Source organism: Chlorocebus sabaeus, chromosome 23 (genome assembly GCF_047675955.1).
Source record: "Chlorocebus sabaeus isolate Y175 chromosome 23, mChlSab1.0.hap1, whole genome shotgun sequence".
Classification (NCBI taxonomy): domain Eukaryota; kingdom Metazoa; phylum Chordata; class Mammalia; order Primates; family Cercopithecidae; genus Chlorocebus; species Chlorocebus sabaeus.
This window is the reverse complement of record NC_132926.1, coordinates 30,531,935-30,653,063: the sequence shown is the minus strand read 5'-3', so window position 1 is coordinate 30,653,063 and position 121,129 is coordinate 30,531,935. Positions and strand designations below refer to the sequence as shown.

General features: G+C 46.1%; 1 protein-coding gene across 1 annotated transcript; it reads right to left on the bottom strand.

Moving 5' to 3' along the window:
• Positions 1-10,472: 10,472 nt before the first annotated feature.
• On the bottom strand, positions 10,473-75,588 carry FAT2 (FAT atypical cadherin 2). The gene is made up of 23 exons (XM_008015051.3): positions 72,330-75,588; positions 70,056-70,370; positions 62,913-62,971; positions 60,891-61,202; positions 59,708-59,918; positions 57,989-58,128; positions 57,113-57,394; positions 55,809-56,019; positions 48,504-52,556; positions 46,787-46,983; positions 44,089-44,242; positions 40,341-40,574; positions 37,564-37,947; positions 35,200-35,414; positions 34,008-34,145; positions 33,247-33,390; positions 31,784-31,981; positions 27,347-28,157; positions 23,708-23,853; positions 18,191-18,632; positions 16,124-16,277; positions 13,221-13,678; positions 10,473-12,181 (listed from the first exon to the last, which is right to left on the bottom strand). The coding sequence occupies exons 1-23, from the start codon at positions 75,586-75,588 to the stop codon at positions 11,649-11,651; spliced, it is 13,050 nt and encodes a 4,349-aa protein (XP_008013242.3). The 3' UTR covers positions 10,473-11,648.
• Between the last annotated feature and the right edge of the window lie 45,541 nt (positions 75,589-121,129).

The window sequence follows — 121,129 nt, the reverse complement described above, 5'->3', positions numbered from 1 at the left end:
ATCAGAGTATGTTATGAGGGCAACTTGAATCTGTGCACCCCAGTGGCCATTCTCAAGTTTTGGGCTCAAATATACTCTATACTTAATTATGAAAAAATTACTATTATGAATAAAGCTGCTATAAATACTCATGTACAGGTCTTTGTGTAGACCTATGTTTTTATTTCTCTTGGGTAAATACCTAGAGGTGAAATGATGGGGTTGTATGGGAAATGTGTGTTAACTTTCGGCAAATTGTTTTCCAAAGTGGCCGTTCCCTTTTGGATTCCTAATGTATAACAGTTACAGTTGCTCCATATCCTCACCAATACTTAATATTGTGGTCTTTTAAATTTTAGCCCTCTAATAGGTGTGAAGTGGCATCTCATTGCAGTTGTAATTTGCATTTCCCCAATGACTAGTGATGTTTTGCACCTCTTTACATGCTTATTGGCCTATCTTTTTAATGAAGTGTTTGTTCAAATATTTTGCCTCTTAAAATTCAGTCATCTACTTCTTTTGATATGTTTTTTATTGGAAAATAATTGTAGATTTACAGGAAGAGTCAAAGGCACAGGAGGGAGGTCCAGGTCCAGAGCACCCTTCAGCTGGGCTTCCCAGTGTTAATATCTTGCATAACGGTAGTACATTATCGAAACCAGTAAATTGACATTGGCGCAATCCATAGAGCTGATGCAGATTTCGTTAGTTATACAGATACTCATTTGTTTGTGTGTGTGTTTGTGTATAGCTGTATGCAGTTTTATCATGAATAGCTTTGTATACACCACTACCACAAACTAGATACCTAATTGTATCATCACCTCAAGACTCCTTTATGCTACCCCTTTATAAATACCCACTTCCTTCAGTCCCCCACATCCCTAACCTTCCCCAGAAGCCACGAATCTGTTCTTCATCTCTATAATTTTGTTATTCATGAAATAATAATAATTCAATAAATTGAATTATGCCATATGTATCTTTTTGGGGTTGGCTTCTTTCACTCAGTATAATTTCCTTGATGTTCATCTAAGTTGTTGCATTTATCAATAGTTTGTTTCTTTTTATTGTTGAATAGGATTCCATGGTACTGATATTTAACCATCCACTCACTGAAAGAAATGTGCATAGTTTCCAGATTTGGTTATTACAAATAAAGTGCTATAAATATTTGTGCAAGTGTTCCTGCATGAAAATAGTTTTAATTTCTCTGGGATATATGCCCAGGAGCACAACTGTTGAATTGTATGGTGATATGGTTTGGCTGTGTCCCCACGCAAATCTTATCTTGAGTTTCCACATGTTGTGGGAGGGACCCGGTGGGAGGTGATTGAATTGTGGGGGCATGTCTTTCCTGCATTGTTCTCGTGATAGTGAATAAGCCTCACGAGGTCTGATGGTTTTAAAAAGGGGAGTCTCCCTGCACACGCTCATTCTGTCTTTGCCTGCCGCCATCCACTTAAGATGTGACCTGCTCCTCCTTGCCTTCCGCCATGATTGTGAGGCCTCCTCAGCTACGTGGAACTGTAAATCCAATTAAACCTCTTTCTTTTGTAAATTGCCCAGTCTCTGGTATGTCTTTATCAGCAGCGTGAAAATGGACTAATACATATGGTGAGCCCCATTATTACTTTTAAAAGGAACTTCTAAACCATTTTCCAGAATGACTGTACCATTTTACTACTCTAGCAACAATGTATGAGTGGTCTATTTCCTCTGCAACTTTGCCAGCCTTTGCTGTTATCACTACTTGTGGGGTTTTGTTTGTTTGTTTTTTGAGATAGAGTCTCTGTCACCCAGGCTGGCGTGCAGTGGCACCATCTTGGCTCACTGTAACCTCCGCCTCCTGGGTTCAAGTGATTCTCCTGTCTTAGCCTCTTCAGTAGCTGGGACTACAGGTGTGTGCCACCATGCCCAGCTGATTTTTGTACTTTTAGTAGAGAGGGGGCTTTGCCATGTTGGCCAGGCTGGTCTTGAACTCCTGATCTCAGGTGATCCACTCGCCTTGGCTTCCCAACACTATTTGTTATTGTAACCATTTATCAGATCCTGTGTTTTGTTAGATTTATACTTAAGTATTTAATTTTTTTTGGAGCAATTATAAATGGTATTTTTTAATTCCAGTCTCTGTGTGTCCATTGGTAGTATATAGAAATACAACTGATTTATGTATTTTAATCTTGTATCCTGTGACCTTTCTGTACTCAATAATTCTGTGAGTTTTTGGTTAGATTTCATGTTTTTTTTTTTTTTTTTTTTTTTGAGACGGAGTCTCACTCTGTGGCCCAGGCTGGAGTGCAGTGGCATGATCTCGGCTCACTGCAAGCTCCACCTCCTGGGTTCATGCAGTTCTCCTGCCTCAGCCTCCCGAGTAGCTGGGACTACAGGCACCTGCCACCACGCCCGGCTAATTTTTTGTATTTTTAGTAGAGAGAGGGTTTCACCATGTTAGCCAGCATGGTCTCGATCTCCTGACCTCATGATCCACCCACCTCAGCCGCCCAAAGTGCTGGGATTACAGGTGTGAGCCACCGTGCCTGGCCGGGATTTTCTTTTTAGACAACCACGTTATCTGCAAATAGAGATGGGTGTATTTCTTTTTTTCCAATGTGTATCTCTTTTCTTTTTTCTTTTTTTTTTTTTTTTGGCCATATTGCAATGGCTCAAATTTCTAGTTTAAAACAAGTGGTGAGAGTGAACATCCTAGTCCTGTCTCTGATCTTGTAGGGAAAGCATTCAGTCTTTCACTTTAAGTATGATGTAAGTAGTATACTTTTTATAGAAGTTCCCCTCTATTACTGTGCTGAGATACTTTAAAAATCATGAATGAGGACTGAATTTTGTCAAATGATTTTTCTGTATCTGACATGATCGTACAGTTCTTCTTTTTTCACCTTTTGATATGGTAGATTCCGTTAATTGATTTTTGAATATTGAACTGGCCCTGCTTACTTACTTGGAATAAATCCTGCTTTATCATGGTATACTATTCTTTACATTGTTAGATTGCCTTTCATTTTTCACCCACCCTGATATTTACTCTCCCAGATGTAGAATCCAGAATGGTGCCTTTTTAGAAATGAGCAGAACCATATGCATAACTTCTATTTTTGGCATAAGTGTACTTTTGCCCCAGGCTGGATTTCCAGCTGCTCTGTGCTACATAAAGGCTGCATGGGTTTCTTTAGGATAGAGTTTCTTAACCGCACTATTATTGCCATTTGGGGCTGCCTAATTCTTTGTTGAGGGGCTTTTCTGTGCATTGTAGGATGTTTAGCAGCATCCTGGGCCTCTGTCCACTAGATGTCAGTTGCACCCTGCAACTTGTGACAACTAAAAATGTCTCCAGAATTGCCAATTATCCCCTTGGCTGGGGTGGGGGATGGGGTGGAAATCACCTACCTCAGCTGCCAGGAACCAATGCCTGAGAACATTTAGCTCCCACCCACCTACCTTTAGCTGGAAGGATGTCGTTTTTTTTTTTTTTTTTTGAGAAGAAGTCTCGCTGTAGTCCCCCAGGCTGGAGTGCTAGTCGCACGATCTCGGCTCACTGCAACCTCCGCCTCCCAGGTTCAAGTGATTCTCTGCCTCAGCCTCCCGAGTAGCTGGGATTACAGGCGCCTGCCACCACGCCCGGCTAATGTTTGTATTTTTAGTAGAGACGGGGTTTCACCACGTTGGCCAGGCTGGTCTCGAACTCCTGACCTCAGGTGATCTGCCCGCCTCAGCCTCCCAAAGTGCTGGGATTACAGGCATGAGCCACTGCGCCCGGCGGGGTGGGTGGGAATGTCCTTTTATTGTGGCCATGGAGCAAAGGAAAGTGTGTCAATATGGATAGTGCACAAAGAGCTGCTTTTCCAGTAGTAATGGTAAAATATCTCTAACATCTCCTGAACGTTCACTATACCAGCTACGCTAAGCACTTTATGTATGTTGTCTCCTTTAATACTCAAATCCAGTGAAGGAAAGTGCTGGTAATATCCCCACTTTGCAAACTGGGCATAAAAGTTAACATGACTCTCCCAAAATCACATTTCTAAAGTGGCGAAGCCAGGTCTGTCTGACATCAAACCTCATGTCCTTGCCGCTGGAATTTTCTCCCCTGCCAGCTGATTCCTTCATTCCTTACCTCACCTCCTTCAGTGAGCACAGCACATTTCCAAACCTGTCTTTTGACTCCAGCCTGTTTTGCACCCTGCCCTCCATAAGTCACTCCCAGCCATCAGAACTACCCACCATTGCCCAAATACTTAAAACCTCTAGGCCTTTCCTTTGGGATTTTCCCTTAGCCTAGCTGACCCTCCTTTCTGTGCTAAATCGGAAGCTCTGCTTTAAGACCAGCTCAGATGGCTGGGCCCCTGTAGACCTTCCCTGGCCAGTTCAGTCAGAACTTACAACTCGTCCTCAGCAATGCTGTCACCGCCCTCCTCTGGTTATCCTCATACCTGCCTGCGCTGGAGACATGTGACTACTTGGCCACTTTCCCCAGATTGTGAGCTGCCTGAGGGCACTGATCAAGTCAGATGACATCTACCCCCACTCTTCCCCTGGGGGCTAATTATATATCTGAAATCTTTGGTTACTAAATTCAGTGTAGTCTCCTTCCATAGTGAATAGTGCCCTGGCCTGCTAAAGAGGTGACATCACTATATTGTCATCTTTGTATCAATCTAACCAAGCAGCTTTCTTGGTTGGACCCTTTGGATTCATTGAGGAATTTTGAGAAAAGTTTTGAAATTGTCTTTTTGCAGCTGGATGCCTGAGAAAGTTCCTGCTTTTCATTCAGTGAAACAGCTGGTGCCCCTGTTCCAGAAGAAGTCAGAGGCTGCCCGAGGGTTTCCAAAGCCTGTCCTTAGACACCGCACCACAGGTGATGGATCAGCACCTGGGTCTGGCGCCCTAGCAGGCTGGCAGTGCGCTAATGTTTCAAGTGGTGCAAAGAGGTTGGGTTGACTCTTCTATACTAGACCGGCTGCGGGCCCTGGGCACAGCATTCCGTGCCTTAAAACTTTACCTGGTGGGTCTTCTTTGCCCTCTAGCTCTTTTAGAATCTTCATATATAATCTTCAGTCCAACAGAGGCCGTTTTCCCCCCAAGGCCTTTGGCTCTGTCCTTCCTCATCCCCAGATGCTCACTTTTTGAGGGTTCTAGCCCAGGCCTCATGCGTGCCTCAGAGATCCCATGCGCCTCTCTCCAGAGCACTGCCCTGATGCCTGATAAAACATATGTGCCCTTCCTGTAAAGGCTTGAAAACCACAGTGACAACAACTGTGCAAGCCCTCCCTCACCCGCCAGCCCCCGAAGGAAGCCGTTTCCCAATTCTCCTGTTTCCCAATTCTTACACCGTTTGTCCTGGCAAATCCCAGCTGCGTTTCCTTCTCCAAGAGCAAGGCATCGTCTGGCTCCTGAAACCACTCCTCACGGCATGGCAGCAGGTCCCCACCCTGCCTCTCCCTTCCAGCCTGCTCCTCTAGCAGTGCTCAAGGTCGCTGTGCCACTCTTAAGGCCCAGCCCCAAAAATGGATGTAGGGTTTCAGGAGAGGCCTGGGGTTGAGCCCTAAGGGGAGCAGACCCCCACCTCCCTAAATCTGGATACCCTGGCTCTGTGCCATCTAGAAATGAGCATGGCCTTCTCTTGGCTTGTTCTGAACTCAGCCTGCTCCGTTGCACTTGCCACTGCTCATCAGTCCCCTGTATTTGTAATTTATTTAATGAACCCAAATATAAGGCACACCTCCTGAGTCAGGCCAACCTGGATTGGAATCCTGGCCTTGTCACTCGTGAACTCTGTGACTTACCTTATTTAAGTTACTAACACAAATTACGGGCCCCTCAGTTTATCTGTGCCTCAGTTTCTCCATTCGTAAATGATGATAGTACCTACCTCGTTAGGGTTTTTGTTGTTGTTGTTGTTGTTTTGAGACGGAGTCTTGCTCTGTCACCCAGGCTGGAGTGCAGTGGCATGATCTCGGCTCACTGCAAACTCCATCTCCCGGGTTCAAGTGATTCTCTTGCCTCAGCCTCCCTAGTAGCTGGGATTACAGGCACATGCCACCATGTCCAGCTTGTTTTGTATTTTTGGTAGAGACGGGGTTTCACCATGTTGGCCAGGCTGGTCTCGAACTCCTGACCTCAGGTGATCCCACCACCTCGGCCTCCCAGAGTGCTGGGATTACAGGTGGGAGCCACTGCGCCTGGTGCCTCATTAGGTTTTTGTGAGAATTAAATGAGATAAGACGCTAAGTGCTTGCACAGTACCTGGCATAGCAAATGCTCAGTAAGAGGAGGCAGTAGAGGTGGTGGCTGATAGTAGTGAGGGTAATGACAGTGAACTGAAAATCTACCTGAGCGCCAGTGGTTTAGGATGCGGGGATTTACCTGAAAACCTTTAACCCTCCCCGCAGGCTCAGTAAACTAGTCCTTGATCCCAGAGAGCCCTCTGGTGGCTAATCTGTGAAGACTCAGGCTGTGGATGAAAAGGAGAAGGCGGGGCCTGGTGAGGAGAGGATGGAGGTGGGCTGGATAAGAAGGCATTCCCCATCCGGGAGAATGGGAGGCAGGGAGGTGCTGTGTGGACATTCCCAGGCTGGGTGTTGGACCTGAGTTGGGGTCTTGCCCCTGGAATTCTGACTGAGAGATCTCAGACAAACCCCTTCTCTGTGGGCCTTAGTGTGCGGAACATTAGGAATGAGGAGGACCAGGTCATTGTTTCCCAAAGACAAACAGGGGGCCCCTGACAGTCATTTTTTAATTTGAATGGTTACTTATTTTCATGGTATCAGGAAGAAATACTCTCAAATCCTTTAGTGTAGCAATATTATTGTTTAAAGATGAATAGAGAGTATTTTGTAAACATCGAAATACATTTTTTAAGTATTATAGTACGAGTTGTATTCTATCAGGGCAAAAATTATGAAAGTGATAAGCAAAACAACAGAAATTTGGACAACACTGGACAATTTGTGATCTGCACAGTCCTGATAAATCAGTCCTATCTGTATGCTACCTGTCCTTTTTTGTTTTTTGTTTTTTGAGACAGAGTCTTGCTCTGTTGCCCAGGCTGGAGTGCAGTGGCACAATCCTGGCTCACTGCAGCCTCCACCTGCCGGGTTCAAGCGATTCTCCTGCTTCAGCCTCCTGAGTAGCTGGGACTACAGCCGCCCACCACCACACTCGTCTGGTTTGTGTATTTTTAGTAGAGACGGGGATTCACCATGTTAGCCAGGCTGGTTTTGAACTCCTGACCTCAGGTGATCCGCCCACGTTAGCCTCTCAAAGTGCTGGGATTACAGGTGTGAGCCACACACCTGGCCTGGTATTATTTTCTATTATACTGGCCACCATTTATTGTTTATGCTTTAATAAGCTTTCCATTTACATGTATTTCTCACGACAATATGAGATAGCTATTATTCCTGTATTATTTACTATCTTCATTTTACTGAGGAATGAGAGGCCCAACTGAACTTTGATAAAGGAGCAAAGGCACCACAATGGAGCAGACAGCCTTTTCAGCAAATGGTGCTGGACAGCTGGACAGCCACATGCAAACAAAACGAACCTAGACACAGATCTTACATCCTTCACAAAAAAAAACTTAAAGTGGACCATAGACCTAAATGTAAAATGCAAAACTATAAAACTCGTAGATGATAGCATAGGAGAAAACCTAGAGACCTTGGCTTTAGCAATGACTTTTAAAATAAAACACTGAAGGCATTATGTATAAAAGAAATAATTGATAAGCCGGACTTCCTTAAAATTGAAAACCAGTAGGGCAGGTGCAATGGCTCATGCCTGTAGTCCCAGCACTTTGGGAGGCCAAGGCGAGGGGAATCACCTGAAGTCAGGAGTTCAAGACCAGCCTGACCAACATGGCAAAACCCTGTCTCTACTAAAAATACAAAAATTAGCTGGGTGTGGTGGTGGGCACCTGTAATCCCAGCTACTTGGGAGGCTGAGGTGGGAGAATTGCTTGAACCCAGGAGGCAGAGGTTGCAGTGAGCTGAGATTGCATCACTGCACTTCAGCCTGGGCAACAGAGTGAGACTCTATCTCAAAAAAAAAAAAAAAAAATTAAAAACCTATGCTTTGTAAAAGAGTGTCAAGAAGACAAGGCACAGACTGAGAAAATATTTTCAAAGGCGTATCTGATAAAATACTGTTTTCTAAAATATACAAAGTACTCTTAATACTGAACATTGAGAAAACAACCCAGTTTAAAAATGAGCCAAACATCTTAACAGCCCCCTCACTAAAGCAGATCTATAGATGTCAAAAAAAAAAAAAAAATATGAAAAGATGCTCCACATCATATGTCATCAGGGAAATGCAAAATTAAGACAACAGTGAGATAGCACACCACACACCCATTAGAAAGGTCGAAATCCAGAACATGGACACCACCAAATGCTGGCGAGAATGTGGAGCAAAAGGAGCTCTCAGTCACCGCTGGTGGGAATGTGGAATGGTTCCACCACTTTGGAAGACTGTTTGGCAGTATTTACCCAAAGGTGTCGAAAACCTATATCCACATAAAACCTGCACACAGATGTTTACAGTGGTTGTATTCATAGTTGCCAAAACTTGGAAGCAACCAAGATGTCCTTGAGAAGGTGAATGAGTAAATAAACTATAGTACATCCAGACAGCGGAGTATTATTTGACACCAAAAAGAAATGAATGATCAAGCCCTGAAAAGATATGGAGGAATCGTAAATGCGTATTACTAAGTAAAAGAAGCAGGTCTGAGAAAGCTATGTATCATATGATTTCAACTATATGACATGCTGGAAAACTGAGACAGCAATAAGTTTTGTGGTTGCCAGGGGTTGGGATAGGAGGGATGAGTAGGCAGAGGGGTTAGGGGGCAGGAGGGATGAGTAGGCAGAACACAGAGGATTTTTAGGGCAGTGAAACTATCTGCAAGAGCCCGTAATGCTGGATCCATATTATACATTTGTCCAAACCCACAGAATGTGCAACAGCAAGAGTGAACCCTAATGTAAACTATGGACTGTAGGTGATAATGGCCCACCAATGGACAGTTGTCAGTTGCAACAACTATACCATTCTGGTGGGGAATGTTAATAATGAGGGAGGCTATGCATGGGAGGGAGGGCATATCCCTGTACCTTCCATTCAATTTTGCTGTGAGCCGTAAAACTGCTCTAAAAAAATTCTCATTGAAAAATGAGAGGCCAGCCGGGTGCGGTGGCTCACATCTGTAATCCCAGCACTTTGGGAGGCCGAGGCGGGTGGATCACGAGGTCAGGAGTTCAAGATCAGCCTGGCCAAAATGGTGAAACCCCGTCTCTACTAAAAACTACAAAAATTAGCCGGGCGTGGTGGCAGGCGCCTGTGGTTCCGGCTACTCGGGAGGCTGAGGCAGAAGAATCGCTTGAACCCAGGAGGTGGAGGCTACAGTGAGCTGCGACCATGTCACTGCACTCCAGCCTGGGTGACAGGGCGAGACTCCATCTCAAAAAAAGAAAAAAGAAAAAAAGAAAAATGAGAGGCCAAGTCATATCTGCTCAAGTCCACATAATTAGTGTGTGACAGAGCTGGGCTTGGAATCAAGCCTGTCCAACCTCAGAGCCACCGCCTGTGTGGTATCTCCCATGGGTGTGCCTTCTTTGCCCAGCTGGATTGGGAACTTGAAGGCAGGGACTGGGCTTTCCTGTCTCGGTGTCGTCATGGTTGCCTGGTGAAGTCACATTTAGCTGGTGACTAAGGGTGTGCTGTGGAGTAGCAGCCACAGCCTGACCCTGGGTCCCAGGAGGGCGGGCTTCCCAAGACTTGTGGTAGTTAAGTCCCTTCTCCGTAACTAATGCCATGCAGTGCAAAGGGTGCTGGCAAGGGCAGGAAGCCCCAGGTCTTGTCCTGGGCTTTAGCTAGCCTGCTGGTTAGTGGACTCCTCACTCAGAGCTTCAGAGCCCCATCTAAATGGAGGGGTTTGAACCACTACAGACAGTTGTACCAGAGGCAGAGGGTTTTTTCCAAATAGCTTCCTGGACCCCACCCCCAGAGGTTCTGGTTTTGTGTCTGGATTGGTTATGTTGCCAGGTCAGGAATCTCTGTGCTTGACAATCTCTAGGATCCCTTCCAGCTCCCAAAATCTATGAATCTTGGAAGGGCCTGTGGACCCTTGCATCATTCCCCAGACCCCAAATAGGCTAAATGACACAGAAAATAACAGTAAAAAAGATACTTTATTGTTAAAAAAAAAATGACCAATGAAACCATGTATCTGTCACTCACACTCACAGTCACACACGCAGCCACAAACCACTCACACAAATTGGCTCTCGCCCACACAGCTCCCTCTCGCGTGAAGCAGCAGCCCTGTGGGCAAGTCTCCATTGCTCTTCCTTTTGACTTCTGTCTCCAGAAACAACACACATGAAAAGGAATGGACCAGAGGGAGGGACTGGATGGGAAGGAGTGGTGAGGTCACCAAAGGCCACAGAGGCTTCTGGTCCCCACCACTCCTGGCTACATACATTCTACACATGTGTACACACATATTATCCATGGGCACCCACATGTGTAGACATGTGCCCACATTGACCCTCCATGCATAGGGTTGAGTCGCTGCAGGTAACACTTGATGGGCAGGCGTTTGCAATGGAGAGGAGGCAACGGCAGGTGTCCAGCCTGGACACTGCGGTCCAGCTCCCTGCTTCCAACCTGCCCTAAATAGGAGTTCAGAGTTCCTTGTGTCTAGGGAAGAAAAATCCCATTGAGGAAACTCATCCAGACAGCAAGGTCAAAAAGTGCCTAAGAATTTTTAAAATGAAGAATTAGTTCCTTCTTTCCTTTGGCCAAAAGTGCCTGGGAAACTTGGGATGAAGAACCCAGAGTTCCATGAGGTCTGAATTCTTTAACAAAGAAGGTTCAGAGCTGCATAGACTCCTGGCAGGCCCTGACTGGCAGACAGTGGTGTGACTCTGAGGCAGGCCATTCCTCTGCATGTAGGCTGAGGAGCGGGACCGCTGGAGCCCGAGGTCCGGTGATGCTCCTTGGAGTCCTTGTTGCCCTCCATCACTGTTTTCTCTCCGGTGCAAAGCACAGTGCCTGATACGGAGCAGACACTTGACAAAGACACAGTGAGTGCTTGACTGAGGCAGGGGCACAGGGGACTGTGCCTGCTCCCCTGCTGCTCACCTCTCAGTCCCTAGGAGGACGCCACGCAGCCCTCTAGAACTCCTCGGTATGGCCCGCGTAGTGGGTGCCTGTCAGGCACCAACCTGCCTGCCTCCAAAATGGAGCTGTGGGCAGGTATGAGAATGCATCTTGGCGAAGCTGAGCCAGCATAGTCAATCAGGCTCTGCCCTGGGGACTGAGAGATGGCAGATCGGGGAGACCGCCTGTCTCTTGCCCACCCCGGGAGTCAATTGTTCCTGGTCTTCCAGGGTCACTGCTCTAGGCATGTCCCTCTCCTGGGACCCTAGTGCTGTTTCTGGAGCTCTATCCTCAGCTTCCCTCCACCCTCAGGGACTAGCTGGGGGATTGGAAGACCACATTTCAAGGGACAGCAGCCTGGGCTGAGGGTGGGGCCTTCCCTCCCACTCTCCCAGCCACACTCAACTCACCCGCTGAGACAGGAAGAAATAAGCCAAGTCCAGTCCTTGGCCTCCCGCCTGCCTTGCTCTGGGAATGGGAAGCTAGAACATGACCTCCTCACAGCTGCCGTAATCACTCTCCACCATGTCAGAGCCCTCATAGTTGGGGGGCGCCCGGTTGTGGCCCTGGCCTGCAAGAGGTGCCCCCTCTGCCTCACAGACAGCATAAGAGGGCCCAGCTCGGCTGAGGCGCATACTCATCCCCTTGTAGCCCCCCTCTGCCAGGCAGGGCCCTCCCCCTCCCTGCCGGAACTGCGAGTGGTAGTAGCTGATGGCCGTGTACTCATTGAGACAGGGGGCAACCAGGCGCTCCCGGGGACTAGGGGGCCGAGAGGGCATCAGATCTTCCAGGTTCTGGTTGCTGTAACGGGGTGGGAGAGGTGCCCGCTTATTTTCCATCTCCAGGGGGAAGGGGAAGCCCCCATAGAGGCCAGTGGGCTCCGGCATCACGACGGGGGTTGAGTGGCGGTGAGCCGAGGGCGGCAGAGGGCCCTGAGTCACTTCGGAGTGGGGGTATTCCCAGCGTTCATTCCTGGAGTAAGTAGGTGGCCAGACCATAGCTCCGCCAGGGTACACTGAAAGGGAAAAGCAAGATAGGGTGAGCTCATTTTCCCCGGGGAAGGTTTCAGCTGGCTCTATAGCAACTATATATAACCTGGCGTGTTGTGGAGACAGGAGTGGGTGCATTTGGGCCCATCTGTGCAGGTTGTCTCTGGTGGCTCAGGTTGATATATAGAATCCAATGGGGCAAGCTCAAGGCTAGGGGTTTCACCCAAGGCCAGCCGGTCTTGCAAATCTCTGCCACTAATCTGAAGGTCAGTGAACAAGGGAAGGATCTGGATGGCTCCATGCACCCCACCCCCACAGCTGGGTACAGTAACTCCATCCCAAGTCCTACTGGTGAGTTTCATCCCCTTAACCAAAGGAAACACACACAGTTTGGTCTCACAGGTGTGATGGAGTCTATCATGGAGAGTGATGAAATGAGATGTGGCTCAGAAATCAGGAAACCAGGAGCCCTTGGTCCTAGCCCTGCCTCTGCTACTGAATAGTTCGGTGAGTTAGAACAAGCCACTACATCTTGACGGGCCTCGGTTTCCCTATTTGACACAGTGAAAATACCTGTCATAACTGCTGATGATTATGCCAAAACATGAAGTGCTTTACTAATGTATCTCCTTTTGAACCAAAGATGAGAGGAAGGTGATATCCCCCTCTAGATGAGCCAGGTCTGGCCCAAGGCTGCTGCACTTCCAGATTGGGCAACCAGAAGCTTAGACCACTGCTTCTCCTTTCCCTTCCCAGAAAAGCACCAATGTGCAGAAGCCCCCTTCTCACTGCAGGGATTCTACCCAACCCTATCCAGGGTCTACAAATTTCTGTCATGAACATCAATCCCATGGAGTGACTTGGAATTTAGGGGAGTGCAATAGAATGAGACCCAGAAACCTGACATCTGCTCCAGCATCAGTGCCCTGTAACCTTGAACACATGTCATCATGTCCCATCCCAAAGGGTTGGATGCGTGGTGGCTAAAAATGCCTGTGCCTCAGATAACGGACCACCACCCACTGCCATCAATCGCAGAGGCTAAGTGTCTCTGGCTATACTGACCCATCTCCTCGCCGGACCAGGTTCTCTTAATGACAGGCTCATTGTCAGAGTGGGAAGGGACTGCAGCTGGCGGGAGTCTGGGGGGCACACTGCAGACCACTGGCCGTTGCTTAGAATTGGGTCCAAATGTGACGAGTTCATTTGGAAGTGAGGTCTTGCTGGGTTCCGGTTGGTTCAGGTTGTTGCAGGAGCTGGCAGTCAATGGGTTGAGCTCGATGGCAGGTATGGCTTGGGTGTCAACACCAACACTCCTGGCCAGGAGGTCTGGGTCCTCCATGGCCACAGGCTTGTGAGACTTGCAACGGCGGCAGTAGAGGAGAAGCCCGACAGTGCTTATGATAATTAACACTACGGCCACTATGATGATCAGTAACTCCTGCTGCCCCCAGTCCCCCCTTGTGATCTCAGGAGTAACTAGGCAGTGTCCTTCTGAGCAACCCCTCGCCTCCATTTCACACCTGCAGAGACAGAGAAGTAGTCAGGGGGCCGAGTCATGAAATTGCCCTTTCCATGTCCTGTCTTACAGAGATCTATGGGATAGAGACCGCTCCCCCAAAAACCTACTGTATCCCATTTTTCACCCCCCAAAAAAGCAATTATCAAGCATATCAACATCAGAACTTTCCACCTTCCACCAGTAAAGTACGGGTCTCAGCTACATCCTCATTTGTGACCATTAGGATCTGGGAATGTCTATTATTTTTCCAGCAATGAGATCTAGGCACTTGATACACTCTCTGTCATGAAGTCAGATTTCCTCCCATGTCACTGCAGTAGAGACATGGACATACCAGCTGCCCTCTAGCAATGATGTCAGGGTTCCAGGTACAAGTCAGCATTTCCCAGGAATAGCAGCTAGGCACCCGTGTTCCCTGCTATGCTTCACCAGGAGGTCACAGGAGCCAACGTGGTCCTGCACAGATCAGCCACCTTACAATGGGCAACTTGCTCAGAGAAAGCATGTGACCTCTCAGGGTACCTCTTGCTTGTCCCCTCCATGGTGTGAAGCTCCAGGGAAACTTCTGTGGCCAGCTTTATCCACTTTTGAGGGATATTGGGAAAGTTTGCCCCATCCCATTTAAGTCCAAAACATTTCTCAGTGCCTGAAATTTCACTACCAGTTGTTTGTTATTTTGGGTTACATGTTGTCTTCCCCAAGGTCCTCTTTTAAAATGCAGACACCACCTTCAGCTGTGAAATGTCCTCCCAACACATATCGTGAATGAATAGCATTCCCTGCTGCAAAACAGGACAGGAAGCAGAGCAGGACATGCCAGTTGCTGAGAAAACGGACTGAGGTTGACCAGGTGCAGTGGCTCACGCCTGTGATCCCAACACTTTGGGAGGCTGAGTCAGCTGGATCGCTTGAGGTCAGGAATTCAAGACCAGCCTGATCAGTATGGTGAAACCCTGTATCTACTAAAAATACAAAAATTAGCCAGGTGTGGTGGCGCATGCCTGTAATCTCAGCTACTTGGCAGGCTGAGGCAGGGGAATGGCTTGAACCTGGGAGGCAGAGGTTGCAGTGAACTGAGATCATGCCATTGCACTCCAGCCTGGGCGACAGAGTGAAACTCCTTCTCAAAAAAAAAAAAAAAAAAAAGGACTGGGGTCATCAACATACCCAGAGTAATCATGGGAAAGCCCTTTCCCTACCTAGGCCTCAGTTTCTCCAGCTGTAAAATGATTGGGTGAACTACATCACTGGCTGTTATACACAGGCTAATAGCAAAGGGATCCATTGGGAGCTTGTTAAAAATAGAAGCTAGGCCCATTCTTGGAGATTCTGATTCAGTTTGTCTAGGCTGGGTCTGGGAATCTATATTTTTCATGTCTCTTTCGTGATTCTTTAAAGTCTCCTAAGTTTGGGAGCCATAAAACCAGATAATTGTCAAAGTCTCTTTCCCTCTAGGAGTCTAGGAATGACAGTTTCACTTGCAACTGCCGCAGCCCCACACAGTGTGAGGCACAGACAGATGGCAGTGGGGTTCCAGGCACAGCAGCACCTGCCCAAGTGGAACCATTTTCCCCAGGCCACTGGGAAGTTCGGGTCCAGAGTGAGAGAATAAGCGCTTCAGCCATTTTCAGACTGCAGCAAGGACCAGAACTACCTGAGGAGCTGGTTAAATGTATAGATTCCTAAGCCCCAGCTTGTGAATCTGAGGCAGCAGGTTCAGAATGGGGCTGGGGAAATCTCCAACAAGCAGCTTCCTCCTCCAGAAGTGTTGTAATGCAGGGGTTGGAGAGAGATGCCCTAACCCAAGGGTCCTCAACCCCTAGGTCATGGACCCATACTGGTCCGTGGCTTGTTAGGAACCGAACTGCACAGCAGGAAATGAGCAATGGGTGAGCAAGCATTACCACCTGAGCTCCGCCTTCTGTCAGATCAGTGGGGGCATTAGATTCCCACTGGAGCACGAACCCTGTTGTGAACTGTGCATGTAAGGGATCAAGGTTGCATGCTCCTTATGAGAATCTAATGCCTGATGATCTGTCGCTGTCTCCCATCATCTCCAGATGGGACCATCTAGTTGCAGGAAAACAAGTTCAGGCTTCCACTGATTCTACATTATGGTGAGTTGTATAATTACCTCATTATATATTACAAAGTAATAATAATAGAAATAAAGTACACAATAAATGTCATGTGCTTGAATCATCCTGAAACCATCCCCCCTTTCTCCTGCCTCGTCTGTGGAAAAAGTGTCTTCCATGAAACCTGGTGCCAAAAAGGTTGGGGACCACTGCCCTAACACATGGGAAAGGCCTAGAAGCCAGGTCCCTGCAGCACTCTCCCCTGGCCTCCCATTGGACTTTCTACGGGTCAGAGTGCAGAGCGCATTCCCTAATGGTGCCAAATCCAAGGTGAGGAGCCCATGGCAGGTGGCCTCTCTTGGGATTACCTGTCTCCTGTGAAAGGATGAGGGCAGTTACAGGAAGCTCCTTTGGGGGAGAGGATGCAAGTTTCACCTTCCAGGCAGGGTGCAAAAGTACAGTTCTCCCTTCCTTGTTCGCAGTGCTTCCCAGAGAACTGTGGGGGACATTTGCAGACATAACCTGGGAGAAAAAGAAGGGAGGTGAGAGAGCACTCTGGCCTAGCAGTTAAGGGAGACCTGGCATTGGCAGACTCATGTGTTCGTGCAGCCATTCAGTTACCATTTATTTATTTGGTTTTTCCTCTCTGTGCCCAGCACTGTGCTGGGCATTGGTGCCCTGCTGAACAAGAGCACTTTGGTCCCTGCCCTCAGACAACTGACAGCCCACCAGAGAAAACAGTCATCTAAAGAACAGTAATAAACAGGATAATAATCATAGACACTAACTTAGTCACTATTCCAAGGATCTTCCTGTGTTGGCTCATTTGATCCTCACGATGACCCTGAGATTGGTGACTGTCACCATCTTCATCAGGGGACAGGTACAAAGGGATGGCAGAAGAGGAAAGGAGGCACAGAGAATGGACAGAATTTGCTCAAGGTCACATAGCCAGTGAACGGTAAAGCTAGGGTTCAAACCTAGACAGCTAGCTACAATATCAGTATCTCACTAATTATAATAAAATTAGTTTTATTAAAGGGAAATGCTGGGAGGGGTGGGGGATGAGGCTAGCTTACTCTAGGGACCTGGAAGCTATTTCATTTGAGATCCGAAGGATGAGTGGAAATTAGCTAGCAAGAAGATAGAGGGCAAAGAGAAAGGTGTTTCAGATGGAAGAGAAGAGTGTGTGCGAAGGCTAGGGAAGGGTGTGGCGTGGTCAAGGAACTCAAACCACACCAGGGTGGGCCCGCCCAGTGAAGGACAGGGAGAGTTTGAACTATGGCCTGGGAGGTGCAGGAGCCACATGCAGGGATTGGACACTATCCTAATAGCACGGCGGCCACTGAGCAGTTCTCAGCAGGAGAGTGCCATGCATAGGTCTGTGCTGGGTAAAGATCACCCCGGCTCCTGCTGGAAGGTGGAAGGCAGGGGGAAAAGCTGGAGAACAGGGAGGAGGCTGGTGCCAGGGTGAGAGGTGATGGGGGCTTGGGTGAGAGGGACGGCAGTGGGGAGGGAGAGAAGTGGTGGACTCCTTGGATATTTTGCAGGTAGAAATGACACGATTAACCAGACAAAAATCAGAAAATGGGGTAATGCGAAGTGTTGACAGGCACGTGGGTACATAGGAACCTCTCACGTTGCATGTGATGTATAGATGGCTGCGGCCATGCTGAGAGCACTGTAGCCCTATTTAGTCAAAATGATTACTTACATGCTGTGAGCATGAGACTTCCACCCCTGGCTGTTGGGGGTGTGTGTGAAGGAAATTCTCACACAGGTTCACAAGGAGACATATAGGAGAATGCTCACTGCAGCATTGATGATGGAGATGGGTGTCTGGAGTGCGAGGGTGGAGAGGGAAAATGTGAGTGCATGTACATCATGGAGTACTGAGCCACAGTTAGAAGCAATTAATGAGAATTGCTCATGGCAGCATTGACGGATCTTAAAAATATGGTGCTGAGCAAAAGTGTAAATAACATATACCACTTATATAAATTGGAAATTTAAGCATACAAAAAACAACATGTATTTTGCAAGAACTCATTCAAAAACTTAAAATGTTTGCCTCTAGTGTTAGGGAAGGGGAAGGGAGTGGAATATAATTTAAAGGGGAATGAGAAGGAGATTGTGCATAGACCAGTGATGATACTAAGGTATGTGATTAATTCAACCCTCTGCCCCTGAGGTCCCCATTCATATCCTCCCTCATCCCCTCAAAAGTAGAAAGACAGTTTTTGTTGATGGGGAAGGAAGACTCCTGGCTTCCCTTAGTCTAGATATTGCAGATTCCAACCTGTTACTCACAAGATAGGGGAAGAGAGAGAAATTTGGAACCAGGAGGCTCTGAGATCTCCACCCTGACATGCCTTTCCCACCTGAAGAGCCTTCTGGGATAAACCCTGGGTTCAGCTTGGCACCCCAGCCCTCACCTGCCCCATGGGTCCATGAGCACTTCCCACCATTGAGGCATGGATTCTGGCTGCAGTAGTCACTGTGGAGGCAGCACTGGGTGAGAGCTTGTGTCTCCAGCAAGCCTGCCACCGTCTTGCCAGGGACCAGCAGATCTAGAGCCTCTTCATTGACCATGACAGCATCCAGGCAGCCTTCAAAGCCCTGGGAGACATTCGAGGAAGAATGCGACAAGACGAGGCCGCCCAGCAAAAGGTGTCTTTCAGGCCTCAGACCACGGCAGTTCTCTGGGACCACAAGGGAGGTGTTGCCCATGCTGTCAATCATCAGGCGAATGGAAGCGTCCATCTCCTCCACCAGGATGGAATGCCACTCATAGTCATTGACATGGCGCTGGGAGGAAAGGTTTCCATAGAAACCACCCCGACAGTGATATTCCAGCTGGGGCACTCCACTGACCAGCTGCAAAGGAAACCCAAACAGCCATCAGCAAAGCCAAGGAGTCCTCGTAAACCTGCTAACAGGCTGCCAGTTCAAAGAATGTTGTTTGTATTTTTATGGGTTGGGGGGGTGTTTGGTGATTTTCAAGGCTGGTTTAGACATGGAATTTGCAAAGCATAAAAGCCCTCAAAGTGCTTTTGTGTTGATGGTCTCCTTTGCTCTCACCACACCCCATGGGATGGTCTGGGTAGGGGGTGACATCTCCATTCACAGATGAGGAAACTGAAGCCCAGAGATGCTTTACTGATCAAGACCCTGTATTTTGGATGCTTCTTCACAGGCCTGTCCAGAGTTCCACACTTGTGAATACTGGCCTTCAGGGATTTGAAAAACCTCTCTCCTACTCCCACTTCCTTATTCAATAGCTTAGCAGTTCTCAAAGTAAGTCCCCAAGACCTTTTCAGGGGAGCCACAAGGGCAAAGTATTTTTATAGTAATCCTAAGAGTTGATTTGCTTTTGTATTCTCACAAGTATACAACAGAGTTTTGCAGACACATGTTGTCACAACTGATGAATGCAGAAGTACATATGAGAAGCCAGCTATCTTCTATTAAGCCAGACAAAAGAAAGGCTTGCAAAAATGTAAAATAATTCCACTCTTCCCTTTTCTTTTGGAAAGTAATTATTTTTCATAAAAGTGTATAATTAAAGACATACACTCATATGTTGATTGCAGCACTTTTCACAATAGCAAAGACATGGAATCAACCTAAATGCTCAACAACAGTGGGCTGGATAAATAAAATACACCATGGACTACTATACAGACATAAAAAAGAATGAAATTATGTCCTTTGCAGCAACATGGATGGAGCTGACAGCCATTATCCTAAGCAAACTAACACAGGAACAGAAAATCAAATACCACATGTTCTCACTTATAAGTGGGAGCTAAATGCTGAGTACACATGGACAGAAAGAAGGGAACAATAGACACCAGGGCCTACTTGAGGGCAAAGGGTGGGAGGAGGGTAAGGACCAAAGAACTACCTATCAGGTACTCTGCTTATTCCCCGGGTAATGAAGTAATATGTACACCAATCCCCTATGACACATCGGTTACCCATAAAATAAACCTGCATATGTACCCCCGAACCTAAACTAAAAATTGGAAGAAAAAATTAATTAATTAACTAATTATGGTATTTATGTTAACATGTGAGTTTCTTATTATTTCTAAATAAATTAATACATATTTTTAAATGTCTCAGTTTTAATTTCTAATACTGAAAATGTTGATAGTTATAACCCACATAAACAAAACTTCCCTGACATCCTCAATAATTTTTAAGAATATAAAAAGTCCTGAAGTCAAAAAATGTGAGAACCACTGGGTTAAAACATTTTCTTTCACTTCTTTCCCAAGAGGTAGGACTGCCTGTGGCCAAATACTTTTCTGGTCACTTTGGGCTACGTAGTTTTCTCTGTTGAAATTTGAAGATCTAACCCAGTGTTTCTTATACATTGATCATCTGTACACCACCTCTCAGATTTTTGCCCTGGTTGAATACTACCTATACCTTTATTTACTTAAAAAGGAGACACTATTATTAGGGTAAGTAGAAAACCAACACACTTGCCATTAAGAAATGAGAATAACAAAAATGAATGCAACTCAAGTAAAATATTGCAATGAAATCATTTCTTTTTATCTGTCTGGGACCACAAATCTGTTGATCCCACTGTCTTTTCATTGTCTCCCACCTCTGTAATGTCTTCGTTCCTCTCCTTATCTAGGTTAAGTTCCATAGTCAATCATCCTAACTACTCCCTTCACATACTCTTGACCTGTCTCTTTCTTACTTCATAGAACTCACTTGGTAAATCCACAACTATGGAAAAATAGTCTCCACCTGCTCTATACAGACATGGAGCAGAACATGGCTGGAGAAAAACATGCAGCTTTGCTCACCAGCCTCTCTTTAATTTCATGACCATGGCTCTCAAATGAGCTTTAAATGATGCCCGGCAATCACACTCCCTTCCTGAGTCCATCCATTCTTCCAGATGATGGTTTTCACTACGTCTCTCTCCTGAGATCCCTAATGCCTCTCTCCTCATCCCCACTCTCAGCTGATCATCTCACATCCTACTGAAGTCATCAGATGGCGGAACCTGCAGACACTTTCACCATCACATCTATCCACCTTAGCTAAAGCCAGTCTCTCCATTTATGCACTAGATTCCACCTCCTCACCTCCTCAAGGCTCTACTGATTCTCCTTCCTCTTTCCCACATCTTTATTCATTCACCACTGAATCATTCCACAGCATACAAAAACATGCTGTTATTGCTCTAATCTTTACTTTCAAAAATATACCTTCTTTACAGATGATAATCTTTATTTTTTAAAAAAAGATTGTCTTCACCTGAGTTTTCCAGCCAGATATTTTCCTTCTTTGCTCTCCCTTTTCAGCAAAATTTCACCCCAACCCACCATACACAGAAACCACTGGTGTCAGGGGATTCAATGATCTCTGTGTTGCCAAATCACTTCCCATCTTACTGGCCTCTCAGCAGCAGATCACCCAGCAGATCACTCCTTCCTTCTTGATACATATTCTTCACTTGGCATCCTGCGTACAATATTCCCTGGGTTTTCCTCCAGCATCACCAGTTACTCATGTTCAGTCTCTTTTGTTGAATCCCCTCTTCCCCCAGACCTGCTAATGTTGGAGGGTCTCAAGGAGTAATCCTTGGCCTACTCTCTCTTCAATCTACACTGCGTGGTGATCTCCTCCCATCTCATGGCTTTCAGTACCATGTATGTGCTGAAGACTCCCAGATCTCCATCTCCAGCATAGGCCCCTCACAACATTAGGCTTGTCTTTCCAGATCCACATGGAGGTCTAATGGGCGTCTGAAACTTACACATCCAAAATTGTACCCTGATCTCCCCTCCGGAAACCTTGTATCCACCCATGCCCTTCGCCAGACCTGCTGGCACAAACTCCATTCTTCCAGTTGCCCAGGCCAAAATCTCACCACTTGCCTTTTCTCCCACCCTTCATTCAATTCACTGGGAAATCCTGTTGACTTTGCCTTCAAAATCTTTGCAGAATCTATCTTCTTTCCAGTTCCTTTGTCATCACCCTGGTCTAAACCACCATCCTGTCTTATCCAAATTATTTCAGTGGCCTCCGGACTGGGTCTCTCTGCTCCTATCTTTGTTTCTCTAAAGCTGATTCTCAACAAAGAAGCCTTGATGACGCTTTTAAAATAGATCATTGCAATTATCTACTCAAAACCTTCTAATGCCTCCATTGTGCTCAGAATAAAAGCCAAAGTACTTACAATGTCCTACAAGACCTTTATAGATGTGCCCTATCCCATTATGTCTCTGACCAACTCCTCTTCCTACTGTTCCCTTTACTCACTTCACTGGAGCCAGGTAGAACTCCAAGCCATTGCTTAAACATGCTAAGCATTCTCTTGCCAAAAGGCTTTTGCATTGCTATTCCCTCTACCTAGAATGTTGTTCCTTCCAGATGTCCATAGAGCTAACTTTCTCACCCTCTCCAAATTATTGCTCAATTATTATCTCAATGAAAGCTTCCCTGGCCACCTTATTTAAAATTGTAAAATTGTAACTCTGGCTGGGCGTGGTGTTTCATTCCTGTAATCCCAGCACTTTGGGAGGCCAAGGTGGGTGGATCCCTTGAGGCCAGGAGTTCAAGACCAGCCTGGCCAATGTGGTGAAACCTCGTCTCTGCTAAAGATACAAAAGAAAAAAACTAGTGAACGTGGTTGCGCACACCTGTAATCCCAGCTACTCCGGAGACTGAGACACCAGAAGCACCTGAACCCAGGAGGCAGAGGTTGCAGTGAGCCGAGATCATGCCACTGCCCTCCAGCCTGGGCGACAGAGTGAAACTCTGTCTCAATAAATAAATAAATAAATAAATAAATAAATAAAAATTGCAACTCTCCTCACCCCTGATGCCCCTCCAGTTTTTCCTTTTTGCTTATAATACCTATCAAATTTGAATGAATTCTATAATTTTCTGAGCTATTATTATGTTTATATTTATTGTCAGTCTCTCCCCCATAGAACGAAAGCTTTAAAAGGGATTTCTGTCTTTTTCACTGATGAGACCCAAGCACCTAGAACAGTTCCTGTCACATAGTAGATGCTCAATAAATCTGTATTGAATGAATTAAAATCTGGTGGCCAAAGTTGGCTTTCTCTTTGTTGAAATGGTAGGTTGGGGCCGAGCACAGTGGTTCATTGGTTCATGCCTGTAATCCTAGCACTTTGGGATGCCGAGGAGGTGGATCACCTGAGGTCAGGAGTTCGAGATCAGCCTGGCCAACATGGCAAAACCCCATCTCTACTTAAAAAATACAAAAAATAGCCAGGCATAGTGGCGTGTGCCTGTAATCCCCTACTCGGGAAGCTGAGGCAGGAGAATCGCTTGAACCTTGGAGGTGGAAGTTGCAGTGATCTGAAATCACACCACTGCACTCCAGTCTGGGCGACAGAGAGAGACTCTGTCTCAAAAAAAAAAAAAGAAAAAGAAAAAGAAACGGTAGATTGGCACATGTGATAGAGGTGTTAAAATCAGACAGGCAGACTGTGACCTTCTACGTGACATAATCCAAATAACTGAATGATTATTACAAAGGAAATTTATTTTTCTTCCATGTGATTCCATGTGACTTCATGCTGGGTTTGCCATCTTGAACACCCCCAGTGGTAGGCAATCCCCCCCTCCCTAGGAAACACTGGCCTATTACTCAGCAAAAATGATAACGTCACCAGGGCTAGGTGACCTCATCCATCTCCATTTCTATCTTACCTACCAGAGTAAGTAGCCCCATTGTGGTTGTCCTTGGATGTATATCTCCCGGTTGGGTGGCTGTGACCATCCAGGACAGGACAGTCACGTGGCCCAACAGTCACACCCAGAATCCCTGAAAACTGTGCAAGGATTTCTTTGGCAGAAATGGGCTTCCTGACATTCCTCATGCTGCACCCCCTACCTCCCCAGCCTGGCACACCCACGTGAAATCTCTCAGGCTGGCAGTGTCTTACCTTCAGGGAGATGGATGCTGTTTCATTGGTGAATAGGAGAATGGCCTGTGGCTGGAGAGTTTTCAGATAGAAACGGATGTGCCAGTTCCGAGCCGCTGGGGCCCTGTATCGCACGTAGCTCTGACCACTGAACCTTGCAGCAGTACCTGAGAAAGCAACCAAAGCTGTCACCTCTACTTGAAGTGGTCCCCACTGAGCCCTTGGACTGACTTTGTCTTATTTAATCGTTGGGTGGCAGACAGAATCATTGCTCATATTTTATACGAAGAAACTAGGCTGAGTGTGGGGCGTGCTGTACCTTTCCAGTCTCACACATAGAGCCAGACAGGAGCCTTCATCCTACCTTTTGTTGACTGCAGGGACCCCTGCCTTAGGTCCTAGCCTGGGTCAAGAAGTATGAACTTAAACCATTGAGAAAGCAAAAGTCATCCACGTGCGGTGGCTCATGCCTATAATCCCAGCACTTTGGGAGGCTGCGGCGGAAGGATCACCAGAACCCAGAAGTTCGAGACCAGCCTGGGCAACAGAGCAAGACCTCATCTCTAAAAAATAAAATAAAAATAAAAATAGCCAGGCATGGTGTCACATGCCTGTAACTCCAGTTACTTGGAATTACATCCTCTCAGCTGAGGCAGGAGTATCACTTGAGGCCAGGAAGTCAAGGCTGTAGTGAGCCATGATCTTGCCACTGTATTCCAGCCTGGGTGACAGAGAGAGACTGTGTCTCTAATAATAATAATAATAATAATAATAATAATAATAATAGTAATTTTAAAAAGAAAGTAAAAATCAGGCCAGAAATGTAATGAATCAAGTGTGTGAAAATCAAAATTTTTATTCTACATCGTTTCCATGTTATTTCTGGCATTGGGAATCTACATTGGGAATATAGATTTTGCATGTGGGTGTGATTTTAGACCCACAAAGGTTTTTGCCTCAGGATATTTCCTTGTATCCGCAGGAGTTAATCATTTAGGAAGTCAAGAGCCACTCTCTGATAAAGAGAGGATGGCAGTGATAGACTGTATGGCCAAACGTTTTGTAAAGTCTGGCATCCTCCATCCCGCCTTAGCAATGGCTAATGCACAGTTGCATAGTATGGAGTAAACTTGAGTTTCTTAAGCTTCTTTGACTGTGGGACACTCTTATGTGGACCGCTCTTGGGAATAGCATTCTATTGAACCCCCTTTGGGAAGCACTGCCCTCCCCAGATTTTTAAAAATCCACCTTCCCCAGAAGTGAGTCCAGCTATTAAATCCCCAAAACCTCAGTGTAAATAAGCTTGTCAGTTGTCAGGGGAGAGGATGAGCGGTCCACCCTCTAGATACCTAGCAAAGAGGAATTGTTGAAGAGAGAGAACAAAAGTCAAAAGGAGGAGAAGGAAGAACCAGAAAAGATGAGGCACAAGGGATTATAACACAGAGATTCCGGCTGGACGCAGTGGCTCACACCTGTAATCCCAGAACTTTGGAAGGCCAAGATGGGGGATCACCTGAGGTCAGGAGTTCAAGACCAGCCTGGTCAACATGGTGAAACCCTGTCTCTACTAAAAATACAAAAATTACCCAGGCATGGTGGCACTCGCCTGTAATTCTAGCTACTCAGGAGGCTGAGGCAGGACCCAGGAGGCGGAAGTTGCAGTGAGCTGAGATCGTACCACTGCACTCCAGCCTGAATGATAGAGCGAGACTTCATCTCAAAAACAAAAACAAAAATCCAAAGAAGTCCAAAACTCCCTGACACTTGCAATTCCATTGTAGTAGGTACTTACTGGATGGGATATTGAAGACGATCTAGATCAGAAATTCCCACCCCTTGCTGGATATCAGGATCAGCTGGAGAATCTTTATGACACAGAATCCTAAGTTCTCCTCTCAGAGAGTCTGATTCAGTAGTTCTGGGTGGCACGTGGAAATATGTATTTTAAAAATCTTACCATCATGGGTGTAACTGGAAGGGGGCCCAAGGGAGGCTTCTGAGATGGTGGTCATATTCTTTTCTTGATCTGGGTGCTGGCTACACAGATATATTTGCTTTATAAAAATTATTTGAGGTGTGTACTTACGATACATGAATTGGTTTCCTGTATGTTTTATATTTCACTAAAATGTTAAAAAATTTTAAAAAAAACCTCTTTTCAACTGATTCTGGTGATCCTTGAGTTTATCTAGTATTTCTTCAACTTAAGCCCTTGCACCTGCTGCTTCAGAATTAAATGCCAATTCTAGGACTCACTCAGAACCTTCTAAATAAAAACCTCTGGAGGTGACACCCAGGAGCATGTCTCTTTAAAATCACGCTCTCCAGAAGACTTTGCAAAATCTTGAATTTTAGAACCCCTGCTGTCTGATGCCAGGTGGCTGAGACAGACCCTTCAGCCTTCTTGGCTTTCCCTGCAGCAGACCCTGGGGCAAGAAACACAGAGAAGGAAATCCTCTCCCTGACAGAGAAGCCCACCCAGCCTAAATCGAGTGGTCCCTGGACAAAGTCCACAAATCTTCTGAGAAATTATATCCCTAATGTCAGGCGGCTGGACCCATAAGGGGCAGGCAAGGCCAGGCCAGGCAGAAGCGCTGGTGAGCTGCAAGTCATGTCACTTTCCTTTAGCCAAGACTCCTGAGCTGTTCCCTTGGTCTTAATGCCAGGGGTGCTGGGTGAGTCTTGGAGTGCCTGAAGAGCTTAGTGAAGAGTTCAGGCTTTAGAGTGGGACACACAGATATTTGAATAACCAGGCCTTCACTGGAAGCTGTACAGTTTCAGGCAAACGAAATCTCATATCTCAGTTTCAACTGCAGATGGGGCTAACGACCCTGCCTGGTAGGGCTGTGGTGCCAATTAGTTTAGGTGACATCTACACAGAGCGTGATGTACAGCAGGCTCCTTAGAGCAACAACTGCTACCACGGGAATGACAGTCACCATTGATCTGGGGCTTATTATGGACCAGCCACGAGTTAAGTGCTTTTATAACTATTATATAACTTCCACCTCCTACCCCAACCCAACTCCAGGAGGCAGATGTATTTATTTTCACTACTTTATAGATGGGAAACTAAAAAGCTCAGAGGATTTTAACAACACACCCAAGGTTACACAGCTAGTGACTGATGGAGCTAGGGTTTGAACCTGAGCTGTCTGAGCTGCCTTGAGCTTACAACCACCAGACTATGGTAATAATAGTAGCAGTATTAGTAACTCACATGTATTGAGCACTTTCTATATGTCAGGCACTGTTCTAAGTAAGCACTTGATACATAGAACTGATATAATTCCTACAGCAGCCCAGCTCAAAGTCACAGAGAGGTTAATTTTCCTAAAGTCCCCTGGTTAGTAAGTGGTAGAGCTGGGATTTTAACCCATGAGGACTGAAGCCACAGCCTATGCTCTTAGCCATGATGTTAAACTGCATATTGTAGTCTTACTGTTATTTTCTAAATCTTGAAAGGGAGCTGAGAATTGGGTATTATTCCATAACTAGATTTTGTGAGGCCACTAACTGTCTTATGGTGATCAGTGGCCTTTGGGCTTATTAAAACTTCCCTGAACTCTCCCACAGAGCCTCAGTGGAATCTCCATGCTTGGAGTCAGGCGGGCTGAGCCCAGCAGTGCTGCTTGTCCCTAGAGAAGACGCGGTACTTACCATTGCAGGAGCAGCTCCTGTGCAGGTGGTGCCGTGGGGTCAGGATGCTAAGCCTGGCGGTGCTATATGTTGGCCCAACCTTGGGGTCCAGATGCACTGTGTTATGGCAGATTTGACTCTGGCAGGTTGGCCCCTGGCAGGGCACCACGGGCATAGCTGACCGCATCTGAACCCCCACTGAATGCTCCATCTCCTTGGCTGAGTGAGTGATGATGGATGCCAGCTCCTGGAACTCGTAGAAGGTTCCAGAATGCCCCTCAAAGACCAGGAGCATGTCCACCCCATCCACGGCCTCTGCAGGCTGAAGGCTGGCCAAGTGAATGTTAGCCCGTTTGATGTCCAGCTTATGGCTGAGGAACCTCTGCAGGTTCCGCCAGTGGTCACTCACCAGCTCCTCAGGGGTGAGCTGGTAGAAGCCCATCCACATGGCCTGCTGCAGAGCCTCCCGCCCCACATGCCACACGTACACGTGGACCCCAGCAGTCGTGGTGAAGGTCCCATCGCTGACTGTGACGTTGAACAAGTAGCGGCCACGAGGCAGGCCCTGGGCGGCGATAATCTTGCCATCGGGCGCACCCACTGAGAAGTGCCTGCCCAGGGTCTCCTCTTCTGCCAGGCTATAGGTCAGCATGTCTTGGGGGTCTCGGTCTGTGGCATGGATCTTACCCACCATGCCACCCTGGAACTCCTCCTCCCCGACAGTGATGAAGATCTCCAGTGGGAGAGCAGAGGGTGCGTAGTGGCTCTGCTCTGTGACATGGACACGGACAGACGTCGAAGACGAGAGGGGAGGGATGCCACTGTCTGATGCCTGTGGGCAAAACAAACACTGCTGTCACCCAACAGAACGGCAGTGCTCTCGGGCCTGACTGAGGCTGGGCCTCCCTGTGGAGCTACGTTTCTCTGCCCCAAACCCAACTTGAGGGCTGGCTCAGTGCGTTGTCACATTTAGAAAAAAAAAAATCTAACTCCAAAAACACTGACATGTAATAAAGATTTTCTGAAGGTTTTGTAGAGATTGAAGGAGGGAGTTACATCCTATACCATGCAGTAAGACAATGCAGTTTCCTCATCTGACATCTCTCTGAGCCTCTTCCTAAATCTTTCCAGCCATAGACTTGGGCTAACTTCCTCATGAACTTTCTCATTCTGTCCCTGTCCTCAATTGTGCTGTCAGATGTCTCAGCGATTCTGATGCACCATGCACCCTGCTCAGCCTAAGAAAATTCTCCCTGGGATACCCTTTTGCTACGCGATTGGAGTAGGAGTCGGGATTTGTTCTTCTAGTCAGTCAACAAAGTCTCCTGCTGTGGCCAGGAGAAAAGAGATAATAAATAAGTTACCAAATAACTTGGATAAAGTGCTGTGAAGGAAATAAACAGAGACTTAACTTGGATCAGGTAGAAGGGAAGGAGTCTCTGTGGAGTGACATTTGAGTCCTGAGGAATGAGAAGAGGTGACAGACAGAGGGAACAGCAAGTGTAAGGTCCTGGGGTAGGAATGAAGGCAGTGTGTTCAACAGCACAGACGGGGCCACTGGTGCTGGAGCAAGTGGGCAGGGAAGCAGGCCTGGCCTCACCGCTGGGCTGGCGCATGCAGGGTTGCAGTTTATGTCAGAACTGTGAAAAGCTGTGAGGGTGACAGGACCTCACTTAAGTAGGGAAAAGAATGTAAATCATAAATGCATTTTCCTTTCATGTTTCACCACACATCCCTGCAACTTCCTGCCTGACTTAGAAAGGACAAACTTGCCTTCCTCTCCTCAGTGATGTTATCACTTCCTCAGCTGTCAACAAGGATCTCCACAATTTTCCCTGTAGTGATATCTTGTTCACCTGTACTCCAACACTTTCAATGTACAAGAAAGTTGTAAGATTACACCTACTGCTGGAAGTCATGCAAACACTGAAGAGATATCAATAGCAACAACAATAATTAACTACTACTAATTACAATGTATAGCTAACATTAGTTACAACACTACTACTACTACTGATTATGTATAATACATAGCTAACATTAACTGAGTACAAACCATGTGCTAGTCATTATCATAGTTTATCTTGCTTATGAGATAGGTACTATCAAGTCACCCATCCTACAGAAAATATAACTGAGGCTCAAAGAGGTGAAGTAACTTGCCCAAGCTCATACAGCAGGTAAGGCCTGAGCAGAATCTAAATGCCTATCTGTCCATAGCCTGTGTTTTTCTTGGCTGGCCTCTGGTGCCTCCCAGTGCATGGAAGTGGAAATACGGGACAAATGCAATTGATGGTGATGATGCCAGTCGTTATCAAGCTCCTGTCTAGGCAGGGCGTGTGCCTGGGTCTTAGAAAACAGAGGTCAGGAAGCCATTCTCTGTCGTCTCTCCCTAGGCAATCACATCCATGCTCTTGACTTTAAGGGCCATCTACCTATCCTCTGAGCTGCCAACTCCAATTCCCAGCTACTCATTGGACACCTCTGCTTGGACGTCTCACAAACAACTGGGAAATAATGTGCAAAACAGAGCTTCGGTTTAGCCCATAAACCTGTCCTGCCTTCCTGTCTGGGCCTTTCCAGTCTCATAAATGCACTACCACCCAAGTCTTCACAGGAGCCAGCAATTTAGAAATCATCCCTGAATCTTCTCTTTTCTTTCTATCCCCACATCCACTCCACCAACTCCTATCAATTTACATACAAAATCTGTCCCAGATCTGTCCACTTCCTGCATCTTCTCTATCACCCCTTGGTCTCAGCCCCACTATCTCCAGCTTGGATGACTTCTCATTTGTCTCCCTCACGCACTCTATAGAGCTTGAAAAATGAGCTTCCTGAGACACAAAAAGGATCCCTTTTCCATCTGAAACCCTTCAACCACCTCTCATTGTACTTAGATTAGAATCTAAAAGTGTTACCAAAGCTTATACTTAGAAGATTGGCTGCCCTGGTTTGTCAAGGACGGTCTTGATTTTTACCTGTTGTAAATCAGCTATTACCAAGTATTATTTTTAGTGCCTGTTTTGGACTATATGTTTGTGTCCCCTCAAAATTCATATGTTAAAATCTAATTCCCAGTGTAACAGTATTTGGAGGTGGAGCCCTTGTATATGGGATTAGGACCCTTATAAGAAGGGCCACGTGAGCATACAATGAGAAGCCAGCAGTCTGCCATCCAGAAGAGGGCGCTCACCAGAACCTGGCCATGCTGGCACCCCGATCTTGGACTTCTAGCCTCCAGAATTGTGGAAAATACATTTCTGTCCTTTAAGCCACCCAACCTGTGGTATTCTGTTGTAGCAGCCCAAATGGACTAAGTCAGTACTTCTGTCACTCTCAAAAGGTCACAGTTTGGACCTCAGATAATACAGTCATCCAAGCCACAAGGCCCACACGATCTACCCAGCCTATCAGCCTCATTCCCACCCCTGCTCATGATGTTCTGAGCACCTCAGGCCACTTCAGGCTCTTTCCCAACTCATGTTGCTCTTCCTGTCTGGAAGACTCTCCTGCCCACTTTTCACATGGTTGGCAGCTCAGCTCTCTGCTCAAATGTTACCTCCTGGGGGCAGCCTCCCTCTGAATGTGTGTCCCCCTGTCTTATGAGTCTCTCATCACTTTACTTCCTTATCATCATTTGTAAGGATGTTACTTCTTTCTTTATCTGTCTATTGTTTATCTCCATGATTACAATTGAAAGCCCCTGGAGACAGGAACCATTCCCTCCTTTCCCTCTGCTATGTTCCTAGCAGCTTGCAAAGGGCCTCGCATGTCATAGATGCTCAGTAATTACTTGTTGAGAGATGGACTGACTGACTGAAAGAATGAATACATCATTCCCAGCCCATAAGTTCACAGAATAGTAGGGTCCACTGGACTTGAGATTTAGGAAAGGGATTTGGGGAAACAAAGTGAGGGAGAGATGTCGGACCACCATCTTGGCCACTGTTCTTTAGCAATTCTTATGCAACCCATAACACCGCCACGAGAATCCCCTGCACATGTGCATATAATATCTGACTTGCACCCCAAGCCGGTTCTCTGAGGTAGGTTGTTTTAGCTCCTGAGGTTCAGAGAGCTGTTCTGGCTCAGCTCTAGGAGCTACAGTCAGAGGGTGTTTTGCTCAGGCACAGAGCAAGGATTAAGAATTTGGACTCTGGGGTCAGAGTGCTTGGGTTTGAAGCAACCCACCTTTGCCACTTATTACCAGTATTACTTTAAGCCGGTCACTTAAATCCTCTGTGTTCCTCAGTTTTCTCATCTGTAAAGTAGGGTGGTAATCATACCTGCCCTGAGTGTTGTGAGGCTTTAGTCCTGAGAAGCACCTAGCCCAGTGCCTGATGCATCCTAAGTGCTTTGTGCATTTTTCCCCTAATGATAGAAGCACTGGAGGGGCTTTTGCCAGCATCTTTACTGTCCCCATGGTCACCACGAGAAGCCTAGCACAGCTCTCACCTGGATCTGAAGCTGATACCATTCCTGGGCCCTCCTGCTTAGGCCCTCAGCAGTCACCAGCCATCCATCCGGGGTCACTCGGAAGGCAGAGCCATCGTTCCCCTTGGTTATTCGAAATGAGTAGGGGGGGCCATTCTCTGGAGAGTCTGGGTCACTCAGGATCAGCTGCAGGACTTTGCTGCCAGTGGGGGAGTTCTCCTGAGACCAAGAGTGACAGGAAAGCAAAGAGCAGAATGAGTCCCAGTCCTTCCTTTTGCACCTGTCTGGGTCCATCATCTGGAATGAGTCCTCAGTACTCTGACTGCTTGTAGATGATGCCTGGACATCAAGCTGCTGCTCATTCATTCTGCCTGCCTTTGAGGTAGTTGTTGACTGTCCTGTCTCGACCAGAAGCTCCCCAAGGGCAGTGTTGGGTCTTAGAAACACAGCCCATTGGGGCAGGAAGGATCCTTAGAGACCAAAGGTTAAACCCTTTATTCTGTAGAGAGATGACTTGCCCAACATCACACACTGCTGAATCGTGTATTTAAATTAGTTATTACCTGGGTTACATAAGGGAATGTTGTGATTTGCAAAGCCAATTGAACACTTACAAATGATTTCTTCCTTAGAGGACCTGCATGCAATATGTATCTGATAAGCACGCTTAAAGATGACTAGGAATTTAATTAAGAAAAACCAGATTCCCTGAGTATCATTTTAGACTTTGTTGTATAACATGGGAATTTAGTATACTATAACACAATGGTTGCTAACTTTCTAGCTTCACAATATTATCTACAAACAGAATCTGATCATTGCCTATCCAACAGACATTCTCTGTTCCTTTCTTATAAAATCCTGCTTTTGTTCAGATGTGGACTGGCAATATTCTCAGAAAAGATATTTTTAGTCAGGTAACTTGTTATTTGCAGCCAAAGCATCCTAACCCATACCCATAATATATAAAACAGGTAAAAGTGGAACAGCCCTAGGTAATGCACAGTGGGACCTAGAACTCTGCCTTTTTATTCACTCCCTCACCTCCCTCACCACTTATGACCCTGAAAATTACTCATAGAATCCCAAGGCCTTCTCCAAATCCTATCTGCAAACCATTAGCAGGGAATAGCTTGGATTCTGGAAACAAACAACAACAACAAAAATGGGGTTAAATCCCAAGTTTGCCACATTCTAGGTATGGCATGTTTTTATATCTCAATCTTCTAAATCCGTACAATGGGTACTACCTACTTCAGGCTGTTATGAGTCTCAAATGAGGTAATGGATATGAAAGTGCCTAACACAGTGCCTGATTCCTTTTATTTCCATAATGCCCTCCAGCAGTCTGTGTTGCCTTTGGGGACATCAGTGGCAAGGTCACAGCCATTGTTCATGTGGACTAATACCACTGAGGAGCATCTTCTGCTAGGAGGGAAATGAAGGGAGGAAGGGCTCAGGGTGCCTTGGAAGCTCAAGCTTACCTGGACAGTGGTGCTGTAGTTGAGCTGGAAGAATCTCGGTGGGTTATCATTGATATCAGCCACTTGGATAGCGATGTCTGTGTCCTCATGCAGTGGAGGCTGCCCACTGTCTGTGGCTCGGAGCTTCAGGGAATAACTAGAGGCCTGTTGCAAAATGCCCAGTGCAGGTTAGCAATGAGGTAGTTGTCCCTCACTTCTGCCCCCTGAGTCATCACTAATATTTTCAGAAAAATAAGATGGAGACACTTTCCTATGCCCACCCCCACTGCCCACCCATAGCATTTTAGGGCTTAGGTTCTGGAGTCAGACAGAAATAGGTGTGATTCCCTACTCAATCATTTGCTAGCAATGAGACCTTGGGAAAGTGAATGAATTTATGTGAGGATAATGTCAGGATGTACTTCCTTAAATTATTTTGAGGATCAAATGACACAAATCCTTATAAAACATTTAGGAAAGTGTCTGGCATACAGTAGATGCTCAAATAATGTGGCTATTTTATAATGATCTAACGATCCCTGCTCAATTGTGAGAAGCCACCTGAGCTCCTCTAGGGAAGGTTATGGGGTCACTCAGGCCCTCTCCTGCCTCTGGCCTCACAGTCCACAGAGGCCCCACAGAGAAAACAAGTGAGAGACATTCAGGGCAGGTCTGAGGAAGTTTCAGGATGGGGTCTTGACTGTGATTCATCTTCTGGACCTGCAGTGGGACTGTGTCTCTGCTCTAATGAGCTCAGGGTACGCCCCTCCCACATGACTCACCTGTTCCCAGTCCAGGGCCTTGGCCACCTGTAGCTCCCCCTTCTTGGGGTGAATGGTGAAGTGCCCAAGCTGGTTCCCTCCTACCAGGCTATAGGTAATGTCACTATTTAGGGGTCCATCTTCATCAGTCGCTGATACCTGCAGTGGGGGAGGGGGATTGTGAAGGGAGGGACAGGAATCTTGACTCCTGGGAGTGTAGGGGGAAATGGATATGTCCCTGCCCCAATGACTGCCTTTGGGCTAGCAGTGCCTGGATCACAGTCATCCCTGCCAAAGTAATCTCTTCATCTACATCCTCGTGTGGACTTCAGCATGCCATGGTTTATTCATTCACTCACCATTCACTTTTGCTAATAGCATGCTAGGCCCTGTCCTAGAATGTGAGGAATGCGCTAAAATGAATATGCCTGCAGGAAGTTTAATGCTTAATTTTATGGGTAATTCTAATTTGGGGTAAAGTATGATTAGCCTTATGAGAGCACAGAGCACACAGTGATACATTACACTGGGGGTATTAGGAAAGGATTCATGAAGCCCTGAAGGATCAGGAGGGCTTTTGGGGCTGGAGCAGGCATTCCAGGCAGAGGAAATACTGCGAGCCCAGAGTGTGGAAGTGCAGATGATGTTTGGGGGAAAGGTAGATATCCCTGTGTGGTTGGAACATAGGGTGTACCATAGTAGGGAGTGGAGGGAGAGACTGGAAGGTGGGATGAAGAGTGTGGGAGTGTGGGTGGACAGAATTGGGTTTCACTCCATTGAATGAGGGAGCTATTGCATATTTAAATGCAAAGAGGTATTATTTGATGTCCCCTCAGTCCCTGCTGTCATTGACAGCTGTCATTCCATGTCATCCGCTATGGCCAGGCCCTTCCCAGGCTTGGGAGCCTCTGGCAGTCCTCTGGGGTCTGTCTCTTTTCACTCTTCTCCTAACAAACCTCACCTATCCCATGCCCCATTGCATCATCTCTGATCTTATCATATGGCTCTGAGACATTCTCTCAGGAGAGATAGTTTGGCCAAGCATAGTTTGGCCATACTCAAATCTCACATAAACCTCTAACAAGTCAGAGTCAAATCTACAGTGTGTTAACTTAATAAACTAATCCATGCTCATAGATGGCTGGGTGTGGGGGTGAGATAAGAACCCACTCCAGAGTTCGTCCCCACAAAGAGCAAGGTGGCAGATCCTTACCGTAAGGATGACGTCACCCACAAGGGCATTCTCTAAGACCCTTGTGCTATATGGATCTTGGGGGAACTGGGGCCGGTGTTCATTGACATCAGTGATGTTGACCACGACTGTGGTCACGTCACTGAGGGAAGAGGAGCTCTTCCGGCTGCACTCAATGGACAGGAAGTACTTGGGGCTTGTCTCAAAGTCCAGGCTCGCGTTGACATACAGGATCCCTGAGGAAGCAAGAGGTGACAGGAGGAATGAGGCAGTTGGGCCCTCAAAGGCACAGGACTGAGGGTCTGAGCCCAGCCCTAGGAGAGGCAGCTCAACAGGGTTAGGCAAAGTGAGTGTCTTCTGTCATCTCCCTGTCCATCTCCCTTTGCTATCCCCTTGTCTCCCTTCCCCATCATCTCCCTCATTTTCCTTATTATTATTCCAACAGCTGTATTTCCCTCACTTACTTCTGTAATATTTGATTTAAATCTCATTTAAATGTGTGATGCTAAATTTATCTCACTGAGACCTATAAGAACCCTGCGGGGCAGAAACAATTATGATTCCCATTTTCTAGGTCAGTCCATTGACCTAGATGCTCTAATAGGCAAGTGACTTGTCCAACCTCACCCAACTAGTAAATGACAGACCTTAGGTCATAAAATGAGATTCATAATACTCAAAGTTGCCAATAAATTGTTAGGGCATAGGTTATTATTCTGAAAACTGGAAAAAAGAAATAAAAGAACAAGGATTTATCCTGCCTTTCCTGGCTAACCAAATAGTTAATGGTGGACACTCTGCTTTTTGTTTTATTTTTCTTTCAACAGCATCACTTGCCAATGAACATCTTTTTATAATTCAGTCAGAAAATAATGAGCAGTAATAGGATTAGAAAATCACCATTTTACAGCCCTTAATGAAAAGGTATATCTATCTAGGAAATGATCAGCAAAGGCTACTAAAACCATTAGAAGAAAGGCTGATGAAGAAGTCTATAATGGACTTACATACCCAAATTATAACTATATATTTATATATAATGGATCAGGTTGACAACACCTGAACTTACCATCTATCTTAACACCAGAAAAAAAAAAGCCAGTTAGCCCTTATGTCCCTCCAGACATGATGCAAACAGCATAGCATCATCTGTGAAGCACTGAGTTGACCAAGCACTGTCAATGAAATCTGATCAAGGCCTTTGATCCAAATGTCATTCCTGGGAAATACAAGGACCCAAGGGATATGCTATATGACACTATAAGGAGCCAACCAATCCAAACGATGGAAAATTCTATCAGACACATGACTCAAATGTTTCATTAAATAAATGGCAGGGGGAAATAAAGAGGAAGAAGAAAATGTTAGAAATTTAAGGACGCTTAAAATCTTGCATATCAACCAAATACAATATATAGACGTTTTGGGGATATTAACAAACCAACTTCAAAAAGACATTGATGAGAATCTGAAAAATGGCCTGGTGATATTAGGAAATTGTTATCTTTTAGGTGTGATAAGGTATGGTGGTTTCGTTTAGAAAAAGACTTATTATTATACAGAGATACACACTGAAGTCCTTACAGATGAAATGACACTGTGCCTGGGATTGTGGAAACCAGGCTGGCCTCTGCTGATGGTTACTGAAGCTGGGTGGTAGGAACATGGGGCCCATTGTACTATTCTATTTTTTAAATATGTTCAAAATCTCCATAGTACATTTTTAAAAATATTGCTTAATGATAAGGCAGCTGTTTGGGGAGGTAGAGAGCACCATTCCAGGGGAGCCATGGGGAGGAATCTGCGTGAGACACAGGCTGACCTGGCTAGTCTCTGAGGCCCTTCGCTGAGTTTCTGTGAGCCTTAGATTCTTCTATGGCTGGTAGGAAAGAAGAGAGAAGGTTTCCTAGTTCTTTCTCTCTTCATGAGAATAAGAGAAAATTAAGGGGTGCCAGGATGTTTGGAGCAGATGTGGGGATCCAGGAGGGAAGCAGGCAGCCTTGTCCAGGGTTGCTTAAGCTCCAGATTCCAGCAAGGGCTTCCCGCCTCTGCAGCCAAGCCTTTTCTGCCTCCTGCGCTGGGCCTGAGCTGAGACCATGAAGCCGCTAACTGTGGGAGGAGACTGTTCATTGAGGGTCCTGGACACAGAGACCTGGCTGGGGACGTGGGAGGGTCCCCTTTAAGGGAGGCTCCCACATAAGCTGGCCCCCCGGGTGGAAGGAGGGACCTGGTACTCGGAGAGAAGCAGAAGAGAGTGGAGAAACGACCAGAGGAGGCCTGCTCTGGGAGGCGCAGCACAGGGCAGATACGCACACAGGGGAGGAACACAGCGCTCCCAGAAACCCTGTAGGCGATGCTTCGGGGCTTGGTAGATCAGGCTCTTACCTGTGCGAGCATCCAGGCGGAACCGGCCTTGCTCGTTCCCGCTGACCATACGGTAGCCGGTCTTCTCTGCGCCCGGGCGAGTGAGGGTGGCCAGCTGCAGCACCTCCGTGCCAGGTGGGGTGTCCTCGGGCACCTGCACGCTGTGCTCGGTGTTCAGGAACACGGGCAGGTAGTCTTCTAGGCCCACCACCGAGACCGTGACGGTGCCCAGCGTGGACAGCGATATTGGGGTGCCCAGGTCGGAGGCACGGACCGTGAGCTCCAGTGGTGCCTGGGGCCTGACCTGCAGCGGCTTTTCCAGGCGGATCACCCCCGTGGTGGCGTCGATGGAGAAGTGGCCTTCGGCTGAATCCGGCAGAGAGTAAACCACCTGGGCATTGGCGCCTGGCAGAGAGACCAAGGGTGTGAGCCACACTGAGGGCGCCCCCTCTGGCTCTGCCCGCAGCAAACCCTGCAGCCACAGGAGGGGCTGAGAAGGGGGCTCCCATGAAGGCTGACAAGCTGGCTCGGGTATGTGAGGAGTTAGGATCTCTCCAGCAGGGGTCTTGAGTGGGGCAGGGAGACCCAAGGCCTCACTAAAAGGTTTTGGGGGGAACCTAATCTGCAAATCTATCAAACTATCGGAAAATATTATGTGGGGATTAGGGTCTAATATCAGTTTATTAATGAAAAACGTGCAGATAAAACCACCCATAGAGAGTTCCTTGACTGAGATAGAACAGCTCTGTAGCTTGATTGTGGTGTTGGTTACAAGAATCTAAACGAGATAATATTGCATAGAACTAAGTGTGTGTGTACACACACACACACACACACACAAATGAGTTCATATAGAAACTAATGAAATCTGAGTAACAAGGCTGTAGTCTAGTTACCAACAATGGACCAATGTCAATTTTCCAGTTTTGATATTATCTTGCTGCTATATAAGATGTTCCCATTAGGGAAGCTGCATGTAGCATGCACACAGTCCCCACCAGTCCTATTTTTGCAACTTCTTATGGAGTCTATAATTACGTCAACATAAAAAGTTAAGAAAACACCCATGGAAGTTCTTAGTAAATCAAAACACACAGTGTTTCTCCAGCTTTGTCTCCAATTCTGTTATTTTCTTTGGTTAAGTACCAGATGAAGCAGTTGGCCATAGTGTATGAAAAACACCAACATTTAAGGCTCAGCTGTGAGGTCCTGCCCCAGTGAGATGAACACAGGCCCTGAGCCTAAGGGTCTCACATCTCCCACACGTGGAACACACACTTCTCTGGTGGAATGGTGACAGAAGTTGCCTCTGAGAAGAGTTGAATTTATATCCATTAAATGCACATGCCATGCAACTTCCCCATATAGGCACTTATATGAAGAAACCATAATTTTTCTAGAGACAGAGAGATGCTGGTCAAGCCACACCTGGATTATTTAGTTGAAATATTTGGGTTGGAATAACCATTTTGGAAAGATTAATGGTAAATTGATATAAGGCCACTCTAGGAGCCATCTAGGAGATCTGTGTGATTGTAGAGGGCAGGACCAGGACTGACAGATGTCCCACTTGATAATGGCCTGAAGAACCATAGAAGGAAGGGGCTGCTTAGGAAGTAGGGAACATCCTGTCCCTGGAGGTGTGTAAGCAGTGGCTAAGGGAGCACTCACAGAGCCCTGCAGCCATTACATGGAGAGGTAGATAAGATGGCTTATGGGTCATTCCAGCTCTGATGTATTCCGGATCTCTCCTATCAAACCCATTTCTGCATCTCAAGCAAGTCTATTCCACTTGCACTTGTTACCTACAACACACACACACACACACACACACACACACACACACACATTTCCCAGGTCCAGCTACCCTGCCTTTCTGTTGACTGTTTGCCCTCTCTAGAACCCCTTCATCCCTCGAATATCTCACCTCCTTCAATGCCAAGCTAAAACTCACTTTCTCTAGGAAATCTTAATTTTACCCTGCTGGTCTCAAACAGAGCAGGTGTTTTGATCCTACTTTTATCATCATCATTTTCCTGTGTTGACCTGGCTACTCTGATGCTGACAGCATTTTTTTTTTAACCCTACCTGCATTATAAAATTTGACTCAGGAAAATTGGACAGCTTTTATATATACGTATATCTCTCTCTCTCTCTCTCTCTCATATTAATGAGTTATATATATGTATGTATACACACATGTACGTATATACAATCAGAATAGAACACTTTGTGGTAGCAGAAGCTATAATTGGTACAATATGGAACAAATATGTTTGAATGAATGCAATTTACCTTGTAAATTTTAAAAGAAAAAGAATTAACTCCAATGAAAATAGTGGCATCAGAGTTAAAATGTAAAATATTGAAAATGATTCAACTTCACTGTTTAGAAAATTGATCAAGGAATGTAATGGGTTTACTGGGGTTGGTGCCCAAAATTCCTTTCCTGAGGCAAATTAATCAGAATTGAAGAAGTCTAATTGGTATATTTCTGATTAAATGTTTGTACTTAAAAATGCCTTTGCGGTTAAATGGCAGTATTGAAAAGTCCCCAGCTCTAAGTGGAAGGGGAGAAACAATAAGGCTGAAATACCTTTTTCCTGCTTCAAAACATTGCTAAAATCATTTGTCATATAGCACTCAGGTGTGCAGTTTGAGGATAAATACTTTTTACTTTTAAGTGTCCACAGACTCAACAAGGAGGCACAGCCCTTACCAGTCCTAGAGAGACTGGTATCATTGGAAAGGGGACCCAGGAGATCATTGGAAATGGCCTCAATGCTTCTCAGACTCACCTTGGTCGGGATCCCGGGCAAATACTACAGCCACAGGGGTCTTCACTGTGGTGTTGTCAAAGACAGCCACAGTACAGTGGCTGGGGAAGAACCGTGGGGCATTGTCATTCACATCCTCCACATGGAGGGTGACGTCTGCCTGGCACGATCGGCCACCTCCATCCGTCGCCTTGGCAACAAGGTTGAACACATCCTTCCTTTCTCGGTCCAGGGCTGTGAGTGTGGTCAGCTCCCCTGGCCAGAGAAATGACAAAAGTTGAGCTTTCTCTGGGGAAATATTACCCAAGCATGTGCCCTCTAGATATCTACAGGAGACAAACACGGCCACACAGAGTTTTGTTCGCAGCAAGGAGGGGTCAATACAGTCAGGAAAGCAGCTAAGCCTATATTCCCCCACATCCATTCACCTCCCTGATTCTCCCAAACACTTCATCACATCGCCAGTTTAAGATCATCACCAACAGGCTAAAAATAGGTATATTCTTAAAGGCCAATTAGACAATTTCTAACAATATATAAAATGCATTTTCCTTTGGTTCATAATTCCACTTCTAGGAATATATATATTCTAGAGAATAATCAACCCAATGATAAAAATCTATGTATAAAGATATTCTCTGCAGCACTGTTTATAATAGCAACATACTGAAATCATCCTAAATGTCTTTCAAAAAGGGACTGGTTAAGTATATTATGATTTAGCCACACAGTAAAATACCATGTATGGTGTTATATGTATCTTGGTTTTCATGCGTGGCTTCTGCCTATAACTCCCACAGCCCTTGTTACACAGTCTTTTGTTATAATGTTGGGTGTGTTAGACCTCAGGAAGCACGATGTCTCTGACCTTCTCCTGCTCTCCTTTCACCTGCCCCAAGGCAAGACTCCCGTCTTTCCCCCCTTTTCCGATTGTGGGTTTTCAGACTCTCCCCAGAGAGGGTCCTGGGGGAAGTAATACTGACATCATGAGGCTCCCATAGCAACCCAAGAGGACTGGGTTCCGAGAGCTTCCACATAGCTGAACACATGGCGGTTCCTGGAGGGTGGTGCGCCCAGGGAGGACATGGGAACCCCTTTCCTCATGTCTCACCCTACACCTCTCTTCACCTGTATCCTTTGCAATATCCTTTATAATAAACCAGTAACCACAAGTGTTTTTCTGAGTTCTGTGAGCTGTCCCAACAAATTAATCAAACCCAAAGAAGGAGTCTTGGGAGCCCCAATTTGAAGCCAGTTGGTCAGACATTCTGGAGGCCTGGACTTGCAACCGGTGTCTGGGTAAGGGGGTACAGTCTTGTGGACAGAGCCCTCAACCCGTGGGATCTGACACTGTCTCCAGGCAGAGAGTGTCAGAATTGACTTAGAGGACACGTGAGTGGTCTCCACTGCTTGTTGTATGGGGAAAACCCACACACATTTGGCCACAGAATTCTTCTATGTTGATGATTGTTTTGGTATGGGAGCAGAGGAAAAACCTGGTTTGAGAGAGGTTTTTCCAAAACACCGCAAAACCAAAAATGGCCAGGCGCGGTGGCTCACGCCTGTAATCCCAGCACTTTGGGAGGCTGAGGTGGGCGGATCACGAGGTCAGGAGATCAAGACCATCCTGGCTAACAAGGTGAAACCCCGTCTCTACTAAAAACACAAAAATTAGCCGGGCGTGGTGGTGGGTGCCTGTAGTCCCAGCTACTCAGGAGGGTGAGGCAGGAGAATGGCATGAACCCGGGAGGTGGAGCTTGCAGTGAGCCTAGAGTGCGCCACTGCACTCCAACCTGGGTGATAGAGCGAGACTCCTTCTCAAAAAAACAAAACAAAACAAAAAACAAAAAACAACCAAAAATGAATTATGATAGAGCCTTGAGATACAGCTGAGTGAAGAAAAGCAACTTACAAATAGTATTCTACTTTCATGAAGTAATTATATAGAGATTTTGGAGATGCATGGAAAACCAGTTGGATAGAATATACACCAAGAGTCCTTATCTGTGGAGGAAGGGGTTATCATGCAGACGTTCCAGTTTCTGCATAATGCATAGCTACATTACTTGAATTTTATACCATGAACATGTATTATTTCCATATTCAGAAAAAATGCCAGTTTTTTTTTCTTTAAGTCCTTACTGATCATCCTGCAAAGAGCAGCAGAGAGAGGTTAGGTAACCTGCCTGGGTCACTCTGCATGCCCCTGCTGGGTTTAGGAAGGACAACATTGTCCCCTATCTACCCAGACAGCTTCCTGTGACACCCCTCTCCCCTGCCACCTCCTGCTCAGGTATCTCCAAGACATCCTTTGAGCTACTGGACCCAAGCCAAGTGTCAGCAGCTGGCCCTTGTGACCTAGGCCTTCTGTGCTGCCATCCCCACACCCTCCCCTGCAGCAGCAGGGCAAGAATCCCTCCTAGGTGGGCTGGTCTTCCAAAGGAAGTCCACTCCACCAGACTCTCACAGCCCAGCCTCTCCTGGCTACTCCTGGCCTACCCTGCAGGAATCTCTGCTTCTTATTCTGCTCTATCCCCTGGCTAGTAACAATGATAATGGCAACCCCATCTACTGAGCCAGACCTGGGCTAGGCTTCCATATGGTTTCTCACATGTGATCTTCACAACAATTCTATAAGACGTTATCCCCGGTTTGCAGGATACCTTGAGATCATGTTCTTGGCCATGACACTCACCTGCCTAAATCCTCCAGTGGCTCTAAAGGTGGGATTTGGCCCTGCCCACCCTGAGGCCTCATTCTTTGTCCTCTCTCTTCCCTCTCTGGGTACCAGTTTCTGGCCTTCTCTCAGGTCCTCAGTGTGCGTACTATTTCCCCAAAGAAGGTCTTCATATGAATTCTCCTGCCTTGAGTGCCCTTTCCCCTACTCTCTCACCGCTGGCTAACTCTTCTGTGTCTGCAAGGCTCACATAAAGTGGCATTTCCTCAGTGATGTTTTACTTAACCCCACTCCATAGCCCAAGTCAAATTCTGTTGCCAAATATTCCCATAGCTAGCAAAAAGACAGAAAGACAAAAGAAAGAGAGAAGAAATAAATAAATAAAGGAAGGAAGGAAGAAAGAAAGAAAGACAGGAAGAAAGAGAACAAGAAGGAAGGAAGGAAGGAAGCAGGGAGGGAGGAAGGGGAGAGAGAGAGAGAAAGAAAGAGGGAGAGAGAAAGAAAGAGAGAGAGAGAAAGAAAGAAAGAAAGAAAGAAAGAAAGAAAGAAAGAAAGAAAGAAAGAAAGAAAGAAAGAAAGAAAGAAAGAAAGAAAGAAAGAAAGAAAGAAAGAAAGAAAGAAAGAAAGAAAGAAAGAAAGAAAGAAAGAAAGAAAGAAAGAAAGAAAGAAAGAAAGAGAGAGGGGAAGGAAGGAAGGAAGGAAAAGGGAAAGGGAGAAAGGAAAAGGAAAAAAGGAAAGAAAAGGAGGGGAGGGGGAGAGAAGGAAAGGAGAAACCAAGGAGTCAGCTGTGCTAAAATAAATTTTAAAAGAATGAAATTAATCCCCTTAGCATTCTGCATTTTTTCTTAATTTAGCTCATTTAAAACTACTAATTCAACTACTCCATTTCCCACTAGATTGTAAAGACCCAAATCTTGTCTTATCAGCCTATTTATTATGTCACCAGTACAATGCTTGGCACATAGGGCCAATATATGTTTGCAGATGGATGAGTGAACTCCTGTTTCTTCTCCAAGGAGAATACCATGGCACTGCGCACTTGCTATTCAGTAAAGATGTTCTTGTCTTGATCCTGCAACTTAGGAAACCCACCTGTATGAGGATCCAGCTTGAATTCATGCGCCCCAGGGCCATGCAGAGAATATGTGATCTGAGCATTGGTATCAGTGTCCAAGTCTGTGGCAGAAACCTTCAAGATGAAGTGTCCTGGAAATACATCTTCATGAACCTTGCCAGTATAGACAAGCTACAGATGGAAAGACAAAGAAGAGAGAGATTGTGGGAACTGCATTCAGATCCAGAGAGAAGCAGAGTGACTGACTGAGGGAGGCAGAAACAGAAAAAGAGACACTAAGAGGGCAGAGATGAACAGAGACAGAGAGAGAGAAAGAGAAGCAGAGAGAGGGAGGGAGGGGAACAGAAGAAGGTAGAATAAGATGAAACATGCAAGGAAAATTGACGTTTAAAACAGGAAGAGGATGACAAGAGAACAAGTCAGAAAAGAGAGAATGGAAAAGTTCTGTCATCCAAAAGCCCACAGGCAGGGCTAGAAGGGACGGCTACAACTTCTTCCACCCAGTCCTTTGAGGTTTTTGGAGGAGGAAGGAGAGATGAGCCTGACGCAAGCATTCTGGAAGGTGTCAGGTCAACCTCCCCTGCCTCTGTGGCGAGGCCATGCTATTAAGCTTATCTCCCTGACTATATTCCCAGGACAGACCCTTGACCTCTGAGTCAGGTCTGGACTCCAGTGGCTCCATCGCTTGGCCCACCCTCCCTTTGCTGCAGGTACTATCACGGCATCTGAGGGAGTGGCAGAGGGGAAAGGCTGGAGTTCCCTGAGAATTCAATTTTTCTTCAATGGCTGGCTCTGAGCCAGCCTCCAAGCATCATGCTTTCAACCACTGTGGAGTGTGGGCAAGCATGGACCCCTACATGCCCTGGATGGAAACTTTATTCATTTTCTTGTTTTCTTTTTTTTTTGAGACAGTCTCACTCTGTTGTCCAGGCTTGAGTGCGGTGGCACAATTTTGGCTCACTGCAACCTCCTCCTCCTATGTTCAAGCAATTCTGCCTCAGTCTCCTAGGTAGCTGGGAGTACAGGTGCGTGCCACCACACCTGGCTAATTTTTTTTGTATTTTTAGTAGAGATGGGGTTTCACCATGTTGGCCGGGTTGGTCTCAAACCCCTGACGTCAGGTGATCCACCTGCCTCGGCCTCCCAAAGTGCTTGGATTACAGGCGTGGATGGAAGTTTTATGCCTAGGCAGGCTGTGTGGAGGTGGTTCCCCAGGCCTCTTTTTTCTGGCTGTAATGATGCTGTGAATCATCTCTGGGAGGGCCAGGGTGAGCCTGATCCCAGCCTCTCCCAGCATGGGGAGGACGGAGGTTGGTTGTAATGATGGCTGAGGGAAAAGAGAAGGAAAGTGACCACCATTCTCCCCAAAAAAGCCTCCTTCTGAGACCACCCCAAATATGGTCATCTCGGATCCTGAAAATACATTTTGCATGCATACCAATAACTAGACTCTTTTTTTCTACTATGCTTTATGTGACTGGCATGTAGAAGAGTGGAGGAAGAAAAGGTGAGGAGATATATGTATTTATGTGTGTTGCTAGGCATGTGTCTATACATGTATATGTGTGTGCAAGCAAGTTGAAGTTTGTATGTATGCAAATGCATATGTAAGTATGTTCATCTGAATTTATTATGTATGGGTAATTATGTAATTTATTATGTATTATTATGTGTGGGTGAGTATATGGATGATTGTGCTAGGTATTTAGGTATATGCTTATATGTTTATGTGTATACATGTATAGGTATTTGCCTGTGTGTGTAGGGTTGTAGATGATCCTTTGTTTATATGTGTGGGTATGTATAACTGTGCATTTGTGTATATATACTGAATGGCTGGATTATGATAATTTGAGATGTTATAAAATTAAAATGTTAGCAGTTTAACTTTATCTGTAAACTTTGAAAGAATGTAAATCCTCTCAAAATTAAAAATTACTTACTGTGTTTTAAAAAATATGTTTAAAATCAAAGTTCCATGACAGCAATTGTTGGTTTATGCCTCTAGGAAAACAGTTTCTCTCCTGACAAATGCACAGGCACACACACACCACTCAACATTTGTTCCCACTGGAAGTCTGGAGTTGAATTACATGAGATCCTTAAGAAAGTATCCCTCACCAAATGAAATTGCCCTATCTCATGTTTGTGTCTGTATAAGTGAAAGAGGACATCTCAATGGGCTAAATTACCCCAGCCGATGTGGAGAGGTGCATATATGGGCATGGAGCAAGGGGTTTGTCTGGGGCCAGGTCTCTATGAGTGTATTTCATAACAGTGAGTCATGTCAACAAGATGAGCAGTGCCAGGGATTTGCCCATTGGGCATGGCTGGCTGTGTTTGGAGAATGCGTATGTTACTTTCTTTCTGGATATGTTCTGCGGAGAAATAGACCTTTGTTGGGAATGTAGGGGGAGAGATGTGGACCATGAGTCTTGAACAGCTTGGTATATCCCTATGGGGGCCAAGGAATTACCTAGAATGGTCCCTGCCCCTGGGAACTCGTCTGAGGCTTGCTGGGGAGAAGCAAGGGAGGTGAGGTCAGTGATGGCCAGCCTCAGAGATGGGTCCCTTGGTCCTCCTTTCTGCTGCCCCTCACTCTCTGTTCTCCTGCCCCTCAATCTCCCTTCTCCTGCCCCTCACCCTCTGTTCTCCCGCCCCTCACTCTACCTTCCTTGCCTCCACTACCCACTCCGCCCCTCACCAGGCTCTCACCTGTGAGCACTGTGGGCTGTTATCGTTGACGTCCAGGACAAAGATCTCCACGGTGACCGAAGCCTGGAACTTGCCATCAGATGCTGTGACTCTGAGTAAGTACTTGGCTGTGTGCTCACGGTCCAGGGTCTTCCTTGAGGAAATCCTCCACTCATCTCCAATTTGGCTGATGCCAAACTGGCCCAGGGGGTCTCCCTCTAAACAGATGAGGCAGAGCTTTCAGAAGCCAAGCAATAGAAATGAACTCGGCTTTGTGTCACAGGTGGCTGCCCATCGGACACATTTTTTAGAATTGCTGGGAAAGCAAACATTTCCTTCCTTAACTAGGAACCCACAGTTCTACACTGAGTCCACTTTTTGCTGTTATGAAGCTACTTTGGACTTCAAATGCCTCCTGTTAAATGAAATTATCAATGCAAGAAGCATCACTCCAAAATATGTGGCTGAAGGGAGGGTTATTTTTGTGGCCCAGAAGACATGGGAGGAAGTTAAAGGGAAATAAATTTCAATTCTATGTAAATATCTAAGAGGCATAGCTATATAACAGTGGAGAGGTAGGAAGCAATGAAAAACACCAAACACTCCAAGGTTTTATTTTATAACTAAGGACCCACCCTAAGTGGAGGTTCTGTAGGAGCACTAGGTTTGCTTGCTAAATCATCTTTCTTTCCTTGACACTAATCACTGACAAGAATGTAGGAATATGGATTTCTCACTCTGACATCCTAAGATTCCGGAGTTCTAAGATCCAACTGCTCCAAGAATTGATAATATGTTGACATTTATTACTCTATTATCCTGAGATTTTAAGACTTCTGTGTTTTTAGGAGTCTGATATTTTAAGATGATAAGATTCTATTTTTCTACAACTCTGTATTTCAAACAGCTTTGATCCTATGTCTTCAGGAGTCTGTGGTTCTCGGTCAGAATTACAGGCTCATGGGCTTTTCACTGGACAGCTGTGAGAGCAGAAGGAGCCATGTTCATGGGAATGGGGGGGACATGGCACCTGGGGTGAGAAAAAAAAGGACACAGGAGTGAAGAAACTCTCTCATGGCCACTGGTTAGCTGGCTTAGTCACTGGATTGGGAATAGGGTAATTTAGTTTCACAGTAGGTATCCACTAAGAAAAGCAGCTTGTAGGTGTGGGTTTTAATCCCAGCCCTGAAGCAAGCACAAGAGTGTGACCTTGGTTGAAATTCTCCATCTGGGTCTTGGTTTTCACATATGCGAAATGAGGGAATTATACCTAAGGAAGTGCTGTCATTCCTACACTTAGGACCTGTGATTGACTAAGAAGCGTTTTTTATCATTCACGACTTTCCCTGGGCAGGACACTCTCCATAAAGATAGTCACTTGACAGAATTTTCATGGATCACGCAACTTTCTTTGTGCCTCCTCCATCTTTCAAAACACAACTCACAGCAGTTAGAGTATGACTCACATGAAATAACGAGACATCCTTTTTGGAAAGCAGTTTCTAACGTATAGGTGCTTTCTATAAATTACAGATCTTACCAGCATGCCTGTGAGGTGAATCATAACATGCATGCCAAGTCTATAGGTGGAGAAACTGAGGTCCTAGGGAGTTAAATGTGCCCAAGGTCACACTGCTAACAAGTGGCAAACCCAGGACATGAACCCATTTTAGGGCACCTCTTCCTGGATGTTTTTCAATATATTCCAGAGCCTACAGTCCATGACAGGTGTTCTTACCTGTGATGTAGCAGGTGACCTGCCTGTTCTGCTCAGAAATGTCAGCATCCAGGGTCTTTAGAGTCACCACTAGTTTGCCAGGCTCACTGTTCTCAACCACAGATCCTCTGTACTCTTCAGAAGCAAATCGGGGAGCATTGTCATTCTCGTCTGTAATGGAGACCTGAACCAAGGCCTGAGAGGATAGCTGGATGGTCTGTCCATGGTCATAGGCCACCACATGAAAATGATAAGTCTGGCAGGTCTCACAGTCAAGTTCCTGAAGTGTGGTGATCCAACCACTCTCACTATCAATGGCAAAGAGCTCATGGACATTGCTACCAGGGTCTGCAGACAGCCTGTAGCTCACCTGGCCATCTCTCCCAGTATCCTTGTCAATGGCAGTCACCTGAATGACTGAGGTCCCCACTGGCATATTCTCAGTGAGGACAGCCTTATATGGATCAGCCTCAAATACAGGCCTATTGTCATTGACGTCTCCCACTTGGATGTTGACAGAGACCAAGGATACCACGTCACTGTTCTGAAGGCAATGTGCCATCACATCAATCTGGTACAATTTGGTGGATTCATGGTCCATGGGCTTCCTCACCTTTATGACCCCTGTGTCTGGGTCCAGGGAGAAGACACCATCCTTGTTGCTCTCAGGTGTGGTGCCCCGCACTAGACTGTAGATGACTGGATCTTGAGCTGCCACTGCTTTAACAACCCCAATTTCAGACCCCTCTGGAAGGTCTTCAAGTGCAGAGAAAGTATACAGAGGTTCAGAAAATTTCGGCAAGGATACTTTTTTAGGAACCACCTGAAGTCGTACTGGTACCAGAGAGTTCCAGTGAGGAGGGCCTCCATCTTGGGCTTTGATGAAGAAGTCAAGGGTCTGATTTTCCAATCCCACCAAGCTGTCTTTCACCTTGACCACACCAGTGACTGGGTTAATTTCAATGACATCTTTAACTAGGTCCTCTGGATTCATTGAGTAGGTGACATCTGCATTCTGACCTTCATCTGCATCATAGGCCAACACCTGGATAACCGGAGAGTCTTTACTGACATTGGATTGAATGGATACTGTGTACTCAGATGCTTTGAACTGTGGAGGGTTGTCATTTTCATCTGTGAGGATGATCTTCACTGTGCAGAAGGCTACTCTTCCTCCCCCATCCCGAGCCATGACCTTAATAGCAATGACCCTCTCTGTTGAATTTTCCCGATCCAGTTTCTGTAGAGTGGCAATCTGGCCATTGGGGTTTATGGAGAACTTCTCACTTGCTAGTTTATTGATGATAGTATAATCTACAGTGCCATAAGGACCACTATCTTTGTCTATGGCTAGCAAATCAATCACCTTGGTTCCAACCATTGCATTCTCTGCTAATTCTGCCTCATAAAGGTGCTGCTGGAACTCTGGGCTGTACTTGTTGACATTTGTAGTGTTGATGTACACAGGCACAGTTGCTCGGAAGACTCCATCAGAAGCGCCTATCCTCAAATTGTAAGAGGAGTCCAAGTGCTTTTTGCAAAGGTTGAACATAGAAATTATTCCTGATGAGCTGTTAATGGAGAAGTGCCTGTCCTGATTGCCAGAAAGAATTAGGTACTCCAGGCGGGAGGTATCCCTGCTATCAGGGTCAATAGCCTGGACTTTAAGAACCAGGTGTCCACAGGTTGCCAATTCACTGACATTGGCTTCATATTGAGGTTGTCTGAACTCTGGGGGGTTGTCATTGATATCAGACACATTGACAACCACAAGGGTTTCACCAGTGAGTGGGGGATCTCCTTTATCCATGGCCCTGACTTTCACATGAAAGTGTTGTTGGGCTTCATAATCCAGTTCTTGAACTGTGGACATCTCCCCTGTGCTCCCATTGATCTGGAAGAACTTGGAAACATCTGAGCCATCCTCCACAATCTGATAAGAGACGTCACGGTTCTGCCCTGAGTCCCGGTCAGAAGCCAACAGTTGGATCACAGGGGTCTGAGCAGGCAAGCCTTCTGAGATGGAAGTGGTATAGACCAATTGGGAAAAAGTAGGAGGGTTATCATTGACATCCTCCACTAGGACTTCCACTGTGGCTTCAGAAAATGACCCCAGAGCTGTATCCGTGGCTCTGACTGTGAACACATGTTTGGTCTTGGACTCATAGTCCAAAGGCCCTGTTACTGTTAGGACACCAGTCTTAAAGTCAGTGGTGAACAGCATCAAGGGTTCTTCCTCCACAATGTTGTAGATGAGCCGGAGTCCCTCTGGACTCCGGGCCTGGGTATGGAGAATTGGGGTATAGAGGGTGATATTTTCAGGTACTCTGACTTTGTAGTAAGGACTCTGAAACAGTGGGTTGGATTTATTTCTCACAGTGACAAGCACCTCTTCCTCACTCTGGAGGGATGGTGTTCCTCCATCCCGAGCAATGACTTTGAGGCGATACTTATTTAAAGCTTGATAATCAAAGGGTTTCTTGAGTGTTATGTCCCCAAGATAGGGGTCAATTCGGAAATATGTGTAATCTTCTGCAAATTCATATGTAACGGCCCCATTTGTCCCCAAGTCCTCATCAGTGGCAGATACCTGAAAGAGAACATCCCCTGGCTCTGTGCCATCTTGAATGATTGTGTAATAGGGCAGATGCTTAAATTTGGGGGGATTGTCATTGACATCCTCAATAGAGACTCTGACCAAAGCCTGAGCCACCCGCTGAGGCGTCCGATTGTCTCTCACTTCCACGGCCAGCTCGTGAGTGTCCTGCTGCTCCCGGTCAAATGCCACACCTCTTGTCTGCAACACACCTGCTGACTGGACCATATGAAACATATCTGTGCCATTCAAGAGGAAGTAGGAAAGGGTGTCATTCAAATGATTGCCCTGGGCACCAAGAATCACCAGTGCCTTTCTGTCCTGTAAGTTCTCCTTCACAGCTGCTGTATAGACATCCTGATCAAACTGCAAGCTTTTGTCAAGCACTTGGGTCAAAGAAATTTTTACCAGTGCAGTGTCTTGATACAAGCCATCAGAAGCCCTGATGGTGAGCTTCCGAGAGAGTCCCAGGAAAGCAGGATTCAGCACAGATATGCTACCAGTGATAGGATGGATGGTAACAGCTTCATCAGCATTGCCAGTTTTGATGCTATAATTGACTTCTGAGTCATCATCACTGGCCCGCACCATGAGAAGCTCCATGCCTGGATGGATAGGTCCCACTATTGCTACCTCATATATCTGTTCTGAGAACCTGGGAGGAGAGTCATTCACATCTCTGACATGAATGATGACTTGGGCAGGTCTGGGGGCAAATAATATGGGGCTTCCTTGGTCATGGACATAGACACAGAATTGGAAAGAGGGCATGCTCTCATAATCCATCTCTGATACAATGGTTAGTGTTCCCATGCTGGGATCAATTTTGAAAAACTTCAAGGCCTCCGGCTCCAAAATTTTATAGACCAACAAGGAATTAGTTTCTTTGTCACTGTCAGAGGCATGAATCACAAAGGGGTTGTTGTTTTTATCCATGATCATGCTGTACAATGGAGCTGCTTCACTAATTTGGCCCACAAAAGTTGACTTTAAGAACATAGGAGCATTGTCATTTTCATCAATTATGTCAACCACCACCATGACATCAGTAAATGCACCTGCCATATTGCTGCCTCGGATTTTCAGCTGGTAAGACGAGATTTTCTCATGGTCTAAGTTCTTCTGGGTGGAAATGAGGCCAGAATATGAGTTCATAGAGAAGACTCCATCCTTGTTTCCCTCTCTTAACTCATAGGTAACTTCAGAGGAGCTCATAGCAGAGACAAGGAGGATTGGGGAACCAACAGGGATTGATTCAGGGATTTCTACGAAGTACTCAGATTTTGAAAAGATGGGGGCGCTCCTATCTGAGGGGTAGACATGAATGATCACTGTAGCCAGGTCATGCCTTTGTGGGGAGCCTTGATCTTCTGCCTTCACTGTCAGAGTATGTGGGGCATGATTTGCCCGATCAAGCTTTTGAGCTAAAGTAATGATGCCTAGCAGGGCATTGATGTTGAAGAAACCTTCACCGTTCCCTGAAACAGAAGACAAGACAAACAAGTTTGCCACACCCTCGAGAGGTTATCAACTAGGCTTTCTAGATCAGTAAAGGGACCATCAGACAAAACCTGGATAGAGCAAAATCTGCATATAGTGTACATCCACCATGGATATAGTGTATAGAGTAGATACTTTATAAAATCTCTAACATGGTGCACGTAGTAGGTGCTTCATATCATACTGTCAATTATCACTAAGTTTCTGGGACACAACTTAAGCTACAAACCAAAGCTATAGTAGGTCTTTGAAACCAAACAAGGAGGCTCCACCCTGAATTTCAGTGAAGCCTTTCGTAGGAAAAGCTTCATTTTGCATTATACAGAATTTGTAACCATCTTTTGTATAACCTTTTTTTTTTTAGAGTCAGGGTCTTGCCTGTCACCCAGGCTGGAGTGTAGTGATGTGAGCATGGCTCACTGCAGCCTTAAACTCCTAGGCTCAAGTGGTCCTCCAGCCTCTGCTGGGATTACAGGTATGAGCCACCACCGTGCCTGGCTACATTTTTAATAGCTTTGGTTATATAGAACACCCATATCTCGAGGCTCCTGAACAAATGTCTTTGCCCTATGCCTGTATTTCCTAAACTCTAGGCATTCTCACATCATCTTTATAATTTTTTCAATAGCCATCTATTGCCTGTGTTATGTTACACTATTATTTAATTGATGTTTTCCTTTAAATTAATTCACTCAAAATTTGATAAATATTTTAAAGGTAACATTATGTTGCTTCTTTAAATAAAAACACCGTATTGCTTACCATAAATCAGAAGTTACCATAAAAAGAAGTCAACAAAAAAATACCTTATTAAAATCGAGATAAAATTTACTGCTTGCCAAAAGGTTTGAGCCTGTGAGCTATCCCCTTTCTTTGGTAGACAAAGAGTGGCCGGTGTTAGAGAAGACGACAAGACATTCTAGAACCCAACAGAGGCTTTGTTCTTCATTCTATCAGGGAGCCTGAGTAATTTAAAGAGGAGTGCTTTCTCCATGCCCAATAACCTTTTAATGCCATTAAATGAGTAATAGTTGAATTGTTTTGCTCACCACCACAGGTACAGGCCTTAACACTTGAGAAAATACTGCTGTTTACATGTCTTACTCCCTCTATCACATGGGTGCATATTTTATTATTTCAACAGCAAAGCAAATGGCTAAGTTTTGTCATAAACTTTCAATCTGATTCTTCCACCTCTGAAGCCCTTCTCCCGCTGACTGGTTAGGTGATTTGTCATATAACCGCTAAATTCAGTCAAAGAACATGGTTTTAAAGAGTAAGTAGTCGTTTTAAAGTGATTCCATTAAAAGCAGCTAAGTTAACAACCTAGATGTAATTCTGATTATAATTTATGATATAATATCACACTGCTGAAAGAAATAAATCAGGGCACAAAATTGTATATTCATTATGATCTCAATATTACAAAAATATGCATAGGGCAAGATGAGAGGGAAAGACAGAAAATCATTCTTTTGGGGTGATGAAAATGATGGCTGTGTGTTGTGTTCTTTATACATTCCTGTATTTTTCATGTTTTCAAAAATGAGCATGTGTGGCCGGGCGCAGTAGCTCAAGCCTGTAATTGAGAGCACTTTGGGAGGCCGAGACGGGCGGATCATGAGGTCAGGACATCGAGACCATCCTGGCTAACATGGTGAAACCACGTCTCTACTAAAAAAATACAAAAAACTAGCCGGGCGCGGTGGCGGGTGCCTGTAGTCCCGGCTACTCGGGAGGCTGAGGCAGGAGAATGGCGTAAACCCGGGAGGCGGAGCTTGCAGTGAGCTGAGATCCGGCCACTGCACTCCAGCTTGGGTGACAGAGCGAGACTCCGTCTCAAAAAAAAAAAAAAAAAAAAAAAAGAGCATGTGTTACTTCTATAATCAGAAGAATATTTTAAAACTAATCTAATCTGGAAAATAAAGTCGTTATCTCCATCAGTGAGGTTGGCAATGAGATAAAAGATGTGATTTCATTTCATAAATCACAAAAAGCAAGCAATGCATTATAAACCATATTTTTCTTCTTTGGGGGTGAATAGACTTCTGTTATATGGCAACTGTTTCTTCCAAAAAGAAAAGTTAAAGCTACTGGCTTTATACAGTACCAGTAGCTACTATATAAGCTACTGGCATGCAATAAATGAACATTAGGTCTTGCGAGGGCAGACAGCAAATTATGTTCATCTTTGTTTCTCATAGCAACTAGCTCTATGAAGTATTATTATTAAATATAATTATTACTATTAAATATCATTAATTATGTATTACAATTATTACAAATTATCATAATAACTAGTTGGATACTGGATATTATCATTTTTGTTATAGTAATTGCTTATAATTAACACTTATCAATGATAGTAGTAGCCCCTGGCATTTGTACAATATTTCAATTTACAACATATATTAACATACATTTTCTTTTTTGAGATAGAGTCTTGCTCTGTCACCCAGGCTGGAGTGCAGTGGTGCAATCTCAGCTCACTGCAACCTCTGCCTCCCAGGTTCAAGCGATTCTCCTGCCTCAGCCTCTCAAGTAACTGGGATTACAGGTGTGTGCCACCATGCCCGACTAATTTTGGTATTTTTAGTAGAGATGGAGTTTCACCATCTTGGTCAGGCTGGTCTCGAACTCCTGACCTCAGGTGATCCACCCGCCTCAGCATCCCAAAGTGCTGGGATTACAGGCGTGAGCCACCGTGCCCGGCCAACATACATTTTCTCTTTTACTCTTTGCAATGACTTTCTGGCACAGGTAAAATTATTCCCATTTTTCAGATGAAGAAACCCATATAATAGATACTAAATCACTGTGCAGCCTTATCAGAAAATAAAAATTACTTCTAAAACTATGCCATACAACTCATAAAATATTCTAACATACATACATGAAGTTATTACATTTTTAAATGTTGCATGGACTTCATAAATATCTTCTACATGTTTGGTCACTGGTGGGTTTATATAATATATATGCAAATCCTCCCACAGCATGAGTGGTCCTTACTCATACTGTAGTAGTTATGTTATTACTATCTTTGGATAGTAATAGTATGTTTGGAAGTGCATTAATTTAGGTAGTCCCAGGGAATGCTCTAGAATTATTGTTTGCCACGGCTTAATGAGCTTGGTACTCGATTAATTTGCAAATTCATGCCTCTAGTGCTTTCCTTTCTTTCTAAAGCATCTTGACCCATCCTCTGAGCTCATGGCCAGGCCTCTCACCTTTCAGGAGGGAGTAGTAGACCTCAGCATTGACTCCCCGGTCAGCATCCATGGCTCGGACCTGCAGCAGCTCTGTGCCAGGGACTATGGTGTCAGGAACACTTGCTTCATAGTGGAGCTGGGTGAAGCGGGGTGGGTGGAGGTTTCCATCCTCCACACGAACGGTCACCCACACAAAGTTCCTCTTGATGGGTATTTCCTGGTCTCGGACCTATGGGCCCAAAGGGGTAATTGGGTGAGCAGCAAACGGAATTAGGACGAGGCAGGGTTAGGGTAAGGTCAATGAACTAGAATGCCAATTTAAAATATGCCCAGTTGTAACTAACTCTCCGTATTCTTTTAAATCTTGTTCTAATCTATGCTCTTTTTCTTCTTTTGTGTAAATTTGTCAGTCAATGATTCCTAGGCTCAGCTATTTTAATGGATAATTCTATTTTAGGAGAAAGGCAGAAATAGGCAGAGAAGCAGTGTTTTCCAAATTACATCTCAGAGAATAATACTCATTCTTCAAGATGTTAACATGTTATGCAGGGAAAAAAAATTATATGGTCACGTAAATTTGGGGAGCACTGAATTAAATGCAAACAGTTTTCTTTGCTGCAGGACTTCTCAGAGCCTTGAATACATATTATATGCCCAGAGGATGATAAATTAGCACAAGAACCCTGATCTTTAAGACAGGAGGCCAGACTCTGATTCTGGTTCCATCATAAATAACTATATGGCAGTGAGCAAGTCTGTCTTTCTCTGTGGGTTTCAGGTGTAAGATGAGACAAATGGGCAGGATCAGGGATAGAACTAGGGGTAGGCAAGTAGGGTGCAAAATTTAAAGAGGACCTGACTCTTGGGGTCATAAAAATGCAGATGCATGGCCCAGAGAGAGTGAGCCCTCCTTCCATTTTGTGTCCTGCATGGCTTCCTGGCCTAACCCTAGTCCTTGCTCTCAGTGGGAAAGCCTCCGTGCCCCTTCCAGCTCTGACACTATATGAATCCACATTGTGTCATGAAGTCACTGAGCAGGGAGATAGCTCTTGGAGAATATTTGGGGTGAATCCAGAGAAAGCTGAGGTTGACAGGAGTTTCCTTGGCAGCCGTCCCATCTCTACCTTCACTTCCAGGCATCCCTTATGGAAGGTGCCCCTGGCCAGCTGTGAAATGTCACAACTCTGTCTCATGTATGGTCTTTATGAGCACTGGTGTGCCTGGCTCACCAGGGAAGGGGACCTTCGGCATGTCTCCAAGCACGTCCACCCCCACACATCTACACGCAAGCATATTCTCACCAGATTTTTCCATTTACTCACCATGACTGTCAGTGTGTGCTGGGAGGGCCCCGAGCCCAGGTCCAATTTTCCCACCGTTACCAGGACACCAGTGCTTGGGTCCAATTGGAAGAGGCTGGCACTTTCTGGGTCTTGGCTGCCATGTATGGTATAGATGAGGCTTTTGCCCTTGTCTTGATCTATGGCCTGGACTCGCAGGAGCTCCACCCCTGGCACGGTGTCCTGGGGCACTCTGACCTCATAACGAGTTTCCAGAAACTGGGGCCGATGGTGGTTAATGTTGGCAATCATGAAGATGTGAACCTAGGGAGGGAGGTGAGGGAGAAGGTCCACTGCGAGCCCCAGGGGAACAGGGACTGGGCCTCACTGGACCTCCCTGTACCACCCAGGCCTGGCACAGGGCCTGGCACTCAGCAATCACTCGATAAATATTTGTTGAATGAATGATAGTATTTCAAAATCAAAAGACCTTCAGATGCTGCACAGTCTAGTGTTTTTCAAAAACAAAAATTTTCTTGAAGGGCCTTTCCATCAAGTGAAATGTTGTGTGAAATCCAAATGTGAGAAATAGATAAAACTCTGACTGAAGCCAGAATAGAAATTCAGAGCCCCACTTACCCAGTCATCATCCCCGTATATCCATGGTAGCCCCATGGTACTCTATCTTTAATTAAAACTGCTCATTTAAACAAGCTTCCAATTATAGACAGATTCAGAGTGGGAGCAAGAATTCTCCCAGGGTCACAGAATTACAGAGTGTATTAGACAAGAACCTTGATTCTAAATTCAGTGTTCATTGAGGAACACCACATCCACAAAAACCTCTGTAGCCTCATCCCAACCAAGGAGGCCTTCCATCTCCTCTTAACACAGTGGTCCCCAGCTGAGGCCTCTAACCTGGGTGGCAATGGTGCGGGACCCATCTGTCACCTCGACAGTCAAGTTATAGCTCGACCTCCTCCTGGTATCAAGAGGCCTGGCAATGACGATGCTGCCTGTGGTCTTCTCAATGTCAAAGTCCATGTCCTTATCCCCACCTAGAGTGGGAGTGGGGAGAAAGCACACACAACCTCAGTGATTTAGGCATCACAGCATAAGACAGGCTTTGGTTGTCAGGCTCAGAGGACGTGGTGGTAAAGTCCACAGTGGTAAAGATGGTAAAGGTGGTAAAGGTGGTAAAGATCTGGGTGACAGGTGGTAGTTTATTCCCCAGTCCCACAAGTGTAATTTATTCTGTCAAGTTGTTATCAAGTTATTTTCATTTAAATTTTATTAATAAATCAAATTGATTAATAAACTGTAAGAATCCAAATGTAAAATAACGTGAAGTTTTTAAAATGTCTAGTATATAGAAATATGTTTAGTGACATGCAAATATGTTCATGATATATTACACTTAAAAATATTATCAAACGATATTTTAATATAACCCTAAGGGTGTGTGCATGTAAAGGAAAAATGACAAGAAGGAAACACATCAAAATTATAACAGTGGATTATCTTCTGATTGGTGGAACTTTAGGTGATTTTTATTCTCTTCTCTGCGTTCATTTGTATGTGCGTATTTACCTATTTATAGACAGGCTCTCACTCTGTCACCCAGGCTGGGGTGTATGGTGCAATCATAGCTCACTATAACCTCGGCCTTGGCCTCAAGTGATCCTCCTACTTCAGCCTCTCAAATAGCTGGGATTACAGGTGCGAGCCACTGTGTCCAGACCATTTGTGCTTTTGAAATGTTTTAGAGAGTACATGCATTAATTTGGTATTAAAGAAAAAAAGTCAAATAATTAAAAGAGCAGTAAACCAGAACTGGAAGTAAGTCCAGGAGTTTCAAAGAGCTTGGGTCAGGGGCATACGTCCTATCCTACTCTTAGCCAGGACAGAAAACTGTACCAGGACTCCATGTTCATGTGGATGCTGAAACTCTTAGAGATTTCTAACCTGGAATCCCTGGATGGGTTTCAAAGAGCCTATAAATCCTCTAAATTGTAGGCAGGTTTACATTTGTATGTGTTTGTGCACACAACTTTTTGGAATGAGGACCTAAGCATTCATCAGATTCCTGAAGGGTTCTGTGACCCCCAGATGTTGAAACAAAACCTTGATTTAGAGACAGAGAGGAATTTCAGAGAAGGCCATCAGAGCCTGGATCCAAGTGCCTCCTAGAATGAGAATGGGCACTTTCCCCTGATCTCAAGGGCAAAACCTGAAGCCAGAACATTGAGCATGACCCCACGGTATAGCTGATGGCAGGCTCACGGTCAACTATGATTTTCACATTGAGGCGGAAAAGGAAACACAAAGCGTTTCTGCTCTGAGTCTTCCTGGACCATCTTAGGTCTCCCAGGTTCTTGGGGCAACTGGAGGCACTGCCAACTCTGGCTGGGGTTAGAGATCGTGGCTGGAGTGAAAGGAAAGCTTGGCATTCGTGGCATTCTTACTGCCTGTGCTCCCGGAGAACCAGGGAAGAGGCAGTCCGCCCTCAGGGCTGAAAGAGGGGGTGCCAAGGAGCCCGACCTTGAGAGGGCTCAGAAGGACTGTAGCAGGAAAACTAGAGCTGGGGTATAAGGACAGGAGGGCCTGGCCCTCGTTGAGCCCTCAGCCTCGCCTCACCTGAGATGTTGAACCAGAAGAGGCCGGGTCTGCCCTCTACGCTGATGACCCCCACCATGTGGTTCACAGGGTCTGTCTCCATGACCGTAAAGCTGTAGTGGGTCTCATCAAAGGCCAGGGGGATGGAGGACGGCCGAGGCTGAGGGATCCACTCAATGTGTAGCCGGACACTAGCTGAGAGTGGTGGCTGCCCACTGTCTGTTGCCTTGATCTGAAAGGAGGCCAACACCAAAACTGAGGGCAAGAGACAAGAAGACCCAAGCAGCCAGGATGAGAACCAGAGCGTTCTGTGATTCTGACCAAACTGGCCTCTCATGCAGTTGTTCATTCATTTGATGCACACTTGAGGGCTTGCTGTAAACAGGTACCCTGCCAGTTGCTGCAGGCACAGTGGTGAACAAAACATATAACCTGTGCTCAAGAACCTCATGGTTAGTATAAAAATAATAAATGCCACTGTTAACTGAAGACTTACTGTGTGCTACTTCCTAAATTGAACTTTACATACATATGCCCTTTGCTTTTCCCAACTACCATAAACCCAACAAGCTAGAATTTATTGAATTCTCACTATTATCAGGTCTTGTTCTAAGAGCTTTGTGCACAATATCTGATTTAATCCTCACAATAACCTTGGAAGAGGTCCTGTTATCATCTCTCTTTTACAAGAAGAAACTAGGGCTCAGCGTGGTCAATTCACCTACCAGATGAAATGCTTGGCTAGCAATGAGACTGGGGTTGAATTCAGGCTGACTGATGGAAGCACCCATGCACTAGCTACTTGATATATTGGCTTCTCACAAGAGAAACGTTCTTATCTCCATTTCACAAATGATAAAACAAAGGTTAAATGACTTGTCCAAGATCACACAGGTGTAAAATGGCAGTACTAGGGTTGGAACCCAGGCTTATTGATTCCAAATCCTTCCTTACTCCCACTAAATCCTTCTTTCTATGAATCGAGGGGATTTCCCAGGCAAAGACCTTATTGCCCTCAAAGAGAAGGACCCAGAATTTGATCCTCTGGCTGAAGCTGGGACTCCCAGTTTCTCTGGGAGAAGGCCAGGAAGGAGAGTACCACTTCCCTCATGACGGCGGGCGGTCTCCCTCCTCCTGAATTCCCAAAGAAGGTCACTAACCAGCATGCCACTCCTCCCTCTGTGGCTTCCTTCTGTCTGCTCACCGTTAGGATGTTGTACTCTCCAGCTGTAAAAGTGCTGCTGGATGACACCACACCTGTGACCGGGTCGATACCGAAGCCTTCCTCATCGCTCTCCTTGATACTGTAGGTGACTCTGCCATTAAGACCCTCATCCAGGTCTGAAGCCACCAGCCTGTACACAGGCCCAGAGGACACCGGGCTCAGCCTCTCTGGAAGGCGGACATTGAAGAGTTTATGGGAGAATACAGGTGGATTGTCATTGACGTCCAAGATGCCTATCACCACCCTGGAGGTGGACTTCAGTGAGGGCTCCCCATTGTCCAGCACAGTCACCTGGGGGCAGAATTGACCATGAGCACCTGAGCTGACAATTGCAAATTAGTGACTATGCTTTGCCACCCACCACAGCCCTACCACCACTTTTAACAACCTGGAAGTATCAGTCAGTTTGTTCTTTGGTATAAGCTTGTGCTTTTTATTATCATAACTTCACCTACTTGGAACTCAGCTCTCTGGCAACTTTGCCCATGGGAAAGCCAGTGAGAACAGAGAAAGGAAGCAGAAAGAACTGGAAGAAGACAGAGTCAGAGTCTCTAGACAAAAGCTGGTGCTGTGTATGTGGGACAACCCCTGGGCCATTTCTCAGAGACTACCTACTTTTTACTAGCTTGTGTTTCTCATAATCTTAGTTCTCTGGTTTCCTTAAGCTGCTCAATATTAGAGAAAACAGATGAGAAAATGTTTATGAGGGAATGAGTGGTACTTTTTGAGTCAGACATGTGGCCCAATGCAATGAAATCGAGTGAGAAAAGGCCCCCAAACCATTTCAGAACCAGTAGTTATTTAATGCAAGGGCAAATAAGCACATGCATCAATAGCTCCAAGGGCATCATATCAGGCAGGATGTTTCCACCTGAAATGGTTCCGAATTTTTAAAAACACTTCGGTGTTTAAAGGTAAATACCTATTACTGAACTGTGGAGAATGCATTCAGTCCTTAGGAATTCTAGAAAGCCATTTAGCTACTTCTTACTAATAATACCTGTTTCTTTTTTTCTTTTTTTGAGACTGAGTCTCGCTCTATCGCCCAGGCTGGAGTGCAGTGGCACGATCTTGGCTCACTGCAACCTCCACTCCTGGATTCAAGTGCTTCTCCTGCCTCAGCCTCCCAAGTAGCTGGGATTACAAGCGCCTGCCACCACGCCTGGCTAATTTTTGTATTTTTATTAGAGATGGGGTTTCATCATGTTGGCCAGGCTGGTCTTGAACTCCTAACGTCAAGTGATCTGCCCGCCTCAGCCTCTCAAAGTGCTGGGATCACAGGCATGAGCCATTGCACCTGGCCAATAATACCTGTTTCTTACCAAAGGAAAAAGAATGTGCAGAGCATGGAAGTATCAAAGGCAAAATTTATTTCCTACTGAGGAATATGTATTCCCCCCTCCTGATGCCTTTAAAACTAGAAGAGATAATCAGTGAAGGACAGCTCAGGAGGGGAAATAGTTAGATTTCCACCTGATCTCCTTCTCTTCTGATTTCATTCCCTCTAAGCCACTAACCAAAGCCTTTCATTGGAATAGGCACCAGGAATGCCTATGTGATTTTAGAGGCATCCTAGAAAGAACACAGATCTAGAAGACAAAGGTCTGGTCTTCATCCTGGCTCTGCTACTGACCTAGTGTTTGACCAAGAATGATTCTGTCTCCCTGGGCCAGGAGGGATGGACTGGACTCAATAAGTACATAGCACACATGTACTGCTCCCCTCTCCTTCACTCCCTGCAGGCATTACTAATCAATCAATGGTGCCTTCCCAGCCTGGACACAGTTTCAGACTCCTTCCCTTCTCAGTGCTGAGGAGCTAGCAAAGATCCAAGGATCATCCAGCAAGGCTCAGCTCACGTGTATCCTCCTCCCTGAGGCCAAACCCTCCTCAGCCACAGTGCTAGACATGCACGTGGCTCCAAGGCCTAACATGGCTCCACAAATCACCTTCTGTGGGAGGCATTCAAACCCAGTCGATGGATTCACCACCATTACTTACCTCCAGGATGTGTTCATCCTTGTTCTCTCTGTCCAGCTGCCGGGCTGTAGATAGGAGACCTGGGAGAGAGATGGTAGGGGAGAGACATGAGCAAAAGGCTTTCAGGGCCACTTTACTGAGGCAAGTTCAAGAATTACATTCAAATCTCAGATAAGAATTCTTCTGATCTGTGAAGAACACTTAGAGATCATCCTCGACTTAGGATAGTTAACACTTAAATTTCCTACTTTATCATGGTGTGAAAGTGATACACATTCAGTACAAACCATACTTCAAGTACCCATACATTCTGTTTTTTACTTTCACTTCAGTATTCAAATACTGAAGTATTGAGTACAAATACTGAAGTATTGAGTACAAATACTGAAGTGTTGAAATATTCAATACTTTATTATAAAATAAGGCTTTGTGTGAGACGATTTTGCCCCCTGTAAGCTAATGCAAGCGTTCTGAGCATGTACAAGTTAGGCAAGGCTAAGCTATGATGTTCTATAGGTTCAGTGTTTAAACACAGTTTGGACTGACAGTATTTTTAACTTATGATGGATCTATTGGAATATGACCTCACTGTAGGCTGAGGAGCATCAGAACACTAAGGGGAAATGAAACTCGGGGGAAAGGGAGGGTGAAGTGAGGAGCTGGGAGAGAACAGCAGAGATAATATGTCAGGTGAAGTTCCCAGCTACTTCCTGCTTTCACTATTAGGCAGGGGTGATACATCAAAACTTCAGCAATCGGCCCACCACGAGCAGCCTCCCCAGTCAGGATGGTTGCCAGCTGGAAGCACCCAGTAGGGTTACTGGCGCACAGGGGTTAATGTCAGCACTGCTGTGATGCAGTTTTGGTTTCTTGTCACTAAAATCTATGGAACATGTTTGCATCGGGATGTCTTCTGCTCATCATTCATTTCCTCTTCTTTTAATTAACAAATGCCAGTTCTCCTGAGGGGAAACCAATTTTAGTCCTTCACTATCTGGGGTGAGGCTGAACCTCCTGGGGAGAAGTTTATAGCCCAAGGATAGCCAGTCAGCACAGACTATCCCCCTGGCCCTCGCAACTGGCTCTGCAATAGACAAGGGACCCGTCTGTCTGATAAGAATCAATTCTGGGACTTTTGCAAGAGCTCTAGAAAGAGACTTTTTCTGCTGGTGTGCTGAGAGGACAGGAGGAAGCCTGATAGCAACAAGAAGAGGGACTCCTGAGGATAGATCCACTCAGAGAAAATAAGGCCAAGAGATGAGCAGAGGCAGAGCCTTCATTACATTATTCGAACGCTGGCTACACCTGTGCCTGCAGCCATCATATGTCTGGAATTTTCCATAAAGTAAGAAAAACAATGTCTTTTATTGCCTCAGCCAACCTGCATTGGGTTTCTATCTTTACATCTGAAAAAGTCCTGGCAACCAATTCAATTCTGAGAATTCACATGTTGGGACAGGAATGGGTTAGGGGTCATGGTGAGGCTGGGAAAGCATTCAGGGTCTTTGGGATTGGGAGGCCTCCAGAAAGGACTCTACCTCCTGCCTCAGCCTCTCCCTTCCCCTCCTATGGCCCTGCCAACCCCCAACTCCAGCCTCAGGTTCCTTACAGGGGACCCACTAATCCCCTCTGTGCCTTGCTTGACTCCAGGAAGCTCCTGTTAATTCTCCCGACCTTATTTCAACCCCAGCCTCCTCTGCAAAAGGAGGAATGGAATTGGGCGACCTTTAACATCTTTCTGGCTTAAGTTCCGAACTTCTCATCCCACTTTAAGGAATTTATTCTAAGGAAATCAGTGCATACATCTGGGAAGATGAGTACACACGGTGTTCACCTTAGTCATGTTTTAAAAGCAGATAATTGGACACAATCCATATAAGGGACCAGTTGTATACAGTTTACATAAAAAGGAATCTTAAGCAACTATTCAAAATACATTTTGTAGATGGGAAAATGCTGTACACAATATATTGTTGAGTAAAAAAGGCAGCTTGTCGCCCGGGCATGGTGGCTCACACCTGTAATCCTAGCACTTTGGGAGGCCGAGGTGGGCGGATCACCTGAGGTCAAGAGTTTGAGACCAGCTTGACCAATATGGTAAAACCTCATCTCTACTAAAAATGCAAAAAAATTAGCCGGGTGTTGTGGCATGCGCCTGTAGTCCCAGCTACTAGGGAGGCTGAAACAGGAGAATTGCTTGAACCCAAGAGGCAGAAGTTGCAGTAAGCTAAGATCGTGCCACTGCACTCCAACCTGGGTGACAGAGCAAGATTCCTTAAAAAAAAAAGAAAAAAAAAAAGCAGCTTGTCAGGAGCTGCAGCAGAAATAACAACTATTGCCTTCAGTTTCAGAGAAACCACGAAGTGATAGCATTTTCCCCATTTATTATTATTACTATTCACTAGGTTCCTAGTACTGGCTCTTCCCATGACAGGCTGGTGCAGATGAATAGAGGGGGCTCCTCTCAGTTCATCTCCTCTCACTTCTCTCAGTTCATCCATAATTGAAGAAGTTGGGCAGAGAAGGTGCTAGCTCTCTTCAAGATTCCGGGAAGTTGAGGTGGAGGTTTTCAGGGGCCCAGAGGTCATCCAAAGCCATGGCCTCAGAGGCCATGGCTCATGTGGATGGTCTCTTGTAAATGAAAGCAGAGTTACTGGTCAAGGTTAATGGAACATCTGAACACTTTCAGTAAGTTTCCTGATCTTGTTTAGGTGATGAAGTGATTGAGATCATGGAATTAAGTGTAGAAAAAGAAGCTCAGTGAAGAGCCCAGAGGTTCCCTGGGGGGCTCAGTGACAGAGCTGGGAGCTCAGCAAGGGGAACAGGGATTCGGTGCTGGGCCAGAGCCTCCAGTCATGGCAATGGGAGTGTGGTGTGAGGATGTGGGCTCTGTCAGGGGCATGTTTTCGCCTTGTGTAGTTGAACACAAGTCATTTCAGCTTTTTCTTCCCTAACTGAAGGTTGGCATGTGAGGAATTGGAGAAGGCTCCTGAGAAGCTCCACACTCAGGCACCCTTCCAGTCAAAGAAGAACAAAGGGAAGGAAAGACACACTCCTGTGGGACGGGAGGGTGTGGACACTGTCCCAGCTTGGCCCCAAGCTCAGGTGCCTCATGGGGGAGGGCCTTGGGCTGGGGTCCCCCAGGAAGAACGTAAGGACTAGGGGGTCTTGGCAGGTAAGCCTTCCATCTGGCTCCATCCCTTCCTTTCCTCCCTGCCCTTCTCTCCTCTCCCTTTGCTCTTTTCTCTCTGTGTATCTCCTTCACCATCCTACTCCTCTCTTCCAACTCTTCTCTCTCGTCTCCCCTTGTGCCTCTGAATCTCAGCCTCTCTGTCTCTCTCTCCCTCTCTCCTCCAACCCCATTTAGTTTTTCTTTTCTCCTTCTGCCTCTCACCACTGCCTCCCCTGACCTTCTAAGGTCCTGTGCCTCTGGAATCAATGCCCTGTGGCATCCTGCACAGTGGCCCCTATTCTCATCCTCATCCTCCTCTCTGAAGTCAGTGTCAGAGTTCCCAAGAAGTGCCTGAATAGAATGGGGATATAGCAGAACCACCTCCATAGGGCTGTGTGCACATTCACTAAGGTGCATAGAAAACCCCTCTCACCCTTCCTGGATGAGGTGGCACTCAGTGGACTTCACTCTTACCATTTTTCTCCTCCAAACAAATGTTTCCCCAGCACCCTATCTCAGACCCATATTTGACCCTTCATCTTTCCTCCTCCAACAGTTTTCCGACTGTTGTTGATTCTATCTCTGATAGATTCCTGATCTTGAACTCCTCTTATCCTGAGTCACCGCAATCTAGGTCTTGCCCCAGCTACCTTTCCATCTTTATCTTCCTCTTCTTCCCTCCTGCAGCATCAAAGAACCAACCCTTTTGGAGCTCTCACATGCACAGGCATTCAGCTAAGCTCTTTCTGTAGCTCTGTATATTAACTCATTTAATCCTCACAACAGCCCAGGTGGTCTCTATTATAATCTCCATTTCACTAGTGAGAAAACTCAAGCATAGAGCAGGTAAGTCACTTTCCCAAGATCTCATTATTTATAAGTGGTGGAACTGCGATAAACCTTTAGAAAGTCCATCTACTTGTATTGTCTTCAACAAGATCAGGGTCTTCCTCCCTCTCAGATAGCACCTGTGTCATCATCCTCACCCATTTGCTCTCCCCGACTGCTGCCTCTCAAAATCCTCCCACCCTCCAGCTCAGCATAACCACCCTTGTTCCATGAAGCCCTTGCAGATCTACCACCCAGAGCAGCTTCCTCCTTCTTCTGAGTGGCCAGGGCACTGTATCTACGCATATTTTACGATGTTACACCCTTTCAAACTGGTTCTATCATGTTTATATCCAAATCTTCATGCTCCTGATGGACTGAATTTCTCAACACCTGAAATCGTGTTTTATTTGTCTTCATATAACTCCACGGCACATTGTTTAGAAGCCTCATAAGGGCAGACACGTTTAAGCATTTGCTGAGTGTGTGAATGAATCCTAAGTTTAACAAAACATTGTGGATGCTGGCAGAGATTCATTCATCCATTTAGCAATTATGTGTTGAGCTCCTAATGTGTGACAGGTACTGAAGAAATTGTGGTGGGCACCAACAGTTAGGGTCCCTATTCTCGGGGAACTCTGAAGTCTAGTGAAGGACACAGACTATTAATGGAATAATCACACAAGTGAATATAACGTCACAAAAGGAGTAGGTGGTGCTGGAAAGTGTGTTAGGGTATCAGGACAGACTTCTCTAAGGTAAGAACAGCTGGGCTGGCATCTGAAGGAAGAGCGGGAGTTAACCAGATAAAAGGAGAGAAGAGACGCCTGCTAGAGAGAATGGCACATGCAAAATTCTGTGTGGAGGGGCCCCGACAGAGGCAGGCCATGTGACTGGAACATGGGGAGGGGCAGCAGAGAGGGGCAAGATGAGGCCAGAGAGGTCAGCAAGGACAGACCAGGCATGACTTTGTAGGACACAGCAGAATCTGACTGACTTTCTTACTTCCTTCCTTCCTTCCTTCCCTCCCTCCTTCCCTCCCTCCCTCCCTCCTTTCTCTCTCTCTCTCTCTCTCTCTCTCTCTTCCTCCCTTCCTCCCTTCCTCCCTTCCTCCCTTCCTCCCTTCCTCCCTTCCTTCCTTTCCTTCCTTTCTTTCTTTTCTTTCTTTTCCTTCCTTCCTTCCTTCCTTCCTTCCTTCCTTCCTTCTCTCTCTCTCTCTCTCTCTCTCTCTCTCTCTCTCTCTCTCTCTCTCTCTCTCCCCCCCGAGACAGGCTCTTGTTCTGTCACCCAGGCTGGAGACCAGTGATGTGATCATGCCTCACTGCAGCCTCAACCTCCCAGGCACAAGCCGTCTTGCTACTTCAGCCTCCTAAGTAGCTGGGACTTCAGGTGCACACCATCACACTAGGCTAATTTTTGTATGTTTTGTAGAGATGGGATTTCGCCATGTTGCCCAGGGAGCTCTTGAACACCTGGGCTCAAGCTATCCTCCTGCCTCAGCCTCCCCAAATGCTGGGATCACAGGTGTGAGCCACTGTGTCTGGCTTACTGACTTTATCTTAAGGGCACAGGGAAGCCATGCAAGGCATCCAAGTAGGGAAGGGTGACAAAGTAATGATGGTGATGAGAAAGGTGGTCTGGGGGCGCATTGGTGATGTTCTACTTTTGAAAATGTTCATGCGTATAAAGATTTCTTCCTTTCAACTGCAGGAAGGCTAAGAACATCTCTGCCCTCTAGGGCATTTTGCCAGACCTGCTGTCAGGGAACTGTTGATAGTAAACAGAGCAAGGATTTGGAAGAAGCTGAGAAGTTAATGCCTTAGGTGAGAGATCTCTTCCCACTCCTGAAGAGGGAGGGACAGGGTGGGCCCAGGTAGAGAGCCAGCTTCAGCCTGTTTTCCAGGAGAAAAGCATCCTCCTCCTAGAACTACTCCATACCCTGAGGTCAAAGGTTAACAGGAAAGGTTGGCAACAAATGTTACCAGGCAAATAGGCACTTATATCTCACTCACCCTTCTGTCTGCTCCAGGACTCCCAGCCTCATCCTCCTCCTGGTTCCCTTTTGTCTTAAGAATAAAGGGACTGCCCGCCCTCATTCTTCCCTTCCTCCAATCTCACCAGGTTCCATCCTTCTCGAACAAGAGTAAATTGTTGGAGACGGAAAACAGGATGTTGGGTTCAGTGGGGGAATATGTCAGCCTTCTCTACAATAGGATTGTTGTTCATCCCCCAAGAGGAAGATGCAGCTTTAAGAAGCGTCTGCAGCAGTGGGACCTAGCTCTCACACTGCAGCACCAAGGAAAGCCAGGCAGGTGGTGTCAATGAGGGAGGCAGGCTGGGAATAACAGGGGATGGCAGGAACTGCAGGGACCAGAGCATCTGTGCCAGGTCTACAAAGGGAGCAGCTGTTGGCTCCGGGCCACTGTGGCCCAGCGGGACTATGAAGACAGTGTGGCCTGATCCTTCCATTTTTAAAGAACAACCAGAAATCTGGAATGTTTTGTGGAATTTTCTAATTTTATGTGTTGGCTGCAACTTAAAAAATAATTGTATAAAGCTTAAGGAAATCAAACAAAACACCTTTATGGGCAATGTCTGACTCATTGCTGCCAGCTGCCAATGTCTGGATTTCTCCCAACCATCCACCATCCTTGCCCCAGAAGGTTTTGGGCAGGTGCTCCCGAGATGGTTGACAACATAAGTGGATTCACATTGCCAACACTCTGGGCAGGGTTGAGATCAGTCTGAAACTAGGGTTAAGGGATTCAACCTGTGGCTCATGACTCAGGAGAGAGTCAGGTTGGGACCATTTGGAGGTCTGAACTAGTCTCAGGTTGACCAATGGGCAACCTGCTTAGTTTCCTTGGGCCCCAAGGAAAGAAACATGAAAACAGATCCTTTTCATTTTCACACAGAGATGGACTTTGTAGAACAGCATTGTCAAATGTTAGCACACATCTGAAATACATCAGAATCCCCTGCAAGTCTTGCGAAAACACGGATTGCTGGGCCTCACCCTCGAAATTTTGATTCAGTGGGTTTAGGGTGGGGCTGGAGAATTTGAATTTCCAAGTTCACAGTAATGCTGATGGCGCTGATTGGGGCCCACAATTTGAGAACCACTATTTTAGAGATCCCTGTTCAACCAGTTTTTGGATCCTTACCTGTAACAGGGTGAATAATAAAGAATCCCATGTGGTTCCCACTGGTGATGTTGAAGGTCAACTTCCCTTTGGAACTGGAGTCTGGATCCCAGGCATCCAGTTGAAGCACAGAGGTGCCCACGGGAGCATCCTCCTGGATGGAGGGGTAGAACACAGCTTGGGACATCTGGGGTGGGTTGTCATTGGCATCCGTAACCTCAATGTAGACTTCCGTTACAGAAGAGAGGGGCACGGAACCCCTGTCCACTGCTAATACCGTCAACCAGTAGTAAGATGCAAATTCTCGGTCCAGGGGTGCCAGAGTCTGAATCATTCCTAGGGACGGTAAGTTAGCAAACCCAAAATTCTTTAGAGCTCAAAGTGGCTTGAGAAATCACCCTTACCCACCATTCCCCAAACTGTACTGTGGAAAGGATATTAATAAGTAGATTTCCTATGAAAAGAAGAAACTGCTTCTACCAATATAATGTGGGAGATGCTGAGTTGAACATAGGGGAATTAATATCCTTATTCTAGAACTTCTCAGAACATTCCTCTGCTAAAATGGGCCCATGCCTTTAGCATGTGAGCATATTTAGGGTTTTCAGAAGACAGTGGTAGTTTATCTACTTTCTCTTGACTACTTAAACCCAAGTTCCATTGATCTATTTCACATTCTGTAAGTGAGGTTTTCTTATAGTTGTCCTTAAATTCTTTCCTTCACACTTTATGTCCTGGTAGATAATCAATTTCAGGGTTAGGGATTTGATGAATAAATTGCCATTCCCTTCTCCATCATTTTCATGATTTTAAGGGGCTGAGCTTCATTTTTTAGTTCATTCCCTCCACAAATTGCTTACTGTGGGCTAGCACTGTTCTAGAAGTTGAGGGTCCAAGAATGAGCAAAAGAAGATTACACCCCAAGCTCTCATGGATCATGCTGTACTGGCAGGGTCTGTGTGAGACGGCGTGGCCCATGCTTACAGTCATAGCATGACAGAGACGATTGTTGGGGAAACTGAGGCTTAGAGAGGGAGCAAGACTTGACCAAGATCATGTAGCGTATGTGGAAGAACTGGGTCTGGGATTGACTCTTAATCTAATGCTCTTTCTAGTTACACAGCTTAATTAGATTAAGCTGTTTTCTTTCAGTGGCTAGAGTTAAGGGACAAAGGTTGCTGAAAGCCAACATTGAGAACAAGTTATTACAACTTGGTTTTGGTGGAAATAAATCACCTACCAAATTGCAAACTCCTTGAGGGCAGCCATCTGCCTTTAGTCACCTTGGATCTCCTGCAGGTACCTATCTTAGGGCCTTACCAGTACTGGGCACTCAAAAAGTGCTGACTTACACATATTTTCCTTGAAACTTAAAAAAAGGAATGTGGTTGTGTCACATTTTTGGAGAGCAATTTGGAAATACTTGTTAACACAGAAAATGCACATTGTCCTCTGACCTAGAAACTTCGTTTTTAAGAATTTTTCGGCCAGGCATGGTGGCTCACACTAGCAATCCTAGCACTTTGGGAGGCCAAGATGGGTGGATCACCTGAGGTCAGGAGGTCGGGACCAGCCTGGCCACCATGGTGAAACCTCATCGCTACTAAAAATACAAAAGTTAGCCGGGCATGATGGTGGGTACCTGTAATTTCAGCTACTTTCGGGAGCCTAAGGCAGGAGAATCGCTTGAACTCAGGAGATAGAGATTGCAATGAGCTGAGATTACACCACTTCACTCCAGCCTGGGTGACAGAGCAAGACTCTGTCTCAAAAAAAGAAAAAAATTTTTTCTGTAGAGACTGAGGCATATAAGTATATAAATAAGAATATTATGCCTATATGGTAGAATAATATGTGGCCAATTAAAACAAATGAACTGACAAATAAAATGTGTTGATGTTATATGACATGAAAAAAGTAAATTTTAGAATAGTATCTATTATACTATATTTTTATAATAATAAAATGAACAATATATGATATATAAGACACAAAGAAAGAAACTTTAGAAGATTATAGACCAAACTGTTAATAAAGATTATATCTGGGATGATGGAACATGGGGGAGCATTCATTTTAAAATTTTATATAAAAAATTTATAATCTGATGTATTAGTTTTATAAACAGAATATGTAATATATGTGCATATATGTGTATGTCTATATGCACATATATAGACATATATTTCCAGTAAAAACAAATTAAAAATAAAATACACAGGAATCTCTATTTATTTTTTCCTTCAGCCCATCTACCCCAGGCCCTGGCACCCTATCCTACACCACCCCCAGTACCTGTGTCTTGGTTGATGCTGAAGGCTGCGAGTCCAGTGCCAGCGCGCAAGAAGTACTGGAGCTCCCCATCCAAGCCACTGTCATCATCCTGGGCAGCCACTACCATCACCTGAGTTCCCGAGGGGCTGTTCTCCTGCACCTGGCCCTGGTGCACGAAGGAGGCAAAGTGGGGAGGGTGGAGATTCTCATTCACATCCAGGACGATCACCTCCACATGGCAGAGGGTCCTGCGGGCCAGGGGCCTCCCACTGTCACTGGCCCACAGGCTCAGATTGTACCCAGCTCGCCTCTCAAAGTCCAGCTCTCTCTCCAGAATGAGCGCCCCTGTCATCAGATCCACCCTGAAGGTCCCATGGGCGCCATCCATCAGAACATATCGCACTTCACCTGCGGGGCCCAGGTCAGGATCAGAGGCATCCAGAAATGTCAAGACAGTCCCGGGGGGCAGGTCCTCTGGGACCTTCAGCCTGTTGCGTTCTGTGATGCACTGGGGAGAGTTGTCGTTGACATCCTCCAATGTGATGATCAGGTCAGTGACAGAGAAGAGCTGGTGGCCCTTGCTGGGCTGATCCCTGGCCTCCACCTTGAGTATGTACCGAGGCTCTGATTCGCGGTCCAGGTGTCCTGTAACAACCAGTTCCCCAGTGAGAGGGTGGAGGGAGAACTTCTCTGTGGGGCTTAGCAGGGTGTAGCGAACTCTGCCATTGTCTTCTGAGTCAGCATCTTTGGTTGTCAGCTCTGCAATTGTGGTTCCAACTTCTGTGTCCTCCGAGATGGTTAACTGATACCCACCAGGAGGAAACCTGGGTGCGTTGTCATTCCAGTCTTTCACATTCACTGTCAGCAGCTTCCAGGAGGACTTCTGGGGAGTGCCCAGGTCATATACTGTTACATTGAGGATGTAGAAATTGGTGGCTTCATAGTCCAAGGGAGCAGCTACAGTGAGCAGCCCTGTCTCCAGCTCTATGTCAAAGCAGCCCTCCTCATTGCCATCTGCAATCACATAGACCAGTTTGCCATTAAAACCAGCATCAGGGTCAGTGGCTGCTAGGCGGGCCAAGGGGGTGTTGATAGGGACACTCTCAAGGACATCAATGGATTGGGGGAAGTGGTCCTCAAACTGGGGGGTGTAATGATTAATCTGATATGTGCTTAAAGAAGTGAATTCCTCATCACTGGACTCCTGGTTCTGAAGCCCAATAGAGTGGAGGATAGTCTTTGTGAACTGTGTCAATACTCCTGTTTTATCACATGTTACAGGAACTTCAAAATGAGGGTCCTTCACCACAGTAATATTCAAAGTTGTGGGTGAGGCATAGTTTTTGCCATCTGAGGCTGTAATTTTCAGGGAATAACTGGTGGGTTGACCAGCAGTAAGATTGATAAAAGAGCGCTTGAGGGATATCACTCCGGAGAAATGATTTAGATCAAAATACTCTAATTCATTGCCTGATATAATCTCGTATTTTAGGTTCTGAAGCTCATCCACATCTATGGCTGACATAGTCACTATTGATTTCCCTACTGGCCAGTCTTGGTGGATAGACCCTGTGCAGTTGACTTCTTCAAACATGGGCTGGTTGTCATTCAAGTTCCTGAGCTGAAGAAAAATGGACACTTCCTTCTCCCGGCGAAAGGGGGATCCCCAGTCTGATGCTCTTACCCGGAAGGTATAAATTCTCTTCATGAGTTCATAGTCTGTGGGTTTGGAGGTGGAGATGATCCCCAGGTAAGGGTCAATAGAAAACGGCAAAGCTTTTGGTCCAGCAATGGAATAGGTGACATATCCATTCTCCCCGTGATCCCGGTCAGTGGCAGTCACAGCCAAAACACTGGTGCCTGGAGGGATGTTCTCATCCAAGGTGCCATCATAGGAAGACCTGTTGAAGATGGGGGCATGGTTGTTGCAGTCCACAATGTCAATGACAACCATGGTGGAGACCTGGCCCGGTGAGGTTCTGATGTGTAGCTGATAGTGGGCTCTGTCGTGGAAGTCCATGAGCTTCGTGGTGGTGATCAACCCAGTTCGAGCATTAAGTTTAAATCCTACATTCTCTGAAGATGGCTTTAGAACATACTGCAGGTTGGGGAAGGCTGGGGTGACTCTCACCATCGCTACCCGACTGCCAGGAGGGGAAAACTCACTAAGTTGCACTCTGTAAACAGCCTTCTCGAATTTGAGGGAAGCCAATTTGGAAGGTGGTAGGTGAAAGCCCCTGATCTGGGAATAAAAATAAGGGCCACTCCCACTCCTGGCCTGGAGGCTGAGGTTGAACCCGTGAAGGTACTCCATCCAGTTGATGTCTTTGACAGACACCAAACTGAACTCATTGCTCCGGGCATAAGACTTGATGGCTTTGAAGTGCTTTCCAGGGTCACCACCAACAACTTCCACTGACTCCACTTCAGCTCCTGAGCTATTTGCGTCAACCAGTACAGTGGCATAGGTGGTACCGTCATTGCTGTCTGGTGGAGTCACCACCACCGAAGCAATGGCTGGGGGCTTCCTGAGGGCAGGCTCCACATGAACGACAAGTGCAGCCAGGCTGCCAAACCCATCGCCCTCAGAGATTTTCCGCATGCGGTCCACAGCTAGCACCTGGAGCTCATGCTTCCCTCGCCAGGTGACGTTAAGCTTCCCAGCCACAGTGACCACACCGCTGGTGGGATGGATGGCAAACATCTCTGACCTTGTGTTAAAGGCATAATAGAACTCAGCATTCTGGCCTAGATCAGCATCTGTGGCAGTCACCTTGCAGATGGGGCTCTTCAGGGGCATGTCCTCAGAGATGGTGACTCTGTATGAAGGTGGAGAGAAGAGAGGCTTCAGGTCATTCTGGTCCAGGATGTGGACCACCACGCGGGTCAAAGCTTCCAACTCCAAGGTCTTCTCTGTGGCTTGGATGATGAGGGTGTAGCTGTCTCGCACCTCTCTGTTCAGAAGAGCTGTGTTGCTGCTCTTTGTCCTTATTCTTAGGAAGCAGAAGTTGCCCACCACATACTCCTCAGTTTTAAATGCATTGGCCACATCTCCAGAGATGATCCGGTACCTCACTGCCCACTGTGGCTCCGCAAGGTAGATGCCCATTTTCTCGAAGCTCTCCACATAGGTCTTGGGAGAAGAGTTTTCATAGATGGTGGCATTGTAATGGGAGTGTGTGAAGTGCCAAGCAGAGGAGGAGAGAATCCCTTCTAGAGGCTTCTCACAGGTCGCATAATGGAGCAAGAATATGGCAAAACCCAGCAGGGCAATAGTCATGGTGGAAAACTCCCAAAACCCTGGGCAGAAAATAAAAGACAGGGTGCAAGTTAGGAAAAAAAATGGTTTCTACTGCTATGGTTCTTAACTGGAGGTGATTTTGACCCTCAAGAGACACTTGGCAATGTCTGAAGATACTTTTGGCCGTCCCATCTTGGGGGCAGTGGTGCTAATGGCATCTGGCAGGTAGAGGCCAGGGATACTGCTAAATATCCCACAATGCATAGGACGGTACCTTTGTATTAGTCAGTTCTCACACTGAGAATAAAGATATACCCGAGACTGGGTAATTTATAAAGGAATGAGGTTTAACGGACTCACAGTTCCACATGACTGGGGAGACCCCACAATCACGGCAGAAGGCAAAGGAAAAGCAAAGGCATATCTTACATGGCAGCAGGCAAGAGAGCGTGGGCAGGGGAACTCCCCTTTATAAAACCATCAGCTCTCATGAGACTTATTCACTATTACAAGAACAGCATGGGAAAAACACACCCCCATGATTCAATTACCTCCCACTGGATCCCTCCCGTGATACTGGGGGATTATGGGAACTACAATTCAAGATGAGATTTGGGTGGGAACACAGGCAAACCGTATCAGCCCTGCAACAGAATTATCCAGCCCCAATGTCAGTAGTGCCATGGTTGAGAAACCCCGTGGCTGAAGAACTGCAGACTAGTTCAAAACGCTCTCTCAAAGGCACTCAGCAGCTAGAACGCAGTCCTGAACTCTTACTCTTTTTCCCAAAAACTTTCTGTGACTCCTTGGGTGATGGTGAGATAGTCCCAACTCTTAGCCAGGAACCAAGTTTAGCAATCTGGTTCTAAACTACTCTTCTCTCTCTCCTTCCTACAAGGCCTTTCCATTAGGGCTGAGCTCTAGCCAAACTGAGCTGTTTCCGCACATGCAGAGGCTGCAGGAAAGCAAAGTGACCAAGATCCCAGGCCTGGTGTCTGGCTTCCTGGCTCTCAGCCCTGCCTCAGTCATTTGCTAGGTAGGTGACTTTTAGAGCAAGTTATTTAACCTCGATGAGCCTTCATTTCACCTTCTGTAGAATAAGGATAAAAAAATTATCAGTCTCATAGGATTGTTGTGAAAATTTAGTGAAATAATAAAGGTAAATGACTTATCAGAGTGACTGGTTTATCGTCAGTTCTAACTTAATATCAGCCATTATTGATAATAGGAAACTAAAGTTCATAAAAGAAAGGGAGCTGCCCAGGGCCTTATAGCTAGTGGGAACTCCTTGTACAGACCAGGGTTGCCTCCTTGTCCCAGTCCTATTTATACCTGTTTCACCACATGTCCCTTATAGACAGGGCATGACTCGGACTCATCTTGTAACCTGGAACATGAAAACTCCTGGGCTCCTGGAATGTCTGAGTTGAAATGAACGTTAGAGATGATGGGGTTCTATCCCTGCTTTTCATCCTAGATGAGCATAGAGGGGGAAATAGAGCCCCAAAGTTGAGATCAGTCAAGCTCCAAGTCACACAGTGTGTGACCAGGTAAGAACTAGTCCCTGGGAGTTAGTTCTTGTTGAACTAATCATGAATAAATGCTTTGCCTCTCTTAGACCCTTGTTGTTTCCCACAGAGCCCATCCCTGAACTCCAGCCTGGGTGAAAATGTGAGACTCACCAGGGCCAGGGATGCGGCAAGGGGCAGGTAGGAGCGGGGCCGAGTTTGGCAGGGCCACGTGTAGGGCTGGTGCACTAGGCTGATGCCTGGCTTGCCCCTGGGAGCCTTGATTCCTAGGAGCTTCGTGGCTGCCAGCCAGATGTGCTGAAGCATTCTTGGATAAAACTGGCCAGACTTGATTTTCCAGTTGCCTTGCTCTTCAAAGCCAAGGAAGAGTTAAACTTCCAAGGCAAAGGGGGAAGGAGAGGCTTGGAGCCAAGCCTTCCCAGAGTCCTGTGTGAACTGGGCACAGGGTTCCCCAAGATCCTGCTGACAGCATCCCGAGATAAGAGGCAGGAATAGAAAAGTCTGCCTAACTCGGGCTCTGAAGGCCTGTGACAGAAAATAATTTCAATATGTCCCACCCTTCCAGCTTCCCTACCACCTGCCTCCCGACTCTTGAGATTCTGTTGGTGGTGCCCTAAGCCCAGGCACCTCAGAAAAGAGAGGGCAGGAAGGAGGCAGACTCTTCACTTGAGGTCTGAAAGCTAGTGGCAGAAACAGCTGTTGTACATTCCCCACTCCGCCTGCTCCCGACTGTCCCTTCATGCTTAGGGCTGCAGCCCATAGTGGCGCCAGCCCCAGGCAAAAGTCATACTCACCCTACCCCTGACCCAGCCCCCACAAGCAGAAGAGGACCCCTGAGTCATTCGGCCTCCAACCCCTGCAGGATGGCATTGCTTTTAAAGTTGAAACCCCAAGGGAAAATGAGTCCTCACCCCAGGCCCAGGTCCACTGGCTCCACAGCTCTGCGAGCCCAGGGTGCACGCAGCCTCCCAGCCCTGCCTGCCCTGCTGTATGGAGAGCTTCCTGTTCCCCAGGTCAGTACCAGTGTTGGGCAGGTCCCAGCAAGATACTCTGCTCGGTGGCTGCACAGGCGCCTTGCAGCGCAGGCGCCGTTAAGATGAGCTGGAGGGAAGGGGAAGGGGAGGGGTCTCCCTGGAGGAGGATAAAATGCAGAGAGAATGCACCCTGGGATGGCGGCTTGGTGCCCATGGCCTGCCCAGGCTGTAGGACCTGCACACCTGGGGAGTAGTTTGCTGAGGGAGGGAACAGTGTCTGCACAGCTGTTTCCTGGCCTCAGGTCCAGATGAGTGAACAGGCTCGCAGGGCTCCTTGTACTACCTTCCTAGTTCACGACACCCAGGGACCACTATTTTAAAACATCTTGTGTAAACATACATCAATTCATCTGACTTACCTGCTTAAAATTTTCCTGTGGCTTCCCATAGCACTTAGATTAAAACAGAAACTCCTTGGCCCATGTTACTTCTCCAGTTCACAAGCTGCAGCCACACAAAACTGGGACCTGCCTCGGGGCCTTTGCACTTCCTGCCTCCCTTAAGATTCTCACATGAATAGTTCCTTCTTGTCATCCAGTTTTCACTTAAATATCACCTCCTGAGCCCCTGTTTGGAGTAGCCTTCCTGCCAACTCCCTCTTTATCACTTTGCCCTATTTTCTTCATGACACCTATCACTACCCAATATTTTCTTGTTTACTTGTTTAATGATTGTCTTCCCACTTGACACTGGACTCCATGAAGAGAGGAGTTCTGTGTATCTTATTCACAGATGAATTCCCTAGTGCCTAGAACGGTGCCTGGCATAGAACCAGGCTCAATCAATACTAGTTGAAAAATGGAAGAATCTGGACTCAGGAAATGCCATGACAGAGTGAACGCTGGAAGAGCCTTTCATGATCATTCCTTCTTCCTTTTGGAAGCTGGAAAGTAAAGTCCCAAAGAAAGAAAGGGACTTGCCCAAAGTCACAGGGTGAGAATTAGAGCCAGGTTCTTTCCTCCCGACCGTGCTTCTGGAAAGAGCTGTGGTCACTTATGAATCTGACTGTTTGAGTTCAAGTCACAGCTCTACCACCTGCTACCTGTTTAACCTTAGTAAGTTACTCAGTGTCCCTGAATCTCAGCTTTTTCATCTGTGAGACAGGGCTACTAAGAGGACTGCATTCACATTCATAGGGCTTTATGGAGACTACATAAGATCATGCACATTAATGTACTCAGCACAGTGCCTGGTATGTAGACAAAACTCAGGACATATTCGTTATTAGATTTTAATGCCACGGCAGAATGAAAGCCTGGGCTGGGTTGAGGGCGGGGTCCACTAAAGCCTCTGGAGAAGGTCCAGCCTGTGCCCCAACGCAGCAGGAAGCCACTGGTCTCTGGTCGAGTCTAAGCTTGCTGGCCTAGCCACAGACTGTTCTGGGAAGCTGCGAGCAGGCGCTTGTCTGGGGTGGGGCCTCATGTTCCTTGGCTCCTCAGGCCCAGAAAGAGACCTGCATCTGAGTGAATATGCACATTTACAAGAGGGCACACATGCATACTTAGTAGTCAATTTTTTGAATAATTGTGAGTACATTAGATCTGTGTCTACCTGGCCATGAATGGACCCTTTTAGGATATATGTATGAACCAACTTTGCCTCCATGTAACTCCCAGCCCCATTTCAAAGATGTGGAAGGCGGGAGAAGGTGGCTAACAACACACAGACTCTGGCTGTGTGACTTGGGCAAATGGCTTGCCTTTTCTGATCCTTAGCTTCCCTGCTTCCTGAGATCATTTTGAGAATGAAAGTGAGTTAATGCACATAAGTGCTGAGCACAATACGTGATACAGTTTTCAACAAATATTACCCAGTAATACCACTTTTTAGCACCTGGCTTATACTATTAACAGTTGAGTTTGTGGATAATAAAAACTTTCAGGCCAAGTGCAGTGGCTCATGCCTGTGATCTCAGGATTTTGGGAGGCCACGAGGTCGGGAGATCAAGACTATCCTGGCCAACATAGTGAAACTCCGTCTCTATTAAAAAGACAACAATTAGCCAGGCATGGTGGCACGTGCCTATAATCCCAGCTTCTCGGGAGGCTGAGGCAGTAGAATCGCTTGAACCAGGGAGTTGGAGGTTGCAGTGAGCCAAGATCGCGCCACTGCACTCCAGCCTGGTGATAGAGCAGGACTCCATCTCAAACAAAACAAAACAAAACAAAAAACACTTTCAGACAAATTATTCCGTCATCCCTGATCTATGCTTGTGCAGGCTGATTTTCTGCAACTTAGCGCTGTAGGGCTTTAAAGAGGTTGTGATTCAGTTCACCCTGTGTTTCAGCTTTCTACTCCAGCTTCTCAGGGTCTTGATTCCGACATTCAGAAACCTGATAGTGGTAACATCCATGTCTTTATCCAACTCATGGATAAAAGTTTGAACGTGGAGAGCTCCTCCTCACTGGGGGAATCCAAGCAGAATCTGGGTGGCCACCTGAGGAGCATATTCTACTGTAGGAGGATATTTGTCCTTGGGGTAGATAAGAAGCATTCTGAAGTCCCTTCCAACTCATACAGGCATGGTTCTTTGGCCTGTGCATACCTATGGTCTCTATCAGACCCTATACGAGCCCTGCAAAGGCAGTGAAGGGATTTCCTCTGGTTGTGGATCAGGGTTATACACTTGCCAATGCTTGTTTGAGAGTCAGTGTAATAAACTGATCCCTGACCTGGGTTCTGGGAAGCTGAGACCTAAAGTCACTCATTCTCTGTCTGTTCTTGGTCAAGTAAGTCACCTAAGCCCTGTGGACCTTTTTCCTCATCTGTAAATAATGTGTGTGCATATAGAGGGAAGGGCTGTAATGGATTGGTGATTCCAAACCCCTCTAATTGTCCTACCATCTGCCCCACGTGTTCAGTGCTAAGACTGGCTCTTTGACTCTCAAGAAAGAATCCTAAACATATTCTATTTATGAAAAACCTTAAGGAGGTGAGAGAAATAGATTAAGAGGGACTGTGCTTTGAACCAGAATAAAAACTGTAAATGAAAGAATGGTGACATTCGAGGTACCTGCGAGTCAAGTCTTAGCCACTGAAATAATTTCTCTCCTTGGTAGTAGGGAGTCATTGACGCTTTTTGAGAAGAAGCAGGACCAGGACAGGGCTACATCATTGGGATGAGTAATCTGACATTAGACCAAAAAAGGGATTTTCCCATTCAAGACTCTCACTCTGCTATGGACAGGGCTTGAACACCAGCTTTGTTGGTTTGACAACTGGAGTTCACTGAGGGTAGAGAGGCTTAGTTTACTTTCAAGAAACTTGGATGAACATGTGAGTGATTTGATAGTTAGTAGGCAGCCACTGTTGAATTCTCATGTAACAAAACAAAGAACTGGATGAGGCCAGGAGTGGAGTCAGTGGTTGGAGCCATTGATGGGTCCTGTGACTTGAGAATGCCACAGAATCTCTCCTGGGCCTCAATTTGCCTGTCTGTAAAATGGAGATAATGATAGCTACTCCTACCTACTTCCCAGGACTACAGGGAAAACAGAAAATTTGACAGGTGAAAGCACAGGGAGGAAAAATGCAGAGTAACACCTTATTAGAACAAATAATGGCTCAGTAAATGGCAATCTGAAGGTCAGCTGGCAGAGAGGCCATCTTAGAGGGGTTGACTGTAAAAGCCAGACCTGTCCTAGTCTGGAATTAGAAATGACTAAAAAGAAAATCCTTATCTAAAACATGGATGAAAGAGAGCTGGGACATGGGGTCCCATTATTTATTAGTATTCTTTTTATTATTGATGACAAAAATTATTCTGTCTTACATCTGTATGATAATCTATAAGTTTTCAAGTAAGCATTTGCATGCGTTATCTCACTTGGTCTTTGGGTAGAGTATGCAGTACTTGACAGAATTAAAAGCTAAGAAAGTGGGCTCTGATATCAGACAGACCTGGTTTCAAATCCCAGCTCTCTGTTTATCAGCTGTGTGGCCCTGGGTGGTCATTTAACCTTGCTGATTTCAGTCAAAGGGAGATGATCATGGTACTTAGCTCGTGGAGTTCTTGAGAAGGCTGAATGAGTTAAAGTACGGCAAATACCTAGCACTGGAACACACTCAGTACCAGTTAGTGATGTACCATCATCATTTGTACTATGACATTCATTACTCTGAATCTGTAATTGTGAAATTGAGGCTTGGGTAATTTGAAGACTGTGCCCAGGTTCACTCATCTAGTAGGTGATGGATGCAAGCACCAGCACAGAATAGGAATCCACATTCTAAGAAGAGAGACATCCCAGAGGCCTGGAGTAGCTGGAGCTCACTCTAGAGCTGCGCTTTCCCGCAGAACTTTCTGCAGTGGTGAAGTGTCCTGTCTCTGTGCTGTCCAGGGTGGGAGCCACGAGCCATGCATGGCTGGCTATTGAGCACTTGAAATGCGGCTAGTACAATTGAGGAGTTGAGTTTTTCGTTTTATCTTATTTTAATTAATTTAAATTTTAAAAGCCACACGTGACTTGTGTCTACCACATTGGACAGCCCAGCTCTAGAGAACGTGGCATAGGAACCACAGGATTCATGAGATTCAGAGAAGAATGCTGGGTCCACTCATCTATAAGGCATAGCAGGCACACCCAGGACCCAGGACTACACATACTATTAAAGCAGAATGAAAAGGGAGAATCTCTTAAGAAAAAGTGAGATCTTAATATGTGGGCTAGAAAGATATGGAAGGGAAAAAGCTAAAATTCATAAATATACTTAGCAGTATGGTGTAGGAACAAGGGGATATTTTTAAAATGGTTAGCTTTTGGAATGAATATGTCCCCAAATTATGTCTTAGAGGAGGATGGGAATGATCTGAGGGAGCAAACTGGGAGATATTATCTGGAACAGTGGGCCTCAACTATTAGCGCATATTAGAATTACCAGGAGAACATTTAAAAACATTTCACTCACCCCTAGTTTAAATCAATTAAGTTATACTATAGGTTTTTGGGTTTTTAAGCATCTTTTCAGGAATGAGGACTACTGTAGAAAGTTACTATAGTTAATAAATTATTGAGAATTTCCTTTTAAATTTGAAAATGGAATCAATAATAAATGTTTTAGTTTATTTTAAATACAAAAGAAAGAAAAACTTTTAGGTTGAACAGTTTGAATATATAATAACACAGGTATGTCTCACTTAACAATGGGAATACATTCTGAGAAATGTGTCACTATTTGAACCAGAATAAAAACTGTAAGTGAAAGAATAGTGATATTCTAGGTACCTGCTAGTCAAGTCTTAGCCACTAAAATAATTTCTTTCCTTAGTAGTAGGGAGTCATTCATGGTTTTCGAGAAGTTTGCACAAGTTTGTCATTGTGCAAACATCGTGGAGTGTACTTACACAAACCTAGATAGTGAAGCTTACTATACACCTAGGCTATGTGGTACAGCCTATTGCTCCTACAATACAAACTTATACAGCTCCTACTGTACTGAATAGTGTAGGTGATTATAACACAATGGTAAGTATTTGTGTAAATAAACATAGAAAAGGTACAGGAAAAGTATGGTATTATAATTTTATGAGACCACTCTCATATATGCAGTCCCACACTGACCAAAATGTCATGATGTGGTACATGACTATATATGCATCTTTATACCAATGCTGTCATAGAACATAATTTTTAATTTATGACTACATAATTATAATTTATAATTGTTTCATGGAAGAAGGGGCCCACAAAGACTAAGATGCTTAGAGCGCTCAAAAGTCATAGTATGACCCTGGAGAAATGAATATTTGAAGGAAGAAAAGGGCTTCCAGTGGCCTGGGCTTTGGGGAAGAAAAGGAACAAAGTGGGAGACGTGAAGAAAGTGTTTTATTATTGAGCTTCCTCTGCCAAAGTCATTCATTCATTCATTCATTCGTTCATTTAATACTCACTGAGGACCTGCCCTGTGCCAGGCATCTAGAGCAGCGAACAAGAGAGATGAGGTTTCTGCTCTTGTGGAGACTGTATTCTAGTAGCAGACAGAGACAATAAACAAGAAAATATTGACTGTGTCAAGTGATGAAAAGCAATATAAAGAAACATCATGTGGGACAAGAGGTACAGCACAGATGGGAGATGCTATTTTTTAAAGGGGAGTCAGGGAAGTCCTATATGACAAGGTGACATTTGGGCAGGGAGCTGAGCAGAGTGAGGAAGACAGCCACAGAGCTATCTTGAGGAAGAGAGTTCCAGACAGAACAGGCAATGCAAAGGCCCTGAGATGGCAGCAAGGAAAACGCTGCTGTGGGTTTTTGAGAGTGCAGATCCTGATACTCAATGAGGCCCAGAGAGAGGAAGAGGCGTGTCTGGGATCTCTTCCTCTTAGGGTTGTTTATATGGATCTATGAGCTTTGCATTTGCCGCTGAAAAATCCCTAAGCCAGAGGGAACCTCAGAACTGGAGGCAGGGAGAGAAGGGAAGAATCCTGAGGGATCAACAACTCTAGCCCCACTTCTTCTGGGGCTCTCTGGTAGGAGGAGTTTGTTAGATGAAAACCGTTAAAATCCATGAAAAGGGAAAGGTGAAAAAAAAAAAGATCAAAGCCAACTCCAGCTTAGCAGAACACTGCCTGGTATTTATTCATTAGAAACTAAACACAGAACACACTCTCCAGGAGGACTAGAAAGCTTCTTTCAGATGGAGAAGAGAACAAAATGCAAAGGCCAGAATGTACCTGCTGAATGGGTCTCATTTTGTGGGGTGCTTACTCTCCTGTGGTTCTTGCCACTTTGATCCAGTGGAATCCTTTGTGAAAGGATGAGTTTTCAAACACAGACCTCAAGTCTCAACTGAGGCGACCTTGGATAACTTGATCTCTGAGCCTCTGTTTTTCTTCACCTTTGAAAGAGAGTTACTTAAAGCCACAATTAGATTATGTTAGGATGACTATTATCGAAAAGACAAGAGATAACAGCTGTTGAAGAGAATGTGGAGAAAAGGGAACTGTCAGACACTGTCGGTGGAAATGTAAATTAGTACAGCCATTACAGAAAACAGTATGGAGGTTCCCCAAAAAATAAAAAATAGAACTACCATATGCTCCAGCAATCCCACCACTGGGTATACATCCAAAGGAAACAAAATCAGTATGTCAAAGAGATACCTGCATGCCCGTGTTTACTGCATTATTCGCAATAGCCAAGATACGGAATTACCCTAAATGTCCATCCGCAGATGAATGAATAAAGAAAATATGGCCTATATACACAAGAGAATATCATTCAGCCTTAAAAGGTGGGTAAATTTTGTCAATTGTGACAGCATGTATGAACCTGGAGGACATTATGTTAAGTGAAATAAGCCAAATACATAAGGACAAATACTGCAAATACTTTTTTAGAATCCACATATACTCACTTCTGTGTGAATTCTAAAAAGGTTAAACTCATAGAAACAGTGAATAGAATGATGGTTACCAGTTGCTGGGGTGAGGGTGGGGATTGGGGAGATGGTCAAAGAATACAAAATTTCCATTTGGAGTTGAAAAATTCCTAAGCCAGAGGGAACATCAGGAACACAGGGCTTAGGGTAGGAAGGAGGGAAAGTAGGAATTCTGAGGGATCAACAAATCCAGGCCCACTTCTGGGGCTCTCTGTTTGGAAGGGAAGTAAGTTCAAGAGATCTATTGGTACAACATGGTAACTATAATTAATAAACGCATTGTATATTGTACTTGAAAATTTGCTAAGAGAATACATTTTAAATGTTGTCATCACAAAAAAATAAGCATGTAGGGGCCAGGCATGGTGGCTCATGCCTGTAATACCAGAGCTTTGGGAGACCAGGGCAGGAGGATTGCTTGAAGCCAGAAGTTTGAGACCAGCTTTGGCAACATATCGAGATCCTATCTCTACAAAACATTTAAAAATTAGCCAGGTGTGGTGGTTTGCATCTGTAATCCTAGCTACTCAGAAGGCTGAGGTGGGAGGATTGCTTGAGCCCAGGAGTTTGAGGCTGCAGTGTGCAATGATCACACCACTGCACTCCAGGCTGGGTGACAGAGCAAGACCCTCTCTCTAAAATATAAAAAAATAATAATTTTAAAAAGGCATATGAGTAAATGGATGTGTTAAATGGCTTGGTTTAGCCATTCCACAATGCATACATTATCAATACATTATGTTGCACACCATAAATATATACAAATTTTGTCAATTTAAAATATAAATAAGCAAATACTTAAAAAAAAAAAAAAAGAGAGAGAAAGATACTAACTGAACCCACCTCAGATAGTGTTCTGAAGGTAGAACTAGATGGTACCTGTTGAACATTCAGCACATGCATGGCACCTAGTAGTTGCTAAATAAATGCTAGCTGTTGTTATTTTATAACTATCATTCTTGTTATGTTAAGTAAATTGAAACAGACCTGCTATGATAGATGTGAGAGGAGCCCCAGAGACCCATCCCCTATGCATCGTCCCCTTGTCAGTGAAATCCTCGGCCTCCCTAGGGTACAGTTTGAAGACAACTATGAGTCCAAGCTCTGTTTAATAAAGACAAGAAAACTATTCCCAGAGAAGGGAAGGGGTCACTTTAAGTTGCATAGCATGTTGGTGGCAGAATTGGAACCAGAACCCAGGCTCCCCATCCTGGGATTTTGCCACTGGCCATGCTGTTCTCCCGACCCCAGCTCCGCTGTCAACCTGTAGGATCCTCAGGAACCCACAAGGCCAAGGTCTTCTGCATTAGTCAAGAGGAGAGTGCAGGGAGAAAGAACTGGTTTCAGGATGAGACCTGCCCTCAGTACAGCCTCTGCTTGCATTGAGGGGCAAGGCTGAGCCTATCTAAGCCTCAGTTTCCCCATTTGTGAAATGGGGCTAGTAACACCTTCCTGGAGGATTTAATGAACACATGCATGGATGGCATTTGGCATGGTGCCAGTCATGCAGAAGGTCGCTAATGGGTGGTGGTTGTTACCATTACAGTAGGTGCTCAAAAAATCTGTGTAGAATGTAGGAATTCTTTTCTGTACGTGTGCTGACCCTCACTCGTGCCCCAGGAGCCTTTTGTGGGAGGGTCCCTTAACACACACACGTGCACACACACACACACACACATACACACACACACGGGTCTTTGTGACATTCCTTCTCTTTTTGCAGTGATTTGCAGCAAAGCTCAAGCAGCAACTTGAGCACCATTAAAATAATAACAGATGTGACCTCCTTCAGAGTCGAAGAGGGGGCAGAGGGTGGGTGTGAAGTGGTCAGAAGAGTACTGACAGTGAAAACACCAGGTAGAAAATGTCCTGCACATTCTATAAAAACATACATCTCCCGATCTTTTGTGCTCTGCCACTGACATGTTGGGGTGACCACTCTGGGCCCCCTTCTTGTCTCTATCCAAGACACAATAAGCGGCCTTCCCAGGATCCAGCAGGCCCTGTGACCAACAGCAAAAGGAATACTGTTCCTCTTAACTGCTGAAACAGAAGCTTCTCCTTGTTCCCTTCCGTGAGCCCATCAGTCTCACGTGGCCACTCCCAACCAGGTTCTGCCTCTAACTCAGGCACCTGCAGGAGGTGGGGTGGCTACAGTCAGGCCACACACTCAGGCTCTGGAGAGGGGATGCCTGTGTTGGAGTCCTGCCCTGGCCCACTGCTGGTTGTATGTAATGTTGAGCAAATCATGGGACCTGACAAAGGCTCGGTCTCTTCAGGCGTAAACAAGGGAACATAATCATTCCCTCATTTATGTTATGAGGGTCAGAACTGAGAAGAAGGGCACAAAGCGGTGGGCACAGTGGCTTGCATGTGAGCCCCCACGAGGTAGCTGCTGTGATGAAGATGACAATCCAGGGACCTCAGACCCTACTCCTTTGGTATTATATTGGAGGGCCAAGCAGGGGTCCCAGTGAGAGAGCCCTGAGCAAATCCCCTCATCTAATGGAGACTCCACCCATCCATCTGGGAACGGAGACTAGTCCCAGCTTTCCTACCTCCCTGAGCTAACCCTCTGCTGAGCTCTCACCAGCTGCCCTGAAGACGGTGAGGTTGGAACTATGGAGTGCTTGCAGAGGCGCATGCAGCTGCTCACAGCTGACTTTTATTGAACATTTATTGGGTGCCAGGCCCTGTGGTGAGCACTTGGCAGGCATTATCTCTTTTAAGCCTGCTTACAGCAACCTTATAATTATCCTCGTTTTGTAGATGAGATAACTGAGACTCAGAGAGGTTATTTAACTCCTGAGATCACACAGCTAGTATGAGCCAAGCCGGGATAAAACTCAGATCACCTGTGTGTCCAACAGTCCCCCTGGCCCGCTCCCCATGCCCATGGGTTAGAAAGAGCAACTGTGAAGGGGGAGGATGATATGATCCCTCCCCCATATCAGGGATCACATAACCTCAGATCCTCTCCTGCCAGCAAACACAGATTCTCAGCATAGGTTTCATTTCCAGTCTTCCCTCTCATTCCCATTTCCTCCAGCCTGGCCCAGCCTGGCCCAGCCCAGCCCAGCCCAGCCCAGCCCAGCCATCTGTCTGTCCTCTCCCCTCTGAGTAGAACAGCTTAGGACAAAGCCAGGCAGGCAGGCAGGTTGCTGCAGGTGGGAGCTGCGCTCTGGCAGTGGGGCAAGACAGGCTCTCTGCTGTCTGATGCATCCAGTCCTACTGCTGAGCTGGCTGAACCTAACTGCAGAGCCAAGGCACGAGAGAGGTCAGGGATGATTTGGGAGCACCCTGAGTAACCCAAGGTGCATACTAATGAGATGCAAATGAGCTGCTGCCAGTGGGCTGCAGGCCAAGTCCCTGTGTTCAACATTCAAGCCCCCTGGGTTCCGTCCACACGTACCAATTTTTCTTAGCCAAGGCAACTGCCCCACCCCACTGTCTGCCATCAGCAGACACAAAACTCAACAGAGCTGCTGGGCCCGTCTGTGTTCTCATCTACAAAGCTGGCCGGTGGATTGAACTGGTGATTCCCACCATTAGGAATTCCCCAAGGGGATGGGGGTGAAGGTTAAAAATATATATATTCCCAGCCCCACCCCAGATCTAATGAATCAAAATCCTTAGGGGTGGGGCTCAGAAATAGATGTTTAACAAGTTCCCTGGGTGATTTTGGTATGACCGGTGTTTGAGAACTGCTGAACAAGGGAACCATCTCTTTCTTTAGGATCTTACACTCTACCATGCCTCTTTTCAAAGTTGATATCCCAAATGTGGCCTGATCCTACGCCCTGGCGGAGAGGGGATGGAGGACATCAGGAAAAGAGTGTAGTCTTTAGAAATTGTTCAGGCTAGAGAAGTGATTCTCAAATGTCACTGTGTTAAAAATCGCAACCTCTTCCTCCAAAAGCCTGTTTCAGGAGGGCTGCCGTGGGACTCAAAGTGGGACTCATATTTCCCCTATAGGTGGTCTGCTGACTGTTGGTGTGGGGAACACTGGCCCTCAAGCAAAGTGGACACAACGTTACTGCTAAAGTCAAACAGAGGAGCAGACGGGAGAGGGAACGCAACAGATCTGAGTTTCATGCCTAACTTCATCACCTGGAAGTCTCTGAGCCTACACATGTCACTGTCTGCACACGCCTCTGTTCATCAGCATCTCCAACCCCAGAGGCAGCTGTTCATCTTCCTGGGATCTTTTGATCTTCTAGATAGAGACTGAACCCTGGGGAGCCATGTTCTACTTGTAATAAATAGAACTTAACCTGAAAATAAGAGAGTTCCATTCATATATGCACAGCCCATGACCCAGCAGTTCCACTTCTAGGTCAACAGAAGTGTGAACATATGTTCACCAAAAGATTAATCACAAGACTATGCAAAGCAGCACTAGCTATAGCAGCCCCAAATTGAAAACAAACCAAATGGCCATCAAGAGCAGAATGGACAAGTATATTTCAGTATGGTCACATAATGGAATACTACACAGCAAAGAAAATGAACTGCTGTTCTAGGCACAATAAAGATGAATCCCATTCACAAAATATGGGGCAAAAGAAGCCATATATTAAAAAGTACATACTGTGGTAGTCCATGTTTATAAAGTTTAAAAACAGGCAAAACAAATCTATAGATTAGATTAAGATAGAGTCACTCTTATGTGGGAGGGAAGTGGTGAGTGACTGAAAAGGGTACAAAGAGGGTTTCTGGAATAGTAGTAATATTCTATTTATTAATCTGGGAGCTGGTGAGTTTCTGGAAAATTAATTGAGCTGTACCCTTGTGATTTGTGCACTTTTCTGTATGCATATTATACTTCATTAAAAAGGTTTTTTTTAGGGGCCAGTCATGGTGGCTTACGCCAGTAATCCCAGCACTTTGGGAAGCCAAGGTGGGTGGATCACTTGAGGTCAGGAGTTCAAGACCAGCCTGGCCAACACGATGAAACCCCGTCTCTAGTAAAAATTTAAAAAGTTAGCTGGGTGTGATGACATACACATGTAATCCCAGCTACTTGGGAGACTGAGGCACAAGAATCACTGGAGCCTGGGAGGCAGAGGTTGTGGTGAGCTGAGACTATACCACTGCACTCCAGCCTGGGTGACGGAGTGAGACTCTGTCTCAAAAAAAAAGGTTTTTAAAACACTAGTAAATGACTTCAAAGAAGACTTTAATTAAAAAAGAAGAAGACATTAAAATAATAAAAGCATTTGGACTACCTGCAAATTGCATGGGATTTCACAGCTATGGGATCTTGGACCCTTCCTGCCCCAGGAACCAGGAAGGAGACAGCTCTCAGAAACCAAGAAGCTCAGGAACCATGCCAGGGCATACCAGGGCTGTGGAAAACTGACACCTCAACGGTTCCCTTTACCCTCCCCTGCCCAGCCTGCCCTCACAGAACCACGAGGACAATGGCAAGCCCACTTTCCACAGGGTTCCCAGGCTTAGCTGGGTTCCAGCTCATTGGGGTTTACTTCCTGCAGCATTTTTCTGTTCTTGGAGCAATATTCTGGTCCATTTTCTTATTTAATTCCTTCAAAGACCCTAGGAAGGAAGCAAGGAGTATTTCCATTTTGTAGATGGGGAAGTCAAGGCCAGGAGACGGGGGCTCAAAAGACTTGTCCAAGGTCATATACTGCTAGCAAGTGGCCCGGTCAAGACTCAAACACAAAACTTCAGATGCCAGATTCAGCACTCCCTTGGCTCCATCGCATATGGTCTCTGCCCAGTATAATAGTAATGTTGATTATAGCACCTAGCATTTAGTGAGCGCTTGTGCTGTGGATGTCTCAGTGCCTTTCAGCAACCCACAGAGGCAGGTACTATCCTTTCATCTGTCTCCATTTCACAAATGAAAAAACGGAGGGTCAGAAAGGCCACGTGACTTGTCCAAGGCCAATGGCCAGTCAGTGTGGAGCACGGATTGGAACACATGATCTATCTGACTTCAGTCCAAACTCTGAACCGCTAGTTCAATGGCTACCAAGCCCAGTTAGACCTCACCTCGAGCGCCCTTGGAGCTTAAATATATATATAGATTCCCGTCCTTCACCCTCACACTCCTCCATCTAATTTTGTAGACTTAGGATGGGGCTAAGTAATTTGTAGTTTTTAAAAAACAGCCCTAGACATTTGGGAAACTTGCCTCTAAATTAGGCTGCCTCTGAAATATGACAGTAAAAATTAAATAATTTAAGGTAAAGTTTAATTTAGCAACTTCCAAATTAACTCACTGGACCTCTCTAATAATTGGAGTTCTCCTAACAACAGTAAATAGCCCCTAAAGAAGGAGTGACATGGCCATCCTCAGAGGCATTGAGAATAGCCTGGCCATCTGAATAACAGTCACTCAACAGGGGCCAGTGACTGGCAAGGGGCACCAGGAGGATTTCAGGGGGCCGGGAACGTCTGCTTTTTGCTCCAGTTATTGGTTGGCCACCATCTGAGTTCACTTTATAAAAATTTATCAGCTGTGGCCAGGCTCCTGCCTGTAATCCCAGCACTTTGGGAGGCCGCAGCACATTGGATCACTTGAGGTCAGGAGTTTGAGACCAGCCTGACCAACATGGTGAAACCCCATCTCTGCTAAAAATACAAAATTAGCCGGGCATGGCGGCACATGCCTATAATCCCAGCTACTTGGGAGGCTGAGTCAGCAGAATCACTTGAACCCGGGAAGTGGAGGTTGCAGTGAGCTGAGACTGCATCATTGCACTCCAGCCTGGGCAACAGAGCAAGACTCCATCTCAAGGAAAAAAAAAAAAATTATCAGCCATAACTTACAATTTATGCACTCTGTTTTTGAATTTGTCATACACTACCAGGACAGAGTAGAGAGTGTACTAGGGATCCAATAGGGTTCTCTAATATACGCTTCCAAGAGTTTGAGCTTCTAGGAATTTTTCAAGATGCTATAATTTTCTGAGTCAATTCCCAAGACTTCAGGAGCCCCTAAATCTATAATAGTAACTAACATTTAGGGAGTTCTTAGCTTGTGCCGACTATGCTAAGCACTCTACATGCATCAACTCTCAGCAGCTCTGTGCGATAGACAGCATTATACAACTCTCAGAAAGGTGGAATCATGCGTTAAGGTAACAGAGATGGAAAGTGTTAAGGCCAGGACTGGAACTCCAGCACCCCAGCTCCAGAGCCCACGTGCCATACTGATAGTGATCTCTACCGCTTCCTCAGGCTAAGCTTCCAAGGGTCCAAAATGATACGTTTTGCACCATTGAGCCTTGCATTTAATGGGAAGACCCTGAGGGGAGAGGATGCTGCAGGGACAGGCAGCAGCTCTGACACTGGACACGTGAGCACACGCAGGCCAACACGTGCACACATGCTGACGTTACTGCACCACTGGCTTGTTCCATCCTGCTTGGCTTGTGCCCAGGCCAACTGCTGCGGGCACTGGAGCCAAATGGGAACCAGAGAATTCTCATCTGTGAGCTCCCTGCCCCCAGCCAGCGGAAGGATAGATGGCATTTTCCTGTTGCCTCAGGTGGTCTTGCAGGGGCCGCCCAGGAACAGAAAAAGGAGCAAGGGAGGATTTCTCTCTTTTGCAGACTCACACTGGAAAAATGCTTATGACATCGCCCCTTTCAGGAAGAGATGGATTTCAGAAGATAATTTGTTAATCAATGGGTAGTGGTGGAATATCAGGCACTGTGATCGGCCAAGGAGGAGAAAACAGGATATCTTAGCCTTCTAATCTGACTCCTTTCCTTGAATTGGTGTTCCACCTCACGGGCAGATAGGTCTACCTAGCCAAAGCACTCTAACTTAAACTCCTTTAACGGTCCTCCAATGTTTATAAAATAAAAGCCATGCTCCTGAAAATACTTTCTGAATTCTTTCTGTTTTAAAGAGATATATGGAAATATTTTCAGGTGCAATCATATATCTGGGATTTTTGCTTCAAGATCATGTGATAGGGGAAGAGTTGGAGGAGGTATAGAGGAAACATAATTGTTGACCAGGCACAGTGGCTCAGGCTGGGCGCAGTGGCCCACACTTGTAGTCCTGGCACTTTGGGAGGTCGAGGCAGGCAGATCACTTGAGGTCAGGAGTTCAAGACAAGCCTGGGGCAACATGGTGAAACCCTGTCTCTACTAAAAATACAAAAATTAGCTGGGTATGATGTCACACGCCTGTAGTCCCAGCTACACAGGAGGCTGAGGAACAAGAATCACTTGAGCCCAGGAGGTGGAGGTTGCAGTGAGCCAAGATCATGTCATGGCTCTCCACCTGGGAAACAGAATGAGGCTCCATCTCCAAAAAAAAATAAAATAAAATAAAACAAAAAACCAACCCATGCCCCAAAATAAACATAATTGTTGAAGCTGAGTGATAGGACTTCTTTACACCATTCTGTTTACTTCTGTGTATAATTTTCCTTCAATAGTGCATTATATATATGTGACATTTTTTTGAAAATGCCATGCTCCTTGGCCTGACACATACAAAAAAGAGGTAGGTTGGGGCCTTCAATGATCTGGCCCCAACCTATCTCTCGGACCATGTCTCCAGATGTTCCCCACCCAGTTTATAGGTTCCTGCACACATCTGCTGTTTTCTTTCACTGCTGTGCCTTTCCATATGTTATTTTCCCTCTGTTAAATGCCTTTCCCACTTTTCTTTCCTTATTTAACTCTCATTCAGCCTTTAAAACTGATGTTCAGTGCCAACTCCTCCAAGAACTTCATTGAATTTATAACCCAGCTACTGTCATTCCTCTGGGTCCCCATGCCAGCCTGAGTTTTACCACCTACTTCGAGATATTAAACCACCCATTTACAGGCCTGTCTCTACCAACTGTGAGTGTTTGGGGGCCTGACACATTGTAACTGCTCATTAAGTGTCTATTAAGATAACAGAACCGTGTGACTTACAGGGATTAGCTTAACATTTCTAATTCTCTATTCATGGTCTCCACACTGAAAACCATGACAACAAGAAGCAGTAGAGGGTGATGTGGGCAGTAGTGCAGAGTAGAAGAGAAGGAGTTTGTGAAAGGGCCTAACCTGGTGACCTGCACATAGAGGGTCTAAGTCATTGAGAATTCTCACAAATAGCTCACTGTTGACTGCATGCCGACCCAGGCAAACTGGCTATGTGACTCTAGGCAAGTAGTTCAAAAGCTATTGTTCCATCTGTAAAATGGGAGCATTGATTCTTCAAGGGAGACTTCAGAGAATTCCCAAGGGTTCTTCAAGTTGTACAGTTACAGCTATCTGTTGACCCACTGGCAACAGTGATGGAGTGGTGTGTGTGTGTGTGTATGTGTGAGTGAGTGTGTATGTGTCTATTGGTGCATGTTGACAGAGAGGAGTCTGATTGATGATGTTTTTGTCCCCTGGAAGGCAGCTGACAATCTAGAGATCAACCTCATTGCTGATCCCACATTGCCTCTGGAGGATGTGGGAGCCAACTGGCCTTCAAGACTGACCTGCCACTTACATAAAAAATAGGAACACCTCCTGAACTGGGCTACGCAGAGTGAAGCAGAGGCAAGTCCAAGTTCTGCGTAGTGGTCTGGTTTTCCCCACTGCTGTGTGACCTCAGTCAAGTTACCAGACTTCCCTGGTGAGGCCTCACCATTACCAACTGTCTGACTCAGTGATTTCTAAGGACCCTTCCACTGGACTCTATCTATGAATGGGTTGGGGCTAATACTTAGTCCTCCAGTAAGCAGCAGTTCTCATCTATGATTTCAAAATGAAGATTCATTCATTCATTCAGCAGATAGGCAATGAGCTTTTCTCATGTGCCAGGCACTGTGCTGGACCCAGGCGCCTGGGCAGTGAGCAAGACAGACCCGTGGCTTATCTTAGTAGGAGAGCCAATATAAAAAAAGTTATGCAAAGAATTAATAATTATAATTGTGATCATTCTCAGGAAGGAACACTTCAAGGTACTGTGAGATGATACCCACTCCAGGAGGAAGAGAGAAGAATCAATTATTTGATGACCATGAACATAATAAATAAGGTCCTACACATTTCCTGCATTACTTTCCATGCACCCCCTCATTTCTCACATCAATTCTCTGAGGAAAGAACCATGATGATCCCCATTTTTCAAATGAGGAGCTTGAGGTTTCTAGAGAAGTTGAGGTCCAGGTCACTTGGCTAATAATATCCTGGAGTTGGACCCACACTTTACTTTGTAAACCTGTCTAGAAACCTCCATCATGAATGTGAGTGTTAGTACTATCAGTCCTAGAAATACTAGTGTTGAGGCTCTGAGCTAGCTCAGTTTGCACTCTAGGAGCCCAGGGATCATAAGAGGCTTCTAGAGGTCATGTCCATCCCCATTCAAAATGAATCCAAAAGACAGGGATTATCCAGGGGGTGCAAGCAGGTCCCCAACTGTACCAACTCCATCTCCCCCCAGACACACACAGGCTGTCTCCAAAACTTAGCGCCTGCCTGACAGCCTCTCCCACCTGGCCTTAACTGGTCAGCACCAGGCCAGTGCCACAGCCTGTCATAAAGCATCTGGAAGGAGAACTTACAGGCCAAGGTGAGTTCAGTTGCACTTAGGTTAGAGAGTATGCCAGAAGCTGAGCATCAGGCTAGCTGACATGATGGATTCAGCATCTTCCTGCAAGAAGTCTAACGTGTACTCTATGGAGAGCCCTGGGGGAAGACCCTAGTTTGCCTCTTACAGGGACATGGAACATTGAGCCTCTCAAGGTTCTTCAACAGCAAGATGGAGACAATCACTCCTGCTCTGTCTACCCAACAGAACAGATTCAGAAGGGATCTTGGCTGGGTGTGGTGGCTCATGCCTGTAACCCCAGCACTTTAGGGGGCCAAGGTGGAAGAATTGTTTGAGCCCAAGAGTTCAAGACCAACCTGGGCAATATAGTGAGACCACGTCTACATAAAAAAACATTTTTTTTTTATTAGCCAGGTGGTGTTTGTCTGTGGTCCTAGCTACTCAGGAGGCTGATGTGGGAGGACTGCTTGGGCCCAGGAGGTGGAAGCTAGAGTAAGCCATGACAATGCCACTGCACTCCAGCCTGGGTGACAGAGAGAGACCCTGTCTCAAAATAAATAAATATTTAATAAATAAATAAAGGGAGGAGGGGATCTTAACAAACACCCAAATGCCTTTATTTTATATGTTCAGACATAGGCCCAGAGAGGTTAGAAACTGTCCTAGGCCACACAGCCTGTGAGTCACAGAGACATGATTAATGAAATTCTCTTCCCACTCTGCCACACTGCCTGGATTTGAAACCTCAAAAATTTCAAAAGACCACGCATGCTCAGCCTAGTCCCCAGAGCACAGGAAGCATTCAATGAGCATAAGCTGTGATAATTCTTAGTAGGGTCCTGCAAGCAAGGCATGTTCACCTGTCCAGTCTCTGCTCCCACCTGCAAAGCAGGGCTGAAGGACTAGAAGCACCTACTTCCTAGCCTACTTCTCCACCTCCGCTGAGTCCAGGCAGCAGCTCCAGATTGAGGCTGGGCACAGAGGCAGCCTTTCTGAGCCCTTGGCAAACTTCTGCACTGCCTCCCTGCTCCCCATGCTGGGGCAAATGGCACTGCACCCGCTCTGAGAACTCAACTCTAGCCCAGTGGCTCTGCTCAGCGTTCCACTCTGGCTCTCCTGCCTCCAGAGATATGCATCAGATTTCTGCTTTCCCCAAGACAGGGGAGCAGGGCTGTTCCCACCCCAACAACTCCAGTGCTGTGTTGGTGCCACTCAGACTCACGGTCTTTCACAGCCATTAGAGACTATGCATGCCCCCATTCTACAGTCAGGGAAGCCGAGGTCCTAATCTCAGCAGCCACCGGAGAACCAGAGCTGACCAGACTATCTGACTCTCCCTTAGCCGCCGGGTAGATTTGTCTGTGATAATGTTCCTGTGCCCACCTGGACACACACAAGAAGCCAGCAACTCTCAATTCCTGGCCCTGGCACTTCCCCCTAAAACTACAGAGGAAATCTCCTCCTTGTCCTCTTAAAGGCTCATCTCCAGAAAGCCCAAGTGGGGGATTTGATTCTTCCAGGACGAGAATCCAACTTTCCACGTGTGCAAATATGACCTTCCTCCTCCACAAGATCACAGTCTCAGCCTTGCCCATTGCTGGGCCCCAATCCCCAGCCGCGGACTGGCTACCTCACTGGCTTCTTTCAGTGTACCTAGATGATCCAGGCCCAGATGTCCCTGTCTTCCCTCTCTGTGCCTGCTCCAGCCATCTCATGGTTCCTTCTCTACCTTCCAGGAGTCCCCAACTCCAGCCTGCTTTGGAACCAGACTCGAGAATGCATTAACTTTGCCCGCCCCCCACACCCCCACATCTTCCCATCCTCCAGCAATTCTTACCTGTGCCCTTCAGGTAGGGGAGGGTGCCCCAGAGCAGGCTGCTGGGCTGGCGCCCCTCTCACGAGGGCCAGGCTGACAGGCTCCAGAGGGAGGTGCAGAGACTCCGAGCAGGAAGGCGCGCAGCCCGCAGCCGGAGAGGCTGCTGAGAAAGTTGGAGTAGGTGTGTCCCAGCCCAGGAGGAGGAGGAGGAAAAAGGAGGTGGGAGAATTGAGGCGGATCATCCCCTCCTGCCAGCTCTCTGTCTCACGGAGAGGGAGGGAGGAAGCCAACTGGTTTGTGGCCCAGAACTCACGGTGGGGAATCGAGTCATGGAAAATGAAAGGAGCTGAGAAATCAGGCCCATCTCCACCTCCCTTCTTGGTTTCACTGAGGGATAAACTGAGGCCCTGGACTGGTAGTATTGCCTCGGGTCACACAGTCACACAGAGACCACGAGGGAACTAGAAAAGGTCACTTGGCTCTCAGAACAGTGTTCTCTCCACTCCTCCACGCTTCAGATCTGAGACTGACAACCACAGCACCCCCTTCCCCAAGGCTTTGGAGCCAGACAGATCTGGTTCGAAACCCTGGCACTGCCACCTACCAGCTCAGTAAGCTTGGGTGAGTTACCTAGTCTGAGCCTCAGTTTCCTTTTCTGAAAAGATGGGGATAATAATAGCTCCTACCTCATAAGGTTGTTATGAGAATTAAATGAGATAAAGGTTGCTAAGAAACCAGTAAGGACTTAGCTAAGAAAGTCCCCCATAAAAGGTAATTCTTATTCTTATTGTTTTCAACTGTGACTTCGCCCATACCTGACTTAACCTCTCTAAGTTTGGGCTCCCCCATCTATAAAATGGGGGTAACAAGAATACCTCCTTCATAAGATTGTACAGATTCATGAGACTGATTTTGTGTGCATCACAAAGCACGGTGAGTGACGGCTCACTGGGGTGCAGGACACCTCTGCTTCGATGCATTTTATGAGGTGCCTCTCTGTTCTGGCTCCCCAGATGATTCCACTGTGCACCCTGTGTTGAGAACCAGTGTTTTAAGGGAAAGCAAGAAGAGTTTGACAAGAATTAGCACTTGTCTCCTCTGCTGCCACGGTTTTAGTTATAGAACACATTTGTTTGCTTGTTTTGTGTGTTCATGCAGAGGTGAGGCCCATGTCTACCTTTTCCCAGACACTGTACTAGGCCCTGGGGACACAGAGGTAAATGAAATAGCTCTTGCCCCATAAAGCCAAAAGCAACTCTGCAACCATTCTGTCCAATCCACTCCCTCCCCCCAGGTCTTGAAGCCCCTCTGCAACATTCCTGGCAAATAAATGAGTCTTTGCTTGCATACCTCTAATTACAAGGAGCTTATCACCTCTCCCAGCAATCAGTGTGAACTCTTAGCAATTCTAGTTGTTCAGCTGAGCAGCAACTCTTCCACCTGGTTAATAAATAAGAATTATTCATATCGTCATTAATGCTATTATTATTATAAGCTATGTGTCTCAAGGCAAATGACTTAAATTTGCTAAGTCTCTGTCTCCGCATTTGTTAAATGGGGTCACAACTGCGCTGGGACCACTCAGAACAGATCTGTTTCCCCTGCCGTGTGACAAAACTGAGGCCTGGTTCTATGGCTAGGACTTAGGTGTCTAGAAGTTTAGGCTGTACCCTACGGATTAGTGAAACCATGAAGGTTCTGGTCTTGTTGCTTATACAGAAGCAATGAGGCTTTTGGCTGTTTCCTGGCTCTCAGTGAGATGTTTATGCAGCTGCTGCAGTCACTGTGAGTTGTGCCTTCAGGGACCTGTCACCAGCATCCCAGATGACCACAGGCATCATGCAGGCTGCTATGGTGTGTTGCTCAAGATGTCCAGAGGGATTCCCCATGAGCAGGAGTCTCTGAGGCTTCCCTCCGACAAGCTGCCTCCACCCCAGATGAGAGGCCCAGGGAGTTGCAGCGTGAAGGGAGCTACTGTGATCTGCTCCCAGGGAGCGTGTGATCAAGGCTAACCTGAGCAATTATCCACTTGGCTGATTGCCACCCAAGCCTCCAAGTTTGGTCCGATTAGGCATTAACCAGAGAGGGGGTGGCAGGGCAACCCCACGGGCCCTTTGATTAGTCATGTGCAGAGTGGCAGGCGACTGTCTTCCCCCATGGGCCTTCACGGGGGCCAAGGCTGGGCTCCAGCCTGTCCAGTGCAGGGACTGTCTGCAGCCTATTGCGGGAGGGGGAGATGGGTATCAGGATGGATTTCGGAGCCTCATAAGGCTGCTGGTATCCATCCCCTTCTCCCCAGCTCCCTTACCACTCTCCTGAGCCACTCCTGGTCCTTCTCCCTGCTGGCCCCAGCACCTTTCTGGTGGGTCTTCAGGCTTCCAGTCTCCCGTGCACCGGGGAAATGGACTCCTAGTGCCCTCCAAGCACGCTCAGAAACTTCTCATTCCCTGATATCTGAAATTCTCTCTCTTCCTCCTGAAATTGTACCTCTCTGTCTTGGTATAGCTCATATTCCACTCCCCTTTGTGAGCACATCCTGACCAAGCCGCTGACCTGAGCAAGAAGTAATAATAATAATAATAGGCTGGGCACAGTGGCTCACAACTATAATCCCAACACTTTGGGAGGCCAAGGCAGGTGGATCACGAGGTCAGATCGAGACCAGCCTGGCCAACATGGTGAAACCCCGTCTCTACTAAAAATACAGAAAATTAGCTGAGAGTGGTGGCGCTTGCCTGTAATCCGAACTACTCAGGAGGCTGAGGCAGAAGAATCGCTTGAACCCAGGAGGTGGAGGTTGCAGTGAGCCAAGATCACACCACTGCACTCCAGCCTGGTGACACAGCGAGACTCCGTCTCAAATAATAATAATAATAACATCTCATCTTTATGTCAGCACTTTGCATGAATTATCTGATTTCTCTGAAATCCACAATGGATTAGGTGCTATTATCATTCTCTGTGTTTCAGGTGAAGAAACTGAAGCTCAGAAATGCTTTAATTACTTGGCCAAGGTCACTGGTCTAGACTAAGCTAAGATCCAAGCCCCGGTCTGTCTGAAGCCCTTAACCCAGCATTTTGTGCACTCCCTGGGTCTCCCCTCTCCTCACAACCCTCTGGCAAGACCCCTTGTGTGACCCTGGCCTTGTGTGTACCTCTCTTCACTTTAACTCCTGCCCTACTCTATTTGAAGTTCCTCGGGGATGGGTCTATGTCTAACTCATTAGTTCTCAACCAAGGCTACACATTGGCATCACCTGGGAAGCCCAGGCCCCAGATCCAAACCAATTACATCAGACTCCCTGTGGGTGGGACCCAGACCTCAGTGTTCATAACTGATTCTGAATCCCCTTCCTGGACCTCAGGGTCCCTCTTTCAATAAAGGAGGTGTTGAACTCTGACCTTTAACATCCACCTCTAACATTCTAGAGTTCTAAAGTCTTTACAGGGGTGCTGTAGACTTCTAAAGAAAGAACTAGAAGAGTCATGTCCATTTCCCCTACTTGCCTGAGGAAAGCTGTCTTCTCCCCTATGAACTGGGTGAGCTCTTTCTCCCTCCCTCCTGGGCTTTTCTTTCTAGAGCAATATGGCCGCACTCACCGAATGAGCAGTGATGTAAATGAGGGGATGGAGCAGAGGACACTCTGACCAGCCAGCAGATTTCAGGGTGCTCATAAAGTCTGGAAGCATAGACAGTATTATTTGAATTTTTAAGACTGAACCCCCTTGACTCCTTCTGGGGCAGGCTAAAGGTTCAGATTTGTTCGGTGAAAATCAAACACAAATCCGAGGAGGCATGTCACAGATGCATGCACAGGGCTGGCTGACCAACCGTCCCAATTGGCCTGGGACTGACGGGTTTCCCAGGATGCAGGACTTTTCAATAACTGTGACAGTCCCAAGAGAACCAGAATGGCTGGTCATCCTAGTCGAGGGAAATGCTGTATGACTGCACCGCATGCGTCGCTTACACAGGGTAGGTGCCAAGTGAGTGTCGTCCACCTTAGAAGACCAGTAGCAAGAGAGGATTCAGCCCACTGGGGACAGTTGGCTGATGGACTGGTTACATTGCGACACGTTCAGTGACAAGTGCAAACCATTTTTCCAGGTTGAGGCCCCTTCCTTTACACTGCATTCTCCTTGGGGAAGGTCACAGAGCAGGATGAGGGTGGAGCTGGGAGACAGGAACAAAGTAGAGACCCTGAAGCCTGGTCTGTGGACAGGAAAGCCTCTAGAGGCCCGACTGTCAAAGGGACATGATGCCTTTAAGGAGGATGAAGTCATCCGGGGATGAGGCCACCTGGCTCTGCAGCCAGGGCTGCTGCTGAAAAGGAGAAGCAGAAGGTGGAAGGTAGGAGGGCCGTGGGGGCCGGGCTTGGGATGGCAACTCCGTGGCTGACAGACGGAACTCAGCAGGAGTGGGAACGGCCAGCCCTGGTATTGCCTGGGGTGCCCGGGAATGTAATCAAACACTCAGCAGACCTGCTGGCCATAGGCATCTGGGCACCACCGGGCTCTCCAGCTCATCCTGACCCCCAGCCGGCAGTTCTGACAGGCTCCTACCAGTAGAAGCGTCCGGCCTTGTTGGCCAGGCCTGTGGGCATGAGCTCATCTGCTGCCAGCCCAGTCCTCAGTCGGCCTGGCCCAGGCTGCTGCTGGTGGGTGGGGCTCCAGGGTGAGTGCACTGGAGCTGGGCTGGCTGCTTCAATGGCCTTGGTTAGGTCTCCCCATTGGGATGCCTGGGAGGTGGCAAGCCACTCTGAAGACTTGAAACAGAACCTCCGATGTTATCCCCACCCTTCCCTGCCCCGAGACTTGCAGTTGTGATGTGGCCATGGCCCAGGAAACCAGTACCCCTTCCTTGTCCCCTTCTTCATAACCATGAACTATATTTCCAGCATCATCTCCATTTTTCCCCATTGCATAGTAATAACAGCAACAATAATATTTGTAGTAATAATGACAATATTTGACCTAATTTATTATGTACCAGGCCGAGCATCATCTCATTTAATCCTGAAATTGATCTTCCCTATGAGGCCTTAGGTTGGTGCAAAAGTAATTGTGGTTTTTGCCATTGAAAATAATAATACTAGCTTGTAATCCCAGCACTTTGGGAGGCCGAGACGGGCGGATCACGAGGTCAGGATATGGAGACCATCCTGGCTAACCTGGTGAAACCCCGTCTCTACTAAAAAATACAAAAAACTAACCAGGCGAGGTGGTGGGCGCCTGTAGTCCCAGCAACTCGGGAGGCTGAGACAGGAGAATGGCATAAACCTGGGAGGCGGAGCTTGCAGTGAGCTGAGATCTGGCCACTGCACTCCAGCCTGGGTGACAGAGCGAGACTCTGTCTCAAAAAAAAAAAAAAAAAGAAAATAATAATAATACTATTATTATCCTTCTCATTTTGCAGAGGATGGGACTCAGAGTCCGAGAGATTTAAGTGACTTGTCTAAGGTTATCATACCTTTAAATGGTAGAGCTAGGATTTGAACTAAGTCTATCCGGCTTCAAGATATATGCTCTTAGCTACCACTGTTAGGCTATAGTCCAACCAAATCACAGGATTTGGATTCATGGACGTGCCACTTGCACTTGTGGATAGACCCACGCTTGATTCCTACTCTGCTGTCTCTGTCTTGCAAATCTCAATCACTTTTGAATAAGGTTCCCCACATTTTCATTCTGCATTGGGCCCTGCAGATTATGGAGCTAGTTCTGCAAATCAGCTAGCCTATGGGTCCCAAGCTACAGCCTATCACCCTGTAATGCTTATGCTGCCTCTCTGCCTAGACTGTCATTCCACTCACACCTGCCAGATTCATCAGAAGATCGTCTGCTCAGGACCATCTCTATGAATTACTAGAGGTTCCCTGCCATTGTGGAGCACAGATTGCTCTGTTCGGGCCTCACAGTGAAATCAGGACAAGATATTCCTGTGTAGTCCTCATTCCCTTGCTGCGCTTGTCAGGGGAGTGGAGCACAGGGTAAAGTTTGAACTTGAAGTTTGGCAGATCTGGATTCAAACCCAGCTCTGCAGCTGTGTGACCTTGGATAAGTAATTAAAACTCTCTGAGGAGTTTCCTCATCTGCCAAATAGAGATGATAACAGTTCTTATCTTGCAGGGGTTATCATGAGGATTACGTAAGGTGATGAATTTGTGGTAATACACTAAGCACTGTGCCCAGGGCCAAAAAGTGGAAGCTTCCTGGATCCGTTTGGTGTCTAACTTATCTGTAGATTTCCCGTAGCTCTTTGCATAGCGCTGATGAAATGTGATGGGGCAGAGGATTTATAGATGCAAAATTGCTTTGGAGGTGCCAAAATACCACCTGTGTAGAGGAGTAGGACATGGTTTTATGTGAAGAAACTGAGGCCGAACAAGACTTCCCAGCCTGTTCAGAGCCCTACAGCCCTCCCTTGCCCACTCGGAGGCTTGGCTTCCGCAGGTCACCTCAAAGCCAGTAGAGCAGGGGCCCTCATGGGCAGGAGTCTGCTCTCTGCTGCCTGAATTCCTGAGGCAGCTCTGGCAGCTCTACTGGCCCTGTCTCCCTGGGCAGCCACATTCCAGACATTCTGAACAGGTTAGGAAGAGGCTGGCCTTGAGGGGAGAGACCATGGGGAGCCCCAACCTAGACAGAGACAGCAAAAAGAGAGGCAGAGGTCTCCTGAGGAGTGGGGATTACTGGGCCACTCCAAACTTTCCTCACAGGCCAGGCCTTAGTCCCACCTAACGCCCACAATGCAGGGAGGATTGCTCAGGGAAAAGAGACTCCGTAGCCCAGTGGTTCTCTAACTTCAGAGTCTGTAGGAATCATCCGTGGAGGTGGGAGACATGGAGTGTTTAAAAATGCACATTCCAGGACCCACCCCCATTATGAAGGGGCCCAGGATTCTGAATTTTATTAATTGACAAAAAGTATATATTTATCGTGTACAACATGTTATTTTGAAATATGTTGTGTTTTTAATTGAGCCTCCAAGAGGATGCTGAACCAGGTTTGGGAGACTGATTCAATCCACTGTATGGATGAGGAAGCTGAGGTTAAGAGAGGGAATGTGATTGCCCCAGGTCACTCAGCAACAAGGCTATCAGGGTAGAAGCTGTGTGGTTCTCTCTGAGCCACTGCCCCTGCTGAAAACAGAAAGGAGCCTCAGGAGGAGGTCTGGGAACAGAGCACCTTAAAAAAAGTTGAGAAGATGAGCAGTGTTTGCCTTCCCCTTCTTCCCCCTTCTTGCCCCATCATTATCCCTTTTCCCCCAGCCAGAAACTGCTGACTGGACTAACTCAGCAGTGCACAGAGCCCTAGACCCCTCATACTCTGGTTGTGGACATCCATCACCCACCTCTCCTAGTGAGCTTCCTTTCTTGTCACTGTATGCAAGAGAACACACTACCTGGAGTAAAACATCCTAGGATCAAACCCCATCTTAGTCACTACTATGCTGTGTGGTCTTGGGCAAGTTCCTTACCCTCTCTGCCCCTCAAATTGCCCTTTTTTATGATAAGAGGTTGGACTAGACCAGCTTTTCTTAAAGTGATCATCTCCACAAAAGCACTCCAAAGAAGCACCCAGAAACTTTGCTATGATATGGATTCTTGGACCTCCAACCAGACAAAATAGGTGAAAATTTTTGAAGAAATCTGAACTTTAAAACAATTTATGTACACAAGTAATACATGATACCTTTTCCTAATAAAAATAATGAAACATTACATTTAAGGCTAAAGCCCTCTCTGCTATCACTACCAATAACCTTTCTAAAGACAGCCAATATAATAATTTTGGTATGTAATCTTTCTAAATATTTACATTCATATATAAGTATACCAGTGGGAAATATACAGAAATGGGTTGGTTGTGGGAAGGGGGTTGCTGAATGACATCTTCTGTGTCATTTTGCAACTTTTTATTTTACTCAACAGTGTGTCTTAAGGTCTCTATCATGTAGTACACAGAGATCCATCCATGCTTTCAGCTTCCCAGGTTATTCTGGGGCTCATTCAAGTTTAAGAACCACCACTGTGCGGCCGTGCATGGTGGCTCACACCTGTAATCCCAGCACTTTGGGAGGCCAAGGTGGGCGGATCACGAGCTCAGCAGACTGAGAGCATTCTGGCTAACACGGTGAAATCCCGTCTCTACTGAAAATACAAAAAAATAGCCGGGCGAGGTGGCGGGCACCTGTAGTCCCAGCTACTCGGGAGGCTGAGGCAGGAGAATGGTGTGAACCCAGGAGGCGGAGCTTGCAGTGAGCAGAGATCTGGCCACTCTGCACTCCAGCCTGGGCGACAGAGCGAGACTCCGTCTCAAAACAAACAAACAAAGAACCGCTGTGCTTGATAAACTGATATCTTTGGAGCCTCTGCTTTTAACATACAGGAGGGCAAAATCAGCAAGCTATTTCCCAAGAGTAAGGGAAAGCCTGGCCTGACTGGAGTATCCTTGACGCTTGGACATGGACTCCATGGCTCAGATATCCCCTGTCAAGGGTGTGGTTCCCCAAGATCCAGCTGGGGCACCTCCACTTACCTTCTTTTAGCACTCTCACGGCCACTCCTTCCAACCCTTGCCAGTCCCTGATCGCCCTGATGTGATCCATGCAGGTGAGAGCTGACTCAGGCTCTCTCTGCCACCCGGAAACTGGCTTCCTATGGCTCTCGATGGGGCCTGACTGGTTTGACTTGGTGAGGCAGCTGTGGTTTCCCAATGCCTCCTCTCTGGGGATCTTCAGGCACAGACCATCTGGCTCTGTGAGGACTTAGGAACTATCTGGGTGCAGAGAGGTGGTGTTCTCCTCACTGTCATCAGGCTGTCCTTTTCTGGGTTTCCCTCCCTCCTCTGTAAAACGTTGTTTCCACTAATCTCTATGCCTAGCAAGAGCACCTAGCAAACATACGTAGGCAAGATTTGTTGAAAGAATAAAAGTTGTAAAGTTCCTTCCACCTCCTAAGGACTGTGAATTTAAGCCCTCTATTGCGAGCAAAATGCTTGCCATTGTGTGTGTAGCCCTAGACTGTGAACTGAGGAAGGAATGAAACTCTTGAAAAGATACTGTCCTTGCCCTTGAGTTGCAAACAGTCTAGTTGGGGGTCCAGTCATCCACCCAATGAGTATTTCCCTGGAGTCTGACATAGGGCAGGAATGGAGCCAGATCGTGGCAGTCAAGGAAGGACAAAGAGTCCACTCACAATCAATCAATGAATGTGACCCAGGAGATAGCAGAGACCGTAGTCACATGGACTAAAGTGTCCTGCAAAAAGGCCAGAGGAGAAAGCATTCAGTGGAGGCTGGAGTAGTCAGGAAAGATGAGGTAGATGGAGCGTGGAGCCAGGAGATACAAGTAGAGACAGTGCATGGCACATGGCAGGTGCTGGGTAAATGTTTGCCAAATTGAATAGGCAGATTTTTATAGAGAATAGGTCATAATAAATGAATACACAGAAATAGATGAATGTATTAAGTAGATGACAGATATAAGCAGATGTGCGGATTCATGGACACAAGGATGGGTGGGTGGATGGATGGATGGATGGATGGATGGATGGATGGATGGATGATGAACAAATTGATGGGCAAGCAAAGAGACAGATAATCTTGGTCCAGGTTCATCTGGTTTTGGGTCAGATATCCAAGTCTGAATTTGGCCTTTCTGCTTACTGACTCTTACTGGCCGTGTGGTAATAAGGATTTTGTGCTGAAAAACAGGGATAACCAGTCCAGCCTGCCACCCCAGGAAATTATGAGAATCACCTGAAATAGCAGATGGCAGGGAGTTCTGCACAAAGCTGTATGCCATTGTCAGAGGATAGTGGTTATAAACACATTTAAACAACATCTCAGTCCTAGATGCACATCAACAGGACAATGCAAGGGATTCAGAGCTGGTAATATGAAGTGTGACTTTTAGAGGAATAGGATGTAGGAGCTGGAATTTATATTACACAACAGTAGGTCCTACTCCATCAAATAACAGTTGAGAAAGCTGAGGGCCTAATGTTTTGGGACTGCTTGAAGTCAGCATCTGGCTTACTCACTTTGTCTTGCCATCCAAACCATGCCGTTCCTCCCTGATACCACACCTTCTGCTGAGGTGCTCAACGCTGGTTCCCTCTTTAGAATCACTTTGATAAAACAGCTTCAGGGTTCATATCTAGAGCCCATCTATATTGGAATCGCTTGGATGCTGCTATCATTTAAATGTTTGTGTCCTCTCCAAAATTCTTGTTGAAACTTAATCCCCCATGCAACTGTACTAAGAGATGGCCCTCTAGGAGTTGATTAGGCCAAGAAGGTCCACCCTCATGAATGGGATTAGTGCCCTTGTGAAAGGGCTGTAGGGAAATAGCTAGGCCCTTTTGCCCTTCCATCTCTTTTGCTATGTGAGGACACAGCGTTCATCCTCTCTGGAGGATGCAATAACAAGGTGTTATCTCAGAAGCAGAGACCTTGCCAGACCCTGAACTTGCCTGGCACCTTCATCTTAGACTTCTCAGTCTCCAGAGCTGTGTTCTTTATAAATTACCCAGTCTCAGGTGTTTTGTCATAGGAGCAGGAATGGACTAAGACAGATGCCTACTGACAAAGGCAAATTCTGGGGTTCTACCTCTGTCCTCTAAATCAGAGTACTTTGATGTGCTCAGATTGAGGCTGTCTGGCTTGGTGCTTTGCACACAGTGATTGTTCTGTAAACATCTGCTTGTTTTGCAATTGAAGTTGCTTGCCCACATTTACTGGTTGGCATCTGGCAAGGTTGTGATTTGAACCCAGCTCTCTATCTCACTATTGCAAGGCCCCTGTCAGTGCCTCCTGCCCAGGGACAAGAAAATAACTTCAATGACCTCTCCATAGCCCTTGGCCCTAAGATTTCAGACTCCTCAGCAGCTCCCAGACACAAGCCACTCAAATTGCCTGAGGATTTTGAGCTAAGCCCTCCAGCTTTCACCAGGCTTCTGTGGGGATCCTCGCAGAACCTGGGGATAAGGGAGGCCTAATGGAGATAAGTGGTTCTTGTTCCTCCTCCTGTCTGGCTGCTGTCCAGATGGAGGCCACCTAATGCCGATGCTGAAGTCTCAGGCCCGAAGGTGTGGGCTGTGCCGGTGAAGTCGAGCTGCTGATTGCCCACAGTAATCCCCGGGATAGTTCAGAGCAGTTGTTCTCATTCCTTGGTGCTCATTGGAATCATCTGTGGAGCTTTAGAAATTACTGATATCTGGGCCAATCCCCAGAGATTCTGAATTAATTGGGATAAGATACAAGCCTGGGCATTGGATTGTTAAAACTCCCAGTTGATGCCATTGTGGAGCTGAGGATCCTTGCCTTGGGGCTTGCTGTGTTTTCCAGCTGAAGTCCCAAGCATAGAATCCCCATTTCCCAGATGGAAACAATGCTTCCAGCTCCCAGGAGCCTAAGCCCACTCCATACGTATGTAAAGCCATAAGCCATACACCCAACAAGTCCACTCTTGAGGATATACCCAAGGGACGAGTGCTTAGAAACATGACAACATGTTCCAAAGCACATACTCTGTTAGGTTCTCTAAAAGCCACCGAAACCAACCCCACCCAACTTAAGCAAACGGGAGATTTAATGAAGAGCCATGGGTGACACAGAGAATGAGAGAGAGCACAGGGCTCACAGTTAGGAAAGAACCAGACACAACACATGTGCAATCTGTTCAGGCGATCACACATCACCACCAGAAAGATGCACCGGAGTTGGTCCTCTCAAGATCCAGATTTATGAAAGAGGGGTTAGGCTGGCTACGCTTGGGTCCCATGCAGGGCTGTGAGGAGAGTGAGGCTGACCAGGCATTTGCTGACCCTGAAAATGAGTGCCCTCTTATATTTTGCTCTGTAGGTGCTTTGGGCACCATACTTGCCCCACCATAGTGCTGGTCCTGATCCAACTTAGAAGGCACCTGAAGTGACAGCACACTGAGACTGCATCAGGTGGCAGCTGGTGCCTCCCCAAAGGATGACTGGTGGCTGTTAGCAGAAGGAGCAGAATGGATGCCAGACAGGTGAAAATACAGGTGCCCACTCCCTGAGGCTTTAGCGTAGAGTAGTTAATAACATGACTCTGGAGTTGGATGAATCTGGATTAAATCCAGGGTCTCTTCTCAATAGTTACTTGATTTGAACAAATCAGCTTCCTTCTCTGGAGCTCAGTGTGTTTACCTACAAAACAGTACTCACAATGGTAGCGTATGTTGATCTCTGTCTTCTGGATCTTCATTCCTTACACTTATTCTTAATCAATGTGCCCCAAACTTCCCTCCAAGGGCACTTAATTGCAAAAGAGAGTGGGCTTGGTTTTCTGGGGGCTGGGAGTGGAGCCTGAAACCACAGACAGCAGCCACAGACAGTATCTCCTTTGACATGCACATAAGCCATACAGCCAGCAAGTCCACTCTTGAGGATATACCCAAGGGAAAAGTGCTTATGTCCACAAAAAGACATGCATAGGGATATTCATAGCATTGCTATTCATAAAATCCAACAAGTGGACACAACCCAAATGTCCTTTAACAGTAGAGTAGGTAAATTGAGCAATACTACAGAACCATGAAAAATAGCAAGCTACTGCTATACATGACGACATGGACAAATCTCAGACAAAATCTTGAGAAAAGGAAGCCAGACCCAAAATAGCATATGCTGTATAATTCCATGAATGTGAAGTTCAAGAACAGATAAAACTGATTCAGATGACAACAGAAAGAATAGTGGTTACCTTGAAAGGTAGAGATGTATATCCATTGGAAAGGGACATGAATGCAAATGCATGTCAAAATTCATTCAACTGTGCTATTAAGATTAGGGAGCTTGGCCAGGTGCAGTGTCAGCCTGTAATCTCAGCAATTTGGGAGGCCGAGGTGGGCAGATCACTTGAGCTCAGGAGTTTGAGACCAGCCTGGGCAACATAGTGAGACCTTGTCTCTACTAAAAATACAAAAAATTAACTGGGCATGGTGGTGCTTGCCTGTGGTCCCAGCTACTCAGGAGGCCGAGGAGGGAGCATCGCTTGAGCCTGGAGGACGGAGGTTTGCAGTGAGCCCAGATCACACCACTGCACTCCATCCTGGGTGACACGGCGAGACCCTATCTCAAAAAAAAAAAAAAAAAAAAAAAAAAAAAAAAAAAAAAAAAAGTGCGCTCTACTGTATATTATACCAAAATTTTTTAAAAAGAGGAAATTATTGTTAAAGCAAGCACAATCGTGTTTGAATGAACTGTCAAATTCATTCAAACATGGTTGTGCTTACCTTAACAATAATTTCCTCCTAAGTGTTCAAGTAAAATGGACCCTCCTGGACTACAGGTCTTGCTTCTCCAGTGAATTTCAGTCCCCATATCCCTTCTCCTCAATCCTCACTTCCCTGGGCAGGCACACTTTCTAGTTTGAGACGCTTTCCTGTCACTTAAATTTGAACCATCTCCACAAACACCTAAAGCTGAGAGTGACAAACTAATGATCCATGAACCAAAATCAACCTCCTATTCTATTTGACTCACTCTATGTTTTTAATTGAAAAAAATTTTATTCATTGCCAACATTTTAAATTTGAGAGTTTTCACACAAAAATCTGGGCTTCTTTTGAAATGTTGGATAATCCATAAAATGGGCATCTTGGCAGCAAAGGGCTGGACTCAGATGCTGCTGACTTTAGATGGAACCCAAGCATTCAGATCCCCACCCAGCCTGCCTCAGTCACCCCCCTGACCTGCCCGGCCCCTGTTGGTGGTTGAGTGTGTGAGCCCACTAGCTCACATCTGACTCGAACCTTCCCTGCTCCCCTAGCCAAATTCCTCCCTGATCTCTGTCCGTCCTCCAGAAAACATCCCAGGTAGACCTCCCTCAACACTCTTCTTTCCCTTCTACCTCAGAGCTCCGCAAACTGTGCCCCTGTGGCCAAATCCAGCTAGCTACCCGTTCAGTACAGAACCATGAGCTAAGAAAGGATTTCCATTTCTCAATGGTTGAAAAAAAGTCAAAACAAGTATAATATTTTGGGATACATGAAAATGATATGAAATTTACATTTCGGTATCCATAAATGAAGCTCTATTGGCACACATTTGTATATGGATTTATTGATTGTCTATGGCCACAGAGTCGAGGAGTCCCAACTGAGACAGTCAAGCCTGAAATATTTGCCATCTGGTTCATTAAAGAAAAGGTGTGCTGACCTCCGCTCTAGTTCCCCCCATCCCTTATTCCACAGGATTGTTGCTATATTACCTTTATGCACTTTACTGCTTGGATAATATAGTAATTTGCCCTATCTTTTGCTCTTTAATGACATTGTATCACAGGCCACCTGTGTACCACTCCCTCCATGGTGTCACCTGTGGTTTGGCAGAGTGTTCTCTGCCTTGGAGATTGGGAGTGGGAGGCAGGGGTGGCAAGAACAGCCTGAACTCTGGAAATGAGTATGGAAGTCAGGTGAAAGATTCTGATTTAGTGTCCAAGTGTAAATGCCAAAGGAGGCAAACACTTAAACACCTGCTTCCTCTTTTAATGTCCCTGCTTTCAGGAACCTTAGGACCCTAAATCACTAGACCTGGAAGAAACTCCAGAGAGCCTTTGATTCATCCATTCACTCACTCGTCCAATATACCCTTAGCTTCCCTGTGTGTCCAGCACTGTGCTAGGCTAGGCTGTGGATTAGGACATAGTCTCTACCCGCAAGGAACATAGAGCTTAATGGGTAAGACAAATGTCTAAAGAGGGAATTATATTTCAATGTGAAGATCATCTTAAGGAGCTCTGAGCACACAGCTGAAAGAGATGCTAACTCTAATGAGATCTGAGCACACAGCTGAAACAGACGCTACCTCTAAGGCTTTAATCTTGCAATTGAAGAAAAGAAAATGAGGTTAACCAGAGAGGGTGAGAAACTTGCCCAAGGTCACACTGCAAGTTAGTGACAGATCTGGAACTAGATTCCTTTCCCAATTCCCATTTCTTTGCAGTTTACCTTCGCATTCCTTCCATCACTCACTCATTCAACAAATATTACCTAGCCCCTACTTAATGCCAAGCACTGCTCTGGTGCTGGCCATTGAGTCCTGAGAAAGACAGACATACTTCTCACTACCAGAGCTTCTGCTGGGGGAGGGGGCCAAGGGGAAGATGAAAAACAAACACATCAGCAGATACATCAATCAGATGATTTTAGAGAGCTATATTCTCTAAAGAAATTAATGCAGAGAAAGGGTTAGAGAGGCTTGGAGGCTGCTCTAGTGTGGTGGTCAGGGAAGGCCACTCCAAACAGGTGACCCTGGAGGGGACCTGGAGGGATAAGGAGCCAGCCTTGAAGATCAGCAAGGAAACATTCCAGACAGGAGAGCCTTGTTCCGTGCTACCTCCAAGACCCAACCTCTTACTCCACCCTGGGCAAAGAGATTTGCAAACTGGTAGATAGCTTGACAATATTTATCTTTTTGGGTTTTGCCTTGGTTTTTGCTTGTTTTGTGTCCATCTGCTATACTAATGGAAGCACTGGAGAGGAGGCAAAAAGAGAAAGTTCACGTTCACACTTTATCCCCTTTGCCTGGTAGGGACTGCTAACTTGAAGGGGAGGGTGGTGGGAGGAAATTCTGGTGAAGATTTGGAAAGTAAGAGGGTTTATCCCTAAGTACACAACTGACAGTAAATGAGACTCTGCAAGATACCAGTTGGTTACCACAAAGTACCAAAGCCTCCCCATAACCCCCCATAATTGCTCCACTTAATTCATTAAAGGATTATATCTGAGACTGGGAGAAGGGAGGGAGCAGAATCTGGGAGTTCTGGCAGCAGCACAATCTCCCGTGAGGCAGCAGGGAGACCTGGGGACCCCAGCTGTGGCAGAAACAACTGAGTCAGGACTCAGGGAGCCATAGTTCTAGTCCTGTCTCTGCCTGTGACTGACTGTGTGACCTTAAGCAGTATATTTCCCTCTCTTCAATGAATGAGGGAGAATGGGCTAAGAACAGTGATTTTGAACTATGCTTCCAGGAGCCCTAGAGTCCCAAAGAAGGGTGTTCGTTCGTTTGTTTCTTTTTGGTGGTGCCTTGAAGGAAGGAGCAGCAGAAGATAGACAGGACAGATAGAACTGGGGCCCCAACTCTTTTCAACCAGAAGGACCCTACTTGAATCTGTTTCGTGCTCTGGGCTTCCTCACAAGGAGGTAATACATAGAGTGAAAATGAAAATAAACACTGAGCCCTCACACGTTGTTGGGTGAATTACATGCAATAACACAGCTTAGTGCAATAATTCTACATAGTATTTGTATCTCTGCTTTATTTATTTTTTATTTTTTGAGATGGGATCTTGCTAAGTTTCCCAGGCTGGTCTTGAACTCTTGGGATCAAGCGATCCTCCCACCTTGGCCTCCCACAGTGCAGGGATTACAGGTGTGAGCAACTGTATCCAGCCTGTATCTCCACTTTAAAAATGAAGAAACCAAGGTTCTAAGCAGTGAAATAACTTGTCTAGAGTCAGAACTAGGATGCAAATGCTTATAGTCAAGCTCCAAATCTTCACTTTTAAGCATTCTTTGATTAAGAGTACTGATGTTTTATATGACACTGACAGTCTCTTGAGGGCCCTGATGCTTACTGACACCGTGGCCTTGAGTGCCTTGAGAGTTATTGAAGCACACAATGCACATGAGATGCTGAGCATAGTTCTTGGCTCATGGTAAAGGGTCAACAATCATTAGCTATTATTATGATATGATTATTAGTATTTTAATTTCATGTGAAGACTGATTCTACGTAGTCCTAAGGCATGTCGGGGAAGGACTGGAGTAGATGATCCCTAAAGATCTTCCAGCCCCAGCTGAACATGGCAAGCTGGACATGGTGGTTGAGACAGGAGGATTTCTTGAGCCCAGGAGTTTGAGGCCAGACAGGGCAACACAGCGAGACCCTTTCTCAAGAACAAAACAAACCAAAAAAACAGAGCATATATTCAGGGCAACTTGAATCTGTCTCTCAAGGAAAAAAGAAGAGAAAAAAATGTGGCAGAGCTGGGACTCATTGAAGACCTCGGGACACCAGAGCCCTGCCTTCTTAACCAATATACTGTCTGTCCTAGGGCCCACTTTTGTGTTTAACAGCTTACAGCTTTATCGAGATATAATTTACTTGCCATAAAATTTATCCATTTAAAGTATGATAGTCAATGGTTTTTACTTTACCTACAAAGTCATGCAACCATCTCTGTAATCTAATTTTAGGACATTTTCACCACCCCAAAAAGAAACCTCATACCCATTATCAGCCACTCCCCAGTCCCCATTCCTCACTTCCAGTCCTAGGCAACTAGTAATCTACTTTCTATCTCTATAGATTTGCCTATTCTGGACATTTCACATAAATGGAATCATACTACATCTGTTCTTTTGTGACTGGCTTCTTTCACTGAGCTCAATGTTTTCGAGATTCATCTCTGTTATCATATGGATCAGTACTTCATTCCTTTTTTTTTTTTTTTTTTTTTTTTTTGAGACGGAGTTTCACTCTTGTTGCCCAGGCTGTAGTGGTGCAATGGTGCAATCTCAGCTCACTGCAACCTCTGCCTCCTGGGTTCAAGCGATTCTCCTGCCTCAGCCTCCCAAGTAGCTGGAACTACAGGCACATGCCACCACGCCTGGATAATTTTGTATTTTTAGTAGAGACGAGGTTTTACCATGTTGCCCAAGCTGGTCTTGAACTCCTGACCTCAGGTGATCCACTAACCTCAACCTCCCAAAGTGCTGGGATTACAGGCATGAGGCATCATGCCCAGCCTCCTCATTCCTTTTTTAGTGGCTAAATAAAACGTCATGGTATGGCTAGATCCCATTTTGTTTATGCATTCATCAGATGATGGACATTTGAACTTTTGCTACTTTTTAGCTCTTAGGAATAATGTGGTTAATAACATTTGTGTGTCAGTTTTTCTTTTTTTGTGGATCTATGTTTTTATTTCTCTTGTGTAGATATGCAGGAGTACAATGGCTGGGTCATATCATAACTCTATCTTTAAACTTTTAAAGAACTGCCAAACTGTTTCCCAAAGTGGCTATATTGTTTTATGTTCCCACCAGCAGCGTATGAGAGTTCCAGTTTCTCTCTGTTCTTGTCAACACTTGTTATCTGTCCTTTTTATCATAGCCATTCTTGTGGGTGTGAGATGATGTCTCCCTTTGTATTTCTCTAATGACTAAGGATGTTGAGTATTTTTTCATGTATTTATTAGTCACTTGTAATGTTTGCAGAAATACCTGTTTAAATCATTTGCCTATTGTCTTAAGTGTGTTGTCTGCATATTGTTGCGTTTTAAGAGTCTTTTATATATTCTGGATGCAAGTCCCTTATCAGATATACAATTTGCAGATATTTTCTCCCATTCTGCAGGTTGTTCCTTTCACTTGCTTGATGGTGTCATTTGAAATACAAAAGCTTTTCATTTTGATGATGCCCAGTTTGTCCATTTCTTTTATTTCTTATGCTTTAGATATCACGTTAAGAAATCACTGACCAGGCACAGTAGCTCACGCCTGTAATCGCAGCACTTGGGAGGCCGAGGTGGGCAGATCACTTAAGGTCAGCAGTTTGAGACCAGCCTGGCCAACACAGTGAAACCCCATCTCTGCCAAAAATACAAAATTAGCCAGGGGTTGTGGCACACATCTGTAATCCCAGCTACTCTGGAGGCTGAGGTGGGAGAATCCCTTGAACCCAAGAGGCGGAGATTGCAGTGAGCTGAGATTGCACCAGTGCAGTCCAGCCTGGGCGAGAAAGCAAGAGTATTGCCTGCCTCAAGGTTGCAAAGATTTACCCCTATATTTTCTTAAAAGAGTTTATAACTAATTTAGGTCTATGACATATTTTTAGCTAATTTTTGTGAATGGAGTGATGTAGGGGTCCAAATTCATTCCTTCATACCTGCATATACAATTGTCCCAGCACTGTTTATTAAGAAGCCTATTTCCCCCATTTAATTGTCTTGGCATCCTTGTCAAAATCAATTGACCATAAATATGAGGGTTTATTTCTGAACTCTCAATTGTATCCCAGTGACCCATATGCCTATCCTTATATCAGTATCATACTGTGTAGGCTACCATAGCTTTGCAATAAGTTTTACAGTGGGCAAGTACATGTTCCCCAATTTTGTCCTGCTCTTTCAAGATTGTTTTGGCTTTTCTGAGTCCTTTGTATTTTCATATAAATTTTTAATTAGTTTGTCAAATTCTGCAAAAAAGGAAAGTGTCTCACTTTTTAAAATGTTTCTTCTCATAAAATAAAGTGATAGAAAATGACAATGAGATTATTTTTTTTAAGACCTTGCTTGGCAAAGAAAAAAAAAAAAGCAAAAGCAATGCTGTATTCCCCCTCCCCATTATGGGGAATAGTATCAATCTGTGAAATCCAAAAGTGACTTAGAATGTCCTGGTGAATGGGTCAGATTTTGAGGTGGGGCAGAAAGGTGCACTGCTGAGGAGAAGGAAGGTGGAAGGCAGAGATGGTTTCAAGTGGGGCATTGAGGGGCCCACCTGGGCCCACACTGTAACAGACACACGGCAGTGTCCAAAGGGCGGTGTGATGAGATGAGAAAGACCCTATTTACATGAAAGACCCAGGAGACTCCTAGGAAAGAAGTCACCCTCAGCAATGGGAACTAGAGCTCAGCTCCAAGACAGGGAAAGGAGTAATTTGGGGTACAGCCCAGTATCTGATGCTTAGTTGTAGCTAATAATAACAAAGTACTTGCCCTGAACTAAGCACTTTACTGGCAGTATCTCATTTAATGCTCACCATGATTTCATGAGTTTACATTGTAATTGCTTGTTTAATTGCCTAACACAGCACTGTCCAATAGAAAAAGCATGTGAGTTGCAGACGTGAGTTTACATTTCCAGGAGCCATATTTAAAAAGCAAAAAGAAAGAGGTGAAATTCATTTTGGTAATATATTTGTATTTAACCAATATGTTCACAACGTTATCATTTCAATATGTAATCAATATTTAAACATTTTTGTAAGATATGTTTCATTCATTTTTTTCTTGCAATGTCTTTAAAATCTGCTATGTTTTCAGATACTTCTAGCATGTCTTGCCTCAAATGCTAAATTTTTGTCGGTGATATTTGACTTGTATTTAGATTTCATGAAATGTATAGCTGAAAAAGTAGCTTCACCTTCCCAAGTTATATCAAGCATACTTAAAAGCGAACGGAGTTTTTAAATTTAAATTTAGATTAGTTAAAATTAAGTGAAATTCAAAATTCAGTTCCTTAGTCATACTAGCCAGATTTCAAATGCTCGATGGCCACGGGTGGTCGGTGGCCATGGTGTTGGATATGCAAGCCAACAATCCCATTACACCGTGTCATGAGAGCTATGGCCATGTCAGGTTGACCACTGAATCCCCTGCATTGTGTGTGCACATAGTAGGTATTCAATAAACACTTCTTTAAGAATGTGTATATGGATGAATGGATGGCCAAATTCAGCTAATAAACAAATGCATAATTAATATCATTCCAATTTGATAGAGAAGCTGAGATTCAGGAAAGTAAAATAACTAGGCCAAATGCCCACCGCTTGTAAGTGGTAAGGAGGGAATTCAAAGCCAAGTCTGACTCATTCCAGAATCTATTGGCTGCAGGAAACATATGTGGGCATAGGAAAGAAAGGCTGAAGCTGGGCCATCGAGCCAAGTGTCATCAGGGTGTCCACAGTGCCCTGCCAGGTCCCCACAGCCCCCCTCACTCACCTCCACTCCTTGACCTGCTGTGACAGCTTCCCCCTGGCCAAGCTCCGGGGATGCTCCAGCAGCCCAGAGGATGAAAGGCTAGTAGGAGCAGGTGACGCCATAGACACGGTGACAGCCAGATGCACCAACCACTTAAGCAAAGCCCTGGGCATGGGAAACGGGCACCAGCAGCACAGACAGAGCCCTCTTTTGTCTTGAAATCACTAAGACTGACCTTATATCTGGTCACAAGTCCTGGGACTGGCCCAAAACCAGAGTGAGAAGCTAAGGGGAAACTAGTTTTAGTCACAGAATTTCAGAGCAGGAAAGATTGACGGGATTGCCTCATTCAGAACATTTATTTTGTAGATGAGGAGGTCCAGGAAAGGCAAGGTCCTGCGTAAGGTTAACAGTGAGTTTCTTCAATAGGAAAGGCCATATCTCAGTTTTCTTATTGCTGATGATACCTTGACTTCTGTTCTCCAAAATGAGGCCAGGTCAGGAATCTCTTCCAGCACCCACCAACCCTTCTGCTACCTCCATAACACTGGATCCCACTGGATTCCCAGGGGAAGCAGCTACAGGGCTCAAAATTTCCACTGGTTACCCTTGGAGCTTTTGCCGACGGTCCTGTCTGCCTGAAATGCATTTCTTCGTTGCGCCTTTCTGTGCCACCCCTGCAGTCTCAGTCAGGCTAAATCATACCCCCACTTCAAGGCCAAGCTCAAATACCGCTGTCTCAACGAAGCTTCCTCCTATCCTACTGAACCTGTGACCCTTATTCCTTTATCCCAGGGGTTCTCCAGAGTGGCTGTTGGACAACGGAGAAAAAGGGGTGGCTTCAGGAATCCAGGGGAGTTATGATATCCACAGTTGAGGGGAAGTTGTGGAAATTAAGATTGGAAAGAAAGGCTGAGGCAAGATGGGAGAATGGGGCAGGTGTTAAAGAGCTGAAGAGTGAGGAAGAGGCCCTACTCTACTGCCCAAGCGGAAGCCAGGAGAGCTGCTCTCGTAACAGGGACATTTCTCCCAGGGCCTAACTTGACTCCATTTTCACGAGGAGATGGAAAACAACATTACTTAAGACATAAGCCCTGGCCTCCCACAGCTTCACCTCTAATAAAGGAGAGTCACTTTTTCACGCATTCATTTCACAATGCTAATTGAGAATTTTACCTCTTGCCAGACACCATTCTAGACACTGAGGACAAAAACAGGTTTGTGAGAGGCTATGTGTGTATGTGGTGTGTGTGTGGGAGGGGGTGCATGTGTGGTGTGTGTGTGTGGTGTGTGTCTGTGGTGTGTGTGTGTTTGTGTGTGGTGTATGTGTGGTATGTGTGGTGTGGTGTGTGTGTGTGGTGTGGTGTGTGTGAGGGTAGTGTGTGTATGGTGTGTGTGGTGTTGTGGTGTGTGTGGGGTGTATGTGTGTGGTGTGGTGTGTGTGTGGTGTGTGTGGTGTGTGTGGTGTGTGGTGTGTGTGTGGTGTGTGTGGTCAGGTGTGTGTCTGGTATGGCATCTGTGTGGTGTGTGTGTGGTGTATATGTGTGGAGTGGTGTGTGTGTGGTGTGTGTGTGGTGTGGTGTGTTGTGTGTGTGGTGAGGCGTGTTGTGGTATGATATGTGTCTGTGTGGTGTGTGTGTGGTGTGTGGTGTATATGTGTGGTGTGGTGTATGTGTGGTGTGTGTGTGTGTGGTGTGGTGTGTGTGTGGTGTGTGGGGGATGGTGTGTGTGTTGTGTGTGGTGTGTGGTGTGTGTGTGGTGTGGTGTATGTGTTTGGTGTGTGGGGGTGGTGTGTGTGTTGTGTGGTGTGTGTGTGGTGTGTGGTGTGTATATGTGCTGTGGTGTATGTGTGGTGTGTGTGTGGTGTGTGTGGTGTGTGTGTGTGGTGTGGTGTGTGTGTGGTGTGTGTGGGGGGAGTGGTGTGTGTGTTGTGTGTGGTGTGTGTGGTGTGTGGGGGAGTGGTGTGTGTGGTGTGGTGTGTGTGTTGTGTGTGGTGTGTGATGTGTGTGTGGTGTGGTGTGTGTGTTTGGTGTGTGGGGGTGGCGTGTGTGTTGTGTGGTGTGTGTGTGGTGTGTGTAGTGTGTTTTCATAGGGGAAAGGGTGTGTGTTTGAGGTGTGTCTGTGTGTGGTGTGGTGCGGGTGGTGTGTGGGGGAGAGGTGTGTGTGGTGTGTTGTGTGTGCTGTATGTATTGTGTGTGTTGTGTGTGATGTGTGTGTGGTGTGTGTGTGGGTGTTGTGTGTGTGGTGTGTGTGTGGTGTGTTGTGTGTGATGTGTGTGTGGTGTGGTACATGTGTGGTGTGTGGGGGGTGGTATGTGTGTGGTATGTGTGGTGTGGTGTGTGTGTGATGTGTTGTGTGTGTTGTGTGTGGTGTGGTATGCGTGTGTACTGTGTGTGTAGTGTGGTATGAGTGTATGTTGTGTGTGTGGTGTGCTGTGTGTGTGTGGTGTCTGTGTGGGGGGTGTGTGTGTGGTGTATTGTGTTTGTGATGTGCGTGGTGTGGTGTGTGTGTGGTGTGTGTGGTATGGTGTGTGTGTTGTGTGTGGGTGTGTGTGTGGTG

Excerpts from the sequence above, each read along its gene's own strand:
- FAT2 (XM_008015051.3), bottom strand. The coding sequence starts at position 75,588 with ATGACTATTGCCCTGCTGGGTTTTGCCATATTCTTGCTCCATTATGCG. Across the intron at positions 34,146-35,199 it reads TGGGTGACGTCATCCTTACG|GTATCAGCGACTGATGAAGA; the intron begins GTAAGGATCTGC and ends CCCCCACTGCAG. Across the intron at positions 13,679-16,123 it reads CATCCTTTCACAGGAGACAG|GTGTGAAATGGAGGCGAGGG; the intron begins GTAATCCCAAGA and ends CTGTCTCTGCAG.